The sequence below is a fragment of the Sus scrofa genome, chromosome 3 (genome assembly GCF_000003025.6).
Source record: "Sus scrofa isolate TJ Tabasco breed Duroc chromosome 3, Sscrofa11.1, whole genome shotgun sequence".
Taxonomy (NCBI): domain Eukaryota; kingdom Metazoa; phylum Chordata; class Mammalia; order Artiodactyla; family Suidae; genus Sus; species Sus scrofa.
Window position 1 is genome coordinate 48,840,904 of NC_010445.4, and position 142,356 is coordinate 48,983,259.

Below are 142,356 nucleotides of genomic sequence, written 5' to 3' on the forward strand. Positions count from 1 at the left end.
GAAGATCATATCCCGTAATTACAGGTGTAAGGAAGCAAAACATCACCTCTTCCATTCTGGGCAGGTCTAATAATGAAATTGGCATAAGACAGATGAACAAGAGAAGAATGTATGGACATTTGCACATAGAGGGGCCCATAAAAATACGAGATTCAAAGAAGTGAGCAAAGCAGACAGCTCTTCAACCATTCAGACAAAGAAAGGATAGATCTGAGAATTGATAAAAGGGAGTGGAGGCTGGGGAGGTGAGTCCATGAGGAAGTAACAAGGTTTGTTGGTACAACCTCAGCCTTACCTGCCAGGTCCCTGATGGAGTCTTTCCATCTCCCCATGAGGGAGGGCACCTGTGCTCGGGAGGGGACACAGGGGATCAGAGTGTCCTTCTTATACCAGGTGTATCTTCAGTGACTCTAATTCAAAATAATATGTCAAAATGGCATATTTTGAGGGGGCAGAGTCTGATCCCCTTTACAGGTGTTACTAAGAATTCACTGAAAGTTTACCCTTCGCAATCAACTTTAAGATGAATTGCTTTGCCCTTAAAAATATATTAGGATTAGAGAAGGGCTTAGTGTTAACCAAGTGAATCGACACACATTAGAATCATGCCACCACTCTTAATAACTGCCTGTGGATGACTAAATTACAGAGCTCCAGTTAAAGCGTAAACAAATTCTTGGCATTTTAATGTCTCGACGGTTGGAGGTTTTTAAAAACCCAAGACATCAATCATCAAGACCTTTTTTGAAAGTGATGTGATTTATTGGTTTAAAAGCAGTGCCATTATCATTAATTCGACAGGCACAAGTAGGAATTAATTTGTTTATTTACTGTCTCCTTTTCTTTGAAATGTTCAGCTTGGACAAAGTGCAGCCCCAATGAACTGAGTCCAGTAGCTGAAGACAAATCTGTGCTTTATGGCAAAACAACAAAGGCAGTGTTTGCTGAGGGATGCCGCCGGGCAGGACCCTGCTGGTACAAACATTTTGATGCTGCATTAGTAAGACTATACAACCATGCACTGCAGATCAAACATAGCCGCAGGAAACATTTTTTTAAAACAGGATTCAAAAAAAAAAAAAAAAAGCCACAGAAGATCAGGAGATGAAACCAAGAGGCTTAAAAGGAATCCTGCAGTAAGCGAAGTACCAGTTATACGCTGTCACCAGGGAAAAATCAGGAACTAAATCCTTTCCTTCTATTCACAGATTTTTTGATAAAGGTGTTATTCTAAGTTTAAACTACCTAGAGTGGCAGATGTGATGAAGACAGCACTGGATTTGGAATGAACACTGAGGTTTGGGGTTTTTTTTTCTTATTTTTTTCTTATAGTTGATTCACAAATGTTCTGACAATTTCTGCTGTATAACACAGTGACCCAGTCATACATATATATACGTTCTTTTTCTCACATTATCCTCCATCATGTTCCATCATAACTGACTAGATATGGTTTCCTGTGCTATACAGCAGGATCTCAATTCTTATCAACTCCAAATGCAATAGTTTGCATCTACTAGCCCCAAACACTTTTTTGTCCACAGCCATGGCGTATGGAAGTTCCTGGGCCAGGGACTGAACTCACGCAGCAGCTGTGACATAAGCTTCAGCTGTGCCACACCACCATACCCTGGGCCTGGGATTGAGCTGCAGCTCCACAGTGACCTGAGCTGCTACAAAGACAACGCCAAGTCCTTAACACATTGCACCAAGTGGGAACTCCCAGTGCGGTGGTTTGTAGGTGCCTTTAGCTCTGGGGCTCAGAGCAGGACTCTGTCAGAGCTTTAACTTTTCATGAATTACCTGGAGACACCTCAAGACCATGGGATGTGATTCTGTAAACAGATGAGAAGGCAACTCGGCACCCCTGCAACCCTGTTTCTATTCAACCCCTTGAACAACATCACTGGCTCAGGCCCAGCAGGGAGCAGGTTCATTTACTCCTTGAGGCAATTTGCCAAGTGGGAGCTTGTGCCCATGTGTATGGCCAAAAAAAAAAAAAAAAAAAAAAAGAGGTGGGAGGGAGTGGGATAGACAGGGAGTTTGAGGTTAGTAGGTGCAAACTATGACATTTAGAATGGATAAGTCATGAGGTCCTTTTGCACAGCACAGGGAACTCTATCCAATCTCTTGGGATAGAACGTGATAGAAGACAATAAAAACATAAGAAAAGGAATGTATATATGTGTATGACCAGGTCAGTTTGCTGTACAGCAGAATTGGGCACAACATTGTAAATCAACTATACGTTAATAAAGATAAACTACACTTTATTAAATAGAATTTAATTAAATAAACTACAACTACACTTTAATAAAAATAATTTTCAAACATTTTAAAAAGGGAGGTGAGCAGCAGAGGAGACAGTAAGAAGCTACCGCCTTTCCTGGGCCTGAAAAGGGGGAAGAGGGGCCAGTCGGTGATTTTTTTTTTTTTTTTAGGGCTGCACCCATGGCATATGGAGGTTCCCAGGCTAGGGGTCGAATCGGAGCTGCAGCTGCCGGTCTACACCATAGGCACAGCAATGCCAGATCTGAGATGCTTCTTCAATCCACACCACAGCTCACGGCAGCTCCAGATCCTTAACCAACTGATTGAGGCCAGAGATTGAACCCGCAGCCTCATGGTTCCTTGTCAGATTCGTTTCCACTGTGCCACGATGGGAACTCCAATGTTAGTGATTCTTTTCTTTGCTTCTGTGCTTCCATAATGAATAGGTGAGAGTTTCATTTGACATAAGACAAGACTAGGCCAATTCACTAAGGTGACACTTATCAGGCAGTTCCTCTTTGTCCTCAGAACACAGCACAGGACGCTTTGCTTATGGATGTGCTTAATCAACCTACAGACCCTGGCACAGAGCTCCCAAAACGTGTGCGTGCGCACGCACGGGAGCACTGAAGGTGGATTTGGGAAGAGAAATGCCAGAAGATCTGACCTGCCTGGGTTTGCTGAGCAGACAGTGGCCACACTGCATTCTGGGTTCAAGGCATTTCCGCCAACACTGGGGCTTTAGGGTCATGGGACGAGCAGGAGGAGGCATGTCCGGAGCGCTGACGAGCAAAGGCCAGCAAGGGTCGGTTCCAGCACGTCTGCCTGTGGGCGTTCCCGCAGGGCTGCAGGGCTGCTGTGCCCACCACGCAGGGGCCTGTGGGAAAATCCGCAAACCCACTCCATCCAACCACAGCCCCCCAGCCTGGGGGCCCTGTTGCACGTCTCCTTCCAAACCCCACGTGTGTTCTCCTGGGCTGACTCTAACCCAGAGCCACACAGGCAGGGGGAGGTCCCCAGCCTCAGATGGGAGGGGGTGATGGCGCCAAATGAACACCCGCTATGCAGACAGGCATGTGTACAGCTTCACTAAGTGTATGTGACTCGGTCAGAATCCACTTAGGAGAAACGCCTTTTAACACAGTTACTGAAAATGTGACCACAGTTCCTGTTAATTAACACCTCTTTATTTTCATTTGAGCAGAAATAGTTGCCAGCAAGTCGATGGGCATCTATTCAGAGGAGTCACTGAGGGCCCACTATCAACTGCTTGGAGATGATTTAATCATCTCTCTTGAGTTTTTCTTTCCAAGTAAGCTGCACAGGGCTAACCCTCAGGGCCGGCAACTGTCTTGTCTTTTTGCTCCTTTCTGTCAGCCTAACCTCCATGACTTGGAGGCAGAGAGACTTACTGCTCTTCAGGCCACTTCCGCCTCCCAGGTCGGCAGAGCCCAACTTTGCTTGGAGACTCCGGTAAACGTGATGGATCCAAGGCAGAAGTGCGCGTTTCGGCCCTCGCCCCCGAATCGGTGTAGGTGGCCCAGCCTTGAGGAAACTGAGGGAGGTGGCTGGGTGCTTCCTGGGGTGGGCGGGGCAGGGTGGGTCCCTTGGTTGCTATAGGGTGGGGGGGGTTGTCCCTTGGTCACTATGGGGAGGAGGGGTCCCTTGGTCATTATAAGGGCCCAGGGGGCAGATCTTGTCTGTCTGGATGTGCTGTCAGGTCAGCGGCATGGGAAGCAGTCTTGGGACAATGGCCAGGCTTAGGGTCACACACCAGAGAGGACAAGACACCTGGCACATGATGACAGGGCGGAGTCTCTCTCTTGCCCTTTCTCTGGATTTGTGGGGATGGTGGCAGTGCCTGTGCTCTCAGTCAAGGGACCTGTGTTTTTTGTTTGTTTGTTTGTTTTTAGGGTCTCACCTGTGGCATATGGAGCTTCCCAGGCTAGGGGTTGAATTGGAGCTGTAGCTGCTGGCCTACACCACAGCTCACGGCAACGCGGGATCTGAGCTGTGTCTGTGATCTACACCACAGCTCATGGCAAGGTGGGATCCTTAACCCACTGAGCGAGGCCAGGGATCGAATCTGCATCCTCGTGGATGCTAGTCAGATTCGTTAACTGCTGAGGCGCGACGGGAACTCCCCAAGGGACCTGGATTATTTGCATCCTCGAACAGCTTACCTGATAAAACCTGCTCTTACTAGGATGGCTTTCTTGTGCCCCTGGAGCGCCTTTGTCATGAAGTTTAATGATGGGAGCATTAGGTCACATTAAAACCTAGATGCATGGCCCCGGCACAAGCTTTGTTCCTCTGTTAGATACTAGTGCTAACAGATGTTTCCATCCTGCCACGTCATGACAAGTTGATAAGTTAAATCCATCCTCCATGTTGAATAAACACTGGTGACAAAATCCACCACGTTGTGTCCCTAGGGATCTGCCTGAGTGGGGCTTCGAACATTGTTGCTGCCTGCTCATGGGATCTTCCCACAGCAAGCTGGGAAAGCTGCTTGTCTTCTAAGAGTTGGACATATTTTATTAGTTTATAATGATAGTGTTGGTTTTTTTCTCGCTTTTATGCATTAATAGGCTGCTTCCATAATAAATAGGTGAGAGTTTGGTTTGGAAAAAGACAAGACTGGGCTGACTAAGTCCTCAGAACACAGTGTGGGATGCTTTGCTTAAGCATGGATGTGTTTAATCCACCTGCAGACCCTGGCACACAGCTCTCAATACAGGTCAGTTGTTGCTGTTCATCGACTGTGTTGTGTGAGTCCCTGCTTTAGGAATCGGAGTTAAGGGAGGATAATGAAACCTAGGATGGCAAAGGACCTCACGAACGTGGGATATTTAACTGAGCTGCGGGTACAGGAATGTCCTAAGAGTTACAGGGACTGGGGGTTTGTCTGTCTCTGCTGTGAGGCAGGCTAACCCTGTGTCTGGTAGTCAGCTTGGCTGTCCCACCCCCTGCTGTCCAGCTGTCAGTGCTCAGGGCTGTCACGGTGTCTGCCCCGGCCACTGCCAGCCCTACCTTTATTTTCCCACCACCCATTGTCTCTGAGCTGAGACCCAGAGCACTTTGAACCTCAGAACTGTACTCTCTCTTTGAGCTTCCATCCTGCCTCAGCCTCCGTTGCCTCTTCATCTAGATAATCTTGAAGCTTCCAGATCTTAAATCTATTTTTTTTGTCTTTTTTTTTTTTTAGGGCCACACCCGCAGCATATGGAGGTTCCCAGGCTAGATATGGCCATAGCAATGCCATATCTGAGCCACGTCTGTGACCTACACCACAGCTCACCGCAATGCTGGACCCTTAACCCACTGATTGAGGCCAGGGATCGAACCCGCAACCTCATAGATACTAGTCAGGTTCATTTCCGCTGTGCCGCAATGGGAACTCCTGAAGCCTGTCTTTGAGTGTTCTTTACAAGAGAAAGAACACCGCACATTTCAACTTCCAGTAGAAACTGGAATCAAACATTTTCTCATACTTCAAAGATGCTGTATACTTGGTATCCAAGAAATTTTTGCACATTAGTGAAATTGGAGGTTTGCAGGAAGATTTGTTAACATCTTAGCAGTGGTGTCTCCAGCTGGACCCTGGGGACCGGCAGCAAAGTACTGCTACACAGTGTCGATGCGCCCATGAAAATGCTGGAAGAGGAGTTCCCACTGGTTAAAGATCCAGCATTGTATGCAGATACGACTCGGATTGGATCCCTGGCCCAAGAACTTCCACATGATGTCAGTGCAGCCATTAAAAAAAATGCTTGGAAGGAGTTCCCATCGAGGCTCAGCAGTTAACGAATCTGACTAGCATCCATGAGGACACAGGTTTGATCCCCGGCCTCACTCAGTGGGTTAAAGATCCACCGTTGCCCTGAGCTGTGGTGTAGGTCGCTGACACAGCTGGGATTCTATGTTGCTGTAGCTGTGGTGTAGGCCAGCAGCTACAGCTCCGACTCGACCCCTAGCCTGGGAACCTCCATATACCATGGATGAGGCCTTAAAAAGCAAGGAAAAAAATGCTTGGACGAGAAGTGATCCTAGGACGAAACAAAGCCAAAAGAGATGCTAATATTCTGGCTAGACATTGATTCTGTCTGATGCAGGAACCAGGCCCAAAGCAGAGGAAGTGGAAACTTACAAATAAGCTTGTAATACCTGATTCCAACTCACTGTCAAAACAAAAAACAAGTCACTAATGAAAGTCCTCCACATCAGAAGGCTATAGTAATAATAAGTCTGATCCAAATCTACAGAAATTGTGCCGAGATGTGGCTGTATTTTCTCCAGGGCTATTTTATCTTAAAAGACAACTTAGGGGGAAAAGTATTTCTTTAATTCAAAATCACATGTCAACTCCCCTCCATAAATGGACCGATGGTTTTCCTATATATTTTGGGCAGTTGATCTGGTATATTTCCTAATACAGAATATGTCAAGTTGAAATAGATGTTGCCTTATGCCATTGTTTTCTTTCACTCTTTTTAGTCTTTTTTTTTTCTATTTAGGGCCACACCTGTGGCATATGGACGTTCCCAGGCTAGGGGTCCAACTGGAGCTGTAGCTGCCAGCCTACACCACAGCCACAGCAACGCAGGATCCCAGCTGCATCTGTGACCTACACTACAGCCCATGGCAACACCAGATCTTTAACCCACTGAATGAGGCCAGGGATTGAACCCACATCCTCATGGATACTAGTTGGATTCTCAAGCCTCTAAGCCACAACAGGAAATCCTGTTTTCTTTCACTCTTTTTAGTCATAATAGATCTGGTTGATTGATTGGTTGGTTGGTTAATTCTAGGCAAGTCAAACGTGAATGAAAACTCTGCGAAGCATTTTTTCAATAGACAATTACAGAATACTTTTCCTTGAGCAGTTTTCAGTTAATTTGGTAGGTGAGATAGAAACAACAACAAAAAAATACATATATAAGGATGAAGGCACTCAGGGAGAAAACTGACTGCTTAGATGGATGATGATATACAAAGGGATTAATGGTAATATTTTAAGTGTAATGATAATACTTTCATGACTTTAAAGATCTGTATCTTTTAAAGACACCTTCTGAAATATTTATAAATGAAGCGACACCGTGTCTGAAATTTGCTGTAAAAGTCAGGGTGGAAAGAAGGAATGGGATAAAAATGAAAACAGAGGGAGTTCCCGTCGTGGTGCAGCAGAAGTGAACCTGACTAGGAATCATGAGGTTTCGGGTTCAATCCCTAGCCTCACCTAGTGGGTTAAGTTTCCGGCGTTGCCATGAGCTATGGTGTAGGTTGCAGACGTGGCTCAGATCCCGCATTGCTGTGGCTCCAGCGTAGGCCGGCACCTGAAGCTCCAATTCAAGCCCTAGCCTGGGAACTTCCATATGCCGAAGGTTCAGCCCTAAACACACACACACACACACACAAAATGAAAACAGAGCGGCCATAAGTTGATAATTGCTGAAGTTCAGGATGAACTTTTGCATAGATTTGAAATTTTCAATAACAGAAAGCATTTTTGAAAAGCTTTCCGGACAATCTGAAAGTGAAATTAAGAAAACACTTTTCTTTATAATAGCATCGAAAATAATAATAGAAAGACTACTTGGGAATAAAAGTTTTAAAAGAAGGGAAAATTTATATTCTAAAAAGTATAAAACAAATTAAATAATCTTACCTAAATAACTGGGGAAAAGATATCATGTTCATGGATTCAAAGACCTATTTTGTTAAGACAGCAATATTCCCCAAACTGATTTACAGTAAATGCAATTCCTGTCAGAGTCTCAGCCTACTCCTTTGTAGAAATTGATAAGCTGATCCTAAAATTCCTATGAAATGACAGTGGATCGAGAATAGTCAAACAGGAATTCCTGTCGCTGCTCAGTGATAAACGAACCGACCAGTATCCATGAGGACTGGGGTTCGATCCCTGGCCTTGCTCATGGGTTAAGATCCTGTGTTGATCCTGTGTTAAGATCCCCTCTGGGGATCCAGTGTTCCCATGAGCTGTGGTGTAGGTTGCAGGCATGGCTCGGATCCTACCTTGCTGTGGCTGTGGTATAGGCTGGCAGCTGCAGGTCCGATTTGCCCTCTATGCTGGGAACCTCCATATGCCTGCTGCAGGCATGGCCCTAAAAAGACAAAACAAAACCCAAAGAATAAAAGAATCGCCAAACCAATCTTTTGAAAGAAGAACAAAATAGGAGCACGTACACTTCACGAGTTCATAACTTATTACAAAGCAAGTGTTACTGCACTCCCGGGTCCTTGGACTCTTGAATCAATAGAAATTTGATAAGAGGGCAGAGGGAATTCAGGCCAGGCTTTCCTGGGACTGGACTGCAGCAGAAGGGAGAGAAAACAAATAACAGTTTCCCTAGCTCATTTCCTGGGGTGGGATGAGCTGGTTCTTTAGTGGGGTGAGGGTGGGGGTGGGTCTGTGGGTTGGGCTGTAGGCATAGTTTGGTGGGGCTGTGTGCAGGGACCTCAGAGCTTTGCTCTCAGCATCTCAGGAATGGCAGTTAGTTTGTGGCCATTTTGTATCTTCTTGTTTATAATTTGCCCTGACTGCACAGGCATGCAGTTGTTTTTAATCCCTTCCAGTTTCTTCCTATTCTGTTGCTGGAGAAGATAGTTTTGCCCAGGGGCAAGCACTGCCCTCAAGGGTCCCAGGTCCCAGCCTATCTCATTATTTCCCCTGGGCATCTGCTGGTCCCCAGAGAGGTTCATTTTCACCGATCCTCTGACTACCTGGCAGGCACAGTTCTGTGCACTTTGCATCTATTCATCTCACCTTGGGAGGTAGGTACTAATTCACTGTCCGTGTGAGGCAGCAGGCCCAGAGTGATTAAGTAACTTGCTTATGTTCACACAGCTTGTAGCTGCTGGGCAGGCACCTGGGAGTCTGGCTGTAGCAGATATGCTTTCAACAGCCATGATTAAACCACAGGATCTGTCTCTTCCCCGACAAGTTCAAACCCCCTTATTCTTCCCCTTATTCTTGCAGTCATATCATGTCCCATCATTTTTTTTAATTCCAACTCAAAATCCCAGTTGGTCCTTCCAGAATGATCACTTCTCCAGGATGCTTCAGGATGCCCCCCTCCAGTTCTCAAATGCTCGTTTCCAGGGAATTAACTTCTCCTTACGGAGGTTTTGAGCTTTTTTTTTTTTTTTTCCTTTTTTTCTTTCTTTTTTTGCTTTTTAACCCCACATCCAAGGCATATGGAAGTATGGAAGTTCCCAGGCTAGGGGTTGAATCAGAGCTGCAGCTGCAACCTACATCACAGCATCTGTGGCCTACCTCACAGCTCACGGCAGTGTCAGATCCCCAACACACTGAATGAGGCCATGGATCAAACCTGCATCCTCATGGACCCTAGTTGGGTTCACTGACCATGCTGAGGCATGAAGGTAACCCCCAGGTTTTAGCTTTTTCCAGAGATCCTGCCCCATAAGCTGAGGCTGCCCTGGAAAGGAAGCTGTTTTGGCAACAGCATCCCATGTGACAAGGACAGATGGTAGAACCCTAGAGGAGGGCAATTCTGATGCCACCTCCTGCACAATCGTGGGCGAGTGGGGACAATTCGTTCGCTGCGCTGAAACAGTCCGCCAACAGATGCATGATTTCTGATAGCTTTTCAAAGGCTGTCTATTGCTTTAAAACGATCATTAAAGAAAACTGCAGTGTTCTTTGTACCTAAGCCTGGGGAAAGTGTTCGAAGGATTTCAGTACGCAGGGTAAATTTCCCGATAGTTTTTCTTTTCTTTCAATTGTTTTTAATTAAAAGCAAAATTGTGTCTACGTGAGCCAGAGCCACTCCTGAAGCATGTGTTCGGCAGCCCCCTCCTACATAATTGGATTTGGCTCAAGGAAGAAGAGGGGCGTGTGTAACAAAAACCCACTTGTCCAAGTACATTTTACCAGGCTGTCCTCCCCCAGAAAGGGTGATATATAATCCTGATTGGCAATTTAAATGCTAATTAAGCAGACAGGTAATGGACCATCTTTTCTAAACAGCTCCAGAGACCTCCTCTTCATTGCAAACAGGTTTCTCCTTCTCCTCCCGGGAAAGAAAGAACCCAAGATGGGATATTAACAATTTTTTTTTTTTGCCATGCTTTTGAGTTTTCACTCTCAAAATCATCCGGTATCATTATGTAACCGTGTAGTTAGAGTACTTAAAAATTCATTGGATTTCCAGAGTTCACGCTGTGGTGCAGTGGGTTAAGGATCTGGCGTTGCTGCAGCTGTGACCCACAGCTGCAGCTCAGATTCATTCAATCCCTGGCCTGGAAACTTCCACATTATGTGCGTGTGGCTAAAAAAGAAAAAAAAAAATTAACTGGACTTCTAATAACGAACAGATGTGTAGGAGAGGAAGGTGACTATTTAAAATGCAAGGTGTCTGAGTTCCCATTGTGGCTCAGCAGTAACAAACCCAACTACTATTCATGAGGATTCAGGTTTGATCCCTGGCCTCGCTCAGTGGGTTAAGGGTCCAGTGTTGCCATGAGCTGTGGTGTAGGTCACAAATGCGTCTCAGATCCACATTAGCTGTGGTGTAGGGTGGCAGCTGCAGCTCTGGTTCGACCCCTAGCCTGGGAATTTCCATGTTCCGTGGGTGAGGCCCTAAAATGACAATAAATAAATAAATAAATGGCAAGTTGTCTGCCTCTCAAATGGATGATAATAACTATTTTTGAAAGCAGACTTTGTGCACCATGGGTTTGTACACCTGACAGCTGTTCCCCCCCTGCCCCCGCCGTGGGAAGTTAATTACTTAACACATCCCAGAGACACCATCCTCCTTAATGGCAAATGCAAACTTCACCAAATAATACACTGAAAATGAAATTTGCCTGTTTCACACACTTCCCCAGATTTGGCTGGTAGATAAGAATTCTCTGGGCGTTTATACTGCCACTGGCAGGCACATTCTCAGCCAGAATTTACTACCTGCTCATCAGAAACTGGGCCTTAGCGGAGAGCCAATGTTGAAGTCAGATACACAAATCACAGCCTCTGCTTCTGTGGAGCAGAAGGATGCAGCCCAAAGGAGTCCCAGAAGTCAACCTTGTCTCTCCCCCACGCCTCCACACCACAACAGGTGCACTTGTGGGCATCTCCTTATAGCTTCTTCAAGATCTACAGCGGCTTGGAGTTGAGCACGTCACAAATGGCCAGTCCCAGCAGAGTGACTACCTCCCAAACTGGTCTTGGTTGACTGAGGGTGAAATCCTATGTTCAGATGCTCCAGGCCATGTCAGCCAGGCGGACAGGGAAGGGACAGGCCAGAAAAGCGGTTGCATGAGATCAGCTATAGCCTTCAAGGTCCTTGGCCCCTTGGTCTCTTCCCTCCACCCACCCTCTCCAGGGACCCCGTTTGCCCGTGAAAGCCGATCTCAAACACTAACAGGGAGAGAGGCAAGGGCCCCAGATGTGGCCCCTGCAGCCCTGACACACTCACAGGCTTCCCGCTCTGGCCCTCCAGGGCTATGTCACCCGCTTCCCCACTCACCCCCCAGGGATGGAACCATCCCCTGGATTCTTGTCTGGCTCAGGAGGATGGGGTAGTCCCAGCTCTGCGTGGGGCTTCAGTCACGACCGGTCCCCCAGGATCTTGGTGCTTCCCTTTGTCTTGAGTGAAAAAGGCTGCTTCACAGCCCAGTCACAGCCACCCTGTGTCCCATCAGTAATGGACTTGTAGGCATGGGGGGGGGTTTCACCCCTGAGTATGCTCTCAACATCATCACCTCCTCAACAAATTCCAAAGGTAAGACAGTGATTTCCACCCCCTCGCATGCCAGTGAAGCCCACGGTAAGATGCTAGAGGAAGTCCATGAACACCAGTCTGGACCATGGGTGGACAGGGAGGAGCTGGGAGGGAAGGTCCTGCAGGAAAGGGGCCCTGCGAAAGCGGAGGCAGAAATCAAGAGGCAAAAAACTTCCTCTGGGAGTTCCTGTTGTGGCGCAGTGGTTAACGAATCCGACTGGGAACCATGAGGTTGCGGGTTCGGTCCCTGCCCTTGCTCAGTGGGTTAACGATCCGGCGTTGCCGTGAGCTGTGGTGTAGGTTGCAGATGCGGCTCGGATCCTGCGTTGCTGTGGCTCTGGCGTAGGCCGGTGGCTACAGCTCCGATTCAACCCCTAGCCTGGGAACCTCCATATGCCGCGGGAGCGGCCCAAGAAATAGCAACAACAACAACAACAACAAAAAGACAAAAAGACAAAAGACAAAAAAAAAACAAAACAAAACAAAAAAAAACTTCCTCTGGACTGTGTGTTTGTGTCTTTTCCTCTGGTTCTTCCTGCAGAGTCTGGGGGGGGGGTGCATCTCATAGGCACCTGGCTTCCGCTGATTTTACAGACCTGAGCTCCTCCTACCAGTTCCGCCAACAGTAACTGAGCGCCAACAGTAACTGAGCACCGGCTCACAAGAGCAAAGACCACAGCTCTGAGGGCAGCCCCTGCCACGCCGACCTGGGCAGGATCAGTGTCTATTCCTCTCTTTTCCAAAGACCAGGGTGTATGTGAACCTGAGAAGCAGGATTTCTATTCAAAACAAAGGAAACATTTATTGCCACCTGCTAAGAGCCAGGCCCTATGCTCAATGCTTTTATATTTGCCCAATATCTTTTGTTCTGTTCTGTAGATAACTTGAGTATGGAAATCTTTAGGGATGCAAATGTAGATTTGATCAAATGTCTCCTTGTAATAGTTAACTTATCTCCATTTTTTTGGCTGCACCCTTGGCATATGGAAGTTCCCAGGCCAGGGATGGAACTGGCACCACAGTGCCAAAGCCAGATCCTTAACCCACTAGGACACCGGGGAACTCCAAGAGTGAACTTACTAATTTAGCTATAATACATGTTATTAAACATATTCAATAACACATGAATTTAGAAATATCAATTTTTCCAGTCTTTTGTTTCTTCCGTGCTACCCAAATGCTTCCTGGTGTTTGATGTAACTTTGTCACTCTCACAGCCAGTTTTGAGCCTCTAAAGCAGTTTTCTAGAGCACAGAACTTTCAGATCTCGACTAAACCGAGACCTGGAAGTTTTGGAACAGTATACATGCTGTCGATGGCAACTTCAGCCCAATTCACAAATGTCCGTCCTCATCATTAACTAAAAGAGTGCATTCTTTTCGTTCATCCTGCACGTGTTCTCTGTAATTTGAATTATTATTTCTTTCTTCACTCATCTTTAAAAAGCCTATGTGCAGTGATGTTTAGGAGTTGCAAGGGCATATTTTTTTCATTTTTTAAAAAGTTTTATTGACGTATGGTTGATGGACAAGGCTGTGCTAATTTCTGCTACACAACAAAGAGATTCAGTCATGCGTGTACACAGACCCTTTCTCTTTCCAATTCTTGTCCCACATAGATGATCACAGAATATTGGGTACAGAGTTCCCTATGCTGCCCAGCAGGTCCCCATTGGCCAATCATGCCACGTACATCAGTGCGCATATACCAGTCCCAGACCCCTAAGGGCAGATCTTGCTTTCACACTAATATCAGTCAGCCAGGGGTCTTTCTTATCTTTCAATGAATCATTGCTCAGGTGGCCTCTAAATCATCCCAAATTAGCATTCTTTCAGGCCCTTTCAAGCTTAAATGTTGTCCAAAATAGAGTAATTTAGATTGCATCCCCATAACGATATATAACTATAGGGCAACTCTTTCCTGAGGAGTGGACTTGGGGAGGGAAAAAAAGACTTGTGCCTTTTATTAGGAAACACACGATACATGGTTCTTCTTTAGGCATCACAAGGACACAATGCCAGGTTACAGAAATAAGCAATAATTTGGTAACAGAAGAGAGAACCCTCCTCACAGCCAGGGGTTCAATGGCTGTCTTAAAGAATAAAGACTTGGGATAACATCTTACATAATTGCGCTTAAGACTCCAGGGATTTTTCTAAGTGTCTTATGTGTATTCACGCATTTAATCCATAAAACATCTCCATGTGACATGTGCTATGATCCATCCCTTTTTTTTTTTCTCTTTTTCTTTTTAGAAGATCCCAGGATGGGGGGAATTCCCATCGTGGCTCAGTGGTTAACAAACCCTACTAGTATCCATGAGGATGCAGGTTGGATGCCTGACCTTGCTCAGTGGGTTAAGGATGCAGTGTTGCCATGAACTGTGGTGTAGGTTGAAGATGCAGCTCAGATCCAGTGTTGCTGTAGCTGTGGCATAGGCCGGCAGCTACAGGCCGGCAGCTACAGCTCACATTTGACCCCAGCCTGGAAAGCTCCATATGCTATGGGTGTGGCCCTAAAAAGACAAAAGACAGAAGGAAAAAAAAGAAGAAACTCCCAAGTTAGGGGTCAAGTTGGAGCAGCAACTGCCAGACTACACCACAGCCACAGATACGCTGGATTCTTAACCCACTGAGCAAGGCTGAGGATTGAACCTGCATCCTCACGGACACTGCATTGTGTTCTTAACCCACTGAGCCACAGTGGCAGCTCCAGACTGATGCCATTTAAAGTTACCAATTACTAGGTAATTGGTCCTGAGACATTGATCTGAGCCTGAGGGTCGCCTGCTTCCTGCCTCTTACTTGTAGAAGGCCAGATGACTGTGTGAGAATGTACATTTTGTTCCTTCTAAAAAGGCCTGGAATCCTAGTGGTTGATTATATATTAGAACCACCAAATGATGCCTGGGTCCAACCCCAGACCAAATCAACTTAAATCTCAGGGTGGGGGTATGTTTTTAATGCCCCAGGAGATGTGACATCAAGTTGAAAACCTGGATCAAGGGTTCTCAAAACTCTAATTATCACCACCCCCATGCAGTCATCAGTTTCTCTTTCAACTGAAGTAGCAAAGGACAGACCAAGCATTGGGGAAGCATCTAAAGAAAACAGAGACGCCAGGAGGCAATCACGTGAGGCTGGAAACTTTGTCTGTAGGAAGAAATGGTCCAGCCTCTCCTCTGCCTTTATATCATCAGAGTGTCTGCATGTTTCTTTCAGGTGGGGCATTTAGTCCATTTACATTTAAGGTAATTATTGATATGTATGTTCTTATTGCCATTTCATTCACTGTTTTGGATTTGTTTTTATTCTTTTTTCCTTCCCTTCTTCTGTTGTTCTCTCCTTTTGTGGTTTGATGACTGTCTTTAGTGTTGTATTTGAGTCGATTTTTGTTATTTGCATGTGTATCTATGGTAGATTTTTGGTTTGCAGTTATCCTGAAATTTTGATATATATACACGAGATTGTTTGAAGTTGTTGGTCTCTTAATTGCAGGTGCATCTCCAGGGTTATGCATTTGTACCCTCCTCTTCTCACGCTTTCTGATTTTGGTGGCACAATTGTGCGTGGATGGTTTCCTAAGTTTACTGTATATATGCCTTTACTGATGAGCCTTGTCATTTGTGGCATTTTTGTTTCCTGTTGCTGTCTTTTCTTTTCTGCCTACTCAAGAAGTTCCTTGAGTATTTGTTGTAAAGCTGGTTTAGTGGTGCTGGATTCTCTTAGCTTTTGCTTATCTGTGAAGGTTTTGATTTCTCCTTCAAATCTGAATGAGAGCCTTGCTGAGTAAAGTAATCTTGGTTGGAGGTTTTTTCCTTTCATCACGTGAAGTACATCATGCCACTCCCTTCTGGCCTGCAGAGTTTCTGCTGAAAAATCTGCCGATAACTTTATTGGGGTTCCTTTGTATGTTATTTGTTTCTTTTCCCTAGCTGCTTTCAAGATTTTCTTTGTCTTTAATTTTGGTCAGTTTGATTAATATGTGTCTTGGGGTTTTCCACCTTGGGTTTATTTTATATGATACTCATTGTGCTTCCTGGATTTGAGTGAGTGGTTCATTTTCCATGTTAGGAAAGTTTTTGTCTATTATCTCTTCACAAATATTTTTAGGGCCTTTTCTCTCTTCTCCTCCTGGCACCCCTACAATATGGATATCGGTGCATTTAACATTGTCCCAGAGTTCTCCTAGACTGCCTTCATTTCTTTTCAATCTTTTTTCTCTTTTCTGTTCCACATCAGTGATTTCCACTAGTGTGTCCTCTACCTCGCTTATTCGTTCTTCTGCCTCCTGTATTCTGCTGTTGGTTGCTTCTAATGAATTTTTTATTTCCATGACTGTATTTTGCATCTCTTTTTACTTAAGTTTTAAATCTTGTATTTCTTTGCTCAGTGTTTCCTGTAATTTATCAGTCTTTGCCTCCAGTTTATTTCCAATGTCTTGAATCATCTTCACTATCATCAGTCTAAAGACTTTTTCCTGGAGGCTGAGAATCTCCAGATCACTTACCTGTTTTTCTGTTTTTTGTTTTTTGTTTTTTCTTTCTCCCTTATCTGAGTTATAGTTCTCTGACTTTTTATTTTGTATAGATTTTTGGTATGGACCATAGAGTTGTAGCTTCTCTTGCTTCTGATGTCTGCCCCCCTTGTGGCTGAAGTTGGTAGGGGGCTTCTTGTAGGCTTCCTGATGGGAGGGTCTGGTGCCTGTTCACTGGTAGGTGGAGCTGATTCTTATCCCTCTGGTGGGTGGGGCTCTGTCTCTGGGTGAGTTTAGAGGTGCTTGTGTACCTGGGGGTCTTTAAGCAGCCTGTTTACTGATGGGTGGGGCTGTGATCCAATAATAAACCTGGATTATTACTTGGCTTGGGGTTCCTCAGCACTGATGGGTGGGACCAGATTTTCCCAAAATGGCCATCTCTAAAAGAACACACAATGATGATTATTTCAGAGAATTTTAGCCTCCAATGTCCTTCCCCGACAACGAGCCACAGTCACCCCCTGTCTTCCCAGGAGATCCTTCAAGAACTGCAGCTGGGTCCAACCCAGATTCCTACAAAGCCTCTGCTTTGCCCTGGGACCCAGTACACATGAAAGCCTGTGTGTGCCTTTCAAGAATGGGGTCTCCATTTCCCCCAGTCCTATGGAGCTCCTGCACACAAGCCCCACTGGCCTTCAATGCCAGATGCTCTGGGGGCTCTTTCTCCCAGTGCCAGATCCCCAAGCATGGGGACTTGATGTGGAGCTCAGAACTCTCACTCCTGTAGGTGAGTCTCTGTGATATGGTTACTTTCCAGTCTGTGGGCAGCCCACCCAATGGGTATGGAGTTGCTTATACCATGTAATCGCCCCTCCTACCTCTTGATGTGGCCTCCTCTTTGTCTTCTGGAGTAGGATATCTTTTTTCACACTTTGCAATTAATTTGTTTGAAGGTTGTTTGGCAGTTAGCTGTAATTTTGTTGTTTTTATGAGAGAAGATGAGCTCCAGTCCTTCTCCTCCACCATCTTAATTGCATCACCTGATACCACAGTAGACACTTGTGTGTAGATCCTACATAGATCACTGCTGAAATAAGCACCCAGCAGTAGTCGTGGCCGAGTGGTTAAGGCGATGGACTAGAAATCCATTGGGGTCTCCCCGCGCAGGTTCGAATCCTGCCGACTACGGGAAGGCAAATCTTTGCTATGAATACAGTTTTCCTTTTGCAGGCTTCTCCACAGACTATTTGGATTATTTATGAATGTTTACGATACCAGGGGGATCCTCAATGTGGCCGGAAGGGGAGTAGATGAGCGAGCTAGGGAATTGTGTGACTGTGGTTACAACCTGAGTCCAGGAGAGGGAGATGGAACAAAACACTCTAGACATTCTAGAACAAAGAAAAGCAAGGCATCATCAGGTTGGGCAGAAAAGAACAGCTCCAATCACTGGCTCCATGGGAAAGCCTGTGCCACGGGGCCCCTGGAACCCACCTAGACCTTCCACACGAGCACTTTTTTGTCTCAGCCTCATGGGCACCCCTGCATGTTCCTAATGGGTTTAAGTCCCCTCCTCCTTAGAACATGCACTGGCAAATTACTTTTTTTTTTAATTTTAATTTTATTTTTTTATTGTTATTTCCCCAATACAATTCTTTTCCTACTGTACAGCATAGTGACACAGTTACATATACATGTATGCATTCTTTTTTCTCCCACTATCATGCTCGGTCATAAGTGACTAGACATGGTTCTCAGTGCTTAACAGCAGGATCTTATTGTTAATCCATTCCAAAAGCAATAGTTTGCATCCATTAACCCCAAGCTCCCAATCCATCCCACTCTCTCCCCTTCCCCCCAGGCCACCACAAGTCTATTCTCCAAATCCATGATTTTCTTTTCTGTGGAAAGGTTCATTTGTGCTGTATATTAGATTCCAGATATCAGTGATATCATATAGCACTTTTTTTCCCTTTCTGAATTACTTCACTCAGTATGAGCATCTCTAGTTCCAACCATGTTGCTGAAAATGACATTATTTTGTTCTTTTTTTATGGCTGTGTATATATACCACATCTTCCTAATCCAATTGTCTATCGATGGACATTTGGGTTGTTTCCACGTCTTGGCTATTGTGAATAGTGCTGCAATGAACATGTGGTTGCATGTGTCTTTTTTAAGGAAAGTTTTGTCCATATATACGCCCAGGAGTGGGATTGCTGAGTCATATGGCAGTTCTACGTATAGTTTTCTAAGGTACCTCCATACTGATCTCCATAGTGGCTGTACTAGCTTACATTCCCACCAACAGTGCAGAAGGGTTCCCTTTTCTCCACACCCCCTCTAGTATTTATTTGTGGACTTATTAATAATGATGGCCATTCTGACTGGTGTGGGGTGGTATCTTGTGGTAGTTTTGATTTGCATTTCTCTAATAATCAGGGATGTTGAGCATTTTTTCATGTGCTTGTTGGCCATCTGTATATCTTCCTTGTCTGGTCAGGTCTTTTGCCCATTTTTCCATTGTGTTGCTGGCTTTTTTGCTGTTGAGCTGTGTAAGTTGCTTGTGTATTCCAGAGATTAAGCCCTTCTCGGTTGCATCATTTGAAACTATTTTCTCCCATTCTGTAAATTGTCTTTTTGTTTTTCTTTTGGTTTCCTTTGCTGTGCAAAAGCTTTTCAGTTTGATTAGATCCCATTGGTTTATTTTTGCCTTTATTTCTGTTGCTTTGGGAGACTGACCTGAGCAAACATTTATAAGGTTGATGTCAGTGAATGTTTTGCCTATATTCTCTTCCAGGAGTTTGATGGTGTCTTGTCTTATATTTAAGTCTTCCAGCCATTTTGAGTTTATTTTTGTGCATGGTGTGAGGGTGTGTTCTAGTTTCTTTGATTTGCATGTAGCTGCCCAGGTTTCCCAGCAATTCTTGCTGAAAAGACTGTCCTTTTCCCATTTTATGTTCTTACCTCCTTTGTCAAAGATTAACTGACCGTAGGTGTCTGGGTGCACTTTACTTTTGAATTGTGGGGGTCATTTTAGCCCAAACAAATGACTGTGCTTCTTTATTTTTTATTTTATTTTATTTTTTGCTTTTTAGGGCCACACCCACGGCATATGAAGGTTCCCAGGTTAGGGGTCAAATCGGAGCTGCAGCTGCCAACCTACGCCACAGCCACAGCAACGCCAGATCCGAGCCATGTCTGTGACCCACACTACAGCTCACAGCAACACTGGATCCTTAAGCCACTGAGTGAGGCCAGGGATCAAACCTGACTCCTTATGGATACCAGTCGGATTTGTTCCTGCTGCGTCACAACAGAAACTCCCTATGCTTCTTACCTGTGTTTAATTCTACCACCCAACAAACTCACTGAGTGCCTTCAGTGACCAAGGAAGACACCACAAGAAATAGACAAACAAATAAGAAGTCTCCCCATCCGCAAGAATCTCAGTCTATTCGTAGAGAAAATGTGTGAATATAACAATTCTAATTAATTTTCCATATATACACACCATAAGAGAGGTAGACATAAGATGCTAAGAAAAGTCAAAGCTGAAAGGGATGATTTCTAACCAGAGGAATCAAGAAAACTCTCCAAGAAGTAGTGGCCTTTGAGCTGGACATTGTGGATAACGAGGGAGTTCAAAGGGCAAAGGAAAGAGGAGAGAATTAACTCAGAGCAGCGTGTGAGTTAGCTCTGAGAGGCCCTGAGAACAGCAGTTCCCTTTGATTGGTGTGGGGTCAATGAGAAGCAGAAGGGGGAAATGCAGAAAACAGTGCAATGGGTGGAGGCCTGGCCTCTTTGCTGTTGGATCCATTTCTGGCTACCCCTCTGCCCCATGCAGCACTGTCCAGAGAACTCTGCCCGTAGTCTGCATTTCCCAGCTCCTGAGCTGGCCTCCAGCTGGGTTTGCCCGGAGGCCCTGGCCCCTGATGGAGGCAGCAGGATGAGAAGCCCATGTGTTTGTGGCTATCTTTGCAATGGTGACAACTCCAGAAACAGCTGTTTCCTCCACAGGCAGCGTGTGATGCTCTCGGCCTCCGCAAGAGACCCTGGATTCTGGGCTCTGCTGACAGGGGTGCCAGTCATTGTCCTCCAGACAAGGAGGGTGTCTTAGTCAGCAGGGGCCCCTATCACAAAGGGCCACAGACTGGGTGCTTATCAACAGTGGACGTTTCTTTTTTTTTTTTTCTTTATAGTTGGTTTACAATGTTCTTTCAATTTTCTACTATATAGCAAGGTGACCTAGTCACACACACACATATATGCATTCTTTATCTCGCATTATCCTCCATCATGTTCCATCATAAGTGACTAGGTATAGTTCTCAGTGGTATACAGCAGGATCTCATTGCTTATCTATTCCAAAGGCAATAGTTTTCATCTACTAGCCCAAAACTCCCAGCCAATCCCACTTCCTTCCCCTCTCCCTTGGCAGCAACAAGTCTGTTTTCCAAGTCTGTGAGTTTCTTTTCTGTGGAAAGGTTCATTTGCGCCATATATTAGATTCCAGATATAAGTGATATCATATGGTATTTGTCTTTCTCCTTCTGACTTACTTCACTTAAGTCAGAATCTCTAGTTCCATCCATGTTGCTGCAAATGGCATTATTTGGTTCTTTTTTATGGCTGAGTACTATTCCAACAATGTCATTTCTTCCCCCCAGATCTTCCAGGTGGGAGTCTGAGATCGGGGTGCCAAGACAGTTGGGTTCTGCTGAGGACTGCCTCCCAGCTTCAGGCTGCATCTTCCTGCTGCATCCTCACAAGGCAGAGAGACAGAACTCAGGTTGCTTCAGCCTCTTATAAGGGCATACATCCCATTCATGAGGCTCCACCCTCATGACTTAACTACTTACCAGGCCCCACCTCCTAACCCAGCACACTGGGGGCTTAGGATTCAGCACATGGGACGTTAGGGAGACACAAGTATTCAGGCCATGGCGGTCAGGGTGGGCAGTGATTTTTTTGTCCTTACTCATCTCTGGGGTGCTTCACCACCCCAGTCATCCCCAGAGTTAAAAATTCCCTTAGGCATTCCTGTCGTGGCTCGGCAGAAACAAACCCACCTTGTATCCATGAGGATTTGGGTTCAATCCCTGGCCTCGCTCAGTGGGTTGAGGATCTGGCATTGCTGTGGCTGTGGTGTAGGCCAGCAGCTGCAGCTCCAATTTAGCCCCTAGCCTGGGACCTTCCATATGCTGTGGGTGTGGCCACAAAAAAAAAAAAAGATGGAGTTCCTTTCGTGGCTCAGTGGTAAACAAATCTGACTAGGAACTATGAGGTTGCAGGTTCAATTCTTGGCCTCGCTCAGTGGGTTAAGGATTTGGCGTTGCCATGAACTGTGGTGTAGGTCACAGACGAGGCTCAGATCTGGCATTGCTGGGGCTGTGGTTTAGGCCAGCGGGCTGCAGCTCCAATTAGACCCCCAGCCTGTGTACCTTCATATGCTGCGGGTGCGGCCCTGGAAATAGACAAAAGAAAAAAAAAAGGAATTTACCCAAGGATATCTCTTTGGAAAGCCCCCTTTGGTCCAGCAAAGATCTCCCTTAGGTCAACCCAGAGTGTGGGAACAGCCACTTCCAATACGTGGAGGGAGAAAGGCATTGGCTTTCCCAAGCTCCTTCACCTTGAATCTGTGTGTTACACCAGGCTCACGATCTTTAAAACAAGTAAACTGATGTCTGCTTGCTCTGAATCTTCTGCAGGTTTCCCTCTCCCCTTCGTTGGTACTTCAGCTAAAATGCTTGAGTGTTGTTCCATTACCATTTGAAAATTCCACCATCCTTGAGTCCTGCTCTATATTACCTCGTGATGGAGATTGGCTTCCATTCCATGATTCCCTGTTCCCTCATGTTGGTCGTTTTATTTGTTTATTTATTTTTGTCTATTGTCTTTTTAGGGCCACCCCTGTGGCATATGGAAGTTCCCAGGCTAGGGGGTGAATTGGAGCTTCAGCTGCTGGCCTATGCCACAGCCACAGAAACGTTGGATCCTCCACCCACTGAGCAAGGCCAGGGATCAAACCCACATCCTCATGGACACTAGTCGGGTTTGTTAACCACTGTGCCACGACAGGAACTCCCATATTGTCCATTTTAAAGTGATCATAAGAAAGTATCTGAAGAGGACAGGAAAGTAACTGATTTTTTTTTCCCCTAAATGCATGTTATCCTTCAAAATTATCAGCTCTTCACAACATCCGTGGACTTCTCTGCATATCCGCTAACCTGCATCTTCCCTCTGCAGTCACAGTCTGCTTTCACGGCCACGGCCTCCACCACTGTTCAGCTCACTTCAGTCACATCCCAACTTCCCTGCCACTGTCCCAACAGGAAATAGAAGTGGAAGACATGGGGATGTCCCAAATTTTATGTAGGTTTGTTCATGCATCAGCTGCTTGCCTGCTCTCGGTGCCTTTGTCATTGTCTATGCACCAGAACAAGTCCAGTTGTTTTAACTCCGTAGCGTCATACACATACAGAGGCAGAAGCTGTTTTCTTGCTGCCTCCTTTTCCCTCCTACCTTCTCACTGCATCCAACACCTGACTCCTAGCCCCATATGCCATGTACGGTTGGGCAGTCTGTGCACTGATTAAAGGGACAACATCATAGAGAAGGTAGTTTTATTTACTAAGATAAAAAGTCCTGCTAGACAAGTCAGGGATATTGAGGAAGGGGAGCCTTTTCTGCTTCTTATCAAAATGCCACATGGGCTAGCTCTGCTTCTGAAGCCCCCATGAATGTGCCCACAAAAACACACACCCCTGTTCTTCTCTCCTGACTGCTCTTCGTCCCTAAAAAATGTCATTGTTAAGCTTTTCTCTGTTACAGTATCAAAAGGTCTGGAATGCATGACTCAGTGGTGGTGGATGCCTCACCCACCGTGAACCGATTGCCTCACTGTTGCTCCTCGCGCTGTTAGCAGGCCTCCTTGTTACCAAGTCCCCTCCGGCCCCTGGCATTTTGGGCCTGGGTCACAGGATGGCCTGAGACCAAATGAGGAGCAAGCTGCCCACAGGCTGTGACAGGGAGGCCTTTGCTCAGGACCATTTCTTCCAATTGCAAGGTTTAGCACTTAAAAGTCAGCAGAGGAGTTTCTGTTGTGGCATAAGGGAAACGAAACCGATGAGTATCCATGAGGCCGCAGGTTTGATCTCTGGCCTCGCCCAAGGGGTTAAGGACCTGGCATGGCCGTGAGCTGTGGTGTAGGTCACAGATGAGGCTTGGAACTGATGTTGCTGTGACTGTGGTGTAGACTGGCAGCTGCAGCTCCAAGTCAACCCCTAGCCTGGAAACCTCCATATGCCAAGGGTGTGGCCCTAAAAAGCAAAAAACAAAAACAAAAACAAAGTCAGCAGAAAATGCCTGAATTGGGAAGAACTTGCAGAAATAACCATGACAACTGGGAGTGACAGGTGTCCCAGACACGTCCCTGCTGGCCCCAACCACGCACACAGGCGTTCCCAGCATCTTGGCCTTTTGCTGCCAGAGCTTTCAGAACTCAGAGCTCCAGGCAACCCCACATTCCTACCTGAGCTGGCCTGCACTGGAAACCTCTGTGCCAGCTTTGAATTCCCATCCAGGATCCTCACAGAAACACAAAGAGCTGGGAGGAAAAATACCTCCAGCAACATCTGAAGAGAACCCATCACCTGGTGGATGACTGGCGAGCCCTGCTCATTTATCTCCTCCCCTTTGCTCTTCACAGTCAACTAGAACTTCAGTTGATGGGTTTCTGAAATAACTCTCAAGTGTATTTGCACAGCTTTCCCACCACGAACACTGGCCATTACTTGTTCCTGCCCACTTGGACTGCAGCACCTGCCCTCTATGCCAGGTGCCTCTCCTATGGCCATTCCTATGCCCAGACATCACCAGGAAGCCTGCCTGGGCCGGGGGGGTGGGGAGGAGCTGTGGCCTAGGAATGGACAGTCAGCCCACTGTCCAGGAGTCCCAACTCTTATTGTGATCAGGTTTAGGAATCTATTCTAAGGATGACCCCCGAATATTTCTTAGGGAGGAAACAATGTTTGTGCAGGAAGATACTTTTTTTTTTCTTTTTTAGGGCTGCACCCATGGCATAAGGAAGTTCCCAGGCTAGGGGTCAAATTGGAGCTGCAGCTGCCAGCCTACGCCACAGCCACAGCAACACCAGATCCGAGTCACATCTGCAACCTGCGCTGAAGTTTGCAGCAATGCTGGATCCTTAACCTACTGGGTGAGGCCAGGGATAATACCTGCATCCTCAGAGAGACACTGTCAGGTTCTTAACCCTCTGAGCCAAAACGGGAACTCCCAGATACATGCTTTTATTAGCAGGTTTAGGTGAGAATGATGAGGCCACTAAGCTGTGGACTATAAAGAGGGGAAATACACTGTGTTGCAGAGAAATAAAAAGAAATTCCAGGGTTGGGGTGGACCAGGGGGCTGGGGAGGTGGGAAAGCAGAGGAGCAAGGAGAGTAGAGGGGTGTGTTTGTGTGTGTGTGTGTTTGAGTGTGTGTGTGCGTGTGTGTGTGTGTGTGTGTGTGTGTGTGTGCATGCATGGGATAGCTGCATGAATGGCTATCCGCAGGGATGAGGAGGTCACAGAACTACGTGTGTGCCATGTACTGGGACTGGACAGATGGGGATGGTGGGGCCGGTGTCTGACTGTTGTGGATGGTGGGGCCAATTTCTGACTGTTGGAGTGGGAGGTCACAGCTCAGCAAGAGAGGAGGCCAGAATGACCCATGTGGCACTGAGCAGAGCTGGAGACATCAGGGTAGACTCGTGTTTACACAAAGATCATTACCTGTAGAAACCTGTATAGATGTATGTACATGCACAGGGTAGGGCTCGTGGGCATGCACATGGAGACACACACACACACACACACACACACACACACACACCTCTACCCTGTGGGCTCTAAGGGCCCAGGCACAGCAACACCCAGTCCCATAAGCATACGGCACTCAGATTTGATTTCTAGACTGCTCCCAGCAGAAGGAACCAGGGCTCCTTGGAGGAGCAGGCATTCGAGGACTGCAGCAGGAGGTACCAGAGGGGAGCCTGGAGCAACTTAGAGCACCAGGAAGTAAGGAAATGCTCGAACCCCATGACTACCCTGATGCAGTACACAGCACGGGGGCATGGGACTCCCAGTGACTCAAGCTGGCATCACTCGAGCAAGACAATTAACAAAGAGGTATTGCATTATAACTCAGAGTGGGGCCATACCAATAGCAACAAAGGACAAAACAATGAAATAAACAGGGAAAAGGGATAAATCTGCCTCCAGGAAACATTATAAGTGACTTACATGGACACTACCCCTCAGGGATGTGGAGCGTAACTCCATGCTCCTTACACAGCGTGGGCCCTGTGACTTCCTTCCAAAGGGGACAGAATGGAAAGTGGAAAAGGAGAACACATGGTAGACACGACCTCTGCCAGGGGATGAAGGTCAACAGCATGAGTCGGTGTTCCCATCGTGGCCCAGTGGTTAATGAACCCGACTAGTATCCCTGAGAATGCAGGTTCGATACCTGGCCTCCCTCAGTGGGTTAAGGATCTGGCGTTGCCATGAGCTGTGGTGTAGGCTGAAGATGTGGCTTGGATCCTGCGTTGTTGTGGCTGTGGTATAGGCCAGAGGCTACAGCTCCAATTCAACCCCTAGCCTGGGAACTTCCACATGCTGCACATGCAGCCCTAAAAACAAAACAAAACAAAACAAAAAATAGCAAGAATCACAGGTCATGTTGACATAAGCCTTGATACAAAGTGGCATAAATCCTACAGGAATGCAGGATGCTCATAATAAGGGAAATTAATTGGGCTCTGTAGGAACTCTGTACCATCCTCTTGTTCTAAAAAATATACTTTTTTTTTCGAAAAAGACTCAGGGATGGGAATGTAGAGATGAAATTTCTTTCTTTTCTTTTTTTTTTTTTCTGCTTTTTGGGGCCATACCTGTGGCATATGGAGGTTCCCAGGCTAGGGGTCTAATCGGAGCTACAGCTGCTGGCCTACACCACAGCCACAGCAATGCAGGATCTGAGCTGCATCTGCGACCTACACCATAGCTCACAGCAACACCGGATCCTTAATCCACTGAGTGAGGCCAGGGATCGAACTCGCAACCTCATGGTTCCTAGTTGGACTTGTTTCCACTGTGCCATGAGAGGAACTCCTAGAGATGCAATTTCAAGTTATTTTCATTGCTGGGATGTTGAACACACCTGCACCCTAAGGTGCAGATAAGGCCTGGTACACTCGATGATCCTGGAGCAGGTGTGGAGGCCCAGGAAACAAAAGCACCCTCCCTCCTCCCCCCAAGACCCATGGAAGTCACACCCTCTAGAAAGGGACTCCAGGAGCAGACATTCTAGCCTGCAACCAGCAGGAACACAGCAGTGACTCACAAGGGTGCCTGCATGGCTGGGAGGGGCAGCTCAGGAACCCAGCTCTTCTTTCTCAGAATTATCAGAGGAAGAGGTGTCTGCCCAGTTCTAGTCAGGAAAACTTCTCTGAGCCTTTCTTTCTTTCTTTCTAGGGCCCCACCTGCGGCATAAGGAGGTTCCCAGGCTAGGGATCGAATTGGAGCTGTTGCTGCTGGCCCAGCCAGCCAGAGTCACAGCAACACCAGATCTGAGCCGCGTCTGCAACCTACACCACAGCTCACGGCAATGCCGGATCCTTAACCCACTGAGCAAGGCCAGGGATTGAACCCGCAACCTCATGGTTCCTAGTCGGATTCATCAACCACTGAGCCACGATGGGAACTCCGAGGTGTGCTGTTTAAAAAAAACAAAACAAAACAAAAAAAAGCCCTGACCTGGGGGTTCCCATCATGGCTCAGCCATGGCTGACTGGTATCCATGAGGATTTGGGTTCGATTCCTGGCTTTGCTCAGTGGGTTAAGAATCCGGCATTGCTGTGAGCTGTGGTGTAGGTCACAGACGTGGCTTGGATCCCACAATGCTCTGATTCGACCCCTAGCTTGGGAACTTCCACATGCTGTGGGTACAGCCCTAAAAAGAAAAGAAAAGAAAAAAAAAAAAAAAAGAAAAGACAAAAGCCCTGATCTGTAGCTTCATTGTGCATCCCCATGGGATAAATACTCCCACAGGAAGCTTTGTGCCTGTAGACTGTCCTGACTGACCGAGAAGTGGGCACAACATTGCCTGGAGCCGATGCATTTCTCCTCTGAAATTCCTTAGGCTTCTGAGCTTCTGAGCCAGCCCCCAGCCCTCATCACTTTCTATTGCCAAGGATGGTCCTCTCTGCACACCTTCACTCTCCTCCAGGACAGCATCCAGGGGAAGGAACAGGTAGGTGCCTCAGCCCCACATGCTCAGCTGTATGACACTGAAACATTCAGAGATTCGGATTCCTGTCTATTAAAGACGCAGCATCAGCAAGCTGTCTCGGGGCTGTCAGAGAATTTGGTGAGATAAACACGTGACAGTGTCACGCACAATAGTCCCTGGATTTTGGTGGAAGTTCCATAGACTGTAGTTTTCTACCCTTCTTAGGCTCTTAACACTCTAGGAGAGGAGCCACATCATGGTTCCCTTTTCAATCACCACAAGTGTCAAGAATGCTGCAGTGTAACTAGCCGCGGTTGAAAACATACTTGCTAACAGAGACACTGAAACAATGGAGAAGCTGATGGCAAGGCTGGAGGTGGGGATGGGAGCCCGGAACCTGCTGGGGCAGAGGGTGTCGGCAGCTGAAGAGGGAAGAGGAGGAGCACAGGGATGAGATTTGCTTGAGCCCAAGGTTTCCCTGATGTGCCTGGGGTGGGGGTAGGGCTGGGGCTGGGTTTGTCTCCAGGGCACCTCCCTCCCCTTGGCCTTCTCTGCTGGGCACACCTAACTATTGCTTTTACTCCCCAATCCTGGCTTTGGTTAAGACCACCGACAGCCTCCTCGGTGGTGATAAAAACAGCACCAGCTACTCCTACTGCAGCAGCTGACAGTGTTTCCATATAGTTAATCCCGGAGGGGCAGAAGTTGGCAATGGTGCATGCTGGCAGAAAAAATGCTCAGGTAGGACTGCTGGGTTCAGGGAGTTTTGTACAGATGTAGTGTGTATTTCACAATCCCTGGCCTGCTTGAACTGATAAACACCTATCAGCTAAATCTCACCTACAACCCAACATGCTTGAAATCCCACTGCAGCTTCCATCTGATTTTGCCTTAGGGCAAGTGTCAACACAATCTTTTCTCACATCTCTGCTCCTCAACTTTTATCTAAAAATCATGACGTCATAGAAGGAGAAGCTCGGGCCCTGCCTGCTCCAGACAGTTCCTTGCAAAAATTACAGATTTAACCCAAACTCAAAATGTTAACAATGGAGAAACAAAAACTGCAAGACCAAAAGCAACGCGTCCCAGGTGGCATGCTCTGGAAGATGGACCAGGAGTCTCTCTGCCTCCAAATGTCCCCTGGCAGCCTCTTTGGATGCTGCAGGGTGGGGGTGGGAGGCTGGGCGTCCTGAAAGGAGGCCAGTCCAGGGGTGGGCAGCACCGGCCAGAGCAGCCCTTCCCTCAGGGACGGGGCTCAACAAGCTTCTTCCCATTGGATGACTCTCAGCGGTTAGTGGGGAGACCGGACGGGAAAGTTGTATTAGAATCACAGAATCAAGACTTGTGTGCTGTGTAGTTTGAATGATGTGACCTATTACTGCTTTGACTTATTGCTAGCTGTGGTATTTATTTTCCTTGGAGGTTTATAACAAAGCTAAAGAAAGGTATTCGATTGTGAAATTTAGCAAAGAAGCCTAACTTTCCCAGCGGTCAGAGGAGCGGCCGGGACCAGCTGAAGCCTGCAGTTCGGCCCGCAGCCCCACCCTCGGGGTTTTCCCTCTGGATACCCCCACCCCTACCCCGGGACTGGCACCACGCAGATCCACGTGCAACCGCTTCTCCCCGGGGGGGCAGCTTCCCACAATCCCACGGTGATTTCTGCATGGGTACGTTGACACAGCTCCTCGCTGGGAGCACATGCTTATGGAATAAACAACCCAGGGGACGCAGGTGCCATCAGTGCACCCTCAGTGCGTAAGTGTGGCCAAAAGCACACGTTGGGCAGGAAGCTGGAACGAGGCACGGGCTCGTCTCCAGGCGGAGACAACGCGATCCACCCTTTTCTTCCTGGTTTGTCCTCATTCTACACTAGCGTTACTTTTTAATATAATAATAGACTCCACACTTCGTAGAAAGACGCTCCGGCCGATCACCGGACAGGAAAAATGCACGGGGTCTGGACTTGAGCGGTGTTTGGGGCACTAATTTTTGTCGCTACCGCTACTTTAACTAAAGAAGCAGGGAGAACAACTTTCAGAAGGAGGCGGTAAAGAGCGCCAAAGACCTGGGAAAGCCGAGCACAAGCTCTCCCAGAGCTGTACCCCGTAGTGCCCACCGCGGCCCGCGGCTTCGGCGCTCCGGCCTGCGCACGCGCACACGTTGCCCGCCTGCAGCCAGTCCCTGGCTACCGCACTGCGCCTGCGGGCGCGGGCGGGGCGGGCATAGCGCATGCGCACGGGCCCGACCGGCAGGAAGCGGGCGTGGGGCGGGGCCTCCGGGCCGCCCCCGCCGCCGCCGCGCACGGAGCCCAGCGGCCGCAGCGCGCGGCCCGGGATGCTGAGCCAGGCGCTACTGCGCCTCGCGTCCGCCGTCAGCCGCAGGAGGATGAAGCTGCTGCTGGGCATCGCGCTGCTAGCCTACGTGGCCTGTGAGTTCGCGCGGGGCCATTCATTCCCGCCGGCGGCCTGCTCCCTCCTTCCCGCTCCGCGCGCGCGGCCGCCGATCGGACAGCGGGCGCGGACACTCGGCCCTCGGCCCGGCGGTCCGAGCCACACGCGGGCTGCGGTCCACGGTTCCTGAGAGTGCCGCGCCGCCGGGCGGGTCCAGGGGTAGGAATGCTCTCGCCTGGCGGAGCCCCTGCCTGAGCTGCCTGCTCCCAGGAAAATTACTCAGCGTTTAACTGCTGGGGAACTCAAGTGTCGCGGGACCCCGCCGGCCCCCGGCCGCGCCCAGGGGTCCAGGACCCCGGGGGTGTCCGCGCCCGTGGGTCTACGAGTCCAGGTATTCGGACCTCCAGAGGCCGCCGAGTCCAGGTGTCTGGACGCCTGGGAGTCCCGGAGCCCAAGATCCCGGACGCTCGGGGTCCCCGTGCCCAGGGGCCGAACACTCATGGATGTCCGCGCTCTGGGGTCTTGGCGTCCAGGTGTCCGGAAGCCCGGGAGTCCCCACGCCCAGGTGTCTTCACCCGGGGTCTTGTTACCTAGGGCTAGGGATGCACCGGGGCGGGGAGTCCCCACGCCCAGAATCCCGGGGCGCAGGTCGGCCCGGCGCGCGGGTGGAGTGGGGGAATCCTGGCGCCGCTCTGGTGTGTGCGGTTCTGTGCCATCGCTCCTGGTGGCTTCGGGATTAGGGGCAGGAGGGGCACTTTTCAGTCGGGTGGTAGACCCTCTTCTTAGAGGCAAAAGCTATCTCTTTAAAAAAAAAAAAACTATTCGATGGGAATGTATTTTCACTGCTGCTATTAATACTTCAACGAGTACCAAAATTGGACCAAGTGTGAGCTTCGTTTGAATCTTAGCCACGAGACTGATACACGCTGAAACGAAACACCTGCTCAACAGTTGAATTATCAAGATCTGATTCCCGAGGTGAGGGGGCCTCGAGAAAGTGCCTTCTGTTGAGGAAAATGTGTGCAATTAAGACCTAGGCTGTGGGGGCAGCCCAGCTGCGAGGGGTTAGGTGGAAATAGTTGCGAGGTCCAAAGGGCTAGTGTGAAGTGTGTGCAGGGCTTGAGTCAGAGCGGAGCCTCCAGGGGAAAGATCACTTCGAGTTGATAACTATCCTTAGGGCCATCATAACAGTACCTGTGTGATGCCGGCTTCTCCATGTGTGCGTGAGTGTTTCATTGTCTCATTATTTTAACAATCCTAGGAAATAGGTACTGTGATTATGCCCATTTGAGAGGTGAGTAAATTAAGGCCAAGAGAAGTCAGGTGAATTTAAGGATGATCACTCAGATAATAAACTATAGAGAACAAGATGTGAGTCTAGGAAGGCCAGGAAGCTGGGGCTCGCCCCCCAGGTGTGTGGCAGGCTCAGTGGGTTTTTTTTTAATGGTTTTTATTTTTTCCATTATAGCTGGTTTACAGTGTTCTGTCCATTTTCTACTGTACAGCAAGGTGACCCAGCCACATGTACATATATACATTCTTTTTCTCACATTATTCTCCATCATAGTCCATCACAAGTGGCTAGATAGAGTTCCTTGCTATACAGCAGGATCTCATTGCTTATCCATTCCAAAGGCAATAAATAGTTTGCATCTATTAATCCTAAATTACCAGTCCCCACCCCTCCCCCTTGGCAACTCCAAGTCTGTTCTCCAACAGTCCATGATTTTCTTTTCTGTGGAAAGATTCCTTTGTGCCATATATTAGATTCCAGATATAAGTGGTATCATATGGTATTTGTCTTTTTCTTTCTGACTGACTTCATTTAGTGTGAGAGTCTCTAGTTCCATCTTGTTGCTGCAAATGGCATTATTTTGTCCTTTTTTATGGCTGAGTAGTATTCCATTGTGTATATATATTCCACATCTTCTTAATCCATTCATCTGTCAATGGACAGGCTCCCTGCTGATTTGGGGGGCTTCTAAAGGTAGGGTTCTGGAGAGCCATGGAAAGTTTTTTAACATCCCGTGGACCAGGAACTCCTGCCCAGTTTTTATTGGTGTCCATCAAACCCTTACTGTTGTTCCTCCTGTGTTTAGTCCTGGGGGGGGGTCACGAGGAGTGCAGGACATCTGGGCAGTGGTTCTCCAGCTGTGTGCGTCATACTCACCTGGAGGGTTCTTGAAACCCAGGTTGGTGCCTCCCACCTTGAGTGTCTGATGCACCAGGTCTGGGTGTGGCCAGGCCATTTGCATTTTTACTGGCTTCACCTGAGATACCGTGGTGGTGGTGGGGTGTCTGGAGACCCCACTGTACGACTGCTGACTTAGGAGATGATTTGGCCCTGAATGAGATAATCATGCAAATGAGCGTTATATTTCAAACAGGAGGGCAGGAAGTTAAGGGGTGTCTGAGGGCTTGTGGCAGGGCCAAGCCAGGCATTTGTTTCCCGGAGGAAGTGAGGCTGGAGCTGAGAAGTGCGGCCCGTGTAGGAGTTAATGGGGACAGAGGAGGAAATGTGCTCAGAAGAAGTGGCTCGTGCAGAGGTCCTGTGGTACCAGGAGCAGGCAGCTGTTCTCTGGAGGCCGAGAAGGGGGCGGCGGCTGGAGTTGTGCTGAAGCTGCCTCTGCAGACGGGGCCTGGGGAGGCGGTGTCCGACGGGGGGTGGGGGGGGTGGATTCATTCGCCTGAGGGTTTAAGACCAGAGGGGAGGCAGTGTTAGGAATGCACAGGGCTGGTGGGTGAGACGCTTAGCAGTAAAGGCCACACAGTGGCTCTTGAGTGTCCCCGACGGGTGGAAGTGTCCCCTGGTCTCCATGCCACTTGTTAATGATCTTGCCTCCTTGTTTGAGAAAACTGCCCTTGCTCCCCAAGGACACGAAGCCCCTTCCTGCATCTTCCTCGGTTTCTTTGCCTGAGGGCACCCAGCCTCCTTGCTGACACCTGGCTCTTCCATCCAGGCAAAGGGAGGAGGGAGTTCCTTTCCCCTGCCCCAAGGCAAGTGCTTCTCAGCTTTGAGCTGATGAATTTGGTTTGTCTTTGTGCTGCAAGCCTGAGCTTTTCGTCTGTAGGTGCCACCTGGGGACCTTCTTCCCTAAAAGATGAATGTTTCCCCTCCTTCCTTTCCACCCACCTGTGCTCACCCTACCGCAGGCGTGATGTCATCTTGAGGAGATCAGCATTAGCTCGAGTGTGTAACTAGATGTTATTCACGGTGAGCTGTGTTGTACTTATGTTACCTTTTGTTTTTCTCGCAGTTAATTATGCCGCCTTCCGTGCTCTGTTCCCTGTTAGATCCCAAGGCTTTGTGGCCAGCCTGCGCCTCCCCCAAGGTGCTCAGCAGCACCATGACCTCCCTGAGCTCCCCCCCCCCAAGCCTCTCCAGTCTCATGATGCCTCTGGCCCCAGCCCCCCAGGCTGGTCAGCAGAGCTCTCCTGTCCCCTCACTGCATCTTAGTTATTTCACCCTGAGGCCTTGGGAGACCTCGGCCTCAGATGTCTCTGTCTTCGTGTTTAATTGACAGGTGGATGGTGCAGAACCATCGGGCTTCACCCCTTCTGGGTGCTGGTGCTGCGGCTCCAGCTGCCCCCCCCCGCCCCAACTTGATTTCTCCCCCAGGAGCCCAGGCCCTTCTGCCCTGGTGCTGGTGGCCACCCCACACCCTGGCTCAGCTCCAGCGTGGCCCCTGGGCCCTGAGCGCTTCCTTGTGGTTGTATTTCTTCCCCTGTGATCGATAACTGGTCTCTTTCAAGACTACTGCACGCCTGTTCCCAAGAGTGAGGCTGCCCTGACTGCTGTGCCCTGTGGTCCCAGCACAGCACCTGCCGGGCTTGCCCAGGATGTGCAGCCCTGAGCTCTCCCTTGGTCCCTCCTTCCCCTCCTGGAATGTCAACCTGCGGGGCCTTGGGACCTCCTGGTGTCATCCTTTTCGTTTCCTGTCTTCTGTCAATTTAGAGCTTTGCTCTGCTTTTTGGAAACTTCATTATCTTTGTCATCTGAATCTTCCTGTGATCTAAAACCTGTCTTTTTGGAGTTCCCATCATGGCTTAATGGAGATGAATCCGACTAGTATCTTTGAGGACACGGAGTCTATCCTTGGCCTCGCTCAAGCGGGGTTAAGGATCCGGCATTGCCGTGAGCTGTGGTGTAGGTCGCAGACATGGCTCGGATCCTGCGTTGCTGTGGTGTAGGCCAGCAGCTGCAGCTCCAGTTCAACTCCTAGCCTGGGAACTTCCATATGCCACGATGTGGCCCTAAAAAGCAAAACAAAAAATAACCAAAAAACCCCTTTCTTTTTGCTGTCACTTTTTGTTCATGAGACTTCTTTTTTTCTCCAAAAACCTTGCTCTTTGTTTCCCAGTCTCCTCCTCACGTAGTTCCTTTGTCCCCGCCCCTGCAGAGTCTCTCCCCCTGGTGACTTCCTTTTTCCTTGGAGGCTTTCTGGGGACCCTGGGTCATGGGCTCCATTTGAGCAGGGGCCGCTCCACACAGGTAGCTATGTTGAGGGTACTCAGCATCCTCCTGAGTTGCCCACTCCCCCCACCAACCGCCCCCAGGAGCCCTGGGCCCTGCTGACAAGGGCTCCCCTGCCCCTGCCCTCGAAGGACAACCCCACGTCCTGGTGCCCTGCCTCCCCCCGGCACCTGTCTCAGGCTCCTGTTCTCTTAATTCCTCTGCCTTCTTCCTTCTCTCCACCTTCCAGAAGCACTGGCTCCCTCTCCCCTGTGCACCTCAGTTTGTACCTGAAACAGCAGAACAAAGACGGAGGCTGTTTTCTGACATTTCAGTGGTGCTCCTTAAGCTCTTGAAAACCTGAGGTGTGATAATATTGGTGCTCATTTAGGTTTGGCCATGTCCTGGGCTTTGTTGTAGTGACATGCATTTGTGGTACCTTCCTGTCCTGTCCCTGTTAATCCACTGAAAAGAAAAGACACTGACTCACCCCGGAAACCACATAAAAGGATGTTTTATGTGTTAGCTCTGCACTGGTGATATCAGACATTCATCTTCTCTGAGTTGGGACTTTTCATGAGAGTTTTGCACCTGGTCTAATCTGTCTCCATGATTTGCAATGACAAAGTCACTCAGCAGGAGTTCCCGTCGTGGCTCAGCAGAAACCAATCCGACTAGCATCCATGAGGACTCAGGTTCAATCTCTGGCCTTGTTCAGTGGGTTAAGGATCTGATGTTGCTGTGAGCTGTGGTGTAGGTTGAAGATGTGGCTTGGATCTGGAGTTACTGTGGCTGTGGTATAGGCTGGCAGCTACAGCTCCCATTCGACCCCTAGTCTGGGAACTTACATATGGTGCAGGTGAGGCCCTAAAAAAAAAAAAAAGTCGCTCAGCAGACAGACGGATGCTGGCCTGCATGGGCAGATGGCACGACAGCAGGGTCCTGATGCCAGGGGCCTCCTGGGAGAAAAGAGGGGAGACAAGCACACTGTCTAAGTGGTGCTTCCAGGTTTGCCAGAGCCCAGCAGTCACTGGCTTATTACCTCAGTTTCCCGGGTCATTTCCCCCAACTTCACCATGAATAGGAGCTCAAAATCTCCCCCTCCCTCCTTGGAGGCTGGAGAGGGCAACCTGGAAATTATTTTGACCCTCGTCATCTAGTTTGAGGATTTCCACATGTGATTTCCATTGTATTGAAAGAATAATTCAGCAAGGACCCAAATAACTCTCAGCCTACATATGCTAGTAGTTCTTTTCTTCCCACATTTGCTCATTCTTTTTGTTTTTATACATACTTAATTTGTTGAAATATTTGAAAGCAGCAGACATAGCAATAACTTCATGTTTAAAAACGTTACTGTGTATCTCCTAAGATCTGCATTTTCTGTGTCATCTCATCACTATCATATTCTAAAAATTAACGTAAATGATATCATCTGACTTGCAGTCCATATTTGAATTTTCCTCCAGTTGTACCATAAATGTCTTTATAGCTTTTTCTTTCTTCTTTTTTTTTTTTTTTTTTTTTTTGTCTTTAGGGCTGCACTCGTGGCATATGGAGGTTCCCAGGCTAGGAGCTGAATTGGAGCTACAGTGCCAGCCTACACCACAGCCACAGCAATGCCAGATCCAAGCTGCATCTGCGACCTACACCACAGCTCATGGCAATGCCAGATCCTTAACCCACTGAGCGAGGCCAGGGATTGAATCTGCGTCCTCATGGATACTAGTCAGATTCGTTTCCACTGAGTCATGAGGGGTACTTCTGTAGCCTCTTCTGAGTGTTGTTTTTTAGATCCAGGATCCCATCAAGATTTACACATCGCTGTTCCATCTCTCTTTCTGTTTTCTAATGACATTTATCTTTTAAAAGGAAAGTCTGGTTGTCCTTTAAAACGTCCCACCTGGATTTACCTGGTCGTTTGCTTAGGATTAAATTCAGCTAAACATTTTTGTGATGATGCTGCTTGGTTAGTACAGCATCAGCTTTGTCCACTGTTGGTGCTGAGTTTGATGCTGAGAAGGGCTGGCTGCCCCTCACCTAATTTTCAGGGTCCGTTTTCCCAGGACACAGCTGGGGGTGGTCAAGAGACTTACCAGTGTCCTGTTTTCAGCCAGTGCACTCAAAGCGTCCATTGAGTTTTTGCCTGGATGGATTCTTACATCAGGGATCAGAAAACGGTGACCTCTGAATTTTGTGATTCCCCCTGCCTTCTTCTAAATGGAGAGACCGTGCCATCCCCCTGTCTTTGCTCGCTATTTTAGCTCCTGTGGCTGCTGTGACAAACTGCACAAACCAGGTGGCTTCAAAATGGGCAGCTTATTGTCTCAGGATCCTGGAGGCCAGAGTCAGAAGTTGAGGTCTTGGCAGGGCTGCTCCATCAAGGCAGCTTCAGGTTCTGCATTTGGTGGTGGACTCTTCCTTTCCCCAGGGTGGTTGTGGGGTCCCTCCTTCTGCCTCTCAGATATCCCCCGTCCCTTAAAAGGATACTGGTCCAGTGGGGTGAGGGCCCAACTGAAAATCTAGGATGGCCTGGAGTTCCCATTGTGGCTCAGCAGTTAACGAACCCCAGTAGGATCCATGAAGATGTGGGTTCATTCCCTGGCCTTGCTCAGTGGGTTAAGGATCCAGTGTTGCCGTGAGCTGTGGTGTAGGTTGCAGATGTGGCTCAGATCTGGTGTGGCTGTGGTGTAGGCTGCAGCTATAGCTCTGATTCAACCCCTCTCCTGGGAACCTCCATATACTGAGGGTGCGGCCCTAAAATAGCAAAAAAAAAAAAAAAAAAAAAAATCTAGGATGACCCTTTGCTCATTAATTACACCTGCTAAGATCCCTTTTCCAAGTCTGATCATATTCCCAGTTTCCAAGAATTAGCTTGTGGACATGTTTTGAGGGCCACCATCAATTTAGCCTCTCTCCCAAATCACGTGACTTGGGTTCCTTCCGTCTTGGAGTCCTTCCTTGATCTCCAGGTGCTCCTGGCTCATCTGGTTTTTCCTCTGCCCCAAACCTGGACTCAGCCGTTTGTCCTAGGAGCCCTGCTTCCTTTCATTGGACAGTGTGGATTTAGAACTAGGGTCTGGGCGGGCTGAGATGTGTTGCCTCTGGCTCCTGCAGGGGACAAGGGGACAGAGCCGGGACAGGGACCAGTTGTTTCCAGTCGGGGGTGTGTGCTACTGCTTCCCATTTAAGTCATAACAAGGTTCTTTCTCACCTGCCCCCTTTCTCTATAGCTGCTTCCTTCTTCCCACAATGGAAATCCTGCTCCTGACATCAGTACAAGCTATTTGCTCTGTACCACCAGACAGAAGAGTTTCAGAATTACCACATCACTGCCACTTAACAATGGCAAACTTGAGAAAATACAGAATTTCCTTCTGGTCCTTTTTGTCCTTTAAATAGTGGTGCTAAGGGTATCCAGTTACTGTGTTCAAAGCTCCTCGAAACATTTCTTTCTATGCCTGATACAAGCCAGGTTCATTTTTTTTTTTCTTTTTTGGTTTGTGTTCCATTTTAGGATTTGCTTTCTCTTTCCTGGTGTTAAAGTGTGTAAGCCGTTTACACGGTTCAAAAATCAAACTGAATAAAAGGTTGTGCAGACGTGTCTGGCCGCAGCGTCCAGCCTGTACCCTCTCCCCCTTGTTGTGGGTCCGTTTTATCCATCTTAGGTTGCTTTTGGCAAGTGTGGACATCAGCCTGTGTGTGTTCATGCACCTGCTGCTCTCATTACCCAGGAGGCCACCTACCATGTGGACCATTCTGCACTCCTTGCCTTTCCTGGAACGCTCTCATGTCCGTGCGTGGAGTCACTTTTGCTCTGCGTCACCGCTGTGTGTGTGCCCTACCCTTGACCAGGCTCCCGTGCCAGGCCATTTTGTTATTTCAGGTACTTTGCTCTTGGAAACACTGCTGCAGTGAGAGAGCTTGTGAATGCAGTTCCCCCAGAGCAGCTGTGTCCTCCTCCAGCAGATGGTGGGGACAACTCATGGGGGCACTGGTCATTGCCATGGAGAGACTGCTCTAGAGGAGGGACATTAAGTGTCTTTTCATGTGTTAAAGGACTATTAAAGTATCTGTTTTTGGGAGTTCCCATTGTGCCTCAGCAGATTAAGGACCCAGCATTGTCTCTGAGGATACAGGTTCCATCCCTGTCCCCGCTCCGTGGATTAAGGATCCGGCATTGCCCTGGGCTGTGGTGTAGGTCACAGATGCAGCTCGGATCCCGCGTTGCTGTGGCTGTGGTGTAAGCCAGTGGCTACAGCTCCTATTTGACCTCTAGCCTGGCAACCTCCACATGCCGCAGGTATAACCCTAAAAAAAAAAAAGACAAAAAAAAAAAATCGGAGCAGAAATCCATGAGATTGAAACCAAAAAAATAATGGAGAAATCAATAAAAACAGCTCCGATTCAACCCTTAGCCTGGGAACTTCCATATGCTGCCGGTGAGGCCCTAAAAAAAAACCCAAAACAAACACCCCCCCCCCCAACTAAATGTATCTGTTTCTGAGAACTGTTGGTCTTTTGCCCACTTTTCTATTGAGTATTTGCTGAGCGCTCCCTGTATTTTTAAGGGCGCTTCACACGTTGGGGATGTTGAGTGCCCCTCCAAGGTGAATTGCAGCGGTTGCTCCCGCTTGGTGTGGTGCTGAGGAAAGTGTATGGGGTCTCAGTCCCTGGTCCTGGCTCCAAGCTCCCTAAACCCCTGGGATTTCTCTTAGTCACCAGAAGCCCTTTGGGTCACCTGAGTTTTTGCCCAGGGGGTGACTTAGGGTGGCTGAGGTTAGCCTGGGACAGGGCGGCCTCTTTCAGCCTCCCCCACCAGCCTCCAGGAAGGGGGTTGGGCCTGGAGACAGAGCCCCCCGTAAAGTCCTGAGCAGTGAGGTCTGATAGCTTCTAGTAGGGGAGGAGCTGGGAGGGTGGTGCTTTGTGGGGCCCTGGAAGCTCCAGTCCCCCAGGCTCTCCCTCTGTCTGTTCTGAGCTGCATCCTTTGTGATAAACCAGCTATCATGAGGTGAGGGAACAGACTCTGCCTTCTGTGAACCTTCCTAGCAAATTGTCAAACCAGTGGGGGGTGTGGGAGCCCTGCCTTATGGCGGTATGGGTCAGTCAGAAGCACAGGTGGCCCTGGACCTGGGGATGGATGTCTGAAGTGGGGTGTCCTGTGGATTTGGGCCCCCACCCATGGGGTCTGCACTCAGGCCAGGTCTTAAGTCCAGGGAGGAGGAGAGCAGGAAAACCCCACAGAGGCAGAAACAGATCTCAGGACAAGTTTCCTCTTCTCTAAGAAGGTGTTCACGATGGGGAGCTGGACCCTGGCACTGAGGGCAGAGATGCCACCTGTGCACAGGTGTGGGGGTGGCAGGTGCGGGTCCGGAGGGCAGAACTGGGTTTGATCCCACCTGAGTTTGCGACATGAGCCACCATCGACACATGATGAACCTGCCCCCGGTGTTCAGACCTCAGGGCCACACTGCACCTGCGTTGCCCCAGGACCTATCTGGCAGAGCGTGCCCTGGCTGAGTGCCTCCCTGGACTCCTGCTGGGGACATGCTGGTGGGTTTTGGCCCCAGTTGGGAGGGGAGGGGAGCTGGGAGCTGAGCTGTGGGAGCGGGCGGCAGGGCAAGGGTGGCGGGAGCGTCCGGTGGGGCTGGCATTGGGGGTGCGCTCTTGGGGCCCACCTGTTGGAATTTCTCTGTCTACTTCCTCCTCCTCCATTATCTGCCTGTGTCCGTGTTGTAATGGCTGTGATACGGTACATATGATATTCACGTGGGGTGCATGCGCCCCAATTTTTTGATAACTGGAGTGGACAATTGCAGTGGTTTGGAGAAGTTTGAATTCACAGCTGGAACAGGATGAGGACAAGTCACAAGGGGGAGAGACCAGGGGACACAGGTCATGTGGGCGCCGGAGCCTGATGAGGAGCTGGCCCAGGATGGAGGAGACACCAGCTGGGGGAGGAACCAGGAGGGTCTGCCGGCTGCTTGGGGTTGGGGGGCGGTGGTGGGGGAGGTGGGTGGGGAGGGCCTCCAGGGCTGTGCCTGCCCTGAATGGCTCATCTGACACACACAGCTGTTGTTATCTTTAAACATGCAGCCTCAGGAGGCCGTGAGCAGGGCAGGGACTAAAGGTGGGCCCTGGGCATGCGAGGAACCAGCTGGCAGACTTGTTAATATGCCTGCATCTAGTTTTAAATGTGCGCATAGTGTGAAAAAGCCAAAAAAATGGGTTCTACTCAATGTCCCTTCTGGGCATCCCATCTCACTGAATGAGGGACTTTTTTTTTGCGTGTAAAGCCTTTTCAGAGGAGCAGAGGTCATCTACAAACCCCACAGTTTCTTGCCTTTTTAACCACTTTGTGAGAAGGAACCTCTTGGGGCGAAAAAATTTTTCCCATGGGAGCATTGGTGTGATTTTCCCAGGAAAGTCTCTGGGATGGTCTGAGTCATGTAGATGTTTTATAGCCAGCGTTCGGGGGGACCTGCCCACTGGGCCTATGGGGGCGGGAGGGCCTGCTCTGGGGCTCAAACCCAAGGCCGGCCTTGGCAGGGCCTTTCAAGGGGAAGCAGGGAGGACCCATAAGCAGTGTCGTCTGCCTGAGCCTGTCAGGTACGCCAGCCACCAGCCTGCTGGGGACAGCTTTCACCCTGTTCTTGAACCCAGGCTGGGCCAGCAGGGCAAGGTTTGGGGTTTGGGGCCAGCTTTCCTCAGGTGGGGGAGCAGGAAGGACCCCCTTGCTGTGAGACACCACCTAACCCTCAGCACCTGATACTGGAAGCAGGGAGGCCCCCTCCTTCTGACAGCCCCCTCTTAGAGTTTTAAACAGAATAAAATCCTCTGACGTGAACCTTCTGACCTGTTGAGACACCTCTTCCAGTGCCTTTCTCATTGCAGGAGTCACGCATATCCTCCCCCTCTGCCTTGAAGACTCTTTGATTGTGGCCAAGGCTGGTCAGGTGTTTGCTCCTCCAGGGCCAGAATTATTAGGGTTTGTGGAAGTGAGCTGGGTGCCTCTTTCTTGGGTGTGTTTAAGGCTTCAATCAGACAGAGGCAGGCGGCCTGCATGGTCTGTCCCCAGCAGGCTGGCGGCTGACATACCTGACAGGCCCAGGCAGAGGACACTGCTTGTGGGTCCTCCCTGCTTCCCCAGGACCTCAGTTTCCAGCCAGACTTTGTACCTGGGCTGGAAGAGTTTGCCCGGATCCTGGGTTGATGGGAGGGTGTCAGTGGATTTAGTGCTGGGGGCACCCCTCTGTGCTCTGACTCTGGCTGTTTGGTTGTGTCACCGGCCCCTGGAGAACCTGGGCACGTAGAACAGCAGCCGTGTCACGTGCTCATGGATCTGTGTGTTGGGAACCAGAAATGTGCGTCTGTCCTCTGTACTGGCCTCTGGGACCTCAGCTGGGGCTCAGGCAGCAGCTGGAGGGTCCACTTCTAGAGGCTCCACTGGCACGTCTGCCCCTGAGGTCGGCTCAGCTGGGTTGGCTCCTGGGCACTTTCAGATGACCTGTCTGCCCGTGTGGCCGCACTCCTGCCAGGTGGCCTGGGCTGCGGGATCCAGTGTTTCAGCACTCGAGTGCTTGCAGGTCTCAGCTGCTGTCCCCACTAGGGGAGGCTCAGGCCCCACCTAATGGGGCATCGCTGACCTTGGGGCAGGTTTTAAAAGGGTCTCCCTCTGTGAGCAGCAGGGTGACCTTGTGAGCATGGCAGACAGGCTGGGCTGCAGGGGAGCCCAGTGCTCGGGACCCTGAGGGGAGTGGGGTGGGGGCAGGCCTCGCGGAAGGTACTCTGGAACTTTCTCTGCAGACAGTGTGTGGTTCAAATGAGCCTAGGAGCTGGGGCTGGCGTGGGTTTCCATTTTGGATCCTTGGAAAAAAGTGTTTTACCTGAGCAGGTGGTGGCTGTGGTCTCCCTTCCCTCCATCTTTGGTGGCTGGTGGGCTGTGTGGCCCCCAAGGATTTCCTGAGGTTGGTGATGCTCAGTTTGGGTTTGAGCATCTGTTGAATTGCGGGGTGTGGGGTGTAGCTTAGTAGACAATTCGGGGAAAACAGGTGCCTTTTCCGTGGAGATGGGGAGGGGTCAGAACCCTGGACAGTCTACCCAGGCATGGGAGTGGGGACCCCGAGTGGCCCTGTTTCATGGGTGTGGCTGTGACGGCAGGGTGGTGGTGGGAGCCACAGCTGGCCAGGCACCTGGGCCTTGTCCCCAGACCCTGGGCTGCGGCTGCCGCTGGGCCAGTGCCGTGTCTCTGCTGCCCTGTGTCGAGGGTCTGACATGTCAGCTCAGGCAGCTGCTCGGCCCTGTTGCTGGGCCCTGGCCTCCCGCTCCAGGCCTGTGTCCCTGATGCTTGGTCATCCTCTCTGGCCCCGCATTCTTTCCTCAGCCCCCTCTCCCTGGCCCCTTGCACCCCTGCTTCCTCTGATGCCGAGACTCTGCTGCCTCCCCTGCACTCCGAGCAATGGCCCAGCCCCGGAGGAGGCCCCCCCTGACTGCAGCCTCCTCTTCCCTCCCCGGGGGCCTGTGCTACCCGTGTCCTTCCTGGGCGTCCAGCTCCGCTGAGCCAGAGCACAGCCCTGCCCAGCCTCACAGCCTCTGGACCTGGTTGACTTCAGCCTTTGCTTCTCTGATATGTGTGTGTGAGCGCATGTGCATGTGAGTGTGTGTGTGTGGGTGCGTGCATGCACGCAGGTGGTTCTGGCCTTTCCTCTCGACAGGGCCCTGGACACAGGGACTATACCTCGTCCTCATGCTGGTGTCCCTTAGAGCAGAGATTGACAAACGGCCACGGGCCAAACCCAGCCTACCCTTGAGCTAAGAACGTTTAACAATTTTTAACTGGCTCAAAAAAAGTTAAAAAAAAAAAAAGGCAGTAGTAGAATTTGTGTCTGAATAAAGTTGTGTGGGAGCATAGCCCTGCTTCTATCTGGCCGCTGCCCTCCATGGCAGAGTGTGTAATGTAATTGCTTCAGAAAGTGTGTGGCTGCAAATGCTTTCGCCAGCTGTCCCTTTACAGAAAACATTTGCTGCCTCTGCCTGGGCCAAGAGCCACGCCCGCCACTGGGAGAGCCTTTCGTTCATCCTTCAGCAGGTGATCAGTGAGCACTTACTGCATGCAGGCAGCTCTCTGCTGAGGCAATGGCTTTGCCACCTTGGAGTGTCCGTTTTCCTGGGGGAACAAACAGGGAGCAGAGATTCCTAGCTAAATTGATGTGCGGATGTCATAGCTGGGAGGGGTGGGGGAAGCCGCCGCAGGTGCCTTGGTCAGGACCACCTCTTTGACAAGGGAACTTCTGAGCGGAGACTTGGACGAACTGGGCGGCCGATGAAGCGGCATTTGGGAGAAATGCAAAGGCCCTGCAGCAGGAGCAGGCTTGGCAAATGGGAGAAGTCACATGGGCCCAGTGTGCTTGGAGCCTGGGACAGAGCCGTGGGAGGCAGGCAAAGTGTGGCTGTGGCAGGTGGCAGTTTCCACCCTCCCCAGGAGTCAAGGTCTCCAGGGCACCTGCTGCCTAGTCCCTCCGCAGGGATCCTGACTCAGGAATGAGGCGCAGACCCTAGAGGGCCTCTCAGGCTCTGGGAAGCCTGGGTTTTCCTTTGAGAATGGAGGGGGCAGCCCCCCACTCCTGCCCCCCCCAACTCCTGGTCCCGGAGAGCCTTTTCAATGCAAAGCGCAGTGCTTTAGCGGCTCTGCTGCAAGGCTCCCAACAGAGGCTCTGGGAATAGATGTTTGAGTCTCCCCGCTGCCGCCCCCCCCAGGTTTTTTTTCCTTACTCAATGAATTTTATTATCTTTGCAGTTGTACAGCGATCATCACAACCAAATTTTACAGCATTTCCATCCCAAACCCCCAGCGCATCCCCCCACCCCTCAACCTGTCTCCTTTGGAGGCCATAAGTTTGTCAAAGTCTGTGAGTCAGTATCTGTTCTGCAAAGTTGTTCATTATGTCCTTTTTTTTATTTTTTATTTTATTTATTTTATTTTATTTTCCCACTGTACAGCAAGGGGATCAAGTTATCCTTACATGTATACATTACAATTACATTTTTTTTTCCCCACCCTTTGTTCTGTTGCAACATGAGTATCTAGACAAAGTTCTCAATGCTACTCAGCAGGATCTCCTTGTAAATCTATTCTAAGTTGTGTCTGATAAACCCAAGCTCCTGATCCCTCCCACTCCCTCCCCCTCCCATCAGGCAGCCACAAGTCTTTTCTCCAAGTCCATGATTTTCTTTTCTGAGGAGATGTTCATTTGTGCTGGATATTAGATTCCAGTTATAAGTGATATCATATGGTATTTGTCTTTGTCTTTCTGGCTCATTTCACTCAGGATGAGATTCTCTAGTTCCATCCATGTTGCTGCAAATGGCATTATGTCATTCTTCTTTATGGCTGAGTAGTATTCCATTGTGTACATATACCACCTCTTCCGAATCCAGTCATCTGTCGATGGACATTTGGGTTGTTTCCATGTCCTGGCTATTGTGAATAGTGCTGCAATGAACATGCGGGTGCATGTGTCTCTTTTAAGTAGAGTTTTGTCCGGATAGATGCCCAAGAGTGGGATTGTGGGGTCATATGGAAGTTCTATGTATAGATTTCTAAGGTATCTCCAAACTGTTCTCCATAGTGTCTGTACCAGTTGACATTCCCACCAACAGTGCAGGAGGGTTCCCTTTTCTCCACAGCCCCTCCAGCACTTGTTATTTGTGGATTTATGAATGATGGCCATTCTGACTGGTGTGAGGTGGTATCTTATGGTAGTTTTGATTTGCATTTCTCTTATAATCAATAGATTCCACATGTCAGTGATGGCATTTGATGTTGATGTCTCATTGTCTGACTGGCTTCACTTAGCATGATAGTTTCTAGGTCCATCCGTGTTGCTACAAAGGCCGGTATTTTGTTCCTTTTAATGGCTGAGTAATATTCCATTGTGTATAAGTACCACATCTTCTTGACCCACCCCTCTGTCGATAGACATTTAGGTTGTTAACATGTCTTGGCTACAGTATAGAGTGCTGCAATGAACATTGGAGTGCATGTGTCTTTTCAAGTCCTGGTTTTCTCTGGATAGATGTCCAGGAGTGGGATTGCTGGATCTAATGGTAATTCTATTTTTAGTTTTCTGAGGAATCTCCATACTGTTTTTCACAGTGGTTGCACCAATTTACATTCCCACCAACAGTGTAACAGGGTTCGCTTTTCTCCACACCCTCTCCAGCACTTATTGTTTGTAGACTTTTTGATGATGGCCATTCTGGCCACAGATGTTCACATTTTAAAGCAGACCTGGGTCCATTTGGGCGAAGGCGCTGTGGGTAGGTCCCAAGGGTCTGATCCTCTACAAGGTCTCGTGGGTGGCCTTTCCCTCCTGTGGTCCCAGGTGGTCCCCATCTGCAGCCTGTCAGCTGGGACGTCCCCTGGCCCCCTTCCCGGGACCTCCCTGTCTGTCCTACCTGCAGGTCTCGCCCCTCCCAGCATCTGCAGGATCTGCTTTGTGGACTGGTGCTTGGGGGATGAGGAGTAGTCTGATATCACTCAGCTGGTGTTCGGTCATCCTCACCTCTGCGGGCCACCTGCAGCACCTTGTTCACAGGTGTGTGCCATGTGCAGGGCAAGGGGAGGGGTGTCTCCCCGATTCACGCTTCTCCCTGAGACTTAGGATGAAATACATGTGTTTTTCAGGTGACAGTGGTCATCAGACTGCCCATAAAACACGCTAAAGAACATCGCAGCCCTTTAAAGTGTGAGGCGTGAAACGGAAAGGGCGCTTTTGTCTGATCCAGTTTCACAGCCATGCACGGTAGGAAGCTGGAATTCTGGGGAAGAGTCAGCACTTTGCATGTGGCTGGCACTCACAGGCTCTGCCCCCATCCTAGGACCTTCCCAAACAAACGCTCTTCTTAAAATTCTGAGCCTTTATGAATTTTGTATCGGTGGTTCTTCATGTGGGGTCCTGGCATCTTAGGATTTCTGAAAGCTCTGGACGTGTGGTTTTGGCTGGACCTTCCAGGAGTCCCCGTCTTCTCTCCCCACACATCCTGAACTTCATTCCTGAGGCCCTGGAGGCCCCCCACCTCAGCCTTCTGATTGAGAATTGTCCCCAAAGGATTTATCTCAAGTGATGGCTGATTAATATTTAAGAAACCAGGTTAGACTAACAGAGACTAAGAAACTGATGAGTTAGCATTTTGGTACTTTCTTTGTTGGAAAAGGACATGCATTTGTAATCATATCCTTTAAAAATAATTCAGATTTTTGCTCCAAATGAAAAATTCTGTGATAGATTTTCTCGAATTGGGTTTCCCTTCACGTATGAAGTCTAGATACTGACGTAATGAGAGGTAATTGTAAAACCAGTGTGCTTCAGTTTGCAGCCAGTATTTTTAAAATTTACATTAAAAATTAGAATAAATTAAAATATCCCTTTTGGGGTTCCCGCTGTGGCACAGTGGTATTGGTGGCGTCTGTGGAGCCCTGGGACACGGGTTTAATCCCTGGCACAGTGGATTAAGCATCCTGCATTGCTGCAGCTCCAGTGTAGGTCAAAACTGTGGCTTGGATCTGAACCCTGGTCTGGGAACTCCATGTGCTGCAGGGGCAGCCCAAAATTTAAAATTGTATGTATATCCCTTTTGTAAAGGAATTTGGTTTTAAGCCCTTTGTCAATAATCTTTAATAATCTTTTCTCTTTTATATTGACTTTTCTTAATATTGGACCTTGTATTACACATAATAGATTTAATTTAATTCAGTTTAGTTTTAGTTCAGTTTAGTTTAATTTACCTTCTAGATGACCATTGGTTAGTAACTCCTAGCTAGCCCTTTGAGACACTGTTAAGGTGGGTCAGATTAACTTGAACAGGTTCAGAATTCTAAAAGCAGCATTAATTTTAATGAGTGTTTAATTTTCAAACTCCACGCCCTGCAGCATCCCCGGCTCCCTGCACAGGACACTCGGAACGGCATGGCTCCGAGTTTGCTGGAAATCATGTTTCTCCCCCTCAGGATGAGTCTGCAGTAACTCGGGGCTGCTTCAGGCTGGGCCTTGAGTGTCTGGTCCATGTTGGGTGCTGGGTCCTTTTCACACCAAAGCAGAGACAGTGGAACTTTTGAGACTCTAAAAGGAAGCCAGGCTGCTCGACATTAAAACGTTTTAAAGTGTAATTGCAGTAAGGCTTCTGAAGATAAAAAGTACTAAGCAGGGGAGAATCCTAAGGGACGACCTTCTTGGACCTCCATTCAGCTGGCCTAGGCGCTGGGCCAGCCTTGCTCAGTGCTGCAGGTGTGACAAGGAAACTCTTGCTCTGGAAGGGACACCCACCTCTAAGCTGCCCATTCCCAAGAGGTGTGTGGTGGTTGCCATGGCAACACAAGAGGCCAGCTCCTCCCCTGTGCAGGGAAGGGGGGGTACCCCCAGGAATGGAGTGCCAGATGAGGGGCTGGGAGACCCCTGTAGACAGAGCTAGAGTGGTTAGAGAAGTGCCGAGTCCTGGGGGTGGGCTGCCAGGGGGACTGATGGTGAGGAGGGGGGAGGGTTCCTGAAGCTCTGGGGTGAATGGACGAGTAGCTGAGGGGTGTGTGTCCAGATGTGGGGGACAGGCGCCCATGGAGGGGTCTGAGCCATGGACAGATCTGGGTGTCTGCACACAAATGTTGTGATCCGTTTGTGCCAATGAAGCGCTGGTATAGGATCATTTTCCCAGATGCCAGGGCCTCCTACCTTCCCTGGGAACAGATGCTGAAGCAGGACCCCTGGGCGAGGACTGGAGAGATGTAGTGTCTTACTCCTGGGGAGGGATGGCAGCCTCCCCACTCTCAGATGGCCTGTGGCCATAGGACTGAGAAATGCCTTCAAAACAGACTTTTATTTTTTTTGCTTTTTAGGGCTGCACTCGGAGCCTGTGGAGGTTCCCAGGTGAGGGGTCAAATCGGACCAGCTGCTGGCCTACAACTCAGCCACAGCAATGCGGGATCCGAGCTGTGTCTGCCACCTACACCACAGCTATTGGCAATGCTGGATCCTTAACCCACTGAGAGGGCCAGGATTGAACCTGCACCTTCATGGATACTAGTCAGGTTCGTTATCACTGAGCCACGATGCGAACTCCCTGAAACAGACATTTTAAACTGATTCCAAAAAGGTTAAAAAGGAAGAAACGGGGTAAACTAATGACCATGCGATGATTTGAGAAGATGGTCTAAAGGCCCTACCCTTTCACAGCTCAGAAGGCACCTTAGTGACAGGTAATTCTCTCGCATGGTTGGTTCCCAGGCTGTGTGACAAGGACCCAGTCCCAGCGCTGAAATGAGACAAGGTACCCACTTGAGGGACCCAGTGAAGAAGCACATCCCTGGGGTTTGGCACCTGTAGGTTCATGGGCGCCTTGTGTCCGAGGTGAGGACTGACCCAGATGGATGGTCCCAGGATCTGGGAAGAGGCCCGCGCCGCCCCCCACCCCCACCCCTGACCCGGCACAGCTCAGTGAGTGGGGTTTAAACAGCTTTTCCTGCCTTTTATGTTGTGAGCCACACGGGAAGTCCAGCTTTTCCTTCCTTTTAAAAAAACAAGGTAACTACATAACATACAAAGAAAAATAATCTCATCAGCATTTGCATTCAGTATTTTGGCATCTTCAGATGGTCTCCTTTTCTGTGTATTTTTAGTAGCAGGGACCTTTTCTCCTCTGGAGCTGTAACCTGCGTCACCAGGTTATGGTGTGGTTTCACAGCTGTGTTTGTATTGGGATTTAATTGATGTGTAACATCTTACTAGTTTCATGTGTGCAGGTAATGATGTGATATGTGTGTCTGTTGTGAAATGATCATCATACTTTTAATGTCATCACCACACGGTTACACATTTGTGTGTGTTTGTGTGTGATGGGATTTTTCGGATCTACTCTCAGCAGCTTTCTTCAGAAATACAGATGGTGTTGCTAACTAGTCACATGCTGTACCTGACATCCCTGTTTACCTGTTTCACCAGAGTGGTCCCATCTCTGGCAACCACTGATCTGTTCTCACATCTGTGCGCTTGGGTTTTTGTTGTTGTTTGTTTTCCGATTTGGCATGTAAGGGAGATCGTACAATTTGTCTTTCTGTCTGACGGTCTTCACTCAGCACAGTGCCCCTGGGGTCCGCCCATGTTACTGCAAGTGGAGGCTCCCGCTTTTTATGGCTAAATAATATTCCATTGTGAATATACGCCACATCATCTTTATCTGTCCATCAGTGAACAGTTAGGTTGCTTCCGTGTCTTGGCTGTTGTAAACAGTGCCACAGCGAACACAGAGGTGCATGTGTATTTTTTGAAATTAGTGTTTTCATTGTATTTGGGTAAATACCTAGAAGTGGAATTGCTGGATCATATGGGAATTCTATTTTTAATTTTCTGAGGAACCTTCATACTGTTTTCCATGGTGGCTATACCAGTTTCCCGCTGGGAGAGAGTGAGCTGGGGTTCTCTTTTCTTGACATTCTTGTCAGCACTTGTTAGCTCTTATCTTTTTGATGATAGTTATATACTCATATTTAATTACTTTATGATTTCATCAATGCTGTATCATAATGATATAATAGTTCCCCAAGTGTAAGATATTTTGCTTTATTCCCTTTTTTATTTTCTTTTCACAGCCCCACCTGTGGCATATGGAAGGTCCTGGGCCAGGTCAAACTGGAGCTGTACCTGAAGCCACAGCCACACCCACCCGATCCTTAAGCCACTGAGTGAGGCCAGAGATTGAACCCACATCCTCAGGGAGACAGGTTAAGAACATCCTCGTGTTCTTAACGTGCTGAGCCACAGCAGGAACTCCTATTCCCTTTTATAAATTATAAATAAGGCTGTGCTAGTTCCCATCATGGTTCAGCAGAAATGAATCTGCCTAGTATCCATGAGGATGCAGGTTTGATCCCTGGCCTCACTCAGTGGGTTAAGGATCTGGCATTGGCTGTGAGCTGTGGCGTAGGTTGCAGATATGGCTCAGATCCTGTGTTGCCGTGGCGGTGGTGCAGGTCAGCAGGCAGCTATAGCTCCGATTGGACCCCTACCCTGGGAATCTCCGTATGCCACAGGTACGGCCCTAAAAACACACAAAAAAAACCCATTTCTGGAAGGAAAATAAAAAACCGTGATTTCTGAGGACAGCGTTTTTGTGCGTATACATATTTCCTGAGGATAATTCTCAGACGTAAGATCACATGGTCCAAGATATAAACATTCTTTATTTTTTAATGAATGATGAAGATAGTCCAACTTTCATTTCTCCTGTTTCGTCTGACTTGCCCCTTTCTGGTTCTGTTACTGTCTTTTCTATCAGAGTTTCCTTTTTGAGGAGGGGTGTGCTCTTAGAGCCAGCATGTCTCTTGTTGACAATGGGCCTTTCCAGTGGGGAGTGTGACCTTGGGCACTGAGTCCTGCTCAGTAAGCATGTGTTAACCCCTGCTGGTACCAGGGGTTGCGGTGAGAAGATACCTAGGGTCGTTTTTAACCTCAGGGTTCCCAGAACCGCCAGTCCAGCCTCTAGTGTAATATAGTCCCTGCCCCCCAGCACCGGCCTTAGGAGGTGCTCGGCACTGGCACTGGGGCGGGGCGTATGGGCACACTGGGGCCACCTGGGAAAATTAGGAACACCGTTCTCTTAGAGGTTTCTTTGGAAAGAACTTAAGAGTGGGTGTCCTGCTCTAGTGTGTTTGTAACTCTGTCTCTGAAAAAGTCACTGCTGCGGCCGGGCTGCTGTGAACACCTTTATGCAGGTGTGTGTCGTTAAGCAGGTGGCCCGGTGGATGAGATGGTGATGGAAGGGGGATGGGGAGGCTGAGAGAATGGCCGAGAGGTCAGGCTGTCCTCTGCCTCCTCTGGGTTTTGGTTTCACCAGCATTTAAAGGAAGAGGTTGGGCTGGGCCCTGGAGTCTTTTTGTCCTCAGAGGTTGGGGACATACTGCTCATCCCAGCACATGCACAGTGCACTCCAGACCGCAGCAGCTTATTCCAAAATGAGGGGTGTATAGGATCATCTCCCAATTCCTGTTAGTGGGACTTATTATAATAAAAGGGACCATTTCATTGCCTTCCTGAGTTATAGTTTGCTTAGTGAACTTTAAAATGTCACTTAAAAATTTGTACTTGGAGTTCCCTTCATGGCTCAGTGGTTAACGAACCCGACCAGGATCCATGAGGATGCGAGTTTGAACTCTGGCCTCGCTCAATTGGTTAAAGATCCGGCGTTGCCATGAGCTGTGGTGTAGGTCACAGATGCAGCTCGGATCCTGGGTTGTGCCTGTGGTGTAGGCTGGCGGCTACAGCCCTGATTGGACACCCCTAGCCTGGGAACTTCCATATGCTGCCGGTGTGGCCCTTAAAAAAAAGAAAAAAAAAAGGCAAAAAAAAAAAAAATTCATAATTGCAGTAGAGTCCTTGAATGTTGTGAACGTAAATATTAACTTTTCCTTTTTCTTTCTTTTACAGCTGTTTGGGGCAACTTGGTTAACATGAGGTAATTGTTTTTAATCACTTGGCTATTACGGTGATGTTACGGGGTGGAAATGGCACGTTTCAGTTGCTAACGTACACAGACCACTGATGTCCCAGGTGATCGAGGTGTGTGTACATGTGGGACCAAGTTCTTTCTGTTCCCACATCGAGGCTTCTCTCTGGTGGGTGTTCTGGAGCAGCGCTGCTGGGCTTACCGCTGACGACCCAAGTCAAGCCCAGACATGAGGATTAATCGCCTCCTTCTGTGGCGGCTCCTCTCTGGTGCCCACCTAGGCCTTCCTGGCCTTGTAGACAGAAGAGGGTGGGCGCTGGCATTCAGGCTTTCGAAACGTAAATGGCATTTCTGGGGGGTCTGAGAAAGCACTCAGGCCCTTTTCCAGACCCTTTCGAGGAGGGTGAGGCTTAGGGAACCCATGACCACCACCACCACCCCCTGGAGCAGACCAGTGGGTGCTGAGGGCACCTGTCCATCCCTGGGAAGGGGAGGCCCGAGGACCTTCCAGCCCGAGTCGAGCAGGATTTGTGAGCATCCGTATTGAAAATAACTTTTACTTGTAAAAGTCAAATCCTTGTGTTAATATTCCTTAAAGAGCACTGGCAAAGAGTAATAAGCCTTCAGTAATCTGCAAAAACAGATCTGATGCTCTTAGTGCAGTTTCACATTCAAAGAAAAATTCCCTCCCTTCCGTATTTCTTGGTAGTGAAAATACCAGGGCAGCAGCCGCGTGGTGATGACGGCGGGCGTGGTGGCCAGCGCGGCCGGGAGGCCCGGGAGGGCAGCTGGGGCCCGAGGACGGACCCCGCCCTCTCTGACAGAGGCCGCTGTGTGTGGCTGCAGGGCTGCTTGGGTCCTGTTAAAGGCACTCTGTGCTTTCACTTGGAAAAGCTCCACTTTGCATTAAATCCCAGGAAAGCCCAGCAGACAAACGTCTGCTCCTCAGAGACAGGCTGCCTGCCTCTAGTTTAAATTCCCTTGTTGACTGTGATGTGAGAGGGAGGTTGTCTTCGCTGCCTAGAGACACCCCGAAAGTGGGAGGTGGGTCTGGTCCACTAGTCTCCCCTCTGGAGGGGGGAGAGCCTTGGGCGCCTGGTGTAATTGGTTCAGAAATAAACCTTGAGGCCGCCCAGCCTTTGCCTTGATCTCAGTTTGTAGCTTTCTGCTCAACAGGTCCCTCCAGGAGAATGGCGACCTCAGGATCGAAAGCAAGATTGAAGAGGTCAGTGTCTCCTCCGCAGTGCACTTCTGCTTTTCCAGTGTTTGTCCACGTCAGGTCCTTTGGCTGTGCCGGGATCTTTATTGTGGCAGCTCGATGTGGACTTGTGATTTTGAAACCGTCTCAATAAATTACTCCCTTATTTCAGAAGAGCCTTTGTGTTTGTTAGGCCTGTGGACACGCCTCTGTCAGCATTTGTCCATTTATAAAGGTGCGAATTTTTTTTTTCCCTTTTTTTTGGGCTGCACTCGCAGCAAATGGAAGTTTCCCAGCCAGGAATCGACTCTGAGCCACAGCTGTGGCAAAGCTGGATTTTTACTCACTGTGCTGAACTGGGGATCGGACCTTCGCTGCCACAGAGACAGTGCCGGACCCTTAACCCTCTGTGTCACAGCAGGAACTCCCGTAAGGGTGCGATGTATTAAAACAGACTCTGCCTTGAAGGCAAAAGGGACTTAGAGTTTTCTGTGACTTTTCAAAGGGGCCTTTCCAGGATTTCATAAGAGGGAAGTGGGTACCTTCCCCAGAGCTGGAGGCAGAGGCTCCATTCAACTGGGCAGATGCAGAAGGAAGCATGGTCCCACTCAGGTGCTGGGACCCAGGAAACCTGAAGATGCAGGGGTCCAGGAGCTCCTGCGGCTCTGGTCAATTCCACACCTCCTGTTTGAAAACAGTTGCTTGTGTTTTAGTCCAGGGTATAGTCTATGTTATTGTTACAATGTATTAACATGGATAACAACACAGGATACAATGTGTAGTGTAGCCTGTTGTAACAGGGGCTGTGGGAGGGGGTAGGAAGGCACTCACTCTGATTTGAAGCCACATGCTGGTCCTGGGGAGCCCACCAGCCACCCATGTTCTTTTGTCCAACCCTGGGGCTGATATGAGGGGTGGTAGCCATACAGCCTGGGATGTGTGTCCTGGAGGTGACAGCGGGTGACACATGCAGAGAGATGCTTGTCTGGGGGTAGCTCCTGGGACCTCTCTCTTTGACCTGAAAAGAGGCAGGGGTGGTGCCCCGCCTGTTTTTCTGAGCCTGACCCACCTTTCTTGTTCCCTGAAACCTGGGGAGGAAAAAGATGAATTTCCCCAGAGCCTTGGGCATCTCTAGAGTGGGAGGTTCCAGCATCATCTCGCTTCTGGAATCGTGATCCACAGGGTCTGGCTTGATTTCCAGCTGGAGGTGAATCGTAGCAGGAAGTAAAGTCTGTTTCTCACTGTGCCGTCTGGAATTTCAGGGTTGGGGAAGTGGCCGAGGACCGTGTTTCTGCCTCAGAGCTGATTTTGGTTATTTTTGTTTTAGATTGTTGAACCACTGAGAGAGAAAATCAGAGATTTGGAAAAAAGGTATGTATACTTTTTGTTTGGTGTCTAAGAAAATACTTATGTCTTATTTTACCTTAGAAGGTTATAAAAAAAAGGGGGGGTATGTATACTTTTTGTGTCTGAAGATACTTATGTCTTATTTTACCTTAGAAGGTCAATGTCTAAGTTCATCTCAACTGAGAAATCTATAATTTCAAAGATACAAGACAGAGACTTTTCCATGGGAAGGCCAGTTTTTACTCTCAAATTTGGATGCAGTGTTTTTAAACATTTTTCCTTTGGTCACTGAAGGAAAATGTTTCTGATGAAAGCTGTGGGTTCTCTCTAGAAAAAAAAAAGTGTTTATTTTTTCAGGAGTCTCCCTGAAGCCTGACCCAAGGTCCTGTTTATTAAAGTCCTTCCTCTGTCATGCTCTGTCAATTTGATTTCCACAAAGTGACAATTCAAACCATTGTCCACATGGGTATTTGTTCCTGCCCTTGAGTCAAATCCACAGGTAACCTGAGCCCTGGGAGGAGGGATGGCCCGGCAGCATGGAAGCCGCCTTCCCAAGCCCTGTGGCTCCTGCAAAGTCCTGGCACACAAGTTGAGGCCAAGCCTGCCTCCTCTTGGCTCTGCGAGGTGCTCAGGTGGCTTCCAGCATGTGTTGACCATCCCGTGAGGGGTCCAGGACCACACGTACACGTAGGAACTGTGAGAGGTTCCAGGCCTGGAGCCTGTGGTCTGTCCTGTTCAGTTTACTTTGACCCCAGCTCTTAGCACTTTGATTCTGTGTTGTTTATTTAGTTTCATCTGCACATCTTTAAATACACATCTTTAAATACTCCTTGAATGGCCAGCAAGTAGTAATGCTAATTAAACTTATAAATGACGTCACTTAACATTGTCCTAATAAAAAGGCAGTTGGAGACTGGACCAGGATAAGTAATTAGAGCAGGATCAGTTCTGGGGGAGGTTAAGGAAGGTCTGTTGCTGGGTTCCTAGTACATTCTGCCTTCCTCGCTTGGAAATGCAGGCTTCCCGTGGGCGGCTCCCGGGCCTTTCCCATGGGGTGGCCTAGAACGGGGCTGGAGGAAAGTGCCCGAACACCGAAGATGTGGGTGAGTCAACACCTGGGTAGGATTGCCGAGGGGCTTGGGGCCCAGACACATCGGTCACTGGGCTCTGTCACCCTGGCCTTGGGGACAAACAGTGGGAAGCACAGACTCAGGAGGACCCGGAGGGCCTGGAGCCCAGGCTCCCCCACACCCCGAGCTTTGTGCCCCTGACCCCTCAAAGCAGGAAATGAGTGAGGTGGTTTTCCACACTACCCCACATACAATAAATACCAGCGAGCACCTACTGTAGCACACAGGGACCCATACCCAGAATTTTGTATCAACCTATAAAGGAAAAGAATCTGAAAAAGAATATCTGTATGTGTGTATAATTGAATCTCTGTGCTGTACACTGAAACTAACAATTTCGTTAAGTCAACTATATTTTGATGAAAAAGTTTAGTAACAGGTGGAATCTGAAATTTGGTTACTGCCTGTGGAAGAAAAGGCAGAAACCAGCCAGTGCTGTTTCTCCGATCAAAGGCTTAGCACACAGTTTGAAGCAGCTTTCTTGGTCGTCTTGCACACCGTGGACTGGAGACCGTGGGCTGTTTGCTTCTCTTTTATTTGTGTTTCTAAGAAGACCGTCTCCTGTGGGTGCCTGGTGTTCATGGCACATTTGAGTTCATTTTTAAGCTTTCCCGCGGGCCTAAAAAGCTGTTCAGAGCTATTCTAGGCTCATCATTGGATGCCAGTCGGTTTCAGGGGCCCCGTTGGTCACCCCCTCTTGGCTGTGCACATCCATGTAGTCCCTATGAACCTTTCTCTGAATCCCTGCAGCCTGGAGAAGGGGCTGGTGGGCAGCCCTGGGGAGGAGGGCCTGAGCCAGGAGGCTGGCAGGTGTGAGGGGTGTGCCGGCCAGCGCCGGGGTTTGCTATGATGTCCCCCTGCATGAAGAAGCAAGAGCGAGAATGGCAGGCAGGGCTCCTGGCTCCCCTTCTTCAAGCACTTAGGGGCCCAGGACAGCCTGGGGCAGCCCTCTGCCTGACGAAGCAGAAGCCCCGAGGTACCTGGAGTGCTGGGGGGGAGTGTCTTGCTCTAGGGTGGGGCTGGGGCGGGGGCAGGGTGTCACAGAACTCAGGGAAGGCTAGGTTTCTCACCCATTCCCTGACAGCCCCACCTGCCAGCACACTTGACCTTCAGAGAGTCTCTGTGCTCTTATAGGGAGTCCCATGCATTGTGACAGCCCTGTCCTTGGCTTCTATGTAAGCGAGCTGCGCTTTTGCAGGAGACCCACGCTGCCCGTTCAGTTCAGCCACCATGTGGGGACATGCTGGGGGTGGAGATGACGCCCTGCCTAGCACCTCGCCAAATAACTCAAAAGCTGGTTCCTCCCAATATTTTAAAGCACTTTTGTGTCTAACTGAATCGCTTTAAGAGTGGGTACTTTGGGGAGTTCCCTTCGCAGCTCAGTGGTTAACGAATCTGACTAGGAACCATGAGGTTGTGGGTTCGATCCCTGGCCTTGCTCAGTGGGTTAAGGATCCGGCATTGCTGTGAGCTGTGGTGTAGGTCACAGACACGGCTTGGATCCCGTGTTACTGTGGTTGTGGCGTAGGCCAGTGGCTACAGCTCCGATTGGATCCCTAGCCTGGGAACCTCCATATGCCGTGGTTGTGGCCCTGAAAAAAGACGAAAAGACAAATTAAGAAAAGAGTGGGCACTTCAGAATCTGCATTTATCAACTCTCATCGGACGCTCGATAGGCCATTTATGTGGCTCCAGTCCTGAAACGTGGGTGTGGGTTGGAGCCCGACAGCACCTTGATGAGGGTGGTGGCAGATGAGTCGAGACGCAGGATGGGTTCAGGTGGCCCAAGGAGGCAAGGAGGGCAGGCTGAGGTCCAGGCCCCAGCAGGGCAGGAGACACTGGGGTTGTGAAACTGCTGAACAGGGAAACAGTCTCAGCATCTTTCACTCTCAAAGGGCTCGGTTGGCCGTGACTCCACGCAGCTGATTTCCTCCTCCAACCCTGCTGCGGCACCTGGGGAAGCCAGCACCTCCGTGTTTTGTGTTTAGCTTTGGCTGCCTGTGCATCCTTAGCTTTTCCCTGCTCCAGGATAGGCTCTCAGGTCGCTCCCTTAGTTTGATGCCCACCCAGGAGCAGGTTAATCTTGAACTTGAACCAGTGATAGCTTGGTTCCAACAGCACACATTTGGAGCAGGGAGGGGAGTGGACGGGGAGAGTTCTCAAGTCTGGCATTTGTTTCGGTGGCAGGTAGAGGAAATGCTCACGTGAGATGTTTGACTGTTTTTTTTATAATTTCTTCATTATACAGCTTCACCCAGAAATACCCGCCAGTAAAATTTTTATCAGAGAAGGACCGTAAGAGAATTTTGGTAAGTTTGCACATCTGATTCATTTTTGTAATATCAAGAAATTTGCTTTTAAGTGTGATTCACAGCTCCTGAAGATCACCGTTGGTCGAATATAGTTGAGTGGTTTCCAGCTTGTTCACAGCGTGGTGCACCAGCCCCACATCCTCATTCCAGGATGCTTCATCACCCGAAGGAAACCCTGTGCATGTTACCAGTCCAGTCCCATCCCCCAGCTCCTGGCAGCCATGAAAATGACTTTCTGTCTCAGTGGCACTGCCTGTTTGGGGCATTTCAAATGATACAGTGTGTGGTGTTTTTCTTTTTTCTTTCCTTTTTTTTTTTTGTCTTTCAGGGCTGCACCTGTGGCATATGGAGGTTCCCAAGCTAGGGGTCAAATCAGAGCTACAGTGCACCACAGCCACAGCAACTTGGGATCCAAGCCGTTTCTCATCAGTACATGATTTGCCAAATTTTTTTTCCATTCTGAGAGTTGTCTTTTCACTTTCTTAATTGGTAGTCTTTTGCTTTTTAGGGCCGCATTCGCAGCATCTGGAGGTTCCCAGGCTAGGGATCGAATCAGAGCCACAGCCACAGCCATGCCAGATCTGAGCCACATCTGTAACCTACACCACAGCTCACCGCAATGCCGGATCCTTAACCCACTGAATGAGGCCAGGGATTGAACCCGCAACCTCATGGTTACTAGTTGGATTTGTTTCTACCATGCCATGACGGTGTTCTTAAAGCACAGAAGCTTTAATGTGCTTTTAATGGATAAAGTTTTCTTTTTTCTTTTATTCCTTGTTTGTGCTTTGGTGTCACATTGCCTAATCTGAGGTCACAAAAATTCACCATGTTTTTCCCAAGAGTTTCAGAGCTGTAGTTCTTACGTATAGTTCTCTGATCCATTTTGAGTTAATTTTGCACGTGGATTTAGATAAGAGTTTCCCTTCTGTGTGTGGCTGCCCAAGGTCCAGCACCAGTGGCTGGCCAGACCAATCGTGGCTGTTGAATTGTCATGCTGCCCTTGTCAAAAAACGAACTGACTGTAAATCTGAATATTTATTTCTGGACTCTCAAGTCTACCCATTGATCTATATACATCTGTCTTGGTGCCAGAACCACATTGTCTTGGCTGCTGCAGCTTTGCAGTAAGTTCTGAAGTTGGGACTTTTGGGGCCTCTAACTTTGTTCTTCGTTTTCAGCTTTTGTTTTTTTGGCCGCCCTGCAGCAAATGGAGTTCTCCAGGTCGGAGATCGGATCTGAGCCACACTTGCAACCTACACCATAGCTGTGGCAACACTGGCTCCTTAACCCCCTGCCGGGCCAGGGGTTGAGCCTGTGTTGTGGCGCTCCAGAGACGCCACCCATCCTGTCGCACCACAGGGGGAACTCAAGGTGGTTTTGAGTGTCTAGGACCCCTTACAGTTCCTTGTGCATTTTAAGATCCGCCTGTCAGTTTCTCCACAGAAGCCACCTGAGATTCTGAGAGTGATGTAGCATCTGTAGGTCAGTTGGGGGAGTATTGTCATCTCAACAGATTGTCTCCAGTCCTTGAATAGGGGATGTCTTTACATTTATTTAGGTCTTCCTTAGTTTCTTTTGATTTTTTTTTGTAGTTTTCAGAGTATGTTTTGCACTTATTTTACTAGTTATTCCAAAGTGTTTCATCCTTTTTAAGGCTAGCATAAATAGTTCTGTTTCATTTTCATAGTGTGTATTCTCTTGGTAGGTAGAAACACACTCGCTTTTTGGGGGGGGTCTTTTTAGGGCCACACTCTTGGCATATGGAGGTTCCCAGGCTAGGGGTCGAATTGGAGCTGTAGCTGCTGGGCTACACACAGCCACAGCAATGGCAGATCCGAGCCGCATCTGTGACCTACACCACCACTCATGGCAACGCCGGATCCTTAACCCACTGAGCAAGGCCAGGGATCCAGCCCGCATCCTCATGGATCCTAGTCAGATTCACTTCCACTGAACCACCACTGGAACTCCAAAACAAACTTGATTTTTGTATTTTCTTATGTCCCGCAACCTTGCTGAACTAATTGGTGAGTCCTAATAGTTTTCAATGGATTTTCAGCATGTGGGATCATGTCACCTACAATATAGCTTCTGCTTTTTCTTTTCTTTTTCCTTTTTTAATTAAAATACAGTTGATATACAATGCTGTGCCAGTTTCTGCTGTGCAGCGAAGTGACCCAGTCATACATACATATACATTCTCTTTCTTATGTTATCTTCCATCATGGTCTATCCCAAGAGACCGGATAGAGTTCCCTGTGCTGTACAGCAGGACCTCATTGCTTATCCGTTCTAAATGTTATCGTTTATATCTATTAACCCCAAACTCCCATCCCTCCCCCTCCCCCCTCAGCAGCCACAAGTCTGCTCTCCATGTCTGTGAGCCTGTGTCAGTTCTGTAGATTGGTTCATCTGTGCCATGTTTTAGATTCCACATGTAAGTGATATTTTGGGTCCTGTGGTTAGGTGCAGAGATGTTTGTGTTATATCCACGTGAAAAACTGACCATTTTATCCTTGTAAAATGATCTCTTGTCATCTGTTAACATTTTTTGTGTTAAGGTTTATTTTGTCTGATATCATTAAGCCACTCCATCTTTCTTACTGTTTCTGTGCTATATATGTTTATGTTCGGTGCACTGTATCTTTGAGTTCACAGTGTGTCCCCTTCAGACAGCAGACGGTCGGATCTTGTTTTCTTCAGTGTGACAACCTCTGCCTTCCAAGTGATTACTTAACCAATCACGTGTAATATTATTATCGACATAGCTTTATTTCTGCCATTTCATTTCGTTTTCTACTTGCCTCACATCTTTGTGCCCTTGTTCTCCATGACTCTTTTCTTTTGCATGAAGTGAATCTTCTCGTGTGTAACATTCAGCGTCTTTTATATATATATATATATATATTTTTTTTTTTTTACCATATTTCAAAAATTTATATTGTTCCTGGTTGCTCTGGTGCTTATTACCACATGCATCCTAATGTACGGCGCTGCTTCAGGTTCCTGCTGCTGTCCAGTAGGCATTGAAGTCTTACCCCATTTAGTTCTGTGCATTATTTCTGACCATGTTACAAACCCAACAACATGTTATGATTGTTACTTGACACGAGCTTATCCCTTTTAAATAAGGTGAGTAAATATAGCAGAGCCAGGGTGTATTTATTGATAGTGTTTCTTTTTTTTTTCTTTTTTTTTTTTTTTCATTTTAGGGCCGCTCCCGCAGTGTATGGAGGTTCCCAGGCTAGGGGTCGAATCGGGGCTGTAGACACCAGCCTACACCACAGCCACGGCAACGTGGGATCTGAGCCACGTCTGCGACCTACAGCACAGCTCACGGCAACGCCAGATCCTTAACCCACTGAGTGAGGCCAGGGATCGAACCTGCATCCTCATGGATCCTAGGGGTTCATTAACCACTGAGCTATGACAGGAACTCCAGAATTTGTTACGTTAACCTTTTTGTCACCAAGTCTGCTTTTTTTCATTTGTTCCCGTGGGTTTGAGTTAATTCAGGTGTCATTTCCCTGCTGCTCTCACCTGTGTTCTCTGAACTGCTATGGTCAAATGTATCTCTGTATTTCATAAGAAGAAATAGTACAATTATATACATATTTGTTCAGTTGGTTTTTTTGTTTTTATGGTAGTGGTAAAATACGCGTAACAGAAAATTCCTTATTTTGACCATTGTGTTAAGTGTCTAGTTCTTTGGCTTTAAGTGTGTTCGTGTTGTGCTTTATAGTTTGGTCTTTAAATTGAAAGCACTTAGGAGAAGGAGAAAATGCAGCTTGATTGTATTTTATAATTCCCCAATTACTTCATCCCCCGTGCCTCCTACCCCTGAAAGAATTTACTATTTCTCGTATGGCAGGTCTGATGTTAATGAATTTTCTCGTCTTCTATCTGCTTTTGTTTTTTAATCTCTAGAAGTCATCTTTAGTTGTAGGCAAGATTCTTGGCTTTGGTTTCTTTCTACTGTTTTCTCTGTCATTTGTTACGAGACGTCAGTCTTGAGTCACATTGGGGTTCGAGGTGTCATTTGCTTTTTCTCCTGTTCAGTCTCTGCTGTAACAGTTGCACCAACCCAGTAGCTCAGAGCAGCAGTAGCTCCCAGTCCTGGAGGCTGGAAGTCAAAACAAGTGGTGTTTGTGGGGCTGTGCTCTCTGAAGCTCTGGGGGAAGATCCGGCCCAGGCTTTTGGCTCTGGCGTGGCTGTGTCCCCGGGTCGCCAGCCTGGGCCTCCATCGTCATGCCATGCTTTCCCCATGTCTCACACTGGACTCGCAGTCCAGCCTGCTCCAGTAGGATCTCACCGTGACTAGTTAAACCTGCCGCGGGCCCAGCCTCCAAGTAAGATCACGCTGAGGTTCCCAGGACATACTTCTGCAGGATGGTTTTCAACCCGCCTTCATCTTTGTCTCTTATTTTCAGCAGTTTTAGTGTCGGAACAGTTTTCAGCCTGTCTTCTTCTTTGTCTCTTATTTTTAGCATTTTTAGTGTGCTGTGTCTGTATGCGCGTACCCGAGTTTGCATTTTCCTATGCGGACTCAGTTGAGCTTCTTGAATGCGTAGATAACTGTGCTTCGTCAGTTTGGGGCGTTTCAGCCAGTATTTCCTTGTGTTTTTCTCTGTTCTTCCTTCTGCCTTTTCCCCGTTACATCACCTCGGGTGCTCATTGGTGCCTCACGTTTGAGGCTGTGTTCACTTTCTTTTTCCCTCTGTTCTTCATGTTGCATAGGCTTCTGCAGTCTAGCTTCAGGTTTGCCGATTGGCGCTTCCGCCAGGCCCAGGCCATCGTTGAGTGCATTTTTCTTTCTGGTTGCCGTGTTCGTCAACACAGAATTTCCATCTGTTTCTATCTTACACTTCTTCTCTTTTCAGTCTCCTTCCTTCCTTAAGCTGGTTTTCTCTAGTTCTGCGAATGTACTTGCCGTGGCTGCTCTGGAGACTCTTGGCTCTGACACCTGGTCCCCTAGGCAGTTTGTCACCTGCTTGCTTTCCTGGACGCAGATCACACTCAACTTTTCTTTGTACATCTCAAAATTTTGGGTCGGAAACCGGACATTTTGGGCAGTGGTTAGCGGCTCTGGATCCTGTGCCCCACCCCCACCCCCAAGGCCTTTTTCATTTTGGTTTGCGGATTTGTTTGGTAGTCTGGCTATTGTACTTTGGGGATGTCTGTCTCTGTGGCCACCCCTCAGAGGCTCCAGCCTCAGTTGCCCTGGAGGGTGATAGGTTCCAGCAGGGCCCTTTTTACCGTCTCTTCCCCCAGTTGCTCTGCTGAGCTGTCTGCCTTGTGGGCTCAGCAGCCGTCAGGCCCCAGTCCTCGGCCAGTGGATCTGCCCTTCACCAGTGCCTGGTGTTGTAATCACTCCTCAGTCCGACCCAGCTATGTTCTGGTGCCTTTGCAGAGGGAGATGTGAGCCCAGTCTCGGAGGTTGGTCCTGGGTCCCCCTCGGGTCCATTTACTAAACCAGCTGTGTCACAGGCCCCCTGGTGGCCAATGGCCTCTCTCCATTGCGTGTGAGAGCCCCTTGTGCTCCAACTTCCCTGCTCTCTCTCCAAGCAAGGTCGGTTCTTTGGGGAGAGCTTGGAGGCCTCTGTGTTCACTGACTGCCTGTCCCCACGGAAGAGTCTCTGAGCCCCTGGAGGGGACTCTCAGGAGCTGGAGGAGAGAGCGATCCTTGCAGGCGGTGAGCTGGGCGGGAGCAGGGATCCCTTGTCTGCTTGTCTCTCCTCTTGGCCATGAGGGAGTGGACACGGGAGACCAGAGCCCCTGAGGTCACTGCCCACCATACCTGGGGTAGGGCTTCTGCTCTGGGGGCTGGGGAGGAGCTGGGAGAGGGGAGCCCTCAGCCACCAGGCTCTGGAGTTGGGAGTCCAGGCTGGGAGTCCAGTCCCTGGGATGGGGGGTTGGGGGCTGCCCTTCCTGGCGAGATGCATCTCTTCATTGGGAGCCCCTGTTTCTGGCCACACCCAGCCCTCACCTGCTCTGAAGTGGGAGGGTGAGGCTGAGCAGATGGAGGGGGCTGGGGCCCAGGTGTGCAGCTGCTCCCTGTTCTGACTGAGTTTTAGTAGATTGTCCTGGATCAGCGCTTCTGCATCTTCCGTGTGCCCTAGGACAAATTCCAGAGACTTAAACATTGGCTTTTTGCATTCATTTTCACCAGCTGTGTTGTCTTGCTGAGGGCAGGTCCACGGAGCACCTGTTCTTCTGTGACCTTGGTGTGTCAGTGGTCAGGACACGAGGGTGTCTATTCCTAGCCGTCATCTCCCTCATAGGACCCTGTGTCCCAAACACCAGCGTGGTACTTGTGAGTCAGTGTTCAGCCATTCCCCTCCAAAACCTCCCTTTTCTTCTAGAAGTTACAGAAAGCTCTCTTACCTTTGTGGATGGTTACATAGACCTTGCCCTGCGTAGACTCTAAAATCTGATGTATGCCCCTCTCTTGGGTTATTTCTATCACATCAGACTGTGAAAGCATTTAGGTGAGAGTTGAGAAGTATACCAGCGAAGAGGAAAGCTGATTTTCCTCATCTTTCTGTGAAAGCATTTAGGTGAGAGTTGAGAAGTATACCAGCGAAGAGGAAAGCTGATTTTCCTCATCTTTCTGTGGCTGCTTGTCAGAGTGGTCAGAAAGTGATGCTCTGTGAACCTCTGAACCTTGCACGTTAGTGAGGGGTCTTGCCTTCCTTTCCTGCACCTGTGGCATATGGAGGCTCCCAACCTAGGGGTTGAATTGGAGCTTCAGCCGCCGGCCTACAGCATAGCCACAGCAACACCAGATCTGAGCTGTGTCTTCAATCCACACCACAGCTCATGGCAACTCTGGATGCTTAACCCACTGAGCAAGGCCAGGGATCTAACTCGAGTCCTCATGGATGCTAGTTGGGTTTGTAACCCTCTGAGCCACAATGGGAACTCCAGCTAGGGTTCTTGTTGTTTCCTTGTGGGATGATTTTCCTGTTGGTGCCAAGGGCCATTGAATTCATTTCCCTTTACGAGTCATCAGGACAAAAGGCTTTGTGTCTTTCACTCATCCGCCATCTCATAGGTTAAGCCACATTTCAGTGGCACTTAGTGCCCAAGGCTGGCATATTGTTGCTGAAATGTAAAGTCTGTTCAGTAATTGTTGAAGCCTTAGCACAAAGAAGAGGTTTGTTCCAAAAGACACCGCCTTGTGTTTTTGCTGGTTGACCGGGCAGCTTGGTGCTGCGCTGAACTGGACCGGGCGGCTGCCTCTTGGCTTCCACCAGAGCAAGCAGCTCATGGACCACGGGCCAAGCAGAGCATGGCAAGTCGAGTGTTCAGGGTGAGGTTGCCCCTGCCTGCCTTTGGGTGTTGGCTCCCTGTTACCCAGAAGGTTTGCTGGGGTTGGCAATTTTTTCCCCGAGGAAGCTCCCTAAGTGCTGAGCTTCTGCCCATTTTGTTTCTCTTTGAAATATTTGCCGGAAGGGATGAAATTCATTAGAAGAAACATTTATAACCATCCAACTACGTTACATAAATCTTAAGTATGTTCCACAGAAAGGAATTATTCAAGAAAAAAATTTAATCTCTTTTAAACAAGGCTAATGTGCTTCTAGCAGTTTTATGTCGCTAAGACTAGTGACAAGTTGGTAGCTGTTGTGTGTAATTTAATAGCGTGTGCTTCTGTTGGCCCCCAGGCCTCACTCAGTTATTTTAGGTGCAGAGATAAAGTCAGCGTGTCATGCAGCATCTTATTTTAGGAAACATTCGCATATAGCTATAGAGTTACAGTACCCGGGGTTAAATTTCTTTTAAAAAAGATGTAATTTTTTCTGATTTAAAAACTGGAGGAAAATGCAATAAAGCAAAAGTAAGAGAAAAAGCAGCCTCACCCCATGAATTAAGTGCTAAAGACTGAGCCAGATGAGAAGAGCCAGATTAGAAGTCCAGTTATGTTTCCAGAGAATTATTTTTTCAAGTCATTATTCAGGTGTAGAGATAAAATGCAGGCTAAAGGTAAAACATACAGTGGACAAGCTGACAGGTTCTGGAGAGAGTATGGAATTGGGAGGGTTGGGGAGCTCCCGTCGTCGCACAGTGGAAACGAATCGACTAGTATCCATAAGGACACACGTTCAGTCCCTGGCCTTGCTCGGTGGGTTAAGGATCCGGTGGTGTAGGTCACAGACACAGCTCGGATCTGCCATTGCTGTGACTGTGGTGTAGCCCAGCAGTTACAGTTCCAATTCGACCCCTAGCCTGGGAACCTCCATATGCCAAGAGTGTGGCCCTAAAAAGACCCCCCAAAAAAGCGAGTGTGTTTCTACCTACCAAGAGAATACACGCTATGAAAATGAAAACAGAGCTATTTATGCTAGCCTTAAAAAGGACAAAACACTTTAGAATAACTAGTAAAATAAGTGCAAAACATAATCTGAAAACTACAAAAAAATCCTGCGTTGTTGTGGCTGTGGTGTAGGCTGGCGGCTGTAGCTCCGATTCAACCCCTAGCCTGGGACCATCCATATGCTGTGGTTTGGCCCTAAAAAAAGACCAAAAAAAAAAAAAAACTTAGGAGGGCTGGGCCAGTGGCATCGTTCCTGGTGATCTGGTGGTCTTGACCCAAACTCTGCCTGCGGTGTCGGTTCTCGTCCTGAAAGCAAAGAGGTTTAGAACACGGGGCCCACCCGTGATGGAGAATGGCTGCGGCTGGTGGAGAGCTGGTTGCTCAGGATCAGGGCTTTTCAGCTGTGCAGTTCTCACCTCTGCATTTGTGGAGGCGGACAGATGGTTCTTCTTGGGCTGGGCACCCCACCTTCCACCCCGGGCACCTTGGCTCCCACCTGTGATAAATGTGGCAGTTCCACAGCAGATTATGTGAACAGAGGACTTCATGGCAGATTCAGAGTTTTAAAGCCATAGACCTAGAGCTTAATATACTTTTTATTTAAGTAAAAAAAAATGGGTGTTTCTTCCTACTATTAATTCGTTCCGCTTGAGTCGAGAGGGTGGTGTAAATGCAGAATTTGATGGAGGAGGACAGAGCTAGTGCCATCAAGTGCCTCTTTTCTGGGTTTATTCTTTTTTGGCTTCTACCCTCCCAAAAGAAATATGCTTTACCTAAACCCTCCGCTTCCACTACTTAATTTGAATAGCCTTTTTATGAGTTAAAAAAATTTTTTTTTGCTTCACAATTGCCTTTTCACCTTGTCCAATTTCCTTTCAGCAGCACGTGGTTGGTGATCTCCTGCCTTCCCTCACCCCACGTGGCTGCTTCACTTCTGTTTGGCAGGGCTGCTGACTCTCTTAACCCTACAGTGGAACTGGATCGTTTATGGCCTTGGCCTGTGGTGTCTACTGCTTATTCATTTGTTCTTATAAACAGTTTGAAACAGATACTAGGTTTTCATGCAGGTTCCCCCCCTCCCCGACACACACGGTTTTTGAGTCCAATTTCAAAAGCACTTTTTTCGCCAGTTCCCCAAATCGACACCCGTTGCCCGTCTTTTTTGCCAAGTGGTTCTAAAGCTTTGCAGGAGTTCTGTTACAACCCATAGTGATACTCCATGTCTCATCCTCCATAAAACAGGGAGCTGTAATCACTAAGAACACATCTCTATCAAAGAGCACGTTTAGAAACTGGTAACTGCTGTTTTTCAGTGCTTATGCTGGGCGGTAGATTCAGATTTTTTAGGCAGCTTCGACATTTATGAAGATACAACTTCCTGCTCTGGGCTTGGAAAAGATGGCTTTTGGACCTGTGGTCCCCATCCTGCCCATCCCGTGCTCAGTGGGTGCGGCTGCCCTCCTGTACCATGGAGGCGTCTCACAAGCTGTCCTCACGCAGATAACTGGAGGTGCAGGGTTCGTGGGCTCCCACCTCACGGACAAGCTCATGATGGACGGCCATGAGGTGACCGTGGTGGACAACTTCTTCACGGGCAGAAAGAGGAACGTGGAGCACTGGATCGGCCACGAGAACTTCGAGCTTATCAACCATGACGTGGTGGAGCCCCTCTACATCGAAGGTGAGCCGCCCTCGGGCTGCCCCCACGCTGGTCACACAGGCGGGCGGGCTCGATGGGGCCCCAGGGTCACTATCTGACTCGACCATGTGTCTTGTTTTTGGAAGCGATCTTGCCGCGGCCCAGGCACCTCCCTGGCCCCTGCGATAGAGAAGGTCCAGGACCGTGAGAGTCTGGGCGCACTGACATGGGGGAGCCCTGATTCGAGCCTCGTGGCCTATGGAATGGGGGCTTGGGCAGTACACCCCCTCCCGGTGGCCCACAGGTCTGGTGCCTGGCCACCATGTGGGGTTACTTCTAGCCTCTGAGAGGTCAGCTGATGGAGGCTACTGCATTACTGACATCCATGCATAAGAGGTCACAGCCTCTGGCCACTCTGTCATGTGAAAGGAATTAGGTCTAGGTTGGCTGGTGGTCCCCAGAGAGCTGTGTCCGCATCTTAGGCCGTGGAACCTGCGGGTGTGACCACTGTGGACAGGGTCTCTGTGGCTGCAGCACAGCTCAGGATCTCAAAGCGGGTGGGCCGGGGTTCCAGTGCCCTGTGTCCTCCTGGTAGGAGACGGGGCGCAGGAGACATGCGTAGGGAAGAGGTGGGAGTTAGTGGCTCTGGAGCTGGAGCCTCTAGAGGAGGAGCAGGGAGGCCCCCCATTTGCATTCTGTGCGGACCTGATTTGGGGATGAGCCTATAGTTTCTAGGGAATGGAACACAGGATCTAGCAAGCAGACCACTCACTGTCTACGTGGACCTCGGTGTGGGCTATGAGGGACCTTGGGGTGTTGCCCATGCCAGGCAGAGCTGGAAAGGTATGCAAATGTGGGCACTGCTGTGAAAGGGCTTCTTGGCTGGAGTTAAGGGTGTGAATCAGCTGGCTTTACGATGGGAGGATGGTCTGGGGCCCTACGCGATCTCAGGAGCCCCGAGAAGCAGAAGGAAGGTGACAAGCCCTGCTGAGAGGTTTGGTGGGAGAGGGGCTGGAAGAGATGGTGCAGGGGTGAGGTGGGGAGAGGAGCTGGGGGCAGGGAGGACGTGCCCACCACAGCAGCTCTGACAGGGCAGCCCCGCCCAGGTCCGCAAAGACACAGGCCGTTGCGCTACTCGGCCGAGCTTTGCAGCCACCTGGTGACAGCAGCACAGCCTGGGGGGTGTCAGGCTGCATCATGCCCCCACCTCTGCCCTCAGACCTGGGAGTTACAAGGGGCTGATTTTTAAGCCTCTGAATTTGCAGGGATAGCAGCAGAAAACCACAGGCTGAGCAGCCAGTAGGGCCAGAGGTGATGCTCCTGCATGCATGTGGCAGGAAACAGTTGTCAAAGAAACTCTTGGTGACATGATATCAGTGTTCCTGAGCCAGCCTGATGGAGTAGAGATGGTGTGTTGGCAACTAAATATTCTGCCTGGACTCTGAGCTCCAACACCAAAGCTGACCTAGGCCATTTCTAGTGCTTCTGATGTGCAGGACGGGTGCATGTACAGCCACACACACACACAAGCACACACAGCCACACACATGCAAGCACATACAGTCTGCGTGCAGGGAGGTGTACACACAGCCACACACACGCACACACACACGCTCTCTGGATAAAATCACACTGCTCTTGGCTCTCCAGCCCCCGCTAGTACAGGGGCTTCTTCTCTTGCCTAAGTGCCCCCATCCCCTGCCCCACAATGCCCGCGTGACTCTGAGCGCTTCACGTGAAGGGGTGCAGTCATGCTTTGCAGAGGTGGCTTCCTCACTCCTGTCCAAGTTAGCCCCAGCAGGATTTGACCAGCCGAGCTCAGCCTGAGGGATAAACTGCTTCCCTCTTGGGGGGATGAGGGTGTGTAACAAGTACGAGCACCCCATGTTTAACGCACAACTGTCTGTGGGTGCCTTTTATCTACCAGGAGCTTTAGCTGGTCTGATACTTACATGTAGCAGGAACGTTCTGCTCAGAATTTTGTGGAGTTGTGGTCTGTCCATTTCCTGCATTGGGCAGATGGTGACCAGGGGGCACTGGTATCACTCAGTCCAGCAGAGCGTCACTACGTCTCCCCAGCACACACTTCCTCTTGTTACCAGAGTGTAACCCTTATGCTTGATTCCAGTTTTGTGTTTCTGATGGGAAATTCCCTTTTGTCTGGACTCGGTATGTGATGGTCGATTTGGAAGAGATGTTCTGGGAACGGAGACTGGGGCCGAGATGGGCACCGTGAGCCCAGGCACCCCATGTGGTGAAGAATTACCAAATGGTCAGGGAGTTCCTGCTGTGGCCCACAGGGCTTGATCCCTGGCCCAGCGCAGTGGGTCAAGGATCCAGCGTGGCCGCAGCTATGGTGTAGGTCACAGCTGAAGCTCTGATTCGATCCCTGGCCTCAGAACTTCCATCTGCCTCAGGTGCAACTGGAAAAATTACGAAATGGTCAAACAGGAAGCATTGTTGTCCCAGAGGTTACAACGGAGGCCTCTGGGTTGTCTGGATGAGATGGTAGGGAGAGAAGACTACTGCTGTGGAAGAAACCATCAGTAATCATTGAAATGACTTAATCCCTCTTTGTTTTGCTTTACAAGAACTCTGGGTTTTACCAGCCACAGCATCTCAGTTTCAGGCGGTGTTGCATCTATCCTGCAGACTGTCTGGCTCTGGACGGAGTAAAGTTTATTATTCTTCCAGCCACCTGTTCAGGACACGGGGAGGTTTCTCTGAAGCCAGGGTTGGGGTGGAAGGCGTGTCTGGTTTGGGAGGCAGATGCCAGGCTGTCGGGATGGGGAACGCTGGGCTCCAGCCCAGGATGGCTCTGGATGAGGGCGGGTGTCTGTCACAGGATGCTGAGCAGGCCCCGGGCCTTCTGACTCATCCCATGCTGTCCAGGGGAGAAATCCCCACAGTTGGTAAGGTGTCAGGAGAAGGGAGCTTGAACTTCAGGAACCTGGAATCATCTCACCCGTCCCCACAAGCAGGAAGGAACTGAGCAGACTGACAACTGGCTTCCCTTCTCTGCACCAGCAGAAGTCGGAGGTCACAGGGCAAACCGCGACCTGGAAACTGGCAACAGCAGTGGACACGGGGTCCTGGCTGGGTCGAAGCAGCTACGGCCCCAGTGGGAGGTGCCTGGAGCTGACCAGGCTGGGACAGTGTAGACAAGCTTTGAGTCCAGGCCCCACTGTTTGGGATTGCGGGCCACTTAGTGAGTCTCACCTCCAGGAGCCCCATAAGGTTCTCAGTGAAGGTGAACTTTTCAGCTGCAGGAGGGACACGGAACCTCTGAAATCTGCTCAGAGCCAATGCAGAGGGCCGCCCCCAGCCCAGGCTCCTGGAGAGGAAGGGGATTTAGTCTAGGGACCGGAGGGGAAGGCTTCCCTCCCCCACCTCACTGCCCCATCCCCAGTGGAGGCCTCCCAGGAGGACAGGTGCAGAGGAAGAACCTCTGGGCCGGCCCAACTAAGGAGGAGTCTCCAGGGAACCCCAAGGACAACCAGGGAGACCAGGCAGGGGCAGTGGGCATCCGGCCTCTGACCCCGAGGGCTGTGGATGGCACGTGTATCCTGTGTCCTGTCAGGTCCGCTGGCCCTCACTCCGCAGGTCCCTTTGTCTCGATCTTCATACCTGGTGCAGCACGGCTGCCTTTCAGTGAAAAACCACAGGTGCGCTGCACAGGCAGCATGCCTTCTGAGAGGGACACAGGCAGGAACACCCGCTGGGTCCAGAGTCGGGTCCCCGGCCTCATGGTGCTTGGGGTGTCCAGGAAGCCAAGGGCATTGGGCGACAGGGGTGACATGTGGGCACTGTGTCCCAGGCACTGTTCCCATGGCTGTGATGACCACGTTTAGTTCTTGAAACACTTGTGTCAGGTAGGAATGTCAGCACCACTTTTTGGTGAGGACACCAGTGTCACCACCTCTGCCAGGCACGGGGGTCTGGGAGCCAGGGGTGGGCAGACAGCACGTGCCGGGGTCAACAAAGCTGGGCTGCCAGCACCGGGGATGGTAGCAGGTGTGACTGCAGCAGTGTTTGGAAGGGTACTGGGTCCCTGGTCACGTAGGCATTTGAGGAGTGCCACTCAGATGGGAATACTTCTGTAGAGATAGCATTGGGGGGCTTTCTCACTCTCCATTTACAAAGCTGCAAAGGTAAACTATGCACCACTGTGCAAAACTGTGGAGATCCCTCAGAAAACCAAAAATAGAATTACCATGTGATCCAGCAATCCCACTTCTGGGCATCTATATGAGAAAACCAGGACTGGGAAAGATATATGTTCCCTGATGTTCATTGCAGCACTCTATACAATAGCCAAGACATGGAAACAACCTAAATGTCCATAGACAGAGGAGTAGATAAGGAAGACATGCTACATATACACAATGGAATATTACTCAGCCATTAAAAGGAATGAAATGATGGCATTTTTAGCAACATGGATGGACCTAGAAATTATCATGCTAATTGAATTCAGACACCAGCATCAAATGCTATCACTGACATGTGGAATCTTAAAAAAAGGACATAATGAACTTCTTTGCAGAACAGATACTGACTCACAGACATTGACAAACTTACAGTTTCCAAAGGAGACAGGTTGGTGGTGAGGGGGTGCGCTGGGGGTTTGGGATGGAAATATTATAAAATTGGGTTGTGATGATCGTTTTGTACAAACTATAAATGTAATTCATTGAGTTAAAAAAAAGAAAAGGTAAGCAATGCGGAGGCTGCAGGTTTCCGAGACCCTGTGTTTAAGCGGGAATTCCTCCAGGGTCCCAGCTGGACCTCGGTGTGCAGCCTCCTCTTCTCTTTGCGTTAAGTCAGTGTTAACTGATTCAAAGTCCAGGCAACATCTCTTAGTGTTTTGTGCCAAGAGCAATTTGGTCCTTACACTTTGACATGTTCTGTATCTTCTTAAACCCTTTTTTCCATCATAAATGCCGGTGCTTGGGGATGTGGCCAGGCCTTGTGTCCCGTGTTGCCATGAGTGGTCCTGTTTGACAGGGGCTATGCTGGGAACTCTGTAAAAAAAAAAAACAAACAAAAAAAACCCCACAAGTTGATGTGAGTCTTCTGCTTGTGTTTATGTGGATTTCCCCTTTGGTAGGAGACGCTGCTTGATTTTTTCGGTCTGGTTTTTTTTTGTTTGTTTGTCTGTTTGTTTTTTTCTTGATGGATTCTGAGCAGTGATTTTTGGTTATCTCAAGAGCTGTTCAGCTTCCTTTGGTTTTCCTTCTGTATTTATGTATCGTGTATTCACCATAAACACCTATAGGGAGGCCATTTGGGATTGAGCGGATGGTGTTTTCAGAACCCACGGGAGGCCCACCTCCCAGCCCCAGGGCCCACCCTCCTCCCAGCTGGCAATGCTGCTCTGAACCTCTCGAAGGAAATTCGGGGAAGAGAAAACACGCCTCTGCTCTGCTGTTTTATCTCCCCTCCATCATCAACTTGAGCTTACTCGGGCTCATTTCTCAGGCTCCTGTTTTTCCAGCTGCCATTCCGGCTCGTGGCTCTGCGGATGTGACAGGGTCACCAGAGGTCACTTGGCGGCTGGCAGCCCGCGTGCGGGCATGCTGCCATTCTCCCTTGGCTTGGATTTTTGAATGTCATGCTCATTTTTGGTGAAGCCACCCTTGGCGGCTTTGAGGGTGTTTTTCCTGGGCTGGGAGGGTTCGCTTTGCTGCTCTGTTGTTAATGTTTTGTGGTATTTTCTTAGCCCCTCTCCTGGCTGACTCCTTAAGCTTGTGCTGAAACTTCCCCTGCACCCTCCCCGCGATTCCTTCCAGAAGGTCAGTCAGCGGTGGGTGCTGTGTCCTTTCTGGGACAGCAATTGGAGCAGCTGTCCTTACTGTCAGAGGCAGGATGCGTCCTCCTTGGAAGGCAGGACTGAGCCGTTTAAATCTGTATACATAGCTTTAAGGGCGCCTAACCCTTCCCCATGGGCTGGATGGGGGAGCCCTGGGCCTAAGCTGTCACCTGGCCCGAAACACGACAAACCAGGTGGAACAGCCTTTGGGTGATGAGGCCCGGCGCGTGGTCCCCACTTCCCTCAGCTGTCTGCCCGCCACCCCACCCACCCCCAGCGCAGCGCCTACCCTGGCCCACACTGCAGCAGGCTTCTTTCCAGTTGCAGATTTCCTGCTCTGCCTGGGAATCTGCATTTGCCTGAGCTGTAGATCACAGGGGCTGCTGTCCCAAGAGCGGGGCTGAGTGGAGCTGGAGCGTAAGGTGGGGTGGGGACTGCTTCCTGTGCCCGGGAGCTCGACGTGGAGGAAGGGCTGGGGACCAGCGGTCAGGCCCCCAGCAGGATGGTGTGTGGTCCCAGGAGAGGGTGCCCGGGCCTTTGTGTTTGAACTACACGCTCTGAAGGTGCCCTTTGTCATGGCTCTCTTTGATGCAGTTTCCTTCCTCTCACTGTGTACATTGTCACCTCAAGACTGGGAACAGTGCTGAATAGTTTGTGCTGCAGGATCACAGCCTGGCTGGCGCAGCCCCACCCGGGCCCTTATGACACCTTAACACCCCCAGTACTGCTGGAACGGGTCCATTTTTAAACTAACCTAGTAGTTTTCCAAGGTGGCTTGAGAAAATACGTAACTATCCACGTGTAATAAAGGTCCAGCATCTCTCCCCCACGGGGGTGTCTGTGGCAGGATGCCAGGGGTCTAGGCACTTCTCATGCAGAAGCTTCCCCGGGGAGCTCTGCAGGCTCTGGAGGGGTGATGAAGCGAGGGGGACAAACACAGAAACCGAAACCTCCCCACATTTCCACCTCAGCTTTGCTTTGCCCCTTTGCACTGATCCTCTTTTTTTCATTTTCTTTCACTGCTCACAAGTATCTTTTTTGTTGTTGTTTTACGGTCTTAACCTTGTACATAACAGTAGTGTTAGCTGTATTGCTAGGTAACAGATCTCCAGGACTTGTTCATCTAGCAGAACTGAAACTCTGTGCCCTTTAAACAGTAACTCCCCTCCCCCAGCCCTGGCCACCCCCATGCTGCCTTCTGCCTGTGAAATCTGACTGCTCTGGGACCTCCTGTGCATAGAGTCACCTGGCATTATTCACTCATTTCACTTGGAGGAACATCCCTAAGCTTCATCAGTTGTTGTAGGAGGTGTCAGAATTTTCTTCCTCTTTTTTTTTTTTTTTTTTAATGAAGAGATATTTTCAAGAATTAAAGACCATATTGTTAAGAAAACAATTATCTACCAGGTGAACTACATATTCAATGCAATCCCAATCAAAATTCCAGCAGGAATTTTTGTATAAATCGACAGGCAAACTAAACTTCATCAGCAAACCAAATGATCATATAAAGAATTAAAATTTTGGAAGATTTACAGATCTTTTTGGGGGGGGGTCCTTTTTAGGGCTGCATTCGAGGCATATGGAGGTTCCTAGGCTAGGGGTCTAATCAGAACTGTTGCTACTGGCCTACGCCAGAGCCACAGCAACGCCAGATCTGAGCCACATCTGCAACCCACACCACAGCTCACGGCAACGCCGGATCGTTAATCCACTGAGCAAGGCGAGGGATCAAACTCTCAACCTCACGGTTCCTAGCCGGATTTGTTTCCGCTGTGCCATGACAGGAACTCCAGATTTACAGGTTTTGATATCAAAACATATTATAGAGCTGCATTGATGATGACAGTGTAAAACGATAAAGACTAAGGATTAGCTTAATAGAGAGTCCAGAAAATACATGTAAAATCTACACACATAATTGATAAATGGAATTCTGCTAAGGTATAAAGTTCCTTCAGTTATAAAAGGAGAGTTTTGTTTTAACAAATGGTACTTAAACAATTGGAAATATTTATGAAGAACAAAATGAACTTCAACCCCTATTTCATTCTAATAAAAATTTCTTCCATTGTGAAAGAATGGAAGGCTGAGTAATACCTACTTTCGGATTTTCCAGGTTCTGCTTATTGGTTCATCATGGACACTTGGGTTGCTTTCGCCTCTTGGCTGTTGTGAATAGTGCCGCTGTGAACACGGGTGTGCAAACCCCTTGGAGTCTCTGCTTTTAATTCCTCTGGTTCTACACTAAGAAGTGGAATTCCTTATCCCGTGTTAATTCTGTTTTTAATGTTTTGAGTAGCGTCTCAGTGCTTTCATAGTGGCTGCGGCAGCCGACATCCCCATCAGAGCACCAAGCTCCCAGTTTCTCCACAGCATTTGTTGTTTTCAATTTTTGTCTCATTTTGTTGTGGGTTTTTTTTTTTTTTTTTTTTATAGTAGCCATTGTGATGGGTGTGAGGCGATACCTCGTTGTGGTGTTGATTTCAGTTTCTCTGAGGGATCTTGAACATTTTTTCGTACACTTCTGGCTAGTTGGATGTCATTATATTCAGATACTTTGCCATTTTTTTAAATTGCCTTCTTTGATTTGTTTTTCGTTCATTTGTATGATTTCTTTATATATTCTGGATATTAGCTTATTATATGTATGATTTGCAAGCATTTTTCCCATTCCATAGGTTGCTTTTTACCTTGCGGCTTATGTCCTTTGATATTGGCCAAAACGTTTAGTTTGATGTAATCCCATTTGTCTGCTTTGGCTTTTGGTGTCAGATCCAAGACATCTCTGCCGAAATCAAGGTCATGCAGCTTTTCCCGTATGTTTTCTTCTAGGGGTTTCATCACCTTAGGTCTTACTTGTAGGTTCTTAGTCCATTTCGAATTAATTTTGGTGCGGGGTGTAGGAGAAGAGTCCAGTCTCATTCTTTTGCACGTGAGTATTCAGTTTTCCCAACACTGTTCTTCTCCGTTGAGTGGTTTGTCACCCTTGTCAAGGATCATGAGATCATAGGCAGGAGGGGTTATTCCTGGGCTCTCATTTCTGTTCTATTGGTCTTTATGTCAGTAACACACTGTTTTGTCACTGTAGCTTTGTACTGTGTTTTGAAATCAGCAACTGAATTCTCCAGCTCTGTTGTTTTTCAAAATGGTTTTGGCTATTCAAACTCCCTTGAGATTCTTGTATGAATTTTAGGATGAGAAAAAGATGCCTTTGAGATTTCGATAGAGATGGAGCTACAGAAGTACTGTTTTTAAAATAAGACTTTTTTTAAAAAAATCACATTTGGGGTTAGTGATTGCAAAGTATGACATTTAGAATGGATAAGCAGTGAGGTCCCACTGTACAGCACAGGGAACTCTGTCCAGTCTTGGGATAGAACTGTGATGGAAGTTAATCTGAGAAAAAGAATGGTGTGTGTGTGTGTGTGTGTGTATGTCATACATATGTGACAGGGTCACTTTGCTGTACAGCAGAAATTGGTACAATATTGTAAATCAACTATAGAAAATAAATGACATTAGGAGTTTGCTGGAATAGCCTTATTATTGAAGTATAGTTGATTTACAGTGTTGTATTGGTTTCAGGTGTATGGTGCAGTGATTCAGTATATATACACACACATATATATATTCCTTTTCAGATTCTTTCCCCTTATAGGCTGTTGCAAAATACTGGGTATTAGAATAGTCTTAGCAAAACCAGGAGCCATGTAAATAAACACTCAGAAGCTGGTGCAATCCTGGCGTGCAATCCTGGTGGAGGAAAAACTGTGTTCCCAGGCTATTCCTGGGCTCCATCACCCCCTCCTGGTCCCTGAGCGCAGCTGCTTCCTGGTGACAGGTGTGCAGCCTCAGACCCCTTCCCAAAGATGCTGTCTCCACAGAGCCATCTGGCTCCCTTCCCTCACGTTTGAAAGACCGTGATCACTGGGGAGGGGTGTGGAGACCAAGCCCACCGCCTGGCCTCACCCTGGCCCTCGCCTCTCACCTGCGGGGCTGTGTCAGGAAGCTGCCCCGGGTCCTGAGAGGTCATCCCGGAGGTGACGGAGGACTTTCAGGGGGCAGGTGTCATGTTCTGTGGGTGAGGAGGTTGGGGCATTTTTTTTGGTGGGGGCTGTTTTCTGAGAAAGTCATTTTGGAGAATGTATTGTGGGGACTTTTTTTAGGTGTGCCTGCGTTGCCTGTTGTCTCTGAAACGTAGCCACTGAAGTGCCGTTACCTGAAAGGAGAGCCGAGGTCCTGATTGGCAAGAAGGTGGGGCAGGAGCAGAGGTCCCTGCAGGCACCAGTGTGTGCTTGGACCCCTTTCCTGCCGGCCTGTGATGGTGGTGGTTTTCCTTGACCCTTGATTGGTAGGGGACATCACAGACGGCATGTCTGCAGGCCTGGCTCCCCATTAGTGCCCTGGTCACCACTACCCCACCCTCTGAGGGAGGGGGCCCCAGGGAGTGAGGGTCATGGGAGGTGACATCCACGCAGCAGCCTCTGCGCCAGTGAGTCGAGGCTTTAAAAGCACCCTCCGACTGTCACCTCCGAGTCTGGTTTTTGTATTCAAGATAAATAAAAACAAAGCAAGAGGCTCTTTTGTGCCAGATTTGTTTGGTAAATTTAAAATGTTTACTTTAATATTCATGCTTAACTCTCTTTGAAAAATCTGTCTGCCCCCTGATTGGGATGCTTTATCGGGGGCAGATCTCAGAAAACAACCAGCTTGGTATTTGGACTGAGTCTCATCAGCGGAGAGCCGGCCGCCCAAGCGGCCCAGCGCATCTTTGTTATAATCAGGCATTCTGTTTTTGTCTTAAGTGCTTCCAGTGCAAATGTAAATGATTTCTAAGAAGAAGGAAGGGTAAGAACTAGAATTTCAGTGAGAGGGACGCGAGCACCTTTGTTACGCGGTCCAACTTTGGAGTTTGGTTGCCAGTGTTTTCCTTGGAAGTAACAGCTTGGCTCTGCCCGCAGTGGATCAGATCTACCACCTGGCCTCCCCAGCCTCGCCGCCCAACTACATGTACAACCCCATCAAGACGCTCAAGACCAACACCATCGGGACGCTGAACATGCTGGGTGAGTCGCCCCAGCTTCGCAGCTGTGCGCAGGGGTCCTAGTCCAGGCATCCAGTTTGAGTGTGGTCCTCAGGCCCTCCCTCGTCCCCACGGCTGGGCTCAGTGTCATTTAATTTGCCATCAGAACTTGTCATGGGGGTACAGTCACTGTAGGAAGTGGCCTGCACTGCCTCGGTGACACCCCGGGAGTGGCCACCTGGCCTCCAAGTGACACCTGTCCCCCTGACCGAGGCCGTGTGTGCCTTGGGACTGGGAAGGGTCTGGCGGCTCTGATCTGGGAGGAGGGGGTCGGTGTGGCCTGAGCACAAGGTGGAGTTTCACCGGCATGTCCCCCCTGCCCCATATTCTGAGCGTGGCTGCTTCCTGGTGACACGTGTGCAGCCCCAGGAAGACCCCCGGCATGGCAGCGCAGGGGAGCCCCCGCCCTCGCTCCAGGTGGCATCGTGGTGACAGTTGTCCTGTGACTGTTGCTGTCAGGTTGTGCTGTGACTCTGCCCATTGCTGCCACTGGGGCAGAGTGGGTGGAAGGCCCCAGGGTCTCTAGATTATTTCTCACACCTGCATTTGGGCCCACACTTACCTCACATTGAAAGTTTAATTTAAAAAAATTCAGGGAAAAAAAAAAAAAAGGGAGTTCCCGTTGTGATGCAGTGGTTAACGAATCCGACTAGGAACCATGAGGTTGGGGTTTGGTCCCTGCCCTTGCGCCGTGGGTTAACGATCGATCACGCGTTGCCGTGAGCTGTGGTGTAGGTTGCAGACGCGGCTTGGATCCACCGTTGCTGTGGCCCTGGTGTATGCCAGCGGCTTCAGCTCCGATTAGACCCCTAGCCTGGGAACTTCCATATGCTGTGGGAGCAGCCCAAGAAATGGCAAAAAGACCAAAAAAAAACCAAAAAAAAAACAGGTCCCTTGTCACCGCCATTGTCCCTGTGGGGTAATAGGGTCTGGCCAGGAGCTGCCTGGCAGACGTGAGGGGTCTGAGTGAGGGATAGAGTCCCGTGGTGCTGGTGGCCCTAAGTTCCATGCCAGGCTGCATCCTTGCTGCCATTTCAAGCACGTCATGGGGTCACCTCCAAAAGCACACCTTTATCAGTGCTGTTCTCTTCCTGCCGTGTACCCCACCCCCACCCCACCCGACCCCATGTTCCTACACGCAACCCCTCCTCCAGAGCACCCGCTGCCGCTGAAGGCACCTGCGCATGGGGCCATGGGGGTGTGGCAAGGGGAGCAGGGGGGTTGGGTGAAGGCCGTGAGTTCCTCCTGGCCAGGGTGCCTGCGAGCGTCTGGAGCCTTCCATACTTCCCTGAGCACCACAGGCATTGACATTGTGGTCCATCCCGCACCGAGTGGGCAGGGAGGCTGCAGAGCGGGACTGGGATGCGGCCGGTTGCTCTGGAGAAGGCGCTCTGGAAGCCAGACCTCAAGGGGGTGTGGGGAGGTATTCAGACAGGAAGCTGGCTCAGAACGTTCAGAGGTGCCCGGGACGCGGGGTCAGCTGGCAGGAGGCTGACTGTCCTGGGGGACAATGGGGCCTTGCCTCTGCCCGGGGAGCCAGGGTACCTGGTGAAATTACTGGGTGGTAGGTGTGGGTGCAAGAATCTCTGAGCTCCTCAAATCCTACCTTATAATGAAGCCCACAGAGCTCCCTTTGGCCAAGGCTGCAGTTACAGGTGTCCCACTAAACTGTGCTTCCTGGGGTCATTTGTGTGTTTCTTACTGTTTGTTTTAATTTTGGTTCCGAAGTAGATGCAGGTTGGAGTGATAACTGAAGATCCGTGGAGATCAGACACCGTTACTAGAAAACCACTTCACGTGGCTACAAGATGAGCATGTGAGTGTGTTTTCCTCCTTCTCTGAAGCTGACCGTGTGCTCTGGTGTCTCTGCAGGGCTGGCCAAGCGCGTCGGGGCGCGTCTGCTCCTGGCTTCCACCTCGGAGGTGTACGGAGGTGAGTCGGCATATTGCTCCGCCTCCACCCCCGCCCCCGAATGGTCACATGTGGTCTCCTGTGAAGGAGGGAGGGACCACTGAGCCTGCACTTATGCTTCAGCATCGGGTTCCCCCTTCAGGGGGTGGGGGACGAGTTGGGTCACTTGGCTAACCAGCACCTGCCACTTAGTGTTTAATCCATGGAAGTGTCTTTGGCCCAGAGGTCCCCGGAAGCTAGATCCTTGGGAACTTCTTCCTGCTTAGCAGGAGCGCTGGCCCCCATGTGCTCAGGGGTCGGCTTTAGAGCCTGTTCCGTAGGGAGACGTTCGCCAATCGCCTCACCTGTTGGAGGACAGTTTCTGGAAGGTTCTTAAGGAGGTGGAGCCCGGAAACCTTGGGAAGGCAGAGCGTTCCCTGCTCCCCCACGGCTCTCGGACCTGGACTGGCAGTGGGGCCCTGTGCTTCCCATTTCTAGACCCTGCAAAGGCTCAGCAGGTCCGTCCCTGGCCCCAGTGGTCCTTTGCCTCATGTGTTCCAAAAGTAGTGGTGCTGATACTCTCTGGGCTGTGTCCTTGTCACCGTCTCCAGGCACTGGCACCACCCATCCAGGCCCCCAACGTCTTCTTCACGCCGCCCCCACTTCATCCCAACTCTGCCAGCAGCTTGGGTCTTTGGGGCCCGTGAGTGGCGGGCTGGCGTCAGAGTGGCTCTTGGAGGCCCCCACAGCTCTGCTCTGACGGGCACCTGCAGGCCTCCCCAATGTTGATTCCAGACAAGGTTTACTTCTGTCATGGCAAAGCTGTGCCTGTGCTGGTCGGGAGGTCAGTGGGCCGGTCCTACCCTCCTCCTGGTCCTTAGCTGCCTTCGTGGTCTCTTTTTTGGTGTCCAGCTTCCCCAGCCCTCCTCAGAAATCCCCAAAAAGTTCCTGTCATCAGCACATCTGTCAAGTCCCATCTTGGGAGTGTTTGCCTCAGCGCTTCCCTCTGGTCCTGTGGTAAAATGTTCCCCTTCTGGGAGTTCCCGTCGTGGAGCAGCAGTGAGAGCCTGAATAGGAACCATGAGGACGCGGGTTTGATCCCTGGCCTTGCTCAGTGGGTTAAGGATCCAGTGTTCTTGTGAGCTGTAGTGTAGGCCAGCGGTTGCAGCTCCCATTTGACCCCTAGCCTGGGAACCTCTATATGCCGCGGGTGTGACCCTTTAAAAAAAAAAGAAGAAAGGAGAAGTGCCTCTTCTTAAGGAACTGTGACCCTGATGGCAGATACGGAGGACTGGGTGCCCCCGGCAGAGCTCAGGCACTCAGAGTCCGTCGTGTTCCTGCTCTCATCCCCTTGTGCCCAGAGCTCCAGCTACCAGATACACAAGAAATAAGTTGTAATGTGTGGCTCCTGAGTTTCTCCAGATCTCTTAGCAAAGATGTACACATTTCATAGCACAGTTGCATAAAATTCTTGCTGTGCTAGCTAAATCAGCTATTAATTCAGATTCCAAAAATGCACTTGTGTTTTTAAAAAAAAAAAAAAAAATTTGTTACTAGGCTCCCTTAGTCTGCTCCTCGGTGCCTCTTTGAGTGTGATTGATGTACACACCGGAGAAGCAGGCATCGGGAACTGTGGACACCTGCCAGGGAGATGGGCTGCTGGCATTGGGCGCTTGTCCTCGGAGCCCCCGAGCCTCCTGGTTGTGTCACTGAGTCTCGCACTCTGCTGGGGATGGCATAGGTGAAAGCCATCGTGTTCCAGACACTGAAGGTGTTTCCAATAAGCACACACTTGACTACAATCCTATATTCCATAAAAAGGAAATCGGACCATTGTCTCTTTGCATAGATGTTTAGTTTCTACAACTGTCTAAAAGTTAAGAACAATTTACAGGAGGGGGGAGGCTTAAAATTGAGAGACTTTGCTTTTTGTTAATACTTCTTTTTTTCCTGTGAAATATTGTCATCACTTAACACGGGAGGTGAGAACACCCTGTCCCGACGGGCTGGGGACATTGAAGGTCCCCTTTGATGGGTGTCTCCAGGTTCAGGTGTTTACCGTGGGTTTTCCCAGGCCCCCATCTTCATTGTAAATATCCACTGTTGATGAGGCATTTGAACTTGAATCAAGGAAATTCTGAAAACCTGGTCTCCCTGTTCCCTGCTCACAGACCCTGAGGTCCACCCACAGACAGAGGACTACTGGGGCCACGTGAATCCTGTAGGACCCCGAGCCTGCTATGATGAGGGCAAACGCGTCGCTGAGACCATGTGTTATGCCTACATGAAGCAGGTATGGACCTGGCTCTGCAGCCTGTGGTGTAGACACAGTAGTGTCTGTGTGTACCAGACACTGTGTACCAGATGTATAGATGTGTACCAGAATGAAACGCCCAGACTGACTCTGCTCCTGTGGGGGGTGTTGCCCTGTTTCCCGCTTTCATGAAATAATGGTGATATCAGCGGCTTTTCCCGTGTGTCTCTGTTTTTAGAAAAGGCTTCTTGGGTGATAACCCTTAGGTTGGGGACACCCTCGCCAGGACCCTCAGCTTTAGGCCTGGTGGCCCACCATGCATTAATAAGTGCCTCTGTTTTATCAAAGTCTCCAAATTTTCTCTGTCTCTCTTTTTTTTTTTTTTTTTTTTTTTTTTTAATTTTCTGTTATCTAATGAGTTTAAGAATGAATTCACTCTGGCTTTAATACAGGCCTCTTTGGGGATCATTACTTGTATTTTCTTGCTCTGATTTCCTGCTTCTTTGATCCTTGCTCTGCTGGGCCTCCTTTCTGTGTTACGGATTTGCTCACCCCAGGCTGCAGCGGGAAGACCCCACAGCTGCAGGTCTGGTTCCCACCCGCCAACCTCCCCCCCGCCCCCATTTCTCCTGAAGATGTGACCTGTGGGTCACAGGGCCCTGCCCTGCCCGCCTAAGCCTGTGCGGACTTGCTGAGATGTCCAGAGGATCTGACCCTTGCTTAGTGACGTCCCTGTGCTAAACCAGCTCTGGGGCCCTCCTGAACATGCCCTGTCTTAGAGGGACGTGTGGGTGAGTAACTGGCAGGAGCGGAGCCAAGACAGACTGCTTGTGACTGGCCTGGTGGCCGTGCTCTCGGACTCAGACAAGCAGGTATCTGTCCCAGGAGCAGCCTTCTCAGGCCGAGGGTCCCTGATGGTGGTGAGCTTGTTGCTTAGCTGGCAGGGGCTTTGCGGGAGGGCGGCCCTGCTTGGGTGCCCAGCACTGAGTGCTCCTGGTGCTGTGCCCTCCCCCTCTCCCCCCCTCCCCGGGGAGAGCCCCAGGCACTGAGCCTCCCTCCCTGAGCACTGTGCCCCCTCCTGGGGAGAGCAGTGGGTCCAAGACTGTGACCTCCAGGAAGGAAGAAATTGTTCCCATCTCATCCAGAGATAAGTGTAGGTGAAAATAATTTTTTTACCTAAGATTTTATATTAGCTGCTGCCAAGGGTGAAATCAGGGCCCCCCCCCCCCCATGCAAATATGGTTATGCCTCTCTGACCTTGGCCTGGTCTGGGGTCAGGGTGGGCCCCTGTGGCCTTGGCCTGGGGTCAGGGTGGGCCCCTCTAACCTTGGCCTGGTCTGGGGTCGGGATGGGCCCCTCTGGGTCTTTGGAGTTCAGACAGCAAAGTGACTAATTTTTGGTACTCCAGCTCTTCTGCATCAAAACTTTGGAGGTTACAGTTTACACTATCTGGAAACAAATGAAAAAATAATGGCCAGAAAAAACGATGGTCCAGGTGGAATAGTATGCCTTTTTTTGTACATAAAGATACACCCCCTCTTAAGTATAGATCCTCATTATATTGAAAAGACTGCGTATAGTATGTGGATGTCCCTTACTCTGAACAAACCTAATATATGAAAGTTGACAATATAAATAACATAAATCTAGGGGTGAATAATCATTTTAGAGATTTTTCCCTTCTACATGGGTTTTTCTTCTGGGTTTGTTGTAATGAATGAAGCATCCTAATGTACTCAAAATAGAATTGAATCTCCCAGCAGAGTCTCTCAGGCCCCTTTCAGGGCAGGCTTCCTACGTAGAGGCTCCTGTGAGTTTTCTTCTGGGGGATGGATTTCAGCTGGATCAAAAGGCATCACATTTTTCAGGAATATTTTGAGCTTGTCTGAGAGGAAGTAAATTGGGCTTGTGCCTTCAGATGGGGTAGAGTTGCCAACACGCAGGCTTGTGTTGATGCTGGTGCTCAGGGTCCTGTGAGTCTGACCCTCGGGTCTGCCCACCCACAGGATGGATCTGCAAACGGGCTGCTGTTCATAAAACCATGGACTGCGGAGCTGAAAGAGAGGAATCTCAGAAATCCCCTAGTCCGTGGCCTTGAGAGTACGCTTTTGCTTTATATTTTGGCATCAGCATACTTAAAACTAAATCCTTGGTATGGGCATTATAAAAAAAATTTTTTTTTTGACTTTTGTCTTTTTAGGGCCACACCTGCGAGGTTCCCAGGCTAGGGGTCCAATCAGAGCTGTAGCTGCCGGCCTCTACCAGAGCCACAGCAACGCCAGATCTGAGCCGCATCTGCAACCTACACCACAGCTAACAGCAGTGCCCAATCCTCGACCCACTGAGCAAGGCCAGGAATCGAACCCGCAACCTCATGGTTCCTAGTTGGATTCGATTCTGCTGCACCACGACAGGAACTCAGTATGGGTATCATATCTTAACAGCAGAAGTATTCAGCAGGCAGCTAAAAGGACTCAAATGTCCAGGGAGCAGGGTTCACCTGAGGGGCTGAGACTGTAGCCTGGACCCACCTGGCGAGACCTGTTCTTGGTGCTGCTCGCCCCGCCTCCCTGCTGGTGGACAGGTGCCCCCTCCCTCCTGGCCATGCAGTGAGTTGGGTATGACCTAGATCGTGGGCACTCCAGGCTGATTGCTAGGGTCTGGCAGGGCCGTTGATAACCATTGCCAGGCAGGCATATCCTTCTGTCCCCAGCCCTCTGTGGCCTCCCTCTGGCTACCACCCAGGGCAATGGGGAGCTTTCTGCACCAAGAATCTTGCTCAGGACATGAGCTCTGCCCCCCATCAAGGCCTCAGTCTCCCTGCAGACCCAGAGTTCCTCTCCCCCACCCGAGGTGCTTCATGAGAGGCCAGAAGAGACCTTCAGGGTTCATCCTTTGGAGTATGTCACCCTCTTGCTCTGGGGGTGTGCCTGTGCTTCTCCCAGGGGCCTCGGCTCCTGGGGTTCCTCCCTTGCCTCTGTGTCCTGCTCCCTGAAGACAGTGTGTCCTGGAAAACTGGTAACATTTCTCCTCTGGGGACGTTATTTGGGGACGGAGGGGTCCCTATACTGCGTGGGGAGCAGTTCAGGCTGCCTGCCTTGTCCTGCAGCCCTTCGGCCCCTGCCCGGCTGGAGTGTTAGTGCCGCTGGTCACTGGTTCAGAGCCCCGGTGCTGGGCGGTGCCTGGGCCGTGTCCCTGTGGGTGCTGAGCACGCCGGCCCATGGGGCTCTGAGCCTTGTCCTCTTACATTTCTGCCCGTTTGATGCTGGCGTGACCCACACTGGCCCGAGTTGCCCTGGTCCTTGGTACGAAGCTGAGCGACTCACGGGGCAGAACCACAGGCACAAACTGGAGCCTAGGGTTCCCTTCCCACATCAGCGTCCAGCATGGGGTGTGGGCAGGAGGCTGTGCGTTTGCTCCCTGGCCCCTCAGAGCGGGGACCCTGCTGAGCTGGCAGGCTTTTCCGGGACTTTTTCCTGGAGAGGAGTTTGGGTTGGATGCTGGCCCTTCCTCTGCCCTGAGACGGGGCCATTGTACCCTCCCAGCCACTGCCACGGAAGACACATCCAGCCTCCCAACTCAGCCTGAGGGACAGGTGTCAGAGCTACACGGGGTGGCCTCTGTCCTGACACCAGGTGCTCAGGAGACGACCCTGCCCAAGGTGGGATCTGGCTTGAGTGTGCCTTGGTGTGGATTTATCCCATTAGAGGTCGTGTGTGGGACGGAGCTGATGATGGTGTGGATGGGCTTGAGGGCCCAGCTTCCTGGGAAAGCATGTGGCTGTCCCGGCTCCACCATCTGGAGGAGATGCCCGTCACCTGAGGTCGCTGGCTCAGGTGGGAAAGTTACAACAAGCAGTCCCCTCAGTGCTTCCGTCAGTGTCTCAGAACCTAGCACTGGGTGAGGCTGGCCCTGGACTGTCCCGGGAGAGGGAGGGCCAGGAGGATCAAAGCACACCTGAGGTTTTCCTCTCTTCCTGGAATAAAGCCACAGTCCTTCCCTTCTGATCCTCTCCTCATCTTCGTAGTTCAATGCATGTGGATACATCTGGGTGGTTATCTACTGAGATCAACATCTCTGCTCCTCCCCTTTTTTGAAGTGCTCCCTGGTTCTGGAAGGAAAGGGTGGGTTTACTGCTGGATGGACCTGAACTTCTAGCTCATGTCTTCATCCACATAGCCCATGTGAACACATGCCCTCGTGTGGCTGGGGCAAGCTAGCAACAGCACAGCATTCTAGGTTCTGGGAGCCGGCCGTGCAATGGATTCAGGCTTCCCAGCCACCTCAGGGTAGCTTGTCCAGTGCGGGGGATGTGGATGAGGCTGCTCTGGGCAAGGCGGCCAGCAGTTCCAGCCCCTGGCCGTTCACGTGCCATATTTACTGTTCAGAAGTTTTTGGCTCCGGGTCCATCCGATTCCCAGCCTGTTGCAGCTCTGATGTGTAGAGTCAGAAAAGAACTGGTTCTTTTTTCTTTTGTTGCATCCACAGCATATGGAAGTTCCCAAGCTCTAGGGGTCAAATCGGATCTGCAGCTGCCGGCCTACACCACAGCCACAGCAATGCCTGATCTGAGCTGTAGCTGTGAACTACATTGCAGCTTGTGGCAAGGCCAGGGATCGAACCCGCCACCTCACAGACACTTTGTCGGATTCTTAACCCACTGGGCCACAACGGAAAACTCTGAAAAGAACTGTTTGGACCAGTCAGACACCAGTAGCCACTAAGTCGTCATCACCGGGCCTGTGCTCAGGGCGGACTCGTATATCAGCCCCCTGAAGGAAGCCCCTCTTATTTCCCTGTGACTGAGAGACACACGGGGTGGCCTGGCAGGTGCACCCAGGGCTCCCCCACCATCCCACTTCCCCTCGGACTCCTGGGGAGGCCCTTCTGCTGTCTAATGGATCAAACAAATTAGAAGCAGTGCTATGAAAGCCCACTAAGGCAGAGTGTGTGATACAGGTATTTAACTTGTTCATGAGAAAGCAGTCTCTTCAATTAATAATGAAGAAAGATTGCAGAAGGCTTTGGAGTTAAAAAATACATACTTTTCCTATTAGATGTTTGGAGTCTGTTCTCCCCAATTACGAAAGTAATAGATGTTTGTTCTAATGAGAATGGAAACATCAAAAGTACATTCGCAAGAAAGCGAAGGTCTGCAATCTTGTAAAGAATGTTCATTTGTAACTTCCCAGGCCATTTAGCTGATGGCCTCTATCAGGTGCAGCTTGCCTTGAGATTTTGAGCAGAAAGGATTGGGGATGTGGGCACAGCGTAGCCCTTTAGGACCAGGCAGCTCCTGTGCCCCTACCTTCTGGAGACAGCGTGCTCTCTTGTTTTCCTTCAAATCAGCTATTATACATTCACAGACATTTAAACATGGAGTGAGAAATTTATACAAAATATTACAGGAAAGCGTTTATGAAAATGAAGCATAGCTTGGTCCCAGATAAAGTATTTATTTGCTGGGGAAAAATTTATACCAAACACTGTCCCCTCGCGCTTCCTAATCGTCTCTTGGGTTTTCTGCAGAATGTTCATGGCGGGGCCTTAGGATGTGGGTCCGGGGCGCAGACCCCTCTGATGCTGCAGGCTTCAGGTTTGCTTACAGAGAACACAGCATCTCATGGGCAGAGGAACGCGTGCACTTGAAGGGCTGTGGTTTCTGTGGGTGGGGCCGCGCCTCAGCCTCTTCTCTGTTGCAGGAGGGTGTGGAGGTGCGTGTGGCCAGAATCTTCAACACCTTCGGGCCTCGGATGCACATGAACGATGGCCGGGTGGTCAGCAACTTCATCCTGCAGGCACTGCAGGGGGAGCCGCTCACGGTAGGTGGCCAGCCGGCAGGCTCAGGGACACCTGCCCAGGGGTTTGTGGTGGGGGGCGGGGGGGCACCTGGAGGGACCACCCAGGAGCCTCAACCTTGGATGGACTGAGTCACCTGCTCCTGCAGAGCCCCCAGCACTGAGGGCTGCCTGGGCCCTGGGGTTGCCCAGGTGGGTGCATCTGGCTCAGGTCCTGGCAATTTCAGGTCCCTCCCCCTGCTGGGCCCCTTTGTCCCAGGGGGTTTCTGGAATCCAGCAGAGTCCGGGGCAGCAGCTGGGGTGTGCGGTGAGGGTGAGCACAGCTGGGTGGCCTCATATCTGGTCACACGTGGCCCTGCTGCCCCCACGGCTCCTCAGGGGCCTCCTGCCCGCCCTCATGGGGACTGCTGGCTGGCTGGTTTTGGGGAAGCCTCTGCACTCTTCTCCTCACCCGCTTCCTGCTCCACTTCCCTCCTGCCTCTCCCTCCCCCATCCTGTCATTGCACCTGTGGCCTGTGATGCTCGCCATTGGGTGGGTCTCCAGAGCGATGAGCTTCCTGCTGTGACAGGCATGTAGGGCGTTTGCCCATCAGTGAGTACGTCCTGGGGAACCACCAGCTGCTCGCCCATGCCCTTCCTTGTGTCCCTTGCGCCCTCTCTGCTGTGTCAGGAGAGTTTACCGTCTTCTGTGTTGAAGCTGCAGTGGGTCTGGGGGTGCAGGTTACAAGACAGCCCCCATTTTCCAGATGGTGGGGTGGAGGCCCAGAGGGCAGATGAGTTTCTGAACGCTGGCTGCTGGTGTTTGTGCCTGGAGTCTGTGCTCTGCACACTCTTCTGCGTGTGCTTGCGTTTCGGGTGTGTTGGCTGCACCACTGCCGATTGAGAACAAAAAGTGTCACCTGTCACGCCCCCCAGGGCGAGGTGCACTTCTTAGGGGAGTTTACGCTGCTTGGTGGGGGTGTGAGCCAGGCCTGCTCTGGGCCTTGGATACCGAGTTCCCCACCACCTGCTCCCTCTCTCAGCCCAGCTCTGAGCCTCGGCCACGATGGCCCTGCTGTGGTCATGCAGCCCTCTCTGCCATGTGGGTTTGCCCTGGGGAAGCCCCGGCTCCCACTGCCCAGCCTGTTCTTGGCTTTGTCTGGACACCCCTTTTGGGGAGACAAGGGGGTGCAGTATGCCTATCCCCTCACCACAGCTGCCCTCTTTCCTCCCCAGCCAGGGAGCGGGTGACCGGGGGCTCTGTTCTGTGACTGTGGGGTCCAGGGTCCCCCCAGGAGCCTCTGCTTCAGTCTCTTCCTTCTGATTAAAGGTGGAAACTGTGGCTTACCATGGGTTGTCACTGTGGCGGGGGGCGGGGGGCGTGGATCCCCAGGACCGAGCTGAGGGCAGCACCTCCCTGCAGCCCCTCCCAGGAGAGCATCCCAGCTGCTCCCTGAGCTTCCAACAGAGAGCTCGGGGCAGGCATGGGGACAGCCTGGAGGTGGTTTCCGGGGAAGCTGCACCTTCATCTCAGTGACAATGCAGGTGTGACAGCGTCCCATCTGGATGCCAGTGCTGAGGTCGGGCGCCCCTGTGTTCGAAGGCCCCCGTCCATGGTTTCAGGCCCTCACTGTCGTCTCCCCCAGGTGTACGGATCCGGGTCGCAGACGCGGGCCTTCCAGTATGTCAGGTAAGACCCCACACACCTGTGCGGGCCACTCCCTCTTCATTTTCCCAACCATGACCCTGGGGCTGGGTGGAAAGTTAATAACCCTGACCGTCACCGGGCAGCCCTGGGCTCTGTGTCTGAAGGTTAGATCAGAGGTTAGACTGTGATGAGAAGCCCCGTGGGCTGCTCTCCTGCTGCCACCTAGTGTCTCCTCGGGGTCACACGGTGACTCCAGCACAGGCCTCAGGCCTACAGATGTGGCTCCTGGGGTGGGCGACCTTGTCCTCGGGACGGGGAGGGGAGAGGTTAGGTGTCCTGATGTTGTCACATGTGATGCTGAAACTCAGCACAGATAAGAATGTGTTGATGAGCTTGGTTCACTGGTCTCCCGTGGGAATATGTGCTGTCTTCCTGGGAATCCTCCTAAAGCTAACTTTTCATGGGCTGGTTCCAGGGGCAGCTGGTTCTAAAGTGCAGGCAAAGAGGGGGAGAATTGTTACCTGAGCCACACCTGCCATGGTGTCCTCCCACGGAGCCAGGTGGTGGGAAATCTGCCCGGGCTCCTGGCATCCTGGGCCATTGGAAGGTCTGGCTATGTTTGGGGCTGTATCCTGTCACTTCTCAGGGCAGATACCCTGGAATGTGTCACTCAGACACGCTGTTCTCAGCGTCTTGCAGCCACCCCAGGATGCTGGCGAGTGACATGGCAGGTCAGGCAGCCCCCAGCCCCACCTCAGCCAGGGCAGCCACACCGTTTGGTTCTTAAAAAAAGAAAAATTAGTAGTTCCTGTTGTGGCTCAGCAGTAATGAACCCGACTAGTATCCATGAGGATGTGCATTCCATCCCTGGCCTGGCTCAGTGGGTTAAGGATCTGGCGCTGCCATGAGCTGTGGTGTAAGTCACAGATGCAGCTCGGATCCTGTGTGGCTGTGGCGTAGACCGACGGCTACAGCTCCAATTTGACCCCTAGCCTGAGAATTTCTATATGCTGCAAGTGCGGCCCTGAAAAGCAAAGGGGAAAAAAAAAATTAAACACAGCCACCTAGTGTTAGTTTTCACATTTAGTCCAGAAGCTGTGAATAAATACACATAATGATCAGTGTTTTTTCCCTCCCCGCCATTAGTATCTTGCCCAAGAGGGCAAAAGGCCGGGACTGTCATGTAACTGGCCCGCTTTGTGGCCCAAATATTCTTAAATTCAGGAACCAGCAGGACGGGTCTCATTTCAGAGCACTTAGCCCAGCAGCAGAAGTGCCCACAGCTCATGTCTTTGGGGAGCACGTGTGTGGGACTCCGTACGCTGGGGCCATCCCGTAGTGACCTGCCTCCACCCCACAGTCACCTCGACTCTCCTCCATCCTCATCAAGGCCCCCAGACTCCTTCAGCCATACCCCTCATGGAATAGTCCAAAGACTATGCAGTAATGGAAGCCGTTCTTCTGACTCTTCTTGTTATCTCAAAGACATCAGCTACAGCATGCATTTAAAGTAGCCTCAGATGCTTGCTTGTTTTGCTGGTACTTAAAGTCCTTTTTTTTTTTTTTGTCTTTTTGTCTTTTTGCCATTTCTGGGGCTGCTCCAGCGGCATATGGATACTTAAAGTCCTTTGAGTATCGAGTGGTGCAGTGGGCCTTGTTCCAGCCCAGGACAGGCCGTGCCTCACTGCCCAGCCAGCCCAGTCCACCTCCCCATTACCAACTGGGACGTCAGTGTACAGCCTCCGTCGTGTCACTAGAAATGCAGTGGGGGGCCCTCTCTCCCCAAAGTTGTTTGTCTACTGGTCTCGCCTCTTGTTAGTGGGATGTGAGTTGGTGAGCCCCCCGCCTCAACTCGACCAGACTTTGCCAGCTTCCACTCAGTCCCCCCAGGCATGGCTGAGATGGTTAACCTGCCAGAGTTGGGCTTCTTTAAATAGACTATTTTACAGAAACTGAGACTCTTTGACTTCTCAGTTAAAAAATGCACTGTATCTACATCTAGAGATAGTGAACTAAAATAACCTGTTTCAAAAATCCACCATTGCCCTGGAGCGGCATTTTGCCGTTTTCTGGGTGACATGCTGACCATTTCTGGGTGACCATAGTGCCCCCTAGGTAACATTGTGACATGACCATGAGTGGTGTTTTCACAGTCAGGTCCTCCCACAATAATGGAGGCATGCTGTGCTGTCCTTAAAGAGTCATTTTGTCAAAATGACACTTTGAAGAGATTCAGGTTTGACCTTAAAAGTTGCCAGTTTATTGCATGAAAGATGCATCCCCCCATGAGGACAACTGCATGAGCCCATCATCTTCCAGCTTAACATGGACACCCCCCCATTTCAATATTAAAAATGATTGGAGAAGCTACTGAATGGCAGCTTTAAATGTCTTTTCCAAATGCCAGCAGAGACGGATGCTGGCAGAGAGCATGTTGGGGTGTAGTTACCACCATAGTGACGAAGTGACTTTTTGCTAATTTCTGGAAGAGGACTCATCTGACAACAGTACTTGCTCCTGGGTCTGATCATTGAGAACAGGGCAGACGTTAGGCACATTCCTATAAAATACGCAGGAAATCATTTGTTTGCTAAATACCCAACCAAGAAAATCGGAAAGCAGAAACGGAGGTTTTTCTCATGGAGGTTTAGCAAAGTAACCTGCCCTCAGCTGCACCTGGACCCCCGAGCAGTGCCCTCAATCTCATAAGAAACACCACTGGTGACGGTGCCTTAGGAGAGGGCTTGTGTGGCAGTGAGGTGTCATTTTACAAAGTAACTTTTTCTTAACAGAACCACCCTTTAAAGCTTCTGAAAATAAGAGCCAAACCTCAGTAAGCAGAAGTGTGCTTACTTATCCTCGCTGTCACAGCCCAGTCACTCACTACCTACCATCCCCAACACCCAGACATCCCTGCCTGTCCCATCTGGGTGCTGGGGGGCTCAGGGCGGGGGGCGCTGGTGCTCCAGGGGTGTTATTTCAACACTCAGGACTGTCTGGCTGTATCTGTGATTTGCCAGTGTGGAAATTACCTACTGGGTTTCTTTCACTGCAGGGGATCTAGTTTTATTTATTTTGTCTTTGTCTTTTTAGGGCCACACCAGAGCATATGGAGGTTCCCAGGCTAGGGGTTGTATTGGAGCTGTAGACGCTGGCCTACGCCACAGCCACAGCCATACCAGATCCAAGCCGCATCTGCAGCCTACACCACAGCTCACGGCAATTCTGCATCCTTAACCGCCTGAGCAAGGGCAGGGATCAAACCTGCAACTTCATGGTTCCTAGTCAGATTCATTTCCGCTGTGCCATGGCAGGAACTCCCAGGATCTGGTTTTAAAAACCACCTGCTTTTCCATATGGGCCAACTCCCTGGGTTCACATTAAACATGGACTTTCTTGAGAAACTCATGTAAGCACCAGCTTTTGGGGTGTGAGCCTACTTTATTTTTATTTTTTAATTGCTAAAGGATTTCAGAAATGCAAAGCAGAGAACTCAGTCTATTCCACCACCTGCCTCCCCCCCGCCCCCAAAGGCAAACCCCAGGAGTTCCCACTGTGGTGCAGTGGTTTAAGAGTCCAACTGCAGAGGCTCAGGTCACCGAGGAGGCCCAGGTTTGATCCCCGGCCCTGCACAGTGGGTTAAAGGATCTGGTGTTGCCGCTGCTGCATTTAGATTTGATCCCTGGCCTGAGGACTTCCACATGCCTTGGGTGCAGCCATAAAAAAAGGAAGGGAGGGAGGTAGGGGCCAGAGAACGGGGGAGAGAAAGAGAAAGGGATGCAAGCAGCAAGCAACCCAGTGCCACATCTCTGGTCCGTGGGCACCTGCGCGACCCCCTCACCCTCTTAGGTGCAGGATTTTATTTTGATGCCCAGGTCCCGTGTGGGTCCTGTTTCCTTCTGGGAGGTACCATGTCTGATGCGAGGCACCTGCAGGTGCTGAGCAGCCTCCCCTCTCTTCCAGCGACCTGGTGAATGGCCTGGTGGCGCTCATGAACAGCAACGTCAGCAGCCCCGTCAACCTGGTGAGTCTGCCCCTCACCCCAGTGGGCCTGTGCACCCCTCCCTGAACCTGCTTGTGGCTGGAGGGAAAAACCCCAGGACAGACAGGAGCCCTCGAGGAGCAAAAAGTCTGCGAGACGTGGGGGAGCCACATAGCAAACGCTAACCCGCTTTGTCCATGGGAAGGGCCGGGTCTAGAAATTCCTACAGCTGCGGGTGTCCTAGAGGGATGATCCGTGGTCCTCCTCCATCGCTGAAAAAGCGTCACTTCTTCCGGAGGCTCAGCTTAGGGAATTAGGGGACGCGGCCGTTGGGCCGGCTTCCCACTTGGTCAGGACTGCCGGCTCCTTCCCTCCTCCAGTCCTACAGTCCCAGGGACGGGCAGGCCGTCCTGCCCCACCTCTTGGCCAGCCTTATGCGCTCCCAGCGCTGGAGGGCGTGCTTCTGGCCGGTCCCCGCTGGCAGCAAGGCTTTCCCAATACTTAGAACTAAAATTTCGTTCTCTGTGTGTCTGCTGGCTTCCTGTCTCTGCATGGAGACCACCCAGAGCTGGCCCGATGCTGCTGCAATGTGACAGCTTCCTGAGGACTTGCGGCCAAGGCGACCTCCGAGTCCCCTCTCCAGCAAGAGCTCAGGTTGGGCTGGAGCCCACTCCCCCTTTTGGTCCCTGTCTTCTGAACGGGTCTGTTCCATCCGTCTACACTGGATGGGATGTGAGGTGTCCAGTGTAGCCTGTCTGTCAAGCAAGTTGTTCCCCTTCGTTGGTGGCAGCAGATGCCCGTCCTGCCGCCCCACCTGGGCGCAGCCCCGAGCCTGTTTCAGGGGCTTCTCAGCCCCACCCCACCAACAAGGGGTTAAGGACACAGGTGTGGCTGTGCCTGCCCATTTCTTGAAGCCACTTCACTGAATTTCTTGGACTTCTCTTTGTCACCAGCGAGTTTGAGCACTTTCTCCAGGGTTGGAGGGAGTTCCTGTCAGTGCAAAGAACAGGCCCCCCGAGAGGTCACTCCCTGTAGGGCTGTTGACTGACCTGCGGGTACCAGCTAGCACTGTTCCTGTGCACGTTTACAGAACAGGCGACTAAAAGCAGCATGAGGCGAGTCCCGGGTGCCCGCCTCTGCATCCAGGAAGCTGCGCCGTCCTCACCTGAATTTCTCCTTCACGCCCTTTAAAGTGTGTGTCTTGTCAGCAGTCTCCCAGGCAACTCCTCTGCTTTCGAGGCCACATCCTTCTTTCCCTTTCAAGGTGGGGGCCCTTTCCATCCAGCTGCCTGGGAACCTCCATCTTCCTAATGTCCGAGGGCATCTGCCAGCTGCCCCAGCAAAGACGGATGTTTCTCCCCAGTTCCCCACACGCGGCCGGTGGGCCCTCTGTGCTCACGATCAGACCCAGAGTCCCTTCCTGCCTGTTTCACCTGCCAGCTTCAGAAGGACTAGGAAGGCGGGAGGGGAGAATACCAGGGGACTAGGTGCCAGGCTTTGTGGCATCTGTTATTATGGGATGGGCTGTGGGGGGTGGTGGGGTGGGGCGAGTGGCTGCTGGAACATGTGATGAGAGGAAGGAGAAAATGGTTTTCCTCCAGTCCCCTGAAAAGAAAGCCTGCCTTATACCCACGAGCCGCCTTTCCCTCCATGAGCACAGCTCTCTTGTGTAGGGGTTCGCATCCTGGCTCCCGCGTCTCTATTGCTGGGAGGCAGTGGCTGTCTTAGGAGACTGGCCTCCAGAACCAGGCTCCGTGTGCAGAGGCTGCACCTGAATGCTGTCCTGTACCCTGCCCAGGGGACGCATGTCATCCTTACATGCTCCTGACCCAGCCCCAGACGGGTGGTCTGGAGGACAAGACGGGTGCAGTGTAGCCCCCTGCCGGCCAGAGCGCCCCTGTGAGCTGTTAAGGAGGCAGGGGTCTGGTGACTCAGAGCCCGGGGCTTCGTGGAGGATGTTTGGGGTGGGGGTGTCACCATTGCGGTTACACGTCTAACCAGAGACTGTTTCTTCCTCAGGGGAACCCAGAGGAACACACCATCCTAGAGTTCGCTCAGCTAATTAAAAACCTCGTTGGTAAGTAGGACAGGGGCCTTCCTGAGCGAGCCGGCCGCACTTACCGCTCCACTGAGAATGTCTTGCCTGGAAAGTGTGTAATTAATACACACCAGTGGAACTGGATAAGAAGCACCTCACCTCGCCGCTTCTGTGTTTCTTCAATTAACAGAAAGATGAAGGGGGGTGGGGGGTGGCCAAGGGGCTGGCTTGGTTCACAGCTGTGCTAGCAGGTCTGTGTGGAACAGAAGTGGTACCTTTGTTCCCAGTGCTTGAGCCGTAACCATGGTCACAGATCCGCACAGGTGACCGTTGTTTGGTTCCAAACGCTGAGCATGATGAGCCTGAGATTTCAGAGAGCAGGAGAGCAACACGGGCCTGTGTGTTTCTCAAGAGAATCAGTCACCAAGTTTTAGGTTCTGCTTGCAGTTCTGGCCAGGCAGTGTGGGAGGCTGTGTAGACCTGGGAGTGGCCCCCAAGAGGGGTAAGAAGCTTGTGCGTTTTCAGCCAGCTGTGGGCTGCAGGTGTGTACAGCTGTGGCCTTTGTCACATCAGGTGTGCACGGCTGTGCCCTTGGTCATGCCGTTGGGTGTACTGGGGCCCTGGGAGCCTGGCTCCTGGGTGGTGTCTGCTCTCGGGGTTGATCAAGAGGTTGGGGTCAGCTGAAGCCAATAAGCGTGCGGGGTGTCCTGAAGCGTCTGTCTAGATCCTGCGCTTGAACCGCTGGGTCCTGGGGTTGTCCTTCTCGGCGTTGAGTTGCCAGCGACCAGCCGGGATGGTTGGACAGGAGAGGGGAGGGCTGCCTGCCAGGGACCACAGCAGCCCCTGTTCTGGGCCTCCCCACAATGTCCACCCCACAGGCGGCCTGGGGCCGGCATCCTCAGCTTCACCTGGCACCTGTTAGAAATGTGGAATCCCATCCCTGCCCGTGTCTCCCAGATCAGAATCTGCATTTTGACAAGATCCTCAGGTGGTCACACTCAATGTGGAAGTTGAGAGGTTTGGCTAAAGCCTGGGTGGCTGCCCTGTAACCGCCGTGGGCCCCACTGGCTCCAAACAGCAGCTGTTTCATTTGCTCCAGATTCTCCAGCCTGGCTGTGGTCACTGGAATGGCTTCGTTCTGCTGGCCTGTGGGGTGTAGGCCCAGCTGGGACGTGGACCGGGCTGGCTTCTGTCCTCTGCATGTTGTGTGTCGGCTCAGGACTGGCTCCTGAGCGTCAGCCGGGAGCTGGCCCATAGCCGCCCCCTGCACCTACTCGTTAGATGGAGGCAGCCTGAGGGCAGGCGATGGGCTCCCGCAGGGCATTGAGTGCCCAGGGGCAGCAGGGCAGGCAGCAGTGTTGGCTGGGGGTGGTGGTCTACACGGGGCCTGCCCTATGCTCCCCCGCTGTGAGGGGGCCCTGTGTCCCGCCCTCACCATGCACGGTGGGGCCGGAAGCACTGTCCCCTGGGTGGCTTGCAAGCCAAAGGTAGGACTTTACCTTGACGTGTCTTGAAAGTCACATCTGAGTGGTTCATGCTTCTCTTACCTTTTCTTTTTAAACAACTCAGGCAGTGGGAGTGAAATTCAGTTTCTGTCTGAAGCCCAGGATGACCCCCAGAAAAGGAAGCCGGACATCAAGAAAGCCAAGCTGATGCTGGGCTGGGAACCGGTGGTAAGTTTGGGGGTCCTGACACCCCTCCCGCACGTCGGCGCCTCACGGGCGCTGCTGGGTGGCAGGCCTGGCAGGGCCTCCGGCCTGTGTCCTCCTTCCCGTTATGGGAACGGCCTGGCCTCCCCAAGGTCTCACCGCACTCGCTCCTTGCAGGAGGGCAGCAGGGAGAGCTGGTCCTCACAGGTCCCCATGCAAGGCCGAGCTCAGGGCGGGGTGTGAGACATGGGAAAATGGGGGGGGCCTCCCAGGTGCCGAGTCGTCTTCTGCGCCCTGGGAGGCCTGTTCCCCAAGACCACGTGGGCTGCTGCCTTCCTATCCTTCAGGTCACCGTTCACCGTTCAAAGGGCCAGCCCCAAATTAAGGGTCTTCCCAGGTGGTGTCGTGGGTCTCGCTTGGGTTCCTGGGGCAGGGGGGGAGGACAGTACAGAGGGTGAGTGTCACTGCCAGCACGAGGCGTGTGGGTCAGAGACGGTGCTTCCCCAGCATCTTCGTCCGTGGGGACTTCTGGGCACACCTGGGTGTGATGCTGAAGGGGCCCTTTGTGCCCGATTCAGCCTGGAGCAGACTCCCAGCCAGCAGGAGGCGGGGCAGGGGCTGGTACTCACTGGTTGTTCCGTCATCAGGGAGTGGCCTCTGTGCGCATGTGTAGGCCGCCTGGGAAGCCTGGCCTCTGGCCTGTGTGGTCCACGCTGAGCCCCGCCTCAGCCCTCATCCTCTCTTTGTTTAAACAGGTCCCGCTGGAAGAAGGGTTAAACAAAGCGATTCACTACTTCCGGAAAGAACTTGAGTACCAGGCCAATAACCAGTACATCCCCAAACCAAAGCCCGCCAGAATAAAAAAAGGACGGACGCGCCATAACTGAACACTTTTACCTCTTGGGACAAGAGATGCCATTTCACACTTTAATAGGATGTGTTTTTCTTTTTCGTTTTTTAAAGAAAGACTTAAAACAGGTGTTATGAAGAACCAACTGGAAATCATTCTGAAGCTTGCTTTAAGAAATGGATGTGCCTAAAAACTCCCTAAACAACTGCAGAATTTTGCCTTGCACTTTTTAAATCTGTCTTTTTATGTAACATAGCATCGATGCACCTCTGTGTGTTTTCAAGTTTTTTACCTTGCTGTGAGAACCTCTGTTGTGACTGTCGTCGACAGTTTTATTTACTGGTTTCTTTGTGAAGCTGAAAAGGAACATTAAAATGGGGTTTAAATGCTGATTTATTTATAACGTGGGTTCTTAGACGTTCTGCTATATGCATAGAGGAGAAGCAGCAGCCTCCGCAGTATTGGCGGCGGGGGGGCTGGCACACCACATTTAATCTCGGGCAGATAAAAGAATTCGGCTTGAGAGCTTTGTGTTTCTTTTCATACAGAATTTTCCCAAGGTCCGGTTTTTAGTTGCAACCTTGACTTTGAGATTTTTCTGTTGGTTATCACGATCAAGGATATTTGAAATCACTACTGTGTTGTGCTGCATACTGGGGGGAGGGGGACAGAGTTAACATATTCTTGGTTAACAGTGGTTAAATATGCTATTTTAATAAAATATTGAAACTCACTTTCCATTTTAAACGTTGGCTCTCTGCTTTGCGTGCTGCATCATTGGATGGCTAAGAAGATGCAAGTAATGGAGAATTTAATTTTACAGAAAATCCGTAAACATCCAGGCTGGTATAATCCAGAACTGATGAGTGGGTATTGGAACCATTTCGATGCTGCTGCGGCTGAATCTGGGCACAGTTTTCACTGCCGTGTGGAGCAATTTTAGGTCTTACCCCAGATTAGAATCATTGTTTGTCCTTCTCTGGAAGCACCAGCTAGATGGAGAAAGAAGAGTCATTGTTCCAATGACCTGGGAGCCAGGCTCCTGGAGTGGAAACTTAGAGCGTTCGCTTTCATTAAGAATGCTTTCAAGGATTAGTGCTAGGAATCTTTTATAACAAATGCAAGAACACATAGTAAGTTAAAGCTACAACATTTTCAAGTCCGTTGGCTCCTCCTGTTGAATCCTGCACAGTCACCAAGGGGATAAAAGCATCCAGCAGGGGGTCCATGCTTGTCTCTATAACTAGGGATTTTGCCTGTACTTCGGAGTCATCAGGGCATATTTTTTTTTTTTTAATTGGGTATGTTTTTCCAAACAGAATCTCTGGGGTCAGGCCAAGGAAGCTGTGGTGTTATTTGTCATATGCAAAGTTCCCCCAGAGATTCTAGAACTGAGGTCACTGCTAGATTGGACATTGTGTGAGGCAGGATGGTTTCTTATTTTCATTTGTCACTATTTTGGCCCAAACTAAGTCATCCCTTGACTGAGCAGGGATGACCAGAAGCATGTTTGGGAACTACTAATGGGGCCCCAGGCACTGACGAAAAAGCCTAGACACAGAGGGAGTTTGGTGGAGCTCAGCTGTGCTGTGCAGTCTGGGGGAGCCCCAGGCCCCAGGATTCTCTCTTACCTTGTTTCTTGGTGACATCCGGAATGCTTCTGTGACATTCATTCTTTCAACTTTCTTCCCCTTGATTTTCATAAAATACCTTCAGGGAATAAGAAACATTCCAAGAAAAGGGGCCAGTAGTTTCCTGAATTTGGCAAAACAACATAAAGGTTCAGATTCAAAATCCTTAGTGAACCTGAAATAAGATAAACCCAAAGAAATCTATGCCTATCACGGTCAGATTCAAAACTAAAGCCGTAGAAAAAGAATCTCCAGGCAAAGTGACACATTCCTTCCAGATGCACAGCAATCAGAATGGCAGCAAGTTCCTCAGAAACCAGGGGCCCGAGAAGTGGCACGTTTTTCATGGGCTGAAAGAAGAGACTGTCAATCCAAAAATTCCACATCCAGTGAAAATAGCTTTCAGAAGTGGAGGGGAAATCAGGATATTCTGACATGAAGGAAAAGAAATGTTTTTACCTGCAGACCTACCCTAAAACTATAAAAATTCTCTAAACAAAAAAGAAAATATGGAAACTTAGGAATATCATGAAGAAAGAATATGGAAGGAGCAAAAATGTGGGTTTTCTTTCTCAAGTTCTCAGTTATGTTTGATGTCGAAGCAAAACCTACAACAGTTTGGTGGTTTGCAGTGTATTTATAAAGGAAATAAGACAACGGCATTGTATTATTTTTCGTCATGTTTTGGAGGATGAAAGGAGGTAAGGTTTCCACACTGCCCTCAAACTGGTAAAAGCTGACACCGGTAGACTTTGACACGTTTATAAGGTAGTACCTGGAGCGGCCACCAAAAATCTATACACAGGCATATGCTCAAATGCCCAAATAGAATGAAAAAAAAAAAAATTTAACCCACATGAAGGGAAGAAAAGCAAATGACTAGCAGAAAACAAAAGGTAAAATGGCAGATTTAAACCTTAACATAATTCCATTAAACGTAAGTGATCTAATGACACCAGTTAATAAACAGATGGCCTAGTAGAGTCTTGTTTAAATGGCCTAATGGTATGCTGTCTACGGGTTTTGAAAATACGAAATTCACAGACTTCTTATGATGAAACAGAAGACATGAATAACCAACGTTAGGAATGAAAACACACACACAAAAAGGATTATAAGGAAATACTAGGTACAACTCTGTGTCTAAATTTGACAGCGTGCATGAAGTGGACCAACTCCTGGACAAGTACAAACTACAGCTTATCCAGTATGAAACTCATAAATTGACTATCCTTGTCACAAATGGAATTCATAGTTTAAAAAACCTCCCAAACAAGAAATCTCCAGGCCCAGAAGGATTCACTGAAGAATTCTACCAAACACCTTCCAGACACTCAAATAGCAAAGAATACTTCCTAGTTTATTTTCTGAAACCAGTATTATCCTGACATCAAATCCAAACAGAGAGTACAAAAAAGAACTACAGGAGTTCCAGTCATGGCGCAGTGGAAATGAATCTAACTAGGAACCATGAGGTTGTGGGTTCGATCCCTGGCCTTCCTCAGTGGGTTAAGGATCCAGCGTTGCGGTGAACTGTGGTGTAGGTTGAAGACGCGGCTCAGATCTGGCATTGCTATGCCTCTGGCGTAGGCAGGCAGCAACAGCTCCAATTAGACCTTTAGCCTTGGAACCTCCATATGCCGAAGGTACGGCCCTGAAAAAGGACAAAAGACAAAACAAAACAAAATACAGACCTGTATCACTCACGAAGGTAGGTGCAAAAAATCTGGAAGTGTTAGCAGCTTGAATGCAGCAATACATAAGAAGTATATAGCATGACTAAGTAGAGTTTATGCCATCAGGCATACAGGCTGGTTCAGTATTTGAAAATTCACCAGTATAATCAACTGTAAAAAATTGATATTGCCATATCAAATGGTGATCAATGAAATCATAAATATTCTAGCTGTAACATGGTCTGGACTCAATGCCCTAATGCTGTCTTTCTGATTAAAAATCTCTCAAGTTTGTGTGTGTTGGGGGGGGGGTGTCTTTTTAGTGCCACACCACAGCATATGGAGGTTCCCAGGTTAGGAGTCAAATTGGAGCTGTAGCTGCTGGCCTGTGCCACAGCCACAGCAATGCAGGATCTGAGCCTCATCTGTGACCTACACCACAGCTCACAGCAATGCCAGATCCTTAACCCAATGAGTGAGGCCAGGGATAGAACCCACGTCCTCACAGAGGCTAGTCAGATTTGTTTCTGCTGAGCTATGATGGGAACTGCTCAAATTGAAGTTTTAAGTGAGGAAAATTTAGCAGGTATTGAAAAGGATTAAATAGGAATCAATAATCACTAAACATGAGATTTCATTAAACATTAATCAAGTAAAAGCTCACTATCAAAGATGCAAAGAAAAAGATATAAAGGTGATCACCTGACTTTCCTCCTTTGCGAGGTGGTGGTGAGGTTGCAGTGACGTGATACACAGATGTGAGGAGGAAATGGCGATGGTGTTTTCTTTCCAGAACAGAACCGTATCTGAGTCACCTTGCCGACTGGAAGGATCCCTGGTAGATGAGTCAGATCCTTCACTCCTGGCTTCCATGATCAGATGGCAAAAAGTGGAGTCCGTCTGCTCTCAACTCAGGGAGGACCACTCAGCAGTGCTATCAGCATCTGGGCTTCAATACTGGACACTGTCCATGTTCTCTTCTACATTTCCTGGATGGTTTTCACAAAATTTGTTTCTCAGCAAAAAGGGGAAAGGAACTGGAAACCAGAAAACAGGATGAGAGCATTTCATTAAAAACAAGAAAAAACCAAACTTGAATCCCATCAGATGCTCACACACAACAGGTGTAGCAGACCAGTCCATGCTTTTTTTTTTTTTTTTCTTTTTCTTTTATAACTGTGACATCTGCCTCTTAACATGGGCTGCTTCTCAGTTTCATTTTACCCCTGGTGGTGACCGAAGGACATCTCTGCTTTCCTTAGGCCAGCTTACATTTAGGTGTGTTAGGTATTTATTTACAAGAAAAGAGACGAACTGCCCATGAAAAGATATAGCCCTTTATAAATCCTAAGTCCCTGAATGTCCCCACCTGGTTTTCCCCGGTTGCTACAGCCTGACATGAGAAGCAGATAGATCATCAAGCTACTAGAAGAACACTGCCTGGCTGTCAGCAAACTTCTGGAATTTCTGCTCTGTAGCCTGAACAGGGTGAATTCCTTTTGGCTCTAACATTTCCTCCAGTATCTGAGATAAAACTAATGCAGTAGTTTTAGTTAGAGTTTCAGAAGAGTCCGGGGCCAGATCTCGTCACAGTCTCTGCAGGAATGGAGGAGACTATTCTCTATGAAGATCACCAGGATGTGTCCATCCCATGACCTCAAACTGTAAGACTCTAATCTTCAAATGCAGAATTTTCCACCAACAGTATTGACAAAGTTTTCACTCACCCTGCTGGAGGCACATAACTCTGAGGCAGCCTGTTCGATTTTTGGAATTTTGAGCTAAAATCGGCTTCTCTGAGCAGCCAGGCATGAGTTCTGGTTATGCCCTTGAGCTCTCCAAGAAGAGGACAAAGACTCCTTCTCCAGACAGCCTTCAGACTTTGAAAATGAGTGATCAGGTCACACAGGTGTGATGTCCCCCACGTGGATTCCCCTGGATGACCTAGTTACCCTCCCTGGTGTGTCATCTACTCAGAGTCTTATCTTTAAAAAGACAAGAAGAGTTAACACCTATCCTTCTGAAACTATTCCAAAAAAATTGCAGAGGAAGGAACTTCTGAAGTTGTTCAATGAGGCCACCATCACCCTGATACAAAACTAGACAAAGATATCACAAATGGAATTACAGGCCAGTATCACTGTGAATTGTATTATTGGTGATACTACATCATCACTGATGCAAAAGTCCTCAACAAAATACTAGCAATATGAATCCAACAATACATTAAAAAGATTGTACACCATGCTCAGGTAGGCTATATCCTAAGAATGTAAGGATTTTTCAGTAGCTGCAAATCAGTGTGAAACACCATGTTAACAAATTGAAGAATAAAAAGCATATCATTTCAAAAGGTGCTGAAAAAGCTTTTGATAAAATTCTACACCCATTCATGGTAAAAACTCTCCAGAAAGTGAACGGGGACATACCTCAACTTACTAAAAGCCGTAAATGAAAAACCCATAACTAACATCATACTCAACAATGAAAAGCTGAAAGCATTTATTTTAAGATTAGGAACAAGACAAGGATGCCCACTCTTGCCACTTTCAGTCAACACATTTTTGGAAGTTCTAGCCACAGAGAAGAAAAAGAAAGTGAATCCAAATTGGATAAGAAGAAAAACTCAGTTTGACATGATACTATACATAGAAAATCCTTAACCCTACTGGAGCTCAGTGAATTTGATGAAGTGGCAGGATGCAAATTAATATGCAGAAATCTATTGCATTTCTATGCACTGAAAGAAGACCAGGAAGAGAAATTAAGGAAACAATCCCATTTACCATCACATCAAAAAGAATAAAATACCTAGGAATAAATCTGCCTAAGGAGGCAAGACCTGTACTCTAAAATCTATAAGACACTGATGAAAGAAATTTAAGATAACACAAATGGAAAGGTATACTGAGTTCTTGGATTGAAAGAATCAATATTGTTAAAATGACTGTACTACTCAAGGCAATCTATAGATTCAATACAACCCCTATCAGATTACCAATGGCATTTTTCACAGAACTAGGAGAAAAAAATGTTTAAATTTTTATGGAAACAAAAGACCCCAAATAGCAAAAGTATTCCTGAGGAAGAGAAACAGAATTGGAGGAATCAGGTTCCCCTGACCTCAGACTATACCACAGAGCTATAGTAATCACGTCAGTGTGGTACTGGCTCAAAAACAGAAACAGAGGAGTTCCCGTCGTGGCACAGTGGTTAACGAATCCGACTAGGAACCATGAGGTTGCTGGTTCGATCCCTGCCCTTGATCAGTGGGTTGACGATCTGGCATTGCCATGAGCTGTGGTGTAGGTTGCAGACACGGCTCGGATCCCATGTTGCTGCGGCTCTGGCATAGGCCAGTGGCTACAGCTCCAATTCGACCCCTAGCCTGGGAACCTCCATATGCCACAGGAGCGGCCCAAAAAAATGGCAAAAAGACAAAACAAACAAACAAAAAAAAACAAAGAGAGATCAATGGAACAGGATAGAAAGCAGAGAAATAAATCCACCCCGCTATGGTCAACTAATCTGCAACGAAAGCAAGACTATACAATGAAGCAAAGACAATCTCTTCAGGAAGTGGACAGCTACATGGAAAAGGATGCAGTTAGAACATTCTCCAACACTGTGTACAAAAACAAACTTGAAGTGAATTAAGTCCTAAATGTAAGACCAAACACCATAAAACTCTTAGAGGACTATATATGCAAGACACTCTGACACTCAATTTATTATAGCAACATTTGGAGCAGTCTCCTAGAGTAATGAGAATAACAGCAAAGATAAACAAATGGGATCTAATTAAATTTAAAACTTTTGCACCATGGCTCATCGGAAACGAATCTGACTAGTATCCGTGAGGATGCAGGTTCGATCCCTGGCCCCGCTCAGTGGGTTAAGGACCCAGCGTTGCCATGAGCATGTGGTATAGGTCACAGACACAGCTCGGATCCTGAGTTGCCGTGGCTGTGGTATAGGCTGGCAGCTTTAGCTCTGATTTGACCCCTAGCCTGGGCACTTCTATATGCCGTGGGTGCAGCCCTAAAAAGCAAAAAACAAAACAAACAAAAATGCTTTGCACAGCAAAGGAAACCATAAACAAAATGAAAAGACAGTTTACATAATGGGGAAAATATTTGCAAATTATTTGACTGACAGTAATTTCCAAAATATAAAAAGAGTTTATAGAGTGCAATGGCACAGAAACAAACTCAACTGAAAGTGGGCAGAAGATCTAATTAGACATTTCTCCTAGGAAGATATATGGATGACAAAAACGAACACGAAAATTTGCTCGATATTGCTAATTATTTTTTAAAACTACAGTGAAGTATCACCTCATACCAGTCAAAATGACCATCATCAAAAAGTGCACAAATAGGGAGTTCCCGTCGTGGTGCAGTGGTTAACGAATCCGACTAGGAACCATGAGGTTGTGGGTTCGGTCCCTGCCCTTGCTCAGTGGGTTAACGATCCGGCGTTGCCGTGAGCTGTGGTGTAGGTTGCAGACGTGGCTCGGATCCCGCGTTGCTGTGGCTCTGGCGTAGGCCGGTGGCTACATCTCTGATTCAACCCCTAGCCTGGGAACCTCCATATGCCGCGGGAGCGGCCCAAGAAATAGCAACAACAACAACAAAAGACAAAAAAAAAAAAAAAAAAAAAGTGCACAAATAATAAATGCTGGAGAGGCTGTGGAGAAAAGGGAACCCTCCTACACTATTGGTAGGAATGTTAATTGGTACAACCACTATGGAAAACAGTATGGAGGTTCATTAAAAACTAAAAATAGTAGTTCCCATTGTGGCTCAGATGTAAGGAACCCAACTAGTATCCATGAGGATGTGGGTTTGATCCCTGGCTCCGTTCAGTGGCTTAAGGATCCGATGTTGCCATGAGCTTGTGGTGTATGTTGCAGATTTGGCATTGCTGTGGCTGTGGCATAGGCTGGGAGCTACAGCTTTGATTTGACCCCTAGCCTGGACACTTCCATATTCTGAGGTGTGGCCCTAAAAAGACAAGACAAAAACTAAACTAAACTAAAAATAGATTTGCCACATGATCCAGCAATCCCACTCCTGGGCACATATCTGGAGAAAACTGTTAATTCAAAAAGATACATGCACCTCTATGTTCATAGCAGCACTACAATAGCCAAGACATGGAAGCAACCTAAATGTGGATCAACAGAGGAATAGATAAAGAAGATGTGGTACATATACACAATGGAATATTACTCAGCCATAAAAAAGAACAAACTAATGCCATTTGCAGCAACATGGATGGACCTACTAAATGAAGCTGAAGACAATTATACAATTTATGTGTAGAATCTAAAAAAAATGATACAAATGAACTTATTTACAAAACAGAAACAGACTCACAGACATGGAAAACAAACTTATGGTTACCAAAGGGAAAGTGAGGGAAAGTTGGGATTGGCAGATACAAACTACTGCATATAAAACAGATCACCAACAAGGACCTACTGTATAGGAAATTATACTCAATATTTCATAATACCCTATAAGGGAAGAGAAGCTGAAAAAGAATAGACACACACACACACACCATATACATATAACCAAATCACTGTTGTATATCTGAAACTAATTCAACGTTAGTAAATCAACTATATTTTAACTAAAAAAAAAAAAAAAAAAAGTTCTCTTGTGGCACAGCGGGTTAAGGATCCAGTGTTGTCACTGTAGTGGCACGGGTCACAGCTGTGGCGTGGCTTTGAACTCTAGCCCAGGAACTTCCACATGCTATGGGTGCTCCCAGGAAAAAAAGAAAAGAGAGAGAAGGGGGTGGGGGAGAGCCGTGTCTGGGCCTTGCTGTCCCATCCCCCCACATCTAATCTCAGAACTCAGCATCTTTTTACAATGGGAGCTTTTGTCCTTTGTTGAAGCTTGCTAGGAAAGTAGTTTAAAATCCTGGAGAGTGTTCTGCTCCATCAAGGACGACAGTGTCTCTTAATGCGAAAGCCGTGCTCAGAGGGTCGGTGGTGTAGTTTGGAAAGCGCTTGGCCAAGGCCATCTGACCCAGCCTGAAGAAGCTTCCACCTGATGGGCCCTGAGGCCTCCCGTGGCTGCTGCAAGCTCCTCTCAGAAGGCAGCTGGCCAGCCCTCGGTATAGCAAGGGGGAAGGAAACTCTTCGCTTTTTCCAGGCTGAGCACTGTCGGAGGAAAACTCTGGGCCCTGCGGCATCCTTTGGAGGCAGGAGGTAGACCCCGCTATCGGGGGAGGGGTTGGGGGCAGGGAGGAGGGGGACCCTGCCATGGGGAGTTAGAGGGCAGAGAGGAGGGACAGGGAGGAGGAGGACCTCGCCATGGGGGCAGAGGGCGGCAAGGAGGGTGTGGATAAGCTAATGCAGGGGAGGAGGCAGAGTGAGAGAGTGGGAAGGACCCCCAAATCAGAGCTGTCACTCCTATTCTGTTCCTAACTCACTTTGTGTCCCAGAGGTCCCAGTCCATCCCTCAGCCCATTGTCCTCATACGTGAACAAGAGAGTCAGTTGTTCCTTCCTGGGTGCAATCCGGCTCCAACCCCACGCACGACAGAGCAGTCACCCCGCAGGCTGCAGGCGTGATCCTCGTCCACTTCCTTGGGACAGTTATCACTGGGGCTATTATGTGAGCACCCTTTCTCCTGCGGGACCCTGACCCGGGACGAGCCCAGGAGAGAATGTGGCAAGACAACACTGGGCACTGGAAGAAGTCTGAGAATTAACTCAGTACAGAGAGAACTTCCAGAAGGAGGGTATGGAGTGTCAGGCTGAAGGCGCTGGGGCTGGGGGGCCGAGGCTGGGAGCCAGGGGAGGGCGCAGAAGGGGGCACGAGGGGGCTGGTCAGAGAGACAGGGCCAGACCTTCTTGGACTCAGTGTTTTCTTTTCTTTCTTTCTTTTTTTTTTTTTTTTTTGCCATTTCTTGGGCTGCTCCCACGGCGTGTGGAGGTTCCCAGACTAGGGGTCCAATCGGAGCTGCAGCCGCCAGCCTACACCAAACCACAGCAATGCGGGATCTGAGCCGGATCTGCGACCTACACCACAGCTCACGGCAACGCTGGATCCTTAACCCACTGAGCAAGGGCAGGGATCGAACCTGCAACCTCATGGTTCATAGTTAGATTTGTTAACCACTGCACCACGATGGGAACTCTTCAGTGTTTTCTCCTTTAACCTCAGAATACCTGGAAACTTTTTCACCCTGGGTCAATTACAGGAATTACATGGGATGGAAAGCCCTTCAAAGGAGTTTCATGACAGAAGGAAAATATTGCATCATTTGTTTTTACTGAGCCCTAACTCAAATGTAGCCTTTTCTTCAATTATACTTGTAGACAAAAAGCCACAGAATTTGTTCTTACCTGGGACTTTGTTACCAAATGCACCTGTCACCAGATCTTGTCCTTTGGAGCATGAAGAAGCATATTCATTATTATATCACAGGGTTTTTTTTAAAGTAATAAAGTATTTTATTTTATGGATTAAAAAGCAGTATTGTTGGCGTTTCCTGGTGGTGCAGTGGGGTTAAGGAGCTGGCGTTGTCATTGTGGCAGCTTGGGTGGCTGCTGTAGCTCAAGTTCAGTCCCTGGCCTGGGAACTTCTATGTGTCTCGGGTATGGCCAGAAAAAGTTAAAATATATCTTAAACATTTTTAAAAAGCATTGTTCTTAGGAGTTCCTTTCATGGCTCAGCAGAGATTCCTCACGGAATCTGACTAGCATCCATGAGGATGCGGGTTCAATCCCTGGTCTTGCTCAATGGGTTAAGGATCCGGTGTTGCCATGAGCTGTGGTGTAGATCAGACATAGCACAGATCCTGAGTTGCTGTGGCTGTGGTGTAGGCTGGCAGCTGCAGCTCTGATTCGACCCCTAGGCTGGGAGCTTCCATATGCTGCGGGGGGTGGCCCTAAAAACACCAAAAAAAAAAAAAAAAAAAAAAGAGAGAGAGAGAGAGAGGCATTGTTCTTAGATTTCCTAGACACACAAAGAAAGTGAAGAACATCTGATTTTAAATAAATTACCAGATGGGAGTCTCCAGGAGTGGGGCAGATTAGAGAGATAACCAGAGTAAATTTCCTAATGGGAACAAATGAATATGATTTTTTACAAAATCTTTAATGCATCCTTTAGACACAAAAGCAAGGGATCTACAGAATCCCCAAATGAAGGGAAGCAGATTTGCCTGGGGGCATCTGCAGGATCCTGCAAAGCTCCTGCTTCTCTGAAGGCTGCTCAGCATTTGGGACAGAGACAAAGCCCTGGTCAGATGCCCCAAGTCAGATGGAGCCCCCAAAGGCTGCACCTTGAATGTAAATCGGTGCAACCACTATGGAAAACAGTATGGGAGGTTCCTGAAAAAATTAAAAATAGAACTACCAGATGATCTAGCCATCCCACTCCTGGGCATCTACCCAGAGAAAAACCATGATTCAAAAAGATACATGCCCCCTATGTTCATTTCAGCACTATTTACAATAACCAAGACATGGAATCCACCTAAATGTCCATCGACAGATGAATGGATTAAGAAGATGTGGTACATATACACAATGGAATACTACTCAGCCACAAAAAAATAAATAATGCCATTTGACGCAATATGGATGGACCTAGAAACTGTCATACTAAGTGAAGTTAGATAGTGAGAGCCAAACATCAGAGGATATCACTCATATGTGGAATCTAAAAAAAGGATACAAATGAAATTTTTTGCACAACAGAAACAGACTCACAGTCTTTGAAAAACTTATGGTTACCAAAGGGGACAGGTAGTGACTGGGGGTTTGGGACTGGCATAGCTACACTGGGCTATATGGAATGACTGGCCAATGGAAACCTGCTGTATAGTACAGAGAACTCTACCCAATAGTCTGTGATCATCTATGTGGACAAAGAATCTGAGAGAGAATGGATGTGTGGACACATATAACTGAATCAGTTTGCTGTACAGCAGAAATGATCACAATCTTGTCAATCAACGATACTTCAATCAGACTTTCACAGAAACAAAAGCCTCCACGTTGTTGTGGGCTTGATGACCATGCAATCACAATGAAGCCGGCAGCCAGAAAGAGTTCAGCTGGGTGGGAGTGAACGGGTGGTTGGGGAGAAAGCACCAAGAGAACAGGAACCACGAGTGTCCTTGTGGAGTCTGAAGACCCCCATGTGGAGGGTTAATTCACAGTGAGTGGTCCCAGTTTTGTAGGGACCCATCCTCCCCGCCCCCCACCCCCGCCCTCTAGGCCACTGGTAGTGGGGAATGCATGCATTGGCTGAAGGACTCAACTTCACCCAGGCTTTGAGTATTAATGAACAAAACGTCTCCAAAGAAAACGAGCAGCATGTCACAGTTAGAAACTATGTGACATCAGGAGTTCCCATTGTGGCTCAGTGGAAACAAATCTGACTAGCATTCATGAGGACGCAGGTTCAATCCCTGGCCTGGCTCAGTGGGTTAAGGATCTGGCATTGTCGTGACCTGTGCTGTAGGTTGCAGACTCGGCTCGGATCCTGTGTTGCTGTGGCTCTGATGTAGGCCGGCAGCTGCAGTTACAGTTTGACTCCTAGCCTGGGAACCTCCATATGTGGCAGGTACAGCCCTAAAAAAGCAAAAAGAAAGAAACTATGTGACATCAAGGATTCAAGACACTGTGTGTGAGAAACAACGAGTGGTGGGCAGAAAGATCAGCAAAGCTTTCAGATGCAGGAAAGGAAGAGTATGAAAGAAGCTTAATATCTTTAAAGAAATAGAAGGGAAACTTGAAAATCTGAGCAGATAACCAGACCTAAACGAAGCATACTTGAAAAGGAGAAATATTGAAATGTACACAACTGAATAAAATTCCAAAAAGGAAGAATAGAAGGGGGAAGAAGTAACATGTGAGGAAATAATAGAATTTTCCAAATTTGTTGAAAGATACCAGTCCTCTCTGCTCAAGAAGCCCAAGCGGTAGAAACACATAGACACAGATGTAAGTAACAAAGGCTGGTGTATTTTAAGTCAGCGGGGGAGGACCGGACCCCCACAGGAATGACAGGTCTTGGCAAAACCCTTAACGTCAACAGTGGAAACCACAAGGCTGTGGGGTAATAGCGTCCGAGAGCTGATTAACTCAACCCAAATGCTATACCCAGTAATGCAAGGGCAAGTGGAACGTGAAAGCTTACCGCCTGAGAACCCTCCCTAAACGGATTTTGGAGGAGGGAATTCAAGCCCAAGGAAAATGAGCTCACGTGCATGGTCTGAGTCTCAAGGAGAAATAGAGAACCAAGCTGGATCCATGACATCTAAAGCAACCAGCAACTATAAATGAAACAAAGGCAACCTATGGGGGGAAAGCAGACCAGATTAAAAAAATGCCACGTTATTGTCACTTGTGAATTGGGAGGGGAGACTGCAGAATAAAGCATTTGGGGATGCTTGTCTTATCCAGGGAGAAGGCTATGGCTCTTGATTACCTGCAACTGTTGTTAGTTGTGGGGAAAATGGTCAAACACTAAGAGAGCAAGGGTACCCTTCAAAGGAAGGGAAGGGAAAAGAAGTGGAGAAAAACAGAGCAGTCCAAAGGAAGGAAGAAAGAGGAAAAAGAGGGAGAGGAACCGGTGACACCGGATGAGTCAAAATGCAACATGTGACGCTGGAGATAAAACCAAATCGATCATCACAGTTGTGATCAGACCTTAAGCGTTATACTGTATTTTAAAAAGAAGACAACTTTCAGCTATGGACTCTTTACAAAAAACACACGGAGAAATAAAGCTAAACTGTGAGAAAAGTAGACGAGGCAGTAAGTTAACACCAGGAGAGAAAATGCTGTCATTGGATTCATATCCAAAGGAGAATTCAGGCAGAAAGCATTATGAGAAATGAGGAAATCTGCTGCCTGGCAACAAATGGTCCCATTCCCCGGGAAAATGCATCGAGTCTAAATGTATGTCTCATGTGAATTTGCGTAGAGCCTCATATGAGGCCAGAGTGACAAAAATCCATGTCACAGTAGATGTTAACACTTAGCAGGCATCAGTAGATCAAATGACCAAAAGAAAATTAGTAGGAAAATAGAAGAGATGAACAGTAGAACAGTCCAACTGGAGCTAATGGATATGAGCACATGGGATGTCTGCAAAACCACCTTCTTTACAGGCACACGTGGCCACTTGTTGGATTGGCACAGACGCAGATGTTATACTTCAGAAGAGTGGGATCCCACTAAGGGTTTTGTTTTTGTTTTAAAGGGCCACACCTGCAGCATATGGAGCTTCCCAGGCTAAGGGTTAAATTGGAAATGTAGCCCCTGGCCTGTGCCACAGCCAAGCCAGATGAGAGCTGGTCTGCAACCTACACCACAGCTTATGGCAATGCTGGATCCTTAACCCACTGAATGAGGCCAGGGATTGAACCTGCATCCTCATGGATGCTAGTCGGATTTGTTTCCGCTGAGCCATGCTGGGAACTCCCTAAGTTGTTTTTTGTTTTGTTTTGTTTTGTTTTTAACCACGATGCAATTAAGTTAGAAAAACAATGCCAATAAGATAATTAGAAAAATCCATTCACTTGGAAATTTAATAAAACTTCTATTCAACGTATGGGTCAAAGGAGAAGTTAGAGTTGAAATTAGAAGATTTCATCATCTAACTTCATCATCTAAAATTTCGCATCAAACTCATGGAATATAATTTTTTTTTTTTTTTGCTTTTTAGGGCCACATCCTCAGCATATTGGAGCTACTACAGCTGCCAGCCTACACCACAGCCATAGCAACTCGGGATCCAAGCCCCGTCTACAACCTGTACCACAGCTCATGGCAACACCAGAGCCTTAACCCACTGAGCGAGGCCAGGAATCAAACCCAAGTCCTCATGGATCCTAGTTGGGTTCGTTACTGCTGAGCCATAACTGCAACTCCCTAGGATACAATTCTTGAAAGGAAACTTAGGATATTAAATGCCTGCCTTAGAAAAAATAAATAAATAAAGCTCAAAACTGAGCTAAGACCTAATATAAATCAAAGATCCGTGGATGGGGAAGGAAGGAAATTAAGAGAAAAGATAAGATATTAAGAGCAGGAGTGCCCATCGTGGCTCAGTGGTTAATGAATCTGACTAGGGACCATGAGGTTGCGGGTTCGATCCCTGGCCTTGCTCAGTGGATTAAGGATCTGGCGTTGCCATGAGCTGTGGTATAGTTTGCAGACGAGGCTCGGATTCCGAGTTGCTATGGCTGTGGTGTAGGCTGGTGGCTGCAGCTCCAATTAGACCCCTAGCCTGAGAACCTCCATATGCCATGGGTGCAGCCCTAGAAAAGACAAAAAGACAAAAAGACAAAAAAAAAAAATTAAGAGCAAATCAAACACACTTCAAAATTGATATAATCGATGATTACCAGTAAAGAATTTAGCAAAGGAGATTCAAGCAGCAAAAAAAAAAGCCAGAATAACTCTTTACCTATAAAAGATGCATTCTGTAGTCAAGAATTACACCATGAAGGAAACACCAAATGGCTTTTTTGGGAGTTCCTGTTATGGTGCAGCAGAAATGAATCCAACTAGGATCCATGAGGATGAGGGTTCGATCCCTGGCCTTGCTCAGTGGGTTAAGGATCCAGTGTTGCCATGAGCTGTGGTGTAGATTGCAGACATGGCTTGGATCCTATGTTGATGTGGCTGTGATGTAGACTGGCAGCTGTAGCTCTGATTCAACCCCTAACCTGGGAACCTCTATATGCCATGGGTGTGGCCCTAAAAAGCAAAACCAAACAACCAACCAAACAAAAAAAACAATTTTTTTTTGAAAACCCCCAATCAATCAGGATATAGGGAATTCCATTCATACATGGAGAAGTAGAAAACAATTCATTTTAAGAGGCCAGCATAAGCTGCCCCTAAACTGATAAAATGGACTCAGAAAGAAAACTACAGTCCAATCTTCCTCATAGATACAGATGCACAAATTCTAAACAAATATTATCCAACCAATTTCAACAATGAAAAAAAAAAAAAAAGAACCCAATAAGTTAGTTTCTATTCCAGGAGTTCAAGTGGTTAACATTAGAATTTTTATTATAGAGCTATCAGTAATTAACATTAAAAATGATGTTATCTGAACAGATAGAGGAAATAGAATTCCACATCCATATGTGGTATATTTTAATTTGCTTAGCATATTTTTAAAAGAATAATTTCCTTGACAAAAGAAATCTACCCAACTATCCAGACACAATATCTGGAGAAGCACGGCAACCTTTAAAATGAGGAATGAAGCAAAGATACCTTCTGTATCACCCACCCCTCTTTAACACTGCAACTGGGGTTGGAGCCAGCCCTCTAGTAGTTAAGAAAAACAAAAATTTTCATGTAACTCTGTTCCCGAGGCCAAGTTCCTACTGCTCTGCTCGCTGCAGGACAGGCCAGTAAATGGACAGACGAGTCGCTGGGGGTGAAGAATAGCTGTTTTATCCAGAAAGCCAGCAGACCGAGGAGATGGTGGGCTTGCGCCCCAAAGAACCACCTTCCCTGAGTTAGGAGTCAGGCTCCTTTTCTGCTCAGAGGGGCGGGAGTAAAGCCAAGCATTTCCAGGTCCCCTGCATCCTCTGGAGGGATGTGTTCACGGCTTCCACCTGCAGCCATTCCCAGGTGTGCCTGGTCAGGGGGCTCCTGGGAGTTAAATGGGGTGTTTCAGCTTCATGCTTGTTACCTGGAAGGCAGGCGCCCAGCCATTCTGCATCATTAAGCCTTATAGGCATCATTGCTTTAGTGATTCAATTGTAATAGTGAAGAAGCTTTGTGTTCTATTACAACTCCCCATGGTCAACGTCCAGTCCACAATTTTGGGAAAGGGACTGACAATGCACTGGCTGCTTCCTGCTGAACGGCAGCAATGACTGTTCCTTAGAATCTTCAGTCAATAGTAAACATCCTATTTTATTTTTCTCCCTGCACCTGAAGCATATGGAAGTTCCCAGGCCAGGGACTGAATCCAAGCTGCAGCGGTGACCCACCCCAGCTGCAGCAAGGCTGGGTTCTTAAACCACTGCACTATGGTGGGAACTCCACATACTCTCTTTTTAAAAACAGAAAGTCCAGACAAACCAAACACACATGCTAGTATCTTACGAAGAAAATAAACTGGTTCACAGATCAGGCATAAGTCCAATAACAGCTTCCTCTCCAACAGGGTACCCACTTAAACACAAAACAAACTGGCTTTTGCTGGAGAAAAAGCCCCAAATAGAGAGGACATAAATTTTCCAGCTTGTATACACCAGAGAAACTTACCCTACTGTATTGAGCCCATCAGCTCCCAAATATTGATTCCTTGTTCCAGCTGCCAAGTGCTGGGGCACCTGGTGCCTCTTTGGGGACTTTTGAAGGGCAGGTCCTCAGGACAAGGGGTCCTGGCTGCCGCTGAGGCCTTACCCAAAATTCCCTAATGGGGCTGCCGGGCCATGGGCAGCAAGGTTCTTTCCTGCGTATGTCAAATTCTGTTTCGGAGTCCAGACTTGTACTGTTCCCTGCATGACAGGCCAAGAAATCCAGAGAGGAGTTGTGGGAACAAGGACTAGAGACTTTATCCTGAAAGCCAGCGGACCGAGGAGATGGTGGGCTTGTGCCCCAAAGAACCACTTCCCCATGTTAGGAGTTAGGCTTCTTTTATACTCAGAGGGGTGGGAGTAAAGCCAAGCATTTCCAGGTCCCCTGCATCCTCTGGAGGGATGTGTTCACGGCTTCCACCTGCAGCCATTCCCAGGTGTGCCTGGTCAGGGGGCTCCTGGGAGTTAAATGGGGTGTTTCAGCTTCATGCTTGTTACCTGCAAGGCAGGTGCCCAGAGCTGGGCCATGATGTTCAATTTAAGCCTATAGGAAACTTCCATTTAGAGATTAGCTTGTAATACTGAGGTTCTATAATTCTGTTATAATAAAATGTAAAATACGAATCAACTGCAGCTGCTGGTCTACACCACAGCCACAACAATGCAGGATCCGAGCCGCACCTGTGACCTACACCACAGCTCACGGCAGTGCCCGATCCTTAACCCACTGAGTGAGGCCAGGGATCAAACCTGCATCCTCATGGGTACTAGTCAGGTTTGTTACTGCTGAGGCCATGATGGGAACTGCAAAGAGATCTTTGATATCTCATGTTCTCTCAAGAAGATACAATATTATATAGAATTCTGTCCAATTAAATAAAACTGACTTGCATTTTTCTCTTTTATATATTAACCTCATATCACATACTAATCAAAAGATATTTCTGAAATGTATTTAGCCATTGAATTTTTCTTCGAGTATTTAAACTGGTCATAGAAATGACCTTTCTCTAACTTCAGGAGCCTCCTGGCCACCTGCTTCTCTATTATTCCTTGTGGTTTCCTCACAAAACATTTATTCTTTGGTAATTGTTTATATTTTTGTATTATCTATATTGCTTGGGGGTTTTATTTTTATTTTAATTTTCATCCCCAAATGTAAGCCATTGGATTTTTTTTTGGGGGGGGGGAGTACAGTGACTATGTGACTTTTTCCATGAATATAATTTGATAAAACAGTTTCTAAACAAAAAAAAATGTAAAATAATACAACTGATGTGGAAAACATGAATGGTGCCTCCTCAAAAAATTAAATAGCATCTGGAGTTCCAGTCGTGGCTCAGTGGTTAATGAATCCAACTAGGAACCATGAGGTTGTGGGTTTGATCCCTGGCCTTGTTCCGTGGGTTAAGGATCCGGCATTGCCGTGAGCTGTGATATAGGTCGCAGATGCGGCTCAGATCCCGAGTTGCTGTGGCTGTGGTGCAGGCCGGCGGCTATAGCTCCGATTAAACCCCTAGCCTGGGAACCTCCATATGCCACTGGAAGTGGCCCTAGAAAAGGCAAAAAAAAAAAAAAAAAAATTAAATAGCATCATCCTATGATCCAATAACTCACTTCTGAGCATATGCCCCAAAGAACTGAAAGCGGGGGCATGAGTGGAGATTTGCACCCATGGTGACAGTGTTACTCACAAGAGCCAGGAGGTGGAAGCTACCCCAGTGTCTGCTGATGGACGATAAACAAAAATGTGGTCTCTGCACACGAAACAGAATATCATTCCTCCTTAAAAAGGGAGGAGATGCTGCCGCCTGCTAATGAACCTTGAGGACATGATTCTCAGTGAACTAAGCCAGTCACAGAAGGACAAACACTTAGGAATCTACTTTTCTGAGGGCCACGGAGGAGTCAAATCCTCGGGGACAGGAAGTAGATGGTGGGGCCAGGAGCTGGGGAGAGGGTGGGAAGTGAGGGTTTCTCAGACAGAGTTTCCACTGGGGGGAGATGAAATGGTTCTGGAGGTAGGGGGCAGTGAACTTAATGTCACTAAACTGTACATCTAAAAAGGCTTAAAACGGTGATTTTATTTATTTATTTTAATTTTGTTTTCTTTTTAGGGCCACACTCTCAGCATATGGAGGTTCCCAGGCTAGGGCTCGAATCGGAGCTACAGCTGCCCACCTACACCACAGCCACAGCAATGCTAGATTTGAGCCACGTCTGCAACCTACACCACAGCTCATGGCAACACCGGATCTTTAACACCCTGAGTGAGGCCAGAGATTGAACCTGTGTCCTCATGGATACTGGTTAGATATGTTATTGCTGAGCCACAAGGGAATCTCAAAGTATATTCTTAAATCTTCCTTGACTTCATAGGACAAGGTTTAAATTTTTAAGACAAGCAAGTCTCTGAAATCAACTAAACTTCGATGTTTTTTCTATTACCCTTTTTTTTCCTGCCTGATAATATGAAACAGGTCCTTCCTGGCTCAGGGCATGAAACAGCAAACCCACCAACCCGTGTCAATGATTAGAATCCCCAGACCTCATTCTGAAACCTGAACTCATTTCCAACTAAACGTTCTTGCTGGTTGTTTGATTGGCCTGCAGTGGGGGCAGCATTTTAACACCCCAGAGACCCTGCTGGCCCTCTGGGCTGCCTGGGGTGGTGGTGAGGCTTCCTGCCAGGGGAACGCTTGGGAGGGGACGGGACCTGTGCCCCCGAGAGGTTGCTTTAGCTTCAGAAACTCGCAGGGAAGGAAAACTGTTGCCAGCTTACTTTTCATCCAAAGGAATCCTGAGACTTTTTAACAAAATGCTTTTATTTCTACTTTTCAGTGACATGCGTGGTTGGGTACTTGCATGAACTCTCTGAAGGCAGGTATATTCTTTGAATGCTTCCATTCTGGCCGCAGATTGTGGGGAGGGAAGGCCAGCTGAGACGAGGCACAGCAGACAGGGCCCCAGGCGTTGTGCGGGGCTCACGTGCTGGTCAGTAGTCGTCGTAGTTGACGCTGGCCCCATACCTGAAGCTGTGGGGGCTCCGGGGACCGATGGCCGCATCCTCGTCATAGTGCCGCTGGTAGTGATCGTAGTCATCGTCCCCATTGCGGTCTCTATTGAGCCAGTAGGTGATGTCATCCTCGAATTTCTGCAGCAAAAGAAGATGTGAGAAGACAGGTGTAAGGCCAGCATCACCTGCAGCACAACTCACTGGCCATGTTTCTCTGGGGTGGTGTTTCTGCAACAATGAACGACCCCTCCTAAGGATAATTCCTGCAACAGGGGACCTGCTGCATAGCCCAGGGACCGCCACTCAATCTCCTGAAATAACCTATGATGGAAAAAGGGATGAATAACTTTGCTGTACACCTGAAGCTGACCCAACATTGTAAATCGACTATACTCCAATACAGAACAATAAAGAGGACTTCCCATTGTGGCTCAGCAGTTAACGAACCCAACTAGCATCCATGAGGATGTGGGTTCGATCCCTGGCCTCGCTCAGTGGGTTAAGGATCCAGCGTTGCTGTGAGCTGTGGCGTAGGTCACAGACGTGATTCCGATCCCCCACTGCTATGGCTGTGGTGTAGACCTGCAGCTGTAGCTCTGATTTGATCCCTAGCCTGGGAACCTCTGTTTGCTGTGGGTTCGCCATAAAAAGGCCCCCCCCAAAAAAAAAGACAGAAGAGGGAGGGGCTGAAGATAGTGAGAAGCACAGGATGCCCTTTGGGTTTACAGCCTGGGCATGTGGAGTCTGCTGTTCACCCCTTTGTTTCCTGGAGCACAAAGGACACAGAAAATTATGTGCAGTTGAAGTGCACAACAGAATCGATAGCTGTCGACATTGAGAAATGGTCACCACACTAAGTCCACTTAGCATCCACCACCTCTCAGAGTTACGACATTTTTCTTTCCCTTATGATGAGGGCTTTTAAGATCTACTCTCATTCCCTGATGGCCTAGCAGTCAAGGATCTGGCATTGTCACTGCTGTAGCACAGGTTTGATCCCTGGTCCAGGAACTTCTGCATACCGCAGGCACGGCCAAAAAAAAAAGGATCTACTCTCTTAGCAACAAAGACACAAAACAGTATTAACTGAAGTCACCATGCCTAGATGACACCCCTGTGACTTGGTTTTTGTTTTTTCTTTTTAGGGCCATACCTGCAGCCTACGGAGGTTCCCAGGCTAGGGGTCAAATCAGAGTTACAGCTGCTGGCCTATACCACAGCCACAGCAACACCAGATCTGAGCCGCGTCTGTGACCTACACCACAGCTCACTGCAACACCGGATCCTTAACACTGATTGAGGTCAGGGATCGAACCTGAAACCTCATAGTTCCTAGTCAGATTCCTTTCTGCTGCGCCACGACGGGAACTCCTGTTTCTTGGTTTTTCTCAGTTTATTATCTCGTCTGAGGTTTATGATCATTTTTCCATACATTTAAAAAATATTTCACAACAGAAAGAGAAAGACAAAAACCATATGACATCACTTATATCTGGAATCTAATATACGGCACAAATAAATCTTTCCACAGAAAAGAAACTCATGGACTTGGAGAATAGCCTTGTGGTTGCCAAGGGGGAGGGGGAGGGAGTGGGATGGACTGGGAATCTGGGGTTAATAGATGCAAACTATTGCCTTTGGAATGGATAAGCAATGGGCTCCTGCTGTCTAGCACTGGGAACTCTATCTAGTCACTTGTGATGGAGCAGGATAGAGAATAATGTGAGAAACAGAATGTATATGTGTATGTGTGACTGGGTCACTTTGCTGTACAGTAGAAAATTAGCAGAACACTGTAAACCAGCTATAATGGAAAAAATAAAAATTTAAAAAATATTTCATGAATACGGAAGTTATGTAGACTCGTATTTTAAAAATGTGTATGTGTGGAGTTCCCGTCATGGCGCAGTGGTTAACGAATCCGACTAGGAACCATGAGGTCGCGGGTTCGATCCCTGCCCTTGCTCAGTGGGTTGACGATCCGGCGTTGCCGTGAGCTGTGGTGTAGGTTGCAGACGTGGCTCGGATCCCGCGTTGCTGTGGCTCTGGCGTAGGCCGGTGGCTACAGCTCCGATGAGACCCCTAGCCTGGGAACCTCTATATGCCGCGGGAGCGGCCCAAGAAATAGCAACAACAACAACAACAACAAAAGACAAAAAGACAAAAAAAAAAAAAATGTGTATGTGGGAGGGAGACAAAGAAAAACCGGGATATTTCCACTGCCAGAGACAACCACTACTGACCCTTTGATGTATTTCCTTCTAGCCTCTTCTATGTTACTAAAATCTTACTTGATCCCCATTGGTTTTGGCTGCACCCACAGCATGAAGAAGTTCCTGGGCCAGAGACTAAGCCCAAGCCACAGCCATCACTATGCCTGACCATTAACTGCTAAGCCACTGGGAAACTCGCTGACCCCCATTTTTATTCTGGTTTTGTCACCAGGCATTATTTTAACCATTTCCCCATGTTAAACTCTTAATACCTATTTTCTTGACCTGCAAATACTGATAATCAAGAAAATGCAAATCACTAAAATATGACGTGACTTTTTCACCTACCAATTAAGTACATGTATTTGTTTTTAAAATGTTTCACTGTGAATGCCAGATGCTGCTGAAGATTCAAGAATAGTGGGGCTCTCCTGTGTGGCTTATGGGAAGATGTGATTTGCTGATACTTAAAGATCCTGATTCTACCTTTTGGCCCATGACTCCACTGGGCAAATAACACTAAACAGCAAACTACACAGGAAGATGCAGATAATAGTACCTGCCTTGTGGAGTTCCTGCTGTGGCTCAGTGGTAACAAACCTGATACTAATCCATGAGGACTTGGGTTCAATCTCTGCCCTTGCTCAGTGGGTTAAGGCCCCAGTGTTTCCGTGAGCTGTGGTGTAGGTTACAGACGTGGCTCAGATCCTGCATTGCTGTGGCTGTGGTGTAGGACGGCAGCTGCAGCTCTGATTCAACCCCTAGCTTGGGAACCTCCATATGCCATGGGTGTGACCCTAAAAAAAAAAAAAAATGTCAAGTAGTTCATATAAGTAATAGAAATGTGCTGGGCTCACAGTTTGTCTCTAAGTGCTTAGTGATGTGCAGAGCAAGAAAACTATATGTGAGTAGCAAGAAGATAACAGGGAACAACTGATATGTCTAATGGTTGGGAACTAGAAGGAAATTATGATACGGCTCTAGGGCTGCATGTTATGCAGCCATTAAAAACGATGTTTCTGAAGAGTTTAATTTTTTTTTTCCTTTTTAGAGCCACACTCAGCATATGGAGATTCTCAGGCTAGGGGTGGAATCAGAGCTGTAGCTGCTGGCCTACACCACAGCCACCACAATGCAGGATCCGAGTTGTGTCTGTGACCTACACCACAGCCCACGGCAGCGCCAGATCCTTAACCCACTGAGCGAGGACAGGGATCGAACCTGCGTCCTCATGGATGCTAGTCAGATTCCTTTCTACTGAGCCATGATGGGAAGTTCTGAACAGTTTAATTTTGTTTGCCTCTTGAAGAATTTTGTATACACCCTCCACTCACAATATGAGCCAGGGCCTGTTGGGAAAAACCCTTGGAAATACTGCCCCATGTGTGCTCCCTGGCTGGGCAGCAGGCTCTCCTCTCCAGGGCAGGGCTCATGTCCACTACCCCATCGCCATGCAGACTTGCTCTGCTGCAGCAGAATCTCCCACTGGAACTCTGCTGCTGGCTTCCCTGTACCTGGTCCCCAGTTGGGAGTCAGGGATGACAAGTGTTCTTTTTCCTTCACTTGGTGCATATGTCCATTCACGCTACCTGGACACATGAACTGAACCATACCTCCTGCAAATGCATAGACCCGTTTTCCCCAAACGATCTGCAAAAACCCGTCCCTCATTATTTATTTATTTTGCCTTTTTTTTTTTTTCCCTTTTCTTTTTAGGGCGGCACCCATGGCATATGGAGGTTCCCAGGCTAGGTGTCTAATCGGAGCTACAGCTGCTGGCCTACACCACAAGCACAGCAATGACAGATCTGAGCCACATCTGAGCCCTACACCACAGGTCACATGGATCCCCAACCCACTGAGCCAGGCCAGGGATCAAACCCGAGTCCTCATGGATACTAGTCAGATTCGTTTCCACTGTGCCAAAACGGGAACTCTAACCTGCCTCTCTTTAAAAGTCACTTTTCATCTTCTTCTACTGTCTTCAAGGGCCTGTGCATCAATCTTGTTGTTTCTGGTGGTTCTGAGGCAAAGTGAAAATATTTTGGGAGGAGGTGAATTGTTTTAAGGACACCCGGAGAAAACTGTGGAGTTCTAGGAGAATCAGATTCTTGATGAATTTAAGAGCCAACCACTCTGGGTGGGGCTGTCTCTGGAATTCTACGTTCAAAACCTTATGGGAGAGACTTGCATTGGCACAGCGGGCTGGAAAATTCTAGCTGATGCCTTTACACCTTGGCTGATGGTCATGTGACCCAACGCCTGGAAAACTGGGCACAAAAGGGGTCTCTGATTTCAGAGTAAATAGCAGAACTTAATTCTCAGCCCTGTTTCCCCAAACCACGCCTCTGCCCCCACCCCCCTGCAGGAAGCCAGGCCACTGTCCCCCGCCTCACCCCAATCCTGTCCCCCACCCTTTGGGAAGCCAAGCTTCGCAGGCGCAATCACCCACCGCTTCGTCGAAGCCCAGGTACAGGAAGTGCTGATACCACTGCTGCACCTCCGGGCGCGTGCGGTCCCACAGCTGACGCTTCTGGCGCCGCAGGCTGCTTAGGAACTCCTTGGCCTTGCTCTCGCGGACAGCCACCGGGGTCTCAGATGGAGCAGGAGCTGAAACGATGGGTCCCCAAAGTACATAGAATGATTCCTTTCTTCATTGGGGTGAATCCCTGTTTTATGCCCCCTCCCCCATCCCACGTGGCAGGTGGAGGCTTTAGTGGCACCTTCCAGGAGGAATACGAGCCGCGGGACTCGGCGCAGTCTCCGCCATCTGCCCGGGCTCCCTTAGCAGGCTCTCCCATCTGGGCACAGGTTCCACCTCTGCAGACGCGTACCAAGCCCGGACCCCGGACGCTGGACCCCAGACCCTGGGCAGGGGCTGCTGCTTCCCCCGGCCTCTGGGCATCCAGTCCACAGTAGTATGTGTTCATTGTCTGTGCAGTGGGCTTGCTTAGGAGAAGAGGGAGAAAGAGCTGAGCGGGCCAGCCCAGCGTTGCAGCAAGTCCTCCTGTCTGCACTGCCACCAATTCTGGGCCTTACTCTGTGACTGGCGACCATTCAGTTGCCTCTCAAAGGGCGTGACCCTTGCTTTCCCATGTTCCCTGAGCCTCTTTCCATTGAGGGCTGAGCTTCTGAAAAGGCCCCGTTTCTGCAGATGCTCGGGGCTGGCCCGATGTCTGGGCCAGAGCCTCTGTACCCTTCATCTAGGACACTGGGCCCTGCCTCGGGTTGTTGTGGCAGCTGTGCAGGAAAAGGAAGTCCAACACCCCTGTGCCCGTTGCTCATGTGGATAAATATCAGCACGTCTGTTTTCCCCCCTCTTTTCATCTGTGTATTCCCCCGGGGCCTGTGCCACTGCTCTGTACACAGTAGGTGTGCAGTATGTGTTTCTTAGATAAAAGCTGAGGACGTACATGGAGGAGTGGTGACTACCTCGGCCAGATGCTCTCTGATGCCCCTTCGCCAGGTGGCCCTGTGAGAGCTTCCATCACCCCTGGTGACACAGGGGCACAGGAAGGGGCCAATCCCAGGGGCCTGGGGGATGGGGGTGGGAAGAAGCTGAGAGCTCCCTGGGAGCCCTCTCCCAGAGGGGCCATGTGTGCTCAGGGAGTTCCCTGCTGAGCCAGCTGGGAAGCAGGGGCTCAACAGCGGGGAGCAGACTTCAGCCTCCCAGGAGCCCCTTTAACTCTGGGAATAGAATAAATGTACCTTCATTCTAAGGAAGGGATAACTTCCTAGTTTACAAGTGAGGACGAGCGTCCTGAGGGAAATTGGCATTCTCAGGACCACACATGATGGGACTGACCCCAGCAGCCCAGGATTCATCTGTGTAGCTCCCAGACCATTCTGTTTCCACATTTTGCTGAGTGACTGCATCCCTGTGAGATGTGTTCTGCACAGCAGGTGTACGTAAGGAAAGGCATCCTGGGAGAGTGATGGATACGGAGCGACCACAGTGATACTGCTCTGTGCTGCCCCAGGACTGAGCCTGCATGTGCTCTGAATGTGAGGCGCTACTCCAGAGAGTATCATGGCTTGAAAACAAACAGCGTTCAATTAACACTGCAGCTCTGTTCCTCTGAGTCCACGCTGACAGCTTTCAGAAAAGCATTTGCCGGCAATAATGTTTATCTGGTGAAAGACCGCCCAAATCCTCACAGAGGGAGCCCTTCAGGTCAGCTAACCTTTTAAGGAGTAAACACGTCTGCGTTTCCAAACCCGAGACTCCAGTGAGCACATCATATCCCCATTTCATTGCCACCCAGTTAAGAATGCAACCCTTATGCATTTGGGCTGTATTTACCTTTGCGTTTCTGAAGCATCAGCTTGAGTTTGTTTCCATTTGTGCCACCTGAAGGAATGAAAACAAAATATTCAAGGTTGCCCTGTGCCCTTACATTTCTCAAATGCAAAAATCAAAATTGGAAAAAAGGCACTTTGTGCCCCTCTCTTGCTTTGGCAAGTTGGCAGTATGGTAACATTACAGTATTTAGTGCTGGTTGCCTTTCCTGTTGTGCAGAAAAAGCAAGCCAGGCTCTCTGTGGCTCAAAGCAGTGACAACAACCATGCTGAGCTGGGCAACTTGAGCTACTTGAGCCAATTGGAACCATTTGCTAGGAAAGGTGATCTTGTGCTTTCAGCCCTTCAGACATTATGCTGGGGCCGTGACCTCTCTTATTTACCAGCCTGCAGACTTGACTTTTCAGGAACAACGGGTTGAAGAGTGTCACCCCAAATTCAGATCCTCCCAGAGCCTCTGAACCTGACCTTGTTTGGAAATAGGGTCTCTGCAGACGTAGAGAGTTAGGGACCTCAGGTGATGTGACACGCGATTTAGGCTGGGCTCTAAAGCCAATGACCAGGGTCCTTATACGAGGAGGCAGGTGAGACCATAGAGAAGACAGCCATGGGAAGATGGACGTGGAGGTGGGATTCCTTTGCCATAAGCCCAGGAACATGCCTTAGAGCTAAAAGGTCAGCCCCGTTTTGGAGCTTGTCTAATAATCAACCAGGCATCGTCTGTACCATTTCCTGTTGTTTTTATTCAGATCTAAAAGTGTTTCTGAAGCTCCCTCTGTGGTGCAAGAGGATCAGCAGCATCTGTGAAGCACCAGGACAAAGGTTCAATCCCCAACCAGGCTCAGTAGGTTAAGGATCTGGTGTTGCCACCGCTGTGGCATCGATCGCAACTGTGGATCGGATCTGATCACTGGCCTGGGAACTTCCATGTGCTGTGGGGCGGCTGAAAAAGGAAAAGAAAAAAAGTGATTCTAACCTGCTCAATCATTTAGTAGGAAATGACAAATCTGACCTGATATAATACGCCCATCCTCCCGGGGAGCTGGGGACCTATGGGAGCATCTGATCCTCTCGTGCTATGTACAGGACGGAGGCTTGTCCTGTGGAGGGGGAACCAGAGCTCCTGGGAAAAGAGCCCGGCCTCATAAGGAGTGAGCAGGGCATCATCAGGTGCAGGGAGCAGGAGTCTGGCCTCCCAGACAGAGACACTGAGATGATGGTGCCCACGCCCTTGGAGGTCCCTGACACTCCCCCAACAGCTGCAGACCATGTTGGCATCTGCAAAGGTGCAGTCTTCTGGAAACGGGAGCTAGAGGTTTTGCCAGACTCTCAGAAGTGTCTGGGACCCCAAAAGGATTAAGACCCCCTGCTTAAAGAATTTACTACTAGCTGTGTGGGGGGAGCCTATTTGTAGCATGGCGTCTTGGGAGCACTGGGGCACAAGTTTGACCCCCTGCCCGGCACAGTGGATTAAGGATCTGGTGTTGCTGCAGCTGTGGCATGGGTTGCAACTGCGGCTCAGATCTGATGCCTGGCTGGGGAACTCCATATACTGCGGGGCAGTCAAAATAAATTAATTAATTAAAGGACAGCATCTTGCAAAAAGGAAATACTTGTCCTGTGTCTGTTCTGTCACTTCTCTGATCAGACCACCCCTTTACTCTTTGGTTCAGATGCCAACTTCTCACTTTCAGATGGTCACAGAAAAACAGGAGTTCTGGTCAGAGGAAAAGATCCAGAGAGGACAAGGGTCCATGTGTGTTACATGAGGAAAAAAAAAAAAAATGAAAGGAATTTAGATGTTTAACTAGAGGAAAGAAACTTCAAGGAGGAGTGCGATGGCTCTAAGTCACCACTGAGCCATAGATTGGAGCAGGAAGTAAGGCTCCCAGCAGCGGGCAGCCACCCAAGGCTGGGGTAAGTCACCCCAAGGGGCCCCCCCATCCGTAGAGGCTGGAGCTGGCTGGGCATCAGTACTGAGTGAGCGCTGCGAGCTAGGCGTTAGTTAGATGGGTGGGACTGCTCTCAGTCTGTGCTCTCAGTCTGTGGGACTGCTCTCAGTCTGTGCTTCCCTTCCAGCCTCAAGAGTCAACACAAAAATCTATAGAAACACTTGCCCAAGCAGACAGAGCACAAAAAAAGAGTGTTGATGAATATCTCAACATGCATGGGTCTCTAAGAAGTCACAGGGTCGTGCATGTAGAATTAAGTACAGTCCCTCTGTCTGCTTTCTGTAAGAGCGCTTTACAACTGATTGATGAAACATGGCCGGATTTGAGGTAGACTTTGGGTTTAGGCATTTTCGATGAAGCTGCAAGTTCTCACAGCAAATGTGTCACAACTGCCCCAGAAATGAAAGTCTCACCAAATTCAGCGATACAACTGAAAAGCAGGGCTAAGTCCTAAATTATGGATTATTAGTGATGTCACAGTGCCAATTACTACATATAGGACTATAAATATGAATGCATCAAATTGGACACCCAGCTAAATTTATGTGAGGAAAGGAACAAATCAGATCTGTGGGTTTTTTCCTGCCATACTATGGATTTTTCACCCCAGCATCACTGGTCACTTTCTCCAGTCTGTGATCGGAGACACCCCTGCACTGATCAAATCCAGTTACCTGGCATCCCACCTCCCAGCAGGCTCAGAATGGCAGGATGTCCCCTTTGAAGTTCTTAATACACTGCCCAAGAAGGGGCCATGATCACTTTCTCCACTTAAAGCTTTTGGGTGTCATAAAGAGCCACCTTGGGGACTTGATGCAAAGATGCTCATTTCGTGTCATAAGAACTTTCACATTCCAGCTCAGTGATGCTAGTATTTGAACCACCTCCAATCATAACATTCTTGGTAGAAATGAAATAAAATACAAGTCCTGAGGAGGACTGGCTTATAGCCCAATGCTTTATTCAGATGGGCTTCTTTTTTTTTTGTTTTGTTTTTTTTTTTTTGTTTTTTTTCAGATGGGCTTCTTAAAATGGGAGGAACAAAGGGAGCAGCTCTTGATGGAAAAATGATTGACTGGTCCTGCTGGGGCGCTAAATTAGAACAGAGGTCTCCTCAGGCTCCACAGCCCCTGGGGGCTCCACCTGCATCCTCTGCTGGTGCGCCTGGATGTGCTGAATGCCCAAAACATAGAAGCTGAACAATCAAGGGAGCCCTGCCTTTTTTCCACCGCAGGTGTGGCTGCTTAGTGGTGGGAAAAGCACCAGCCTTGGGGTGTCAGGGCAGTCACCCCCAGCCTTCCAGGGCAATAGGTTGGGGTGTGCCTCCCAGCCCTGAGGCTTAAAGGCACACCCTGCCTGTATGAAGCCACTAGTGAGCCACAAAGGATCACAGGAGGGGACATGGCACGGTGAGGGCAAAACCTATGGTTTCCAGTCACCCTTCCTGAAATGGGGTCTGTGGGCTCCCAGAGTTCAAAGGTCTGCACACCCACCCACGTCATTTAAGGAATGTATGTATAATGTGCACATTTTGTAGCGAGCGAAACTGAGGTTTTCAGCCCATTCTCGGAAGGCTCCAAGCAGCAGAAAGGGTTAAGCATTTCTCATTTAAGAACTGTTCTTCAGCTGGGAGGAGAGGTGTGCTGGCAGCTTTGCAGACTTGAACTTGACCTAGCCAAAGAGCCAGGGAGGGAATGCCTGCCCGTAAGGGACTCTAGGGACAGCCTTTGGCTCTGCTCAGCCCTGGGCGCACCTCCCGGCCTTCGTGCCCACTGGGCCCTGCCTCTTGCGCCACTTAATGCTCCTCTCTTTTCCTCAGATTGCCACACACATCCGAGACCCTGCCCTTGACCCTGGGCTCTGCCCAAGCACGCCACAGCACGAAGGCAGAACCAAAGACCCCTTTCACCCCTTGGTCCTTGCCCGGGCTCAGGATGGGTACCTAGGACCCCATGCCCTCACCAATCCTCTCCCTGGAGCCCTAGCATCGCCTCCTTACCTGGGCCCAGGCACAGCAGCAAGAGCAGCGCCAGAGCGGTCATGACCAGGACTGTGGGCTGCGCGGAGGAGGCGGCCATGGCTGCGGGTGCGCTCAGCGGACGCTGCGCGGGAAGAAGAGGCGCTGGGAGACCAGGCGCAGGAGGACCGGGGCTCGGGGGCACTGTGCGCGGCAGGACTGCGCACGAGGGTACTGGGCGGACGGGCGGGCGGTCCCTACGTCCCTACAGGGGCGGGACCCGCCAGACGGGCGCTGTGCCCACGGGCTGCCGGCCAAGCGTCGGCGCTGAGCCACCGCGCCCCTCTCTCCAGCCGCGGAACGGGTGGAGATGCTCGGCCGGATCCTGGCTCAGGCCTCCGGGTCTCGCCGCTACCTGCCCCACTAGCCCGCGTCCTCACTGCCCTCCGCCAGGCCACCCCAGCCCGCTCCCTCCCGCACAGGGCCTTTGGAACGCCCTGGATCCCCCCCGTGCTGCGCTCAGAGGGATGCCTTGGCAGCTTCCTGCATCGTGTTATTTTGAAAGTCTCCACAGTCTGCGTTCAGAGCTGCCTTCCAGGAAAATACCTCACTCCTAACTACTCGCATAGGGAAACCTTTCAGAAACCAGGAGCAGATAAAGCCCGCAGGTTCGCAGGACAAGTTTCCCCATCGTGCGCCCCTGAATTCCCGCACAGAAGTGGTACCAACGTGAAGCTCGGAGGCGAGAACCGAGCCTGCCATTCCAGTCCCAGGCCTGATCACGCCCGTCTACACTGCAGCCGCCATGTGAATTACCCCTCCTCCCACCCGGCGCCTCCAGAATCTGTTCAGAGCTCAGCTGAGTACTCCTGGTCTAAATCTGGCTCCTCAGTGTTTACACCTGCTGGTGCTCAGCATCTCACCTGTAAAGAACCCTCTGCGTGATGCGGTTGGCGCTCCCCCAACAGAAAGAAGCGCGTTTGGGTGGAGTGGGAAAAAGCAGACAGAGCAAAGGAAAAGGAGACTGGGGTCCGAGAGAACCCCAAGCCTTGGGCTCACAGACTTCCCGAGGCGCCAGAGAGAACCCCAAAGATATCCTCTTTCCTCCAGTGACCCCAGGGAAGTGCTTACAGACCCTGGGAGGGGTAGAGCTGGGGTAGGATGAGAAGCAACCACAGTAGGGTTCCTTCTGCCTGAGGCCCAGACATTTAGCACGAGGAGGAAGAGCCAAGCCAATGGGAAGGCGTGCTGTCTGTGCTGGTTCACAACGTGCCTGGAACCTCTCCTGTGTCTTGTGGGTCACCCCTCAGGCTCCATCTCCCACAGCATTTGCTCCTCCTGTAACATTTAAACTCTCCTCTTCCCCCGGTCTGAGCAGAACCCTGGGTGTCTCCTGTAAGGACAGAGCCAACTCCTTGGGGAGTTTGGTCTTGTGGACAGAGGCCTTCATTTCATGCCCTCTCGTTTACAGTTCAAAAATGCACATGGTAGTGTTATTGCTTAACGCCAAGATTCCGAGGGGAGAAAACTCTGCTTTAATCAATTCATGCAGATATAAATTTGAAGACAAAGTAGATGTCAAATCCTAATTTTTTTTATGAATCTATGTTTTAAAAAAAAAATCAAACAATGCTCAGAGTTCCCGTTGTGGCACAGTGAGTTAAGAGCCCAACTAGTATCCATTATCCATGAGGATGCGGGTTCCATCTATGGCCTCCCTCAGTGTGTTAAGGATCTGGTGTTGCCAGGTAGGTCGCAGATGCCGCTCGGATCTGGCGTTGCTGTGGCTGTGGTGTAGGCCAGCAGCCGCAGCTCGGGTTCGACCCCTAGCCTGGGAATTTCCATATGCCGCAGGTGCCACCCTAAAAGAAACAATAAATAAATGAAAGAAAACCCTTGATTACTGCTTGTATATAGAACTGGTAGGACAAATCATGGGTTCCGTAGAAAATTATTTGCCAACAAGGTGAAGGGAACGTTTCTTGAGAATTAGGCCCTGCTTCCCCTCCGTGGGGAAAGCAGGCACTCACGGGCCACCTCAAGCTCAAAGGACATTTAGAGGCAGCAGCCTGAGTCTGGGCAGGGCGATGGAGAGGAGATATTGTTAGAAGAGGTTAAGATGCTGGGCTTCCTGAGCTTAGTGGACACTTGCCAACCAGGAAGATAAAAATGGGGACCGTTTGAAGTAAAGGACCCGTTTGGTCTCCATTGTGTGTTTACACTCTTTTCAAAGCAAGAAATGTTTCCAGGTGATTTCACAGTTGCTTGGGGGTGGAGGGCATTGCACACCCTAAAGAATAGCTGAATTCTCCATCTCTGCCATTAATGGGGACAGCCTCTTCATGTCAACCTTTCACTGAAATGTAACATAAGGCAGAAAAGCGCAGAGATCCCCTTTACAGCACAATGATCAAGAAACCCTGTTGCCAGCCCCCAGGAGCCCCTGAGTCCCTCGGGCCCCTCTCCACCCCGTGTGTAAAGCAATGGTTTAGTCTGAGATGCTCTTCTTTCTTTTTAAGGAAATGGTATCCCATTTCCATTTCCTTCAAAAGATGAGAACTCAAAGACTGATGATTACAGTTGGAGGGCACTCATTAATACAAAGAAGGAGTAAAGGCATCAGAGTCATGCCTGTTGATTGAATCTAACTCAGTCCCGTTCAATCCTGTATCAATATCTTTCTCAAAATGCTCGCTGGACGTTGTGCAGATGGTCTTCCGGAATGAAATGGCTTTGGCTCCCGCGTCTGCCTTGTGCACTGTTGGTTGCATTTATCGGCATGATGAAAAAGCACGCAGAGCCACATCCACCTGTTTCTCGTAGCCTTTTCTCGTCCCCATCCAAGCCAGGCCTCTGGTTGCTTGGTCCTCCTCACTGGCTGTCTGTGTCCCCGTCTCTCTCCAACACAAACATGGAGGGTCCAGGTGTAGAGGGGGGTGGGGGAGGGAAGGCAACTTTGCTGGGGGCCCAGGAGCCTCCACCGCCACTTCCTCAGTCAGAGGCTCCTATGTGATGAAATTTCTCGTGTCAGTCACAGGAAAACAACTCTGTGTTGGTAGCAAGACCCCCGCCCTCAAGTTCAGGTGCCTGGCTGGAGACACTGTGCCAGTTGTAACATCCAGCTCCCTTTCCGTTTGTTTATTTGTTCAACTGTATTTACTTATAAAGTGCTGGTCACACCTGAGACCCCGTGAAAAGTCCTTTTCTTCCTATTTACTTAAATTTGTCATTTCCCTTTCTCTCTCTGCTGAAGCTGGTCTATTTTTTTTTTCTTTTTTGGCTGCATCCATGGCGTATGGAAGTTCCCAGGCCAGGGACTGAACCCAAGCTGGAGCTTCCACGCAACCAATCCCCCAGCTGCAGCAATGCAAGATCCTTATCCCACTGTGCTACAGTGGAAACTCCGTGGTCTATTCTTTATTCCACTGTTCCTCAGTCTTGGTCTAAAAAGCCCAAGGCACTTGTTTTTTTGGTGTGGTTTTTGTGTGTGTGTGTGTGTGTGTCTTTTTGTCTTCTTTTAGGGCCACACCCACGGCATATGGAGGTTTCCAGACTAGGGGTCAAATCAGACTGTAGAGGCCGGCCTATGCCAGAGCCATAGCAATGCCAGATCTGGGCCATGTCTGTGACCTACACCACAGCTCATGGCAACACCGGATCCTCAACCCACTGAGCGAGGCCGGAGATCGAACCCACAACCTCGTGGTTCATAGTCGATTCGTTCCCACTGCACCACGACGGAAACTCCACAAGATGCTTGTTAATGCAGATTCCTGGGCTACATTCCCTGGAGTTCTGAGTCTCTTGGTCTTGAGTGAAGCTCAGGAGTCTGTATTTTTTAAGAACAGAAGTTTCTGGGGGATATTGATATAAGCAGGGCTCAGAGTACATTTAGAAGTCAGTCCTGGCTCCACCAAGACTTAGGCCCTGTGGCCCGGGGTGGTTCCTGCAGGGAGCTTGGGGCTCCCAGAGGGAGTATTCCAAGACCAGCCATTCCAAGAGACAAGACGAAGAAGCTGCCAGTATCTTAAAGTCTTGGCCTGGACACTGACACGAGTCATTGCCACTGTATTGTTGATGGGAGCAGTCACAGAGCACCCCCACCCCCTGCAGGGGGCACTCGGGAGGGACAGAGGTCCCCTTTCTCAGTGGGTTTGTGGCCATCTTTAATCCACTGCAGCCAGCCACCTTTCAAGGCCAAGCTCAGATGCTGCCTCCCCAGGAAGTCTCTCCGGCTTCCTTCTTTGGGGCCAGCAGCACACTTTTCTCTGAACTCCTCCAAGCTTCATGTTCTGCTGACGTTTTCTCCATTCTATCTCAGGTTTCTCTTCACCTTATTTCTCTTTTTTTTTCTATTGATTTTTGAGCTGGTGAGCTTCCCAAGTTGTTGGTTCTCTTTTTTCATTACCCCGTAGAACCGGCACCCAATAAATATCTGATGAATGAATAAATGTTGGCATCTAGGAGTTCCCATCGTGGTTCAGTGGTTAAGGAATCCGATTAGGAACCATGAGGTTGAGGGTTCGATCCTTGGCCTTGCTTAGTGGGTTAAGGATCCGGCGTTGCCGTGAGCTGTGGTGTAGGTCACAGATGCAGCTCGGATCCCGCATTGCTGTGGCTGTGGTGTAGGCCGGCGGCTACAGCTCTGATTGGACCCCTAGCCTGAGAACCTCCATATGGTACAGGAGCAGCCCTAGAAAAGGCAAAAAGACAAAAAAGAAAAAAAAAATGTTGGCATCTAAAAGTGAATCTGGGGAGTTCTTGCTGTGGTGCAGAGGATGGAGGTTTGATCCTTGCCCTTGCTCAGTGGGTTAAAGGATCCAGTGTTGCCATGAGCTATGGTGTGGGTCGCAGATGCAGCTCAGATCCCGTGTTGCTGTGGCTGTAGTGTAGGTCGGCAGCAACAGCTCCGATTGGACCCCTAGTCTGGGAACCTCCATATGCCACAGATGTGGCCGTAAAAAAGACAAAAGAAAACATAAAAGTGAATTTGTACTCAGGTCCTGTACAAGTGAGATCATTTCATATGTCTCTCTTTAAGTTTGATGTTAGAAAAGTACATGTTACACATAACGAAATCTCATAGCAGCCCAGGAATGGCAATAAGGAAGGACCCCTGTGTTGAGACCCTCCCCAAAGGCCAGCGTAGAAACTGTCTATATCTCAGGACTGGCAACCACAGGGTTAATCTTTACGCTCAGTGGTGGGTCCTCAAAACTCCTTTCCTGTTTATTAAGCAAAGCCCCATGTTGGAATTTTAATAACTTTGCCATTTCAAATAACTAACCGGAGCCAAAGGCAGGGAAAGCAGGAAAATTTCCTTTCAGCCTAAAAAAATATTGAGAAGCACAAAATCCTTATTATGCCCAGCTCTGCTCACGGGAAGGTTCAGGGAGCAGGGCTTGGGAAGGGGCCAGGGACTCCACAAGCAGATGAGGTCTTAGTGATGGGACTTTGCAGATGGATGTGGTCCTCGGGGATGGGACTTTGCAGGTGGGCATGGTCCTCAGGGATGGGACTCTGCAGATGGACCCGGTCCTCAGGGATGGGACTTTGCAGGTGGGCATGGTCCTCAGGGATGGGACTTTGCAGGTGGGTGTGGTCCTCAGTGAAGGGGCCGGTACATCCCAGCCTCGGGTACAGAGGCAGCGAACATCTTCAAGAAATGGTCTTTGGATCCCTACAGGCCCTCTGGTGAAAAGATATAACGCTGTTAAAACATGTTCACACGTTAAATGGGGCCAGTTTCCAGTCTCTTCATCCTTAAATTTACATCATTATAACCAAAAAGATTCTGAGAGTTGAAGAGACCTTGAGACCCAGAGCAGACCGCCATAGTTGAAAGGTAGCTCAGCGGCCCATGTGGAACAAGCCCTGGGGTGCATGTCCTGAAGTCCTTTGCCCACTGGAGCAGAAGAGCGAGGTGAGTGCTAGTGAAAAAAACCCAGCAGCTGCATCACCGGGACACAAAAGATGGGTGTTCTAGTGGGAGCCTGCTCTTCCAAAAGTGATGACTCCCAGCCTCAGGGCACCAATACCAAAGCCAGAGGTCTGCTGTTGAGCCCCGTCCTGGGGAACACCAGACCCCATGCTCGGAGACCAGGAACCGGGCAAGGTCCACTGTCACCAGCACAGATGGGGCAGGGCCACAGTACGGACAGGGCCACCAGCACCTACATGATTCTGCTTTAATGAAGGATGGACTCAATAACAGTCTTTTCCACTTTGACAGGTGCCTTGAAACCCAAAGAGATGGCCTGCAGGGGTCTTGCAGTGGCCTTGCTCCTGGGGGTCATGGGTCTGCACTGATGGAGCCCTGCTGGGTTCTCTTGGGGGCACCTGGTTATGGATCGTTGGTAACATACAGGCAGCACCCACACGGGCCACAGAGCTCTCCCCGAGGAGCTGTTCTCATTTCCTTTGTGCTGGGCATTGTTTCATTTCATTACCTATTGTCGTTGTGAATTATGAGCACAGAATTTTAAGACAGCCACGTCCAGGCCTTATGGGGACAGTGACGATGTGATTCAGACTTCCTCCCTCCAGCCACCACGGGAGCATCAGATATTCATTCCTTCTGCTAAGGACTCCAATAAAAATCTCCAAGCCTCCAGTACAAATATTTTTTTCTTTCTCTTTTGGCCACACCCAAAGCATGTGGAAGTTCCCAGGCTAGGGATCAAATCTGAGCCATGGCTGTGACATATGCCACAGACACAGCCATGCCAGATCCTTAACCCACTGCTCCAGGCCAGGGATCGAACCCGTGCCATCACAGAGACAAGCCAATCATGGATCCTCTGTGCCACAGCAGGAACTCCCAAATAAAAATATTTTTGATTAGATAATAACAGTAAAATATCCTCCATTCATGGAGATAGAGACACAGCCATGCTACCATCACTGGTGAGGATTTGATCCATTCCATGGGTATTAGGTGCAAAGGGCTGTCCAGGGAAGCAAAGCCTACAGTGAAATGGTGCTTGAGGACTTCAGAGCCTCTCAGCCACCCCCGGTCCCACAGGCCGAGCAGGAGTAACACCCCCACTTTACAGGTTAGGAAGCTGGGGGGCAGAGGCTGTCACCTGCCAATCAACGGTGTCCTGGGCCTTACACTCCTTTGGTCTGTTTGCATCCTCAGATGGCCCAGAAACAAGACGCTTTGCTGGGGCCGTGTGTGGGGAGGTGTTGTTGGAGAAAGGTGATTCCCGGCTCGGATCGCCCGTGTTGGAAAGTAAGACCCACATCATGGGGAGATCTTGACAAGTCTCCTTACTTCGGCAGAAGGGCGCAGGTGCTCCCCGTAGGTGACGAGCTGGCAAGTGAGCAAGTGCGTGCAAAGAAGGAAGACCCCTCCCCCTTCATCGCTAATGCAGGTGGTATACCTGTCCCCTTCCCACCGGTCAGGTCAGGATGCACTTTCTTCTCCATTGGCTAATTTGAAAGAAATTTTTACTGGGAGGAGAGGGTAAAGCGGGGGGGCGGGTGGAGGGTGTCTCAGATAAAGTAGGAACCAAATGGAGTAACCAAGACTTCCTTTGATAGAAAAGACATATGTTACTTCTCACAGAGAGGCCAGATCCAGTCTTTGGGGTGCTGTCCATCTTCCCAGGATGGGGCAGATACACGTGAATGTGTCGGGAGCAGCGGAGTGTCATTAGATTTTGCAGCTGTTTGATAGCTGTCTCAGATGACATTTTAAGGACCCCAGACAATCCAGATTGCTATTATTAGACCCCAGAGGGCTGAAGGTTTCTTAAGTGATGGATAGTTCATAAACAGCTTCTCATGGAGGTTGTTATTCCACACTCGTGGTGCAGGGGTGAGGTCATGCCTTTCTGCCAAAACATGTCCCAGCATCTTAAGATCCTGCTCCAGAACCTTGTCTAACCTGAGATATTTACTCAGGAAATTTCCTTTTACCTTGAATGGTTTTAGTGCTATTTATATCACCTTAGCATGCTGGCTTAGCTATTTCCTTTGTGAGATTTCGTCTTTGTTCTATCTTTTCGTGTTTGTGTGTGTGTGTGTGTGTGTGTTGCAAAGATATTTCAAGTCACTTTTCATATTGTGTCAGACCCTCCCAGGTACCCTGGGTCATTGTCTGCTGCCTCAGCCATGGGCTTGTCCTTGGAAAACTACCTGCTGATGCAGGAAGGGGCAGGTGGCCCTGGTGGCCGGGCAGCCCCAGGACCCAGGTGGAGGGGTTTGTCACAGAAGCGGAGCCCAGTGGCCGTTTTCCACCAGTCTTGTCTACTTGAAGGGTCCTGGGAGCAGGGGGGCTCCTGCCCGCAGGCCAGGGTGACAGCAGTCATAGGGCATGGTTGCAGGACACGCCTGAGACCACGTGGGTGTGCGCTGTGACCTTCCCTACATCTGGTAGCCTGGGGACCAGTCACTGGAAGTAAAGGCTTTAGGGGAGCCCCACTCCCTGTCATGCAACCTCTGAGTTACTTTTTTAAGTAAAAATTTTTTCCATATTGTATTTTTTCTTTCCTTTCTTTCTTCTTCTTCTTTTTTTTTTTTTTCTTTTTAGGGCCATACCCGTGGCATATGGAGGTTCCCAGGCTAGGGGTCGAATTGGAGCTACAGCTGCCAGCTTACACCAGAGCCACAGCAACACAGGATCTGAGCTGCGTCTGCAACCTACACCACAGCTCACGGCAATGCTGGATCCTTAACCCACTGAGCAAGGCCAGGGATTGAACCTGCGTCCTCGTGGATATTAGCCAGATTTGTTTCTGCTGAGCCACGACGGGAAGTCCCTATTTCATTCATTTTTTAAAAAGTTTGATTGAAGTATAGTTGATTTACAAGGTTGTGATCATCTCTGCTGTACAACAAAGTGATTCGTTGATCTTTTCCCACATAGATGATCACAGACTATTGGGTAGAGTCCCCTGTGCTTCACGGCAGGGCCCCGTTGGCCTTTCATTCCATATACCTCAGTGTGCATATGCCAGTCCCAAACCCCAGTCCCTCCCAGCCCTTTCTGTTCAGTAAATATGATTTACAGTGGTTTACAATGCTGTGTTTCTGGTATACAACAAAGTGATTCATTTATACATATGCACACTGTTTTGCATATTCTTTTCCATGATGGTTTATCACAGGATATTGAATATTGTTCCCTGTGCTGCACAGTAGCACCTTTATGTTTATCTGGCTTTTGTTTGTTTGTTTGTTTGTTTGTTTGTTTGTTTTGTCTTTTTGCCATTTCTTGGGCTGCTCCTGTGGCATATGGAGATTCCCAGGCTAGGGGTCGAATCAGAGCTGTAGCCACCGGCCTATGCCAGAGCCACAGCACCGCCAGATCCGAGCCACGTCTGCAACCTACACCACAGCTCACGGCAACGCTGAATCCTTAACCCACTGAGGGAGGCCAGGGGTCGAACCCGCCACCTCATGCTTCCTAGTCGGATTCGTTAACCACTGAGCCACAACAGGAACTCCTGTTTATCTGTTTTTAACAGAGTAGTTTATATCTATTGCAGCAACAGGTTGGACGTAGACATTATCACTCTAAGTGAAAAGTCAGAAAGAAAAAAACAAAAACCTGCTGAATTAGTTAAATAGAATATTTCTCCTCTTTTCCCACTTGTCCCAACCCTGAAAATGGGGGCTAAGAACATCTATGTTTTCTAATGACTTCGCTGAGGTCCAATTTAAGTAGACGCAAAGGCACTATTTAAAGTGTGTAATTCAAAGAGTTTAGATGAATGTAGACAGTTGTCTAGCATGCATATAGTCCCAGTAGGGAATACGGTACAGAATATCCCCTGCCCCAGCCTGTCCCCCGAGTCCCTCCCAGCCTCCATCCCTCGGCTTCGAGCCTCTGCCACGACTGGCCTGCTTCTAGCAACGATTGCCTGGATCTGCCTTTTCTGGACGCCACACAAGCGGAAGCCTAAAGTCTACACCCCGCACCTGGTTGGCTCTTTTCACCAAACACCACATTTGTGACACCACCATGTTGTTTGGTGTATCAGGACTGTGTAATTTTGTGTCTGTGAGTTTTACAGACGTGGGTTGGTGCCTTGCTGGCTGTTTTTGGTTTGCAACCAATGAAATGATGACCAGATCAGTGTGATATGGACTGAAAGGCCATAGAAAGCCTGGACCAACCAGAACTGGGTCCCCAGCCAAGCACAGGACAAAGGCTCCTCTTACCATGTGCCGGGAAGAGCCACCTTCTCTGCCCAGACCAGCCCCGAGAGTCCCCTCTCTATCTGCTGCTACCAGAAATGCCCTCCCCTGTTCCAACCTGCGTGTCCCCCTCTCAGGTGACCAGGTCTCAGCTGGAGACCCCAGGAGTGGATGGCTGGTGTTGCCAGGACCCTGGGACATGTGTCAGGGACAGCATGGCTCCACATGGCCTGGCCTGTGCTGAGGGATGTAGAGGAATGGCTGGCAAGGTGTCAGCCGCGTGGAGGGCATGTCCCCTGCCCCAGGGAGGGAGAGAGGAGGAGGGAGGGAGGAGGAGGGAGGGAGGGAGGGCACCCAGGTCACTGCCAGTCAGTGACCATCCCTGGCCTATGAGATGCCCCACAATCTTCCCACTAAATCCAAGTGCTGGCTTCAATAAGCTCAATAGGACTTTGTCACCTAGACCCAAAGTGGCCCAAATGTACCAAAGTTTCCACAGAGACTGGCCACTCCTGATTCAACACAGAGACTGAAACGGTGTGGAAATTCCAGGGACTGTCCCACAGGGCGTTCTCTGTTGGGATTCACATTTTTGCCCTGGGGCCAAAACCACTCTGCACTTCCCGTCTTACCCCCAGAGGCTGGCAGCTGGGTGGTTCAGATGCTCTGAATAGGAGGGGGCTGCGTGGGGAGGGAGGGTCCGCCTCCGATAATCAGAAGTGACAGGTCGGATTCATTTCCCCTGCACCACAATGGGAACTCCTGTAATAAAAAATTTTAAGGTAAAATTTAAAAAATACAGGAAAAAGATTGTGGACTTGAATATGATTGGCAGTTCTGCCTCCTCTAAATCCCGTGTAATAAGCAGCCCCGTGGAGATCATCGCAAGCATGGTGGTTTCTTATATTTGTTGCTTTTGTACGCAATCAAGTCACATTTTGCACAGCATGAAGAAGGGCCATAACCATTCAGATACCCTGCAAGAAAAAAGCATTCCAGGGGATAAATATTTCCTTACAGTCCCAAGCAGCTCAAAGAATTTATTGGTAAAATGTTTCAAATCCACAGTTTTGAAGCTCCATAAGTGTGGCAGACATGCCTGCCTCTGGTCTGGAGAGAGATTTAAGAAATACCTGTGGTGGAATTTCCGAGAAAAATACCTTGGCCCCAAATTGCTCTCTAAAAGGATTTGCTTCGGACCCTGTGGGGACTCTCCGGGGTACAAAAGACTTTCTGTGTCCCACCTTTCTTTGACTTTCCTCGGCCTTGAGGGGACCAGGTGTTGGACAAGAAAGGGAATAACTGGGAGTTCCCTTCATGGCTTAGCGGTTAACAAACCTGACTGGGAGCCATGAGGATGCGGGTTCCATCTCTGGCCTCGCTCAGTGGGTTAAGGATCTGGCGTTGCCGTGAGCTGTGGTATAGGCCGGTAGCTGCAGCTCCAATTCGACCCCTCACCTGGGAAATTCCATATGCTGCAGGTGAGGCCCTTGAAAAAAAAAAAAAAGGCGAGAAAAATAAAAAGGAAATAGCCTTTTGCATAGAGGTTACTCATACGCTCAGTAGAGGAAGTTGGTTTTAGGGGGGCTCAGTTTCAAGACTAAGTCTGTTTGGCTCTCTTAGTAAATATATCTTGTGCTCTGTGGAAAGACTGCAATGAAGTACATATGTTTCTAAAATTTAAATGTATTCGTAAGTTTACTAAGCCCCAAAATGTTAATGCAGTTCCCCAGTATTTATTTTCACTTAAAAAGTTTAAGATTTCAAAGGATTAAGAAGTCTAATTAATATGTGTGGTTAGGAGTTTCTGTCATGGCTCAGCGGAAACAAACTGACTAGCATCCATGAGGATGAGGGTTCGATCCCTGGCCTCACTCAATGGGTTAGGATCTAGCAGATTCAGCTTGTATCTGGTGCTGCTCTGACTGTGGTGTAGACCAGCAGCTACAGCTCCAATTTGATTCCTAGCCTGGGAACCTCCATATGCCACAGGTGTGGCCCTAAAAAGACCAAAAAAAAAAAAAAAAGTGTGGTTAAAGCTACCAAATATAATAATAGAAAGTGTTTG

The 142,356-nt window shown here is 49.4% G+C and overlaps 2 protein-coding genes and 1 non-coding gene across 8 annotated transcripts; 2 read left to right on the forward strand and 1 right to left on the reverse strand.

Annotated features, from left to right (window-relative positions):
* On the forward strand, positions 17,630 to 17,711 carry TRNAS-AGA. The gene has a single exon. It is a non-coding gene; the product is annotated as a tRNA-Ser (tRNA).
* UXS1 (UDP-glucuronate decarboxylase 1) lies at positions 30,133 to 99,833 on the forward strand. 5 transcript variants are annotated; one of them, NM_001244774.1, is given in 15 exon segments: positions 30,133 to 30,249; positions 52,136 to 52,163; positions 53,331 to 53,379; positions 54,680 to 54,723; positions 58,078 to 58,138; positions 67,962 to 68,142; positions 78,877 to 78,981; positions 80,871 to 80,930; positions 83,060 to 83,181; positions 88,845 to 88,964; positions 90,566 to 90,609; positions 94,531 to 94,591; positions 96,569 to 96,626; positions 98,157 to 98,260; positions 98,992 to 99,478. In NM_001244774.1, coding segments are annotated over 15 exon segments (1,263 nt in total). In that variant the 5' UTR covers positions 30,133 to 30,155; the 3' UTR covers positions 99,124 to 99,478.
* C3H2orf40 (chromosome 3 open reading frame, human C2orf40) lies at positions 119,510 to 130,975 on the reverse strand. 2 transcript variants are annotated; one of them, XM_021085660.1, is made up of 5 exons: positions 130,872 to 130,975; positions 130,185 to 130,287; positions 126,238 to 126,285; positions 124,387 to 124,544; positions 119,510 to 119,859 (listed from the first exon to the last, which is right to left on the reverse strand). In XM_021085660.1, the coding sequence occupies exons 1-5, from the start codon at positions 130,902 to 130,904 to the stop codon at positions 119,701 to 119,703; spliced, it is 501 nt and encodes a 166-aa protein (XP_020941319.1). In that variant the 5' UTR covers positions 130,905 to 130,975; the 3' UTR covers positions 119,510 to 119,700.

Bases quoted from the DNA above. Each gene is read 5' to 3' on its own strand.
- UXS1 (XM_021085665.1), top strand. The intron at 53,380-54,679 runs GTCAGTGTCTCC...TTTTTGTTTTAG, and splicing joins TCGAAAGCAAGATTGAAGAG to ATTGTTGAACCACTGAGAGA. The intron at 83,182-88,844 runs GTATGGACCTGG...TCTCTGTTGCAG, and splicing joins GTTATGCCTACATGAAGCAG to GAGGGTGTGGAGGTGCGTGT.
- C3H2orf40 (XM_021085660.1), bottom strand. From the start codon at position 130,904: ATGGCAGGCTCGGTTCTCGCCTCCGAGCTTCAC. The intron at 130,288-130,871 runs GTTGGTACCACT...CTTCCCGCGCAG, and splicing joins TTCTCGCCTCCGAGCTTCAC to CGTCCGCTGAGCGCACCCGC. The intron at 119,860-124,386 runs GTGGGTGATTGC...CTTTTGCTGCAG, and splicing joins ACCTGGGCTTCGACGAAGCG to AAATTCGAGGATGACATCAC.